This window comes from Periophthalmus magnuspinnatus, chromosome 20, assembly GCF_009829125.3.
Source record: "Periophthalmus magnuspinnatus isolate fPerMag1 chromosome 20, fPerMag1.2.pri, whole genome shotgun sequence".
Lineage (NCBI taxonomy): Eukaryota > Metazoa > Chordata > Actinopteri > Gobiiformes > Gobiidae > Periophthalmus > Periophthalmus magnuspinnatus.
The window spans coordinates 2,561,546-2,705,724 of NC_047145.1; the positions used below are offsets into that span (position 1 = coordinate 2,561,546).

Here is a 144,179-nt window from a genome sequence, read left to right on the forward strand (position 1 = left end):
TTTTCAACATAAATATATGGGCTCTTGGGGGCCCTTTGGTGGCCTCGGGGCTATAAGCACCTTCTTCGTCTGTTTATAGGCTGCCTATAAACCTAAGCCTATAGGCCTTGCAACAACCATGCAACAACAAGAACATGCTTTAACCAAATACATGCATTATACTTCGGTTTCAATAATTGTGCTAAAATGTACATTGAAATCATGCCCCCCCTCCTTCCTCCGCCCTCTGCCGCCACTCCTCCTGAATAGGTCCAGGTCCCCACTTTTGAGTCCTCTGTCCCAGCTCACCCTCTTCCTGAGTCTCCCTCTGCCCTGCCCCCTGCCTGCCCTGCTGCCCCTGGGAGTCCTCTGCTTATCCATGGCCACACTGTGGAGGAGTATCAGCGCATCTACCACTCTGTTGTGGCTTCCATGCTGACGTACGTTTTACCAGCCAGATTCAACTCTGGTCACATTTTCTAACTCCTACCAATTCATTGTCGTATTATTTGGTAATTGAGCAACATTTTCCTTCAGTTTTATGTTACTGCTACTGAATCAGTTTTGGTTGGTTTAGTCCTGGTTCAGATTTATTTGGTCCTTGTTTCCTTGTTAAGTCTGTTTTTAGTCTTGGCTCAGTCCTGCTGTACTCAGTTTAGTCTTTATTTTTAAGGCAAGGCAAGGCAAGTTTATTTGTATAGCACAATTCGTACACAAGGTAATTCAAAGTGCTTTACAGAATAAGAAAGACGTTAAAATCACAGAAATCAAAACATAAATAATCACAAATAATCATCATAAAATTGGGTCTTCCCCGGGGCCTCCTCCCGGTGAGACATGCCCAGAACACCTCCCTAGGGAGGCGTCCAGGAGGCATCCTGAGCAGATGCCCGAGCCACCTCAACTGGTTCCTCTCAACGTGTAGGAGCAGCGGCTCTACTCCGAGCTCCTCCCGTGTGACTGAGCTCCTCACTCTATCCCTAAGGGTGCACCCAGCCACTCTGTGGAGGAAACCCACTTCGGCCGCTTGTATCCGCAGCCTTGTCCTTTCGGTCATTACCCAGAGCTCATGACCATAGGTGAGGGTAGGAACGTAGATTGACCGGTAAATCGAGAGCTTTGCCTTTGGGCTCAGCTCCTTCTTCACCACAACGGACCGATACAGCGACCGCATCACTGCAGACGCTGCACCGATCTGCCTGTCAATCTCACGCTCCATCCTTCCCTCACTCGTGAACAAGACCCCGAGATACTTGAACTCCTCCACTTGAGGCAGAGACTCACCACCCACCCGGAGAGGGCAAGCCACCTTTTCCGGTCGAGAACCATGGCCTCGGATTTGGAGGAGCTAATTCTCATCCCAGCCGCTTCACACTCGGCTGCAAACCGCCCCAGTGCTGCAGGTCCTGGCTCGAAGAAGCCATCAGGACAACATCATCTGCAAACAGCAGAGATGAAATCCTGTGGTTCCCAAACCAGACCCCCTCCGGCCCCTGGCTGCACCTAGAAATTCTGTCCATAAATATAATGAACAGAACCGGTGACAAAGGGCAGCCCTGTCCAACATGCACCGGGAACAGGTCTGACTTACTGCCGGCAATGCGAACACAGCTCCTGCTCCGGTCATACAGGGACCGGACAGCCCTTAGCAAAGAGCCCCGGACCCCATACTCCCAGAGCACCCCCCAAAGGACACCACGAGGGACATGGTCGAATGCCTTCTCCAGATCCACAAAACACATGTGGACTGGTTGGGCATACTCCCATGAACCCTCGAGGACCCGATGGAGAGTATAGAGCTGGTCCAGTGTTCCACGACTGGGACGAAAACCACACTGCTCCTCCTGAATCCAAGGTTCGACTATCGGTCGGATTCTCCTCTCTAGTACCCTGGAATAGACCTTTCCGGGAAGGCTGAGGAGTGTGATTCCCCTGTAATTGGAACACACCCTCCGGTCCCCCTTCTTATACAGAGGGACCACCACCCTGGTCTGCCATTCCACAGGTACTGTCCCCGACCGCCACGCGATGTTGCAGAGACGTGTCAGCCAAGACTGCCCCACAACATCCAGAGACTTGAGGTACTCAGGACGGATCTCATCCACCCCCGGAGCCTTGCCACCGAGGAGCTTGCCAACCACCTCACTGACTTCAGCCAGGGTGATGGACGAGTCCGCCTCCGGGTCCCCAGTTTCTGCTTCCTCCTCGGAAGACGTGACAGTGGGATTGAGGAGATCCTCAAAGTATTCCTTCCACCGCCCGACAACATCCCCAGTTGAGGTCAGCAGCTCTCCACCCACACTGTAAACAGTGTTGGTGAAGCACTGCTTCCCCCTCCTGAGGCTTCGGACGGTTTGCCAGAATTTCTTTGAGGCCGTCCGATAGTCCTCCTCCATGGTCTCCCCGAACTCCTCCCAACCCCGAGTTTTTGCCTCTGTGACTGCACGAGCCGCGGCACGCTTGGCCCACCGGTACTCATCGGCTGCCTCAGGAGTCCCACGAGCCAACAAGGCTCGATAGGACTCCTTCTTCAGCTTGACAGCATCCCTTACTTACGATGTCCACCACCAGGTTCGGGGATTGCCGCCGCGACAAGCACCGCAGACCTTACGACCACAGCTACGAGCAGCCGCATCGACAATAGAGGTGGAGAACATGGCCCACTCAGAGTCCATGTCCCCAGCCTCCCCGGGATCAAGGAGAAGCTCTCCCGGAGGTGGGAGTTGAAGACCCCTCTGACAGAGGGCTCCGCCAGACGTTCCCAGCAGACCCTCACAATGTGCTTGGGCCTGCCAGGTCTGTCCGGCTTCCTCCTCCGCCAGCAGATCCAACTCACCACCAGGTGGTGATCAGTTGACAGCTCAGCCCCTCTCTTCACCCGAGTGTCCAAGACACGCAGTCGGAGGTCCGATGACACGACAACAAAGTCGATCATCGACCTCCGACCTAGAGTGTCCTGGTGCCACGTGCACCGATGGACACCCTTGTGCTCGAACATGGTGTTTGTTATGGACAAACTGTGACTAGCACAGAAGTCCAATAACAAAACACCACTCGGGTTCAGATCGGGGAGGCCGTTCTTCCCAATCACGCCCCTCCAAGTGTCACTGTCATTACCCACATGGGCATTGAAGTCCCCCAGGAAAACAACGGAGTCCCCAGTTGGTGCACTGTCTATTACCCCTCCCAGGGACTCCAAGAAGACCGGGTACTCCGCACTGCTGTTTGGCCCGTAGGCCGACACAACAGTGAGAGACCTGTCCCCGACCCGGAGGCGCAGGGACGCGACCCTCTCGTTCACTGGGGTGAACTCCAACACGTGGCGGCTGAGCTGTGGGGCAATGAGCAAGCCCACACTAGCTCGCCGCCACTCCCCGCGGGCAACGCCAGAGAAATGGAGAGTCCAACCCCTCTCAAGAAGTTGGGTTCCAGAGCCCAAGCTGTGCGTGGAGGTGAGGCCGACTATATCTAGCTGGTAACGCTCACCCTCCCGCACAAGCTCAGGCTCCTTCCCCCCCAGCGAGGTGACATTCCATGTCCCCAGAGCTAGTCTCCATGTCCGGAGATCTGGTCGTCGAGGTCCCCTCCTTCGACTGCCGCCCAGATCTCTCTGCACCCACCCCTCATGGCTCCTCTCGCAGGTGGTGGGTCCACGGGAGGACGTCCCCATGTCGTTTCTTCGGGCTGGGCCTGGCCAGGCCCCGTGGGGAAAGGCCCGGCCACCAGGCGCTCACTACCGAGCACCCACCCCAGGCCTGGCTCCAGGGTGGGGCCCCGGTAACGCCAGTCCGGGCGACGTAAACGGCCTTGTTGTTCTTTTCAAACCCCTCCACCACGTTAAGGTGGCGGTTCGGGGAGGGGTAAAAGAGAAGAGTGCAGAATAAAAACCTTTCAGTCGTATGCACAGCTAAACAGAACCGTTTTGAGCCTGGATTTAAACATTGTCAAAGTAAAGGCCTGTCTCACATCTTCAGGAAGATTGTTCCAGGTTTTAGCTGCATAAAACTTAAATGCTGATTCCCCATGTTTAGTCCTGACTCTGGGACCAGCAGGATGCCGGTCCCTGAAGTTCTCAGAGTGTGAGATGGTTCATATGGCACTAACATGTCGGAGATATACTTTGAACCTAGGCCATGGAGAGACTTATACACAAGCAGAGCTGCTTTAAAGTCTATTCTTTGAGCTACAGGAGCCAGTGCAGAGACCTGAGCACAGGACTTATGTGCTCATACTTCCTGGTTCTAGTCAGGACCCGAGCAGCAGCGTTCTGGATGTACTGCAGCTCTGTTAAGGCTCGTTTGGAAAGGCCAGTGAGCAGGCCGTTACAGTAGTCTAACCTACTGGAGACAAATGCATGGATAAGTCTCTCTAAGTCTGGCTTTGACAGTATACCTTATAAGTAGTCTCTCCTCTAAAACATGAGTCAAATTGTTGGTGATCTTGTGCTCTGGGTGTTTGCAGGTATACCAGTGGTCGTCCCCGTCCCTACAGCCTGAAGCTGGGCCGTAGAATTAAGCGACACCTGTGGGAGGAACTGGAGCAGCCCCTCATCTGCGAGATAGAGACCATTGGAGATCACCTGCACTACAGGGAGTCCCATAGCACAAGGCCCTATCCACCTCTTATTGACGTGGATGTGTCTAAGAGGCCGGCCCCTAAAACATCTCTGCCTTTTCTTTTTCAGGCCCAGCCCGCTGTCTCTGCTGGAGCTCCTCCCACTCAGCCACAGCACCACCTTCTGACCGGGCCAATGCAGAACTTTTATCAATCCAAAGAAAGTGGTTTTCTCAAATCCCCATGTTCCTTCTTTGGTGCAGGCCCCTAAAAGACAAGCTGCTGACTCCTCTGCTCCCACCCCTCCCCACTCATCCAAGAGACGCAAGTCCCACTAAACATGGGCTCTCAGTCTCAACATGAGACTGATTTTGAACATTTTTACATTTGAAGTGGTTTTCAACTTTTATTCATAGATTTTAGAGTTACTTTGTGCCATTTTGCATTTGCACCATTAATACCTTTGTGTTGACCATTTTATATTTTATTGTTTTTTTGTGTGTGTCATTTTCAATTTGTACCATTTGTGTATCAATTAATAATCTTTATTGTCTGTGTTTTGTAGGTTTCAGCACTAGGCTGCCCCTCAAGAAAATAACCAAAAAAACAAAACAAACAACTATCCACCACACCATCTCTTCTGCCTTGCACCTCGTGGCTACTGCCCCGCTCTACATCAACATCTTCAGGGGCAAGCCATCTCACCATATTTATCTTCTTCAAAGATAAATATGACAACAACATCAGCCAAGATCTCCTCCATCAAAACAACACTCCAGCCTCAGCCTACCAGCAACATCTACAGGGCAAGCAGCCATTTTGATCAGCTCTCCACCGAAAGTAACATCACTCTGCCCAGTCAGTGCCCCAGCCTACCATCACCAACCTCAGGGGCAAACATCTATTCTCCACCATCCAGCCTCCATCAAAACCTCTTCTCCATGGTTATAACTGTCAGTGTGCAGGCACGTGTTTGGCCTCTGGTTTAGTTCTTATTCATAACTAGACTCTCCTTAAAAATATATGTCTAATTATTGGTGTTAACTGTGCTCTTGTGTAATTTTAGCATTTTAGATTTGATTGTGATCTTGAATGTGTACCATTTAATAATCTTTGTCTGTGTTTTGTAGCTTTCAACACCAGACTGCCCCTCAAAAAACTATTGTCTTGCATTTCGTGGCTACTGCTTCAAATCAACATCTTCAGGGGCGAGCCATCTCCATCTTCTCCACCGTCTCCTACGACACATGTAACATCTTATGTGTCCAATATCAACTTCTACTACCCCAGCCTGCCATCACCATCTACAGGGGCAATAGAATCTGCCACTCTCCAAACTCTTCTCAATGGTTACAACTGTCAGTGTGCAGGTAAGTGTTTGTGTTACTGGTCTTCCAGATTTCATAATTGATTGTGTGTCATTTTGAATTTGTACCTCTTGAGTTTGTCAACTAATACTTTTTGTTGTCTGTGTTTTGCAGCTTTCAACAACAGGCTGCCCGTCCAAATAAACCTGCATGTGTCCACATTCAACCGATTCTACTGCCCCAGCCTGCCATCACCATCTACAGGGGCAAAACAAAACTACCACATCAAAATACCATCTTGTCATATTGCACCTGCCTAATACCATCCTGCAACTGACCAGTGTACCATCAAAATCTACAGAGCAGTAACACCATCTTCCAGTTCAAATATGCCTCAAAATTTACAGGGGCAAGCATCAGATCAGGGCAAGCAGATTCTCAGCCAAGTAACTGCAAAACTTTGCTCTGGTCTCTGAAAGTTGTGAAAAGCACTTATAAACTCATTGTGGATGCTCTGAATTCATAAGGTAAGAGAGTAAACTAGTGAACTAGTTCTGTTTTTCACGCTTTTAAAAATCATACAGAGACTATAAAGGGTAGGATGGTTGGTCTTTTCTCTCTAATGGTATACTTACCTATCCAATTTACTCTCGTAGAATGAACATGAAGCAATACCAGGCCTGTGTTTCCTTCATAAATTGAGTTACGAATGGCAAAGTAATAACAGGGAGCCTCTGTGTGTCCTTCATGGTCGCCTCTATGCTATTATCCATGATTTAATTAAACCCAGATTAAGGCCCATTACCAGTGAAGCGAATGGGGCAGCTAAGGAGGTCTGTCCCAGAGGAGGCAGGAAGAGGAACAGAGCTGAAAATGACTTAGGGACAGATAGGAAGGGGCTCAGGGCATAGTCTGATACAAAAGAACTAATTACAGTTGTTAAATGATTTATGTGAAATCCAAAAAAAGGGTTATAGAGGAGAGGAGGAAAAGGTGCGAGAGAGAATGAAAGATGGTGAGACAGAGGCTATTTTTGTTGAGGAAGAAGCGCTGGAGGTGAGAGAGAATGGGAGGGAGAGAGGGTGGAAAATGCAAAGAGGGCAAGGAGTCAATATTGTCTGAATTGGATTGGCATTGTCACATTAAAGAAGTTAGTTTACAACATTGACTGGCTAAATGTTTAAAAAAGACTGGAATATGAAGAAATTTTGTTTGTGAGGAAATGAAATCTTGGTTATTAAAACAGAGTATGCAAGAGGAAATGCATGCCCTTATTTAAAAACTTACAGGAACTAACTCACATTTTTATAAAAGAACATTGAATACAAGGGCTGTGCTCGCTTTTGCGTTGAAATGTTGTCCAAAGCCAACTAAAACATGTCCGTACTAAACAGAAAATACTTTATTTTGGACCATAACATCTAAAGCTGTAAAATATATTTTTAAAAATCTATACCAGATATGAATTGTTAAAACTAATATTGAAACTACATACTGAAAAAATAGGTACAGCCTAAATAATAGTTGAATGGTTTTGATCTACCGTATATCAGAAGTAGAACATATAATACAATTTATGAAACTACTAATATTTAGTTGTGCAAATGACATTAAACCTATCGTTATGGTATCAGCATTCAGTATCACACCTTCTCCTAGTATCAAAATTGAGTTTGAAATGTTTGCATTGTAACAACATTAATAAGATTCAGCTATTCTAAAAAAGAGATCTAGAAATGTTGAGTTTTGCAGTGCATATACTAGGGCAGAATATATGCTTAGAGTTGGATGATTTTTCAGTCAGCCTGTCAGCCCACATCCCTCCTATACTTAAACATTAGCTTGGGAATCCCCTTACAATATTAAACACAGCCATGACCTTTACAGCTTTCCAATCAAATCTCATCATTTCACCACTCCAGTCCCTCTCCCTCCCTCTCTCCATCCATCCCTCCATCCCTCGCATGTGTTTTGGTGAGGTCCATGCATAAATAAACGCTTGTCCTTTCAATTCTATTTCCCTGCATCATGTCAATTATTTATTTAGCCCCATGCATCTGCAGCTGAAATGGGACAGCAGTGACGTGCAGCAGAATCTCCTTCTGATCAGCAACACGGAGGTCAACGCCGTCTTCAACTTAGCTTCTGATATTTTGACCGCTTACAAGTAGGAGTGACAATGTTTGTCCTCTGATCCTAAGGTCGGCGGCTCGAATCTACTGACCCACAGGTTGGTGGTGCGATTCCAGCTCCCACACAGGAATGCTATTGCTATGCACTTAACACTTAACCCGCCTCCTTGATGTAAAGTGCTTTGAAGGTGGAATGGCGATGTATATATGTATAAAAATGTCCACCAATCCACCTGTCAATCATGCCCATTTGAAAACGGGGACCAGACTCACATATTCGTAAAGTGTTGAAGAACTGTGTATTCTGGATCCCAGGCAAAATGAGAGCTGTTATTACTGCTATGGCAACTTTCAATTGTACTGCATTAGGTCAAGACTATAAGAAATTTCCATCTCATAAAGCTCTTCTTTTCTCCACTCTTCCCTGTCCTTTGTTTTGCATTTACTTTTGTTTTCTTCTGTATAAACCCAGACAGGTAGTACTTTGTTACCTCAGATCTGCTCTATACTCACTGATTCATGAAAAGTACAATAATATCTGAAATACCGGTTTGCATACTTTCAAACACACTTGTATCTTAAACATATGGCAAAAAATGGATCTTATTTGAAATTTGAATCACAAAATTTAAATGAACTTCACAATTTTGCATCATTACAGCAAAAATGATTTAATTAAATGCGAAAAATGTGTAAAAATCTGTTTCGTTTGAGTCTGACAGCATCATGCCATTAGCAAAGTGGTGATTTTAAATAGAGAGAATATTGTATAGCAACATAAAGTCACAAAATGTAACCTCTAATATAACACACATTGCATTTTTAAACTCCTTACATCTTCACTATAATCATTTGGATAAATTTCAGCCTTGGAATTTACAGTTTCTCCTGACAAAAGGCAAAAAGTAGCTGTTAACTTGATAATTCCTACTTCATGACATCATAAAGTGGAACAGAGCATTTTGAGCGTTGGATATATAGACAGAGTAATAATACAAGATTGCTGAAGCATGTGTGAATGAAACAAAAGACAACTCCAGGTATGTTTTTGATGAGGTAACAACATTATAACATGGCGTAGAGCTTGCAAGAGTCAATTTCAGGTCTTTAATAGAATGACACATGATGATCACTTACAAATTTTGAACATATGGTGTGAATGAAGGTGATTGTTACGTTGCCAGGTATGCAGCTCATTACATTGGATTGCCTGTGTCTTTAGCCTGTGCTTCTTAATTAAACAGTAATTAGCAGAGACGGCAGGTGTACAGAGGTCAAAGCTGTCGGAGTCAGTCATTCACTCATTACTACAAAGTGCTGCTGTTTGGTGCTAATGAAATGTTAACAAGAGAAATGAGATAAACAGACTGCAGATTACAACAACAGTGAGGGCTTTATTTACCAAAGATAGAGCATAGAAAATAGAATAATTACTTCTTATATACGGCTATATAAGTAATATGTGTGAAGTGCCTTGTTCAGGGACACAAGAAGACACACACAACAGTACTTTTTAACTATTAACCCTGTGGTGTACTGGTTGTTATAGTCTAGGTATTTTGACTTTGTGCAGTTGTAATTGTAATTTTCTTTCCCAATACATATATGGTAGGACAGTGGCTGAATGGCTAGCTCTCTCATCTCACAGCAGAGAGGTTCCAGGTTCAACTCCCGAGCCTTTCTGTGTGGGGTTTTGTCCCTGTGTCTGGGTGTGTTTCTTGGAGATATGGAAATGGGTCCCCAGGTGCTGTACGGTGGTAGCTCACTGCCCCTGACCCTGTGGCACTGGTTGAAGAAAGGGTCAAATGTAGAGAATGAATTTCCCTCATGAGGGATTGATAAAGTATACCTTTCTCTCTCTCTCTCTCTCTCTGTTTCCGACTTTCTCTTTTTACTGGTAATAATGGAGTATTTATTATGCACTTTACAATTGCACACAACTCTCTGTGTATTTCTTTCTCTCTCCCCTCTCTCTTTCTCCCTTACTCTCTTTGTCATTTTAACACTCCTTTCTCTCATCTGGTCTTTCTTTCTTTCTTTCTCTCTCTCTCCCTTCCTCAATTTTTCTTTTTCTCCCTTAATATCTTTCTTTCTCTCTCTCCTCTCTCTTTCTCCCTTCCTCTTTTCCTCTCTCTCTTTCTCACTTTATCTCTTTTTCCCTTTCTGTCTTTATTTCTTTATCCTTCTCTCTCTCTTTCTGCCTTACTCTCTTCATTTCTTTATCATTCTCTCTCCCATTCCCTTACTCTTTCTCTCTCATTTTCACCCATTTTTTCTCTCTCTGTCTTTCTCCCTTCCTTTCTTTTTCCCTTCCTCTGTTGATTTCTTTTCCTTCGCACTCTAATTTTGACATTCCTTTCTTTCTCTTCCTCCCTTCCTCTCTTTCTCTTGTCTTTCTTCCTCTCTTTCTCTTCCTCTGTTCCTTTCTTTATCCTCTCTCATTTTCACTCCCCTTTCTTTCTCTCTCTCTTCCTCCCTCTCTCTTTCATTCCCAGTCCTTCTCTCCGTCTGTCTCTTTCTTTCCCTGTCCTTCTCTCCATCTATCTCTCTATTTCTCCCTCCCCCTCTTTCTTTCCCTGTCCCTCTCTCGTCACTCTCTCTCTTCCTCCCTCTCTCTCTTTCGTTCCCTGTCCTTCTCTCCTTCTGCCTCTCTCTTCCTCCCTCTCTTCCTTTCCCTGTCCTCCTCTCCGTCTCTCTCTCTCTTTCTCCCTCTCTTTCTTTCCCGGTCCTTCCCTCTGTCTACCTCTTCCTCCTTCTTTCTTTCCCTGTCCTCCTCTCCGTCTCTCTCTCTCTTCCTCCCTCTCTCTTTCTTTCCCTGTCCTTCTCTTGTCTGTCTCTCTTTTTTCCCCGTCCTTCTCACTGTCTCGCTCTCTCTTTCTTTCCCTGTCCTTCTCTCCATTTCTCTGTCTTACTCCCTCTCTCTTTCCCTGTCCTTCTCCCCATCTGTCGTTCTCTTTTCCTTCCTTCTTCTCTGTCTTTCTTTCCCTGTCCTCTTCTCTGTCTCTCTCTTTCTTTCACTGTCCTCCTCTCTGTCTGTCTCTCTCTCTCCTCCCTCTCTCTCTTCCTCTCTCTGTCTGTCTCTCTCTTTCTTTCCCTGTCCTCTCCATCCGTCTCTCCCTCTCTTTCTTTCCCTGTCCTCCTCTCTGCCTGTCTCTCTCTTCTTCTCTCTCTTTCTTCCCCTGTCTTCCTCGCCATCTGCCTCTCTTCCTCCCTCTCTCTCTTTCCCTGTCCTCCTCCCCGTCCCTCCCTCTCTTTCTTCCCCTGTCCTCCTCTCTGTCTGTCTGTCTCTCTTCCACCCTCTCTCTTTCCCTGTCCTCCTCTCCGTCCCTCCCTGTCTTTCTTCCCCTGTCCTCTTCTCTGTCTGTCTCTCTCTTCCTCCCTCCCTCTCTCTCTCTTTCCCTGTCCTCCTCTCCATCCATCTCTCTCTTTTCATCTTTGCAGAGGGGGTCATGTCTTCTAAATGTCATTTGTACATTATCTCTGAGGCAGGATGCTCTCAGTTGGAGAGATGGAGGATAACTCCACTTTGTCGACTGAAAAAACAGACGCGCTCCTGTTAATTTCATCACAGAAATCATCAAGAACATTGCAGGATACAGCCAGACACAACAAAATATTCTTACAAGTGAGGTTTCAATTTCAGCTCCAAAAGATCATCGGACAATAGCAACGGAGCTTTGATAATGTGCAGGCGATTTCCTAAAAGGTCAGCCGGACATTTGAGGAAACACTTTCACATTTTCTCAGAGTAAAATCAAATCTGTGATCGGTGGAGATGTCCAGAGCTCTTCTGCAGGACCGAGGCTTGTTTACTCTGCCCTCTACAGGACAGGAAGGGAAGCGCAGTGTGGGATATGAAACTGCAAGGCTCTCGAGTGGTGCGTCGGGGTTAAAAGTTAAACTGTTTTTTGCTGTAGAGTAGTGCCAATTAACACTATTTTATTGTCTTGTTTAATGATAGTGATGTCCACAATCCTTCATGACATTTTTAAATGGATACAATTTACCATAAAGACTGAAAATGCTTCAATTTTACTGTCAAATATGAAAGTGCCCCGTACTTCCATTTGAGAAAAACTAGACTAGACAGCGACTTGTGACTTTTGCCTGATAGATCACCATGTTTGCACTATGAAAAAAGAAACTTTTTTTTTTTTTTTTTTTTTTTTTTAGCATTTTTGTATATAAATAAATAGAATAACACCTTTGACTAGCTCCACTCATCCAAGAAATACATTTTACCTGACTGACCTTATTTGAACAGAAGAGGGATCGTCCATTATGAGATTCTCAGAAAAGCTCTATTTGAAAAACATGAACACAATGAAGCTGTAAATGTGACACTGGAAGAACATCTTGTAACGCACAAAATTACAAATATATATATATATATATATATATATATATATATATATATATATATATATATATATATATATATATATATATATATATATATATATATATATATATATATATATCATAATTAAAACTGCAAGCAGTGATAAAGGCCCTCGCCACCCCTTGCGACCACGGGGTACATGCCACCATGGAGTTGTTGCCTCTGGTTTCCGCTTACATCGCCCCTCCCCCAAAATCAGCGACTGAGTAATACTACTCCATTCATTCCAATGAGACCATTTCTGACATTTTCATGTGTAGCAAATTTCAGTGGTCTATGACAAAGTCATTTTTTTCATCCCAATTAACAAAAAACCCATGTATTTCAATGAGAAATGTCAGATGTTGCCATGGCAATGCACATTTAAATGGAGCTATGTTCTCATTGGATTTTTTGTTCAGTATGGGAATGTCCATGCCAAATTTTAAATGTTTTTGACAACGTAAACATTTTTGGATCCCATTCACAATTTCAAGGGGGCGCTGTGGAGCAATGGATTGTCTCAGCTATGTAAATTGTATATCATTAAGTTCAGATCAACAGTGTTACCAAAATGTATATTTATGCCAGTTTACAGGACACAGCATGTTTGAGTTAGGTGCAAGTAAATACTATATGCCATTTTTGTTTGCATGGTGGCCACACCAACATTTTATGATTTAGCACAGTGGTTCTCAAATAGTGGGGCATGAGATGCCAGAAGGGGCGCGTATGACTCCGCATATGACATTGTCGATACTGTAGACAGCGCGTACGCAGCGCACACAACAAAGAACAGGAGAGAGTGAACAGATCCTGACACAGGACAGTGAACAAGAAACACTTTTGATAAAGAGATACTATGGAAAACATTTTAACAGGGATGAAAAGAAAGGTGGATATAGACGGAGGTAATGAGAGGTACGAAAGTCACCCGAAAAATAAGACGAGGAAGTCTGATGAAGCATATTTAGCAGTTGGCTTCACCGTGACTCCGGTGGAACACGAGGACAGACCGGTGTCTGCTGTGGCAGCGGACAGTATGAAGCCAAATAAGTTAAGGTGCCACCTCATTACACCTCAGTCACGCTGATAAGACGCTGGAGTTTTTTCAGCGTAAACGTGCCAAATATTGCCAACAATCAGCCTGCTTGGTGAATGTCACTTAAACCAGCAAGCACTGTTAGCATCATAAAGTGGCGTTCCAAATGGCTAAATTACTTGTTTTAATTTGATATTTATTTAATTTTAATGTATTATTTTGATATTTATTTAATTTAATTGTATTCATTTGATGTTTTTTTTTTAATTTGATATTTAATCAAATTTCATGATATTTTATTTTTTGAGTATCAAATGGTTCAATCAGTTGTTCCAAAAATATGTATAGTTCAAATAAGGATAAAGTAAAAAAAAAAAAAATAAATAAATAAATAATCCAAGAGAGTAGCCTATATTCCCACATGGATCTAGTTCATTTTGACCAATTTGCAAATTTCTTGAAGGAACATCCATGGCGTAAAAAATTCAAACGTGAGAGTTAAAATTTTGAAAAAAATGGGTTCTGCCCACAGTGGCCGACTTCCTGCAAGGTTTAGGGTGAAGTCATAATATAATTTTTTACTTGCCTTGACATGTTCTATGTTTGCATCAAATTTAATTTGTCTACAATGAAAGAAGTCTCTCATTGCCCTAATGTATTTTTATTTTTGAGGTGGCGCTATTGAGTCATTTTGTAAGAATAATTTTTGTGAACATTAAAATAATAAATTTTTCGCCAAATTTGAAATTTGGGCTCAATAAAATTGACTTTTTGTTAACATTCAGGTGGTCATAAATGGCTTCAAAGCGGTAAGTATAATAATAATAATTAAAACTGCAAGCAGTGATAAAGGCCCTCGCCACCCCTTGCGACCGCGGGGTACACGCCACCCTGTAGATCCTGCCTTTCGTTCCCACTTCCATTGCCACGCCTGAACGGTTGAAAATACAGGTATGTCTTCATTGGCTTTTTCGTTCAGTATGATGAGAAGAATATGTGTACCAAATTTCAATGGTCTATGATACAGTAATTATTTTTCATCCTAGTTAACCAAAACCCATGTATTTCAATGAGAAATGTCAGATGTTGCCATGGCAACACCTTTGAAAATAGAGGTATGGTGTCTTTGACTTTTTTGTTCAGTATAGGAATAGGGATGTCCATGCCAAATTTCAAATGTTTGTGACAAAGTAATTTTTTTCCCTATTATTAAAAATTTCAAGGGGGCGCTGTGGAGCAATGTAATGTTTGACATGTGTAAATAGCATATCTATGCTCTCAGATCAAGATTTTGAACAAAACGTATATTAATGCCGGAAAATAGGAAACTGCATGTTTACGGGCCATTTAAAATTTCAAAAAACGTCTTTTTTCTTTGCAGGCTGGCCACACCCACATTTTATAATTTACAAAAAATGTGGGTGTAAATATAGAGTAGCCTTATAATCCCACATGGGTCTAGTTAATTGTGACCATTTTGCAAGTTTTTTGAATGAAAATCCACAGCGTAAAAAATCCAAACGTGAGAGTTAAAAGTTTGAAAAAATGGGGTTCAGCCCACAATGGCCAACTTCCTGTAGGGTTTAGGGTGGGGTCATAATATTTTTTTTTTTACTTGTCTTGACATGTTCTATGTTTGTACCAAATTTCATTTGTGTACGATGAAAAAGGTCTCTCATTGCCGTAATGTATTTTGATTTTTGAGGTGGCGCTATTGAGTCATTTTGATATATTAATGTTTTTGACCATCAAAATCATAAATTTTTCACCAACCTTGAATTTTGGGTCCAACAAAATGGACTTTTCATTAACGTTCAGGGGGTCAAAAGTGGCTTCAATCCAGCCACTAAAATAATAATAATACGCATAATAAAACGCATTTTCCACCCATTATTTTTCTCCTAAACCATAACAGCTACAGTCATGTGACTTTCTCACATTGTGCCCCATCACAAATAAGGCCCCTGTGATTTTTTTCACGGGTCCACGTCAAAGCGTTTGTCTTCTATGAATTTTTGAAAATGAAATTTGAAGAGGGCGCTAGAGAGCCATTTTGTGAGAGAGTGCCTTGTTTTGCATATCATTGCGTTCAGCTCACAAATGTGCATACACGCTGTATTAGCGTTTTCCCAGCAAAAAATGTATGAAAGAGAAATATTTTATTGAAATTTTCCAAAAATTGCAATTTTGTTGAAAATTCACCCTGACCACACCCAAAATCATATTCAAAATGTAATTGATAATCTTTAATCACACATGGGTTTAGTGGGATTTGGCCAAATTTGAAGTGTTTCTGATAAAAACTGTGCGAGGAGATGTTCTGAATGTGAGGGTGTGCACTTTCGTCATTCTCAGGTTTGATCCAATATGGCTGACTTCCTGTACATTTTCGGGCGAAGCCATAATATCTTTTTTGTCATGTCCTGACATGTTCTATTTTTTTATGTGAGTTTCAGATTTTTACGTTGACTTTTTTCCGAGTTGGGCTCCCATTGGCCCCATGAAAATCAAAGTTTGAGGTGGCGCTACCGAGTCGTCTTTCGTTATTTTTTTTCAGGGTCTTTTGTGACAATTAGAGCTCGTCGAGTTCTAATTTTTGACACCACTCACTGCCCTGTCAGGGCGTGTTTACTACTTGATTTTTGCCATTTTCCATGCTCTGGACGCGGTTTTAATGAGTCCCTCACCGGGACGTTGTCCCAGGCTCGGGCCTAATAATGGACATTTTTTTTCCACCCATTATTTTTTCTCCTAAACAATGAAAGCTACAGTCATATAACTTTCTCACGTTGTGCTCCATCACAAATAAGGCCCCTGTGAATGTTTTCACAGGTCCACGACAACTCGATTGTCTTCTATGAATTTTTGAAAATGAAAGTTGAAGAGGGCGCTAGAGAGCCATTTTGTGAGATAATGATATGATTTGCATATTATTACGTTCAGTTTGCCAATGTGCATAAACACTATGTGAAAGTAATATATTTTTTTGAAATTTTCCAGAAATTGCAAATTTGTTGAAAATTGCCACACCACCCAAAGTCATATTTAAAAGACAGTTGATAATATTTCATTGCACATTAGTTTAGTGGGTTTTTAGCCAAATTTGAAGTGTTTCTGATGAAAACTGTGCGAGGAGATGTCCTAAATGCGAGGGTGCATGCTTTTGTCAATTCTGGGTTTGATCCAATATGGCTGACTTCCTGTACATTTTAGGGTGGAGCCATAATATCATTTTTTCATGTCCAGACATGTTCTATTTTTTGATACAAGTTTCAGATTTTTACGTTGAGTTTTTTCTGAGTCGGCCATTTTCCAGGCTCCGGACACGGTTTTAATGAGTCCCTCGCCGAGACGTTCTCCCAGACTCGGGCCTAATATTGAAATTTTTTTTCCACCCATTATTTTTCTCCGAAACCATAGAAACATGTAACTGTGTTTTCCTTCATAAGTTCACGGCAATTAAATTGTCTTCTATGAAAGAGAAATATTTTATTGAAAAATTACAATCCATTGTGATCTTGTTGAAAATTTACCATGACCACACCCAAAGTGATATTCAAAATGTAATTGATAATCTTTAATCATACGTGGGTTTAGTGGGATTTGGCCATAATTGTAGTGGTTCTAATGAAAACTGTGCAAGGAGATGTCCTGAATGCGAGGGTGTGTACTTTTGTCATTCCCTGGTTGGATCCAATATGGCCGACTTCCTGTACATTTTAGGGCGAGGCCATAATCTAAGTTCATAAGTTCTATTTTTTTATGTGAGTTTCAGATTTTTACGTTGACTTTTTTCCGAGTTGGGCTCCCATTGGCCCATGAAAATCAAAGTTTGAGGTGGCGCTACCGAGTCGTCTTTCATTATTTTTTCTCAGGGTCTTTTGTGTCAATTAGAGCTCGTCGAGTTCTATTTTTTGACACCACTCACTGGCATGTCGGGCCGTGTTTACTACTTGATTTTTGCCATTTTCCGGGTTTTGGGCTAGGTTTTAATGAGTCCCTCGCCGGGACATTGTCCCAGGCTCGGGCCTAACAAGCAAACCACTGTCATAGTAACCAGATACATTCCATGGTTGCTAATAGTTGCATATATATAAGCCCTTACATTCCGATTTTCTGCCATTTTCTCTCTGCCCACGGAGAAAGAAGCTAAGCTAAACTACCTAGCTAATAGCACCAAGCTAATCGGCTAATTCTTCGTTTGTTTTTCAGCAAAACTTGAACTTGACAGGGCTCAAATTCAACCACTTCAGCTCTCAGCATGTCCCAGGTCAGATGACTTTACGTTTTACTATACTTTACCTACACTTAGGCATTTATTTATAAACTAAATATTAAATATATTCTGTCTAATGCAAGTAGTAATTAGCTAACTGTGAGTCAAATGTTGCTGTCACTTGATGTCCGTGCAAATTGTGTAGAGTTGGCCACAAATTGTAATAAGAAGATTAAGAATAACAAAGATTGTACTAATAAAATTAAGAATAACACAAGAAATCTGTCAAGTAGCAAAGAGTATTTATACTAATAAGTATTTGGGGAAACTACTACTGAATAGTGGTGCTGTTACTTCAAATTAATATTACTTAAGTAGTTAAGTTACCTACATTTAGACTTTTAATTTATATACAAAATATTAAATATGTTCTGTTTAATGCTAGTAGTTATTAGCTAACTGTGAGAGTCAAATGTTGCTCCCTTGATGTCCATGCAAATTGGGTAGAGTTGGCCACAAATTGTATTAACAAATTTCTTGGGTTAATCTTAATCTTATTAAGTAGTAAAGAGTATTTATACTAAGAAGTATTTGGGGAAACTACTACTGAAGGAGCGGTGCAAAAAACACAAATGTTCAGATCACTTCATATTGTCAACATAAAGCTTTTGTCACTTGTTGACTGTTACTTCAAACTAAATATTAAGTTGGAGTAAAGTAAAATGTACCTGAGTACTACACATCTCTGCTTATTGACTTCCTCACAGTGAGAAAAGTCATAGGTGCAGGGCTGGTGAGGTGTCTATTTATTCAACATAAGTGACATCATAATAATTGTGATAGGCCTGTTCAAGACTCAGTGTGGGTTATAGGTCAGGTGTCTCTATTTTTAACAAATTTGATACCTGTTAATGGTAAAGAAGGGAATATATTGTCATTTGTTTAGCTAAAAATACAGAAAAACATGCATACAATGAGCATAAGGCAAAAAGACACCAGCAGAAGTCGCTGAGATTATATAGTGACCCACACGTGAGTAGAGAATTGACAATGTTTAGCGCTATTTTCACAATGTAAAACCATAACAGCAAACCTAAAAAATTGGAAGTGTTTGTGATGAAAATGTGCGAGGACATGTCCTGAATGCGAGGGTGTGTGCTTTTGTCATTCACGGGTTTGATCTAATATGGCCGACTTCCTGTACATTTTAGGGTGGGGCCATAATATAATTTTTGTAATGTCCCGACATGTTCTGTTTTTTTATGTGAGTTTTAGATTTTTACGTTGACTTTTTTCTGGGACGGGCTCCCATTGGCCTCATGACAGTCAAAGTTTGAGATGGCGCTACCGAGTCCTCTTTCGTTATTTTTTACTATTATTACTATTTGATTTTGGCCATTTTCCAGGTTTCGAACGTGATTTTACTGAGCCTGGGCCTAACAAGATAACATCAATGACAGGGCTGGTCCTAGATTTCAGGAGGCCCTAAGCTGAATTTGTCTTTGGGGCCCCCAAAAACGGCTGCCTCCTGGCTTAGCTATTGGTGATTCACATTTGACCACATTGACTTAGCTCTCATAACCTTGACTATTTGAATTTGTGTTTATATGACCAACATCCAAAACTACCATAGTTACAAAAAAAGTAGACAACGGGGGTCAAGATTTTAAAAATTCTAGACATTTTTTCTTCGTTTCTGGTAGATTTGAATTTGTTCGAGTTGGTGACAGGGAGCTTAAGTCTACATAATAAAGGGTCCTTGCACTGGTGTAACCACATAGCTACCCTCACCTCTGCCCAACTCAAAAACAAATGTAGCAGCAGTAGATCTTTTGCTTCTATATGTATAAAACTTAATTGTTTTAGAGGGACATTTAGGCTGCTGCAAACACACAAGCCCTGTGTCCAATAAAACCTGATATATTATACTATTTTCAATATAAATATAAGTGCTCTTGGGGGCCCTCTGGTGGCCTTGGGGCCCTAGGCAGCTGCTTAGTCTGCTTATAGGCTGGACCGGCCTCGGTCACTGAATCAGCCCTGATAATAAAGTAAAATAAGACTTTCATAATGTTTGGTTAAAGGCTCTGTATCTGATTTTCTGTCTTAAAAATGTGGAAAAACAGAACTAATTCATTTTAAATAGTTTGCTGTGGTCCATAGTTATTCCTCACTTACCTTATGTGAACTGCAATGTTTTCAAGTGAATCACAGAATAATCACTAATTATACATCCATTTTCTTTCTTTATCCGGGGCCAGCAGTCTAAACAGGGACTGCGAGACCTCCCCCACCCCAGACACTTCCTCCAGCTCCTCCGGTGGAACACCAAGTCGTCGTATAGCATGTGCAGATCAATATACTAACTTGATTATTTATAAGAAGAATTTTATGAGGGTAATAAAGATGAGGCATGATTTTACTACCAATCGAACTAACAATATAATCGCTTTTAAATCTGAAAGTAATTGCTCCCAGTTGAATGGTGAAAGATATTGATTACGTGGAGCTCCATATTAAGATGTACAGCGGTCAATAGTGAGGTATGATCTGACAATAAACCAACATTGATTTGATTGATTGTGGTGCAGTGTAAAGCTCATGAGTGCCATCTATCGCCATAACAACACACTGAGTTACTTTCACACATATTGTAGGTCGTACCACCGTAAGAATGCTTGATCTCGTCTGACCAAGCAGAGTTGGGCCTCGTTAGTGCGCCGATGGAATACCGCTGTGAATATCAGGTGTCACAGTAAAGAAGTACATTGTGTACCCACCTCTCCTTATGTGCATGTAGTGTGGGCATACTTGTAATTCTCATGTTGTCTCTTTCAGACAACAATTTTGTATCCTATTTTGTTAATATATTTGTTTAAGAGTGTAACAGTACTCTCACTTTAGTAAAAGTCTTCAAGTGATACAAGTTTTATGTTGACAGTATAATTTGTATGACACTGGTGAACTGGACTCAAATGCAACACAAAGTCCAGTGAAACGTCTTAGTAAATACAACACAAAGTATCCTTCAAACAGGTAATTCTGAATATGATAAATCAGGCAATAAACAACTGAGGAAGGAATGTCTTATTTAATATCAACGGAAATCTCTTCCAGTTTGGGGATAAGGAAAACTTACAGAAAAACTTAAGGAAAATAAACTCAGGAACAGGTAACTCAAACTGGGATTAATGCAGATTCAGAATAGCAGAAATGTAAACAGAGTATTTCAGATACAGAGCTTGAGTGTTGCTCTTGACTGATCAACAATGAGGCAAGCACTGAATGAGCAGAGGGAGGATATAGAGACTACTCTGGGCTGATGAGCAGCTGCAGAGAAAACAGGGAGGTACCAAAAAAAGGACCGGAATGTACTGGGAAACAGAGCTGGACTGAGAAACAAACATGAAAACAGGCAAAACTGTGACAATTTGTGTATTTGTGTGTCTTGCACTACTCTTTAAAGAAGACACATTGTGCTTGTGTCTGCTCTATAATTATAATCTATGGCGCTTGTGAATCATTATGTTATAATTTGCACACTTTAAATCACAATATTAATCTAAAACAACTTAATAAAAGAAACAACTCCATTGAGTTCTGCGTTAGAACACTGTGGTGGCCAATGGGAGCTGACGTCACTGTAAACGTCATCATAACAAAGAGCAGTGCATTTTAAAAAATTTGTACCAAAATGACAACGTGACACTGCAGAATCATACGCAAATCAATGATTAAGAATATAAAATTGGAGAAGGAATAAGCGATTAAAGTTTACTCCAACATGCACAAATCACTTCAAAAACTTCAGAGGGTCAATGAGAAGGAAACAACTATAATATGGTTAAAAACTCTGAAAAGTCCATTTTGCAGAGTAGGTCAGATTTAAGCTAATTAAATTCTTGTGGTTTAACTTTTGTGCATTATTACTTTGTACTTCTGCTCAATATTATTTTATTATTTTGAAGTAACAGTTCACTTAATACAATTTTTGCCAACTCAGCACTTATGGAAGAAATGTTTATGGATGCAGTGACATGAAGTTAGTTGAGAGAGGGAGTGCAGAAGAGGTTCAGAGTGGGACGTTTTCATTAAGGAGAAAATCCATTTATAATTCAGGCACTGGACTTGTGTTAAATAAATGATTCTGGCAGATTTGCATAACTATAGAAGTGTACATAAGCCCCAGTGCACAGCAGGACACTAATTTATATTCACGGTGGCATTTACAGCTGCTTGGATCAGCAAGCCATATTGCACCACACTAATAAAAATGAATACATTGAAAATTAAAAATGTGATTGATTTGAACAGTCATCAGTCTCTAGAAATATATTAATATGAACAGCTCTATGAATAATTAAAGTATCAAGAAATCAGCGGGGAGTCTTGTCTTAAAGGTCCTATATTACTCAAAATTGACTCTTGTGAGCTTTAATTCCTGTTTTAATGCTGTTACCTGCTCAAAAACATACCTGGAGTTGTGTTTTGTTTCATTCACAGGTTTGAGTAATCCTTTATTATTACTCTGTGTGCATCCCAAAAGCTCAAAATTATCTCTGTTTGCCCTTGTGATGTCATTAAGTGGTAGTTTTTAAGAAGTTAACAGCTACATTTTACTGTTAGTTCAGTAGAGTTTGGCAATTCCAGATTTGAAATTATCCAAATGACTCTAGTGAAGGTGTGTGGAGTTTAAAAACACCATGGAGCACTTCCTGTATCACCACATGACATCACAACGTGGAATGAAGTGTTTTCAGTTTGAGAGATGAACTCATAAATATACAGCATTTGTGTGTTAAACATGTGTGAGTGAAAATACAACTCCAAGTATGTTTTTGATGAAGGATAATATAGATCAGAAAATAGCATAATACAGGGCATTTAAAGGAGCACTATGTAGCATTTCCAGAGGGGAATGCCACCAGCTTGTCACCTTGGAGATATCTCTTTGCCAATGTTACACAGTATGGCATTAAAGCATGGGACAATATTAAAATTTAGTGTCACGATTACCATGGCTAAAACTAATTGCGATTAACGATGATATCACTATAACTATTAAAGTTATAAAAGGTAATGTTCCATATTTAAACAGCTGTTATATTTAATTAAGTTTATTTCTTATCTATTCATCTAAAATGTCCCACGAATGATGATTGTCTACCATTTCACCACGATAAACAACATTAACACTGATTTCACCTTAAAAAACTGCTTTCTTACTGAGAACAGTGCCGTCTTCACACAGATTTGACTTGTAAGTTGTTACTACCTGCTTGTCCCCATAGAAACGGGTAATGTTTTATTTTTCTTCATACCTTTATTTTGTAACATTTTCAAAAAGTCTCAGCATATAATAATACTTGTATAAAGACACAGAGATGAATAAATAGAAAAGAAGATAACGCCATAGAGTGGAACATACCCAGCAAAACATCTCCATGGCAATAAACGGGTGGCAGACCTTCCACTTGACAAGTTACATAGTGCTTTAAAAAAAAAAAAAAAGACTTGTCTAATGGTGCAAAGCTGTCACTGAGAAAACATTGTGATTCAGATGTTTTGACCTTACACTTCACAGGGAGTACAGATGTAAAACCAGCTCCTGCCTCATTACCCATAATCCCCCTCTCCGCACTTGTCAGAGTCTACACCCCCTTTAGCTGTTCACATGTGGCTCGTGGATAATTGGTACAACACAGGACCACCTCTGGTGCTGCCACTGATACTGGGGCTATTAAGGCTGCCCCCTGCTGGGTACATGGTGAATGAACAGAAAGAACACATGCACTGTAAAAAGGTGGAGTGATTAAGTTATTTGACTTTGTTTTTACTAGTGTGGGATAATTTGTAAATGGAGTGCTTTTAATTATTTGTGTTAACTTATCTTGAGCAAGGTTATCCTCTAGTGGGGTAAGAAAGTCCATGCCAATTTGGATAGAAAAAACTTAACAGATCAAGTTATTTACATTTAAGCAGAAATGTTTTTAAAGAAGCCATATTGTACATTTTCTGATCTGTTCTAATGTTGCTTCTTCATCACAAACAGACCTGGAGGTTTGTTTTGTTTCATTCACACATGTTTAACACACAATTTCTGCATACTTTGGCTGAGGTCTTCTCTTAAATGGGAAACACTCTGCAACTCCACACACCTTCACTAGAATAATTTGGATAATTTCAGCCCTGGATTTGCAAATCACTACTGAGCCAAAGGTACAAAATAGCTGTTAACATCAAAACTTCTTCATGACATCACAAGGTGGAACAGAGCATTTTGAGCTTTGGAATTGTAGACAGACTAATAATAAAGGATTACGCCATCATGTGTGAATGACACAAAAGACAACTCCAGGTCTGTTTTTGAGGAGGTAACAACACTATAATATGGCTAAAAGCTCACAAGAGTCAATTTTGTGTAATATAGGAGCTTTAAGCAAGTTCAAGAAAATCCAAACATATCCAGACTCAAACATTAAAGCTGAGGTACCCAACATTTTTTTTGTAAAAGCCACCCTTTGTGACAAAATGAGATCCCTGTGTAATGTCTGTAGCTAATATTTGTATATAAGTATTTGTATTTCTCATCAAGCGCTGAAAGCAGCACTCTGATTAACTGCGTTTGGACAGTCCAACCCAGCTTCTTTTTGCCCTGTTAAAAAAATCTGTGTTGAAGTTGTGCATGCGCCCAAAAATAAATGCATGTGGATATTAGCATTTTAAGGTTTGACAGTGCTATGGACAAGTTAGACAGGTGCCTGCTTCTGTGGTGTGCAAGTCCAATACCAATAAGTGTATCATCTTTATTTAGTACCTCATTTACTTTTTTGCCTTATTTTACCACCTGCAGTTTAAGTGGGACTAAACACCTAAACTCCGCCCACAACCACATTTCCAATAGAGCTGCTAAGCTGTGCCTGGAGGAGTAAAGGGAAGAGTGAGGAGATGTAAGGAACAGTGTGATTGGACTAAACGCACTTCAAACTCCACCCCTGCAGCCAGGTGTTTATAATCAGAAACACCTGGCTGTAATCAGGGCAGTTCTACGTGATGTCACCAACTACTTGAAATGGCAGAGGCTACTGGGGGCAGCACATACTTTAAGCGATTTAGGCATTTTTGAGCAGAAACCTAGACCTAGTTTTCACAAAAGTTGCCAAAAATGACTAGGAACAGTAGCTAATGCTATTAAACCACCACATACACAGTTCCCCATAGTGCATTTCTCTGTCTGTTCTCCTCTTATCCACCCATCTTATTCCTTTTTTTTCCTTCCATCTTTCAGGTAATGGTGGCAATTATATTTACACATCTGGCCCCCATCAAGTCATTTGCATAATTCATTCAAGTTCACATTACAAATCCACTTTATATTTTCTTTGAATCTTGGATGTTGTCCTTGTTAGTGAAAGTCACCTCAGTAATGTAGACATCTTTTTTTGCAGCAGACATAAAAGTATAAGGAAGTAACTGCTTCTTGTAAGACAGAGTTTCCATGGGAACAGCGGACATGTCTAAATGAGAGATGTGAGCTGATGGTGAGTGGAGGCTCATATCGATCATGTGTGTGCTTAGCTACTGAGTCTTTATTTATGACCCCAGACCCCCTCATACGTCAACGCCCACTGCATTTGGACGGACCGGTGTCACCTGAGAGGCCGGGCCAAAGAGCAGCGGGATACAGAGAGTCAACATGAAGCTTTGACTGTTGAGCTAAAAGGAGATGAAATGTTATGAATCTGGAAATAAAAGAAATCTTGTTTTTCAGCAGGTTTAATACAGAATAAACTGAAATTAAAACATAAAAAGATAAAGATGACAAATGTAGACTAAAATAAATGTGCATGTGTTTTTTAAAATATATCTTGGTTGTGTTTATTGTGCTTAAAAACTTGCATCCTACTCTGAGCGGGCTTGCCACTCCACAAACCCGTCTCTCACTTGACCTCCGCTTGCTTGTTTCCATGGAAATGTTCCTTTGACTAAAATCTTCCACTCTACTTTTTCATGAAATGTATCTATTGCCATACTCTGAAGTATTTTAATGTTCTATTTCCATGGAATCATACAGATGTGCCGCCTCCAGAAAGTTACACTCTGTACCTTTAATATTCAGTATTGGCCAGGTTGTATGTATTTTATGCACACCGCTATGACTGCCCTGTTTTGTGCTGGTTACACTGCATATGTGAAAGTGAAACCTAGTTCTATAGTTATATAGATACAATTTGGTTTATCAGTTTATAATTTTACTTCCTTGCTAGACATGGACAGCATTTTATTTAAAAGTCCTATATTACACAAAATACATTCTTGTGAGCGTTAGGCCATGTTTTAATGTTGTTACCTCCTCAAAAACAGACATGGAGTTGTGTATTGTTTCATTCACACATGTTTGAGTAATCCTTTAGCTCAACTGACCTCCTTATACCTTTAGTTCAGTACATATTGGCAATTCCAGGGCTAAAATCATCCAAATGATTCTAGTGAAGGTGTGTGGAGTTAAAAAAAAACAGCGGAGCCCTTCATGTATTACCACATGACATCACAAGGTGGAACATGATGTTTTCTGTTTTGGAGAAGAACTCAGCCTAAATATACAGGTTTGTGTGTGTTAAACATGTGTATGTCAGGTATGTTTCTGATGAGAAAACAGCTTTATAACAGATCAGAAAATAGCGTAACACGGGCCCTTTAACTGTAACTTAAATGATCAACTGTAATAAATAATCGAAAAAAAAACCCAAAACAAAACAATCTATTACCACTGTTATTTGTTACTATCTTATAAAATATATAAGCCAAAAAATAATTAGTTTGTTTCCATAGTTAAAAAACCCATGATCTTCGACCGAAATATATAAACATAAACGACTCTTATAACCAACTAAATTATAATGTGTAATGTATGCGCTTTTATATAGCTGCACAGTGCCAAATTCTACTTTCAGTTCAATTGCATAGATATTTTTCAAATGAATGAACTAATGACTGTGCTATGTGACACAAAACACTGTGCTTTTACATGGAACATTCAAAGTGCTCCTGCTCTCCGCTGCTTAAACGGCTGAATCAATGTTAAGAAAATCTCAGACTTTCTCCCTAATGGATTTTATTTTAGCTCATTATATCCGTGCACTATAGAGCTCCATTTGTCCTGGACTGAGCATGAACCCTGCACACTATGACCACATGCACCTCCTCCATCTCTAACACAGATGAATGCAGAGACAGGATGACGGTTGAAGTCTGAAATGCTCTAACTACATTTGGTCTGAACAGAGGCAAAATGGAAATAAATGACAAGACAAAGATAGACAAGACAGAAGCAGTGAATATGGCACTGTGAACATTTGTGGAAGGAGGATTTGGATTGATTGATGCCATTCGAATTAGTATCACATTGGTTAAGATCCTTTTGGCTGAAAAAAGCATAATGGGATTAAACATAAAACAAAAAACAAGACAAACTGTCCTTTTTGACATACATCGTGTGGCTGATATTTGCACTTTTGTAGCATATCAGTTATTGACCTTCCCCCAGCATAGACCGATATTTTGTAAAAAATGACACCTGCTTAAAGGAAAGACATAAAGCTGAAAGGTCCTATACTGTATTACACAAAATATAGGTCCTATGCTACACAAAATTGACTCTTGTGAACTTTAAGCCAGGTTAGATCAATGTTACCTCCTCAAAAACACACCCGGAGTTGTGTTTGTTTCATTCACACATGTTTGAGTATCGTGCATCATTAGGCTGTCTGCGTCTCCAAAGCTCAAAATGCTCTGTTCCACCTCATGATGTCATGAAGCTGCAGTTTTTAAGTTAACATCTACCTCTTAGCTTTAATTTAGTAGAGATTGGCAATTCCAGAGCTGAAATTATCCTAATGGTGAAGATGTTAAGAGTAAAAAAAAAACACAGTGGAGCACTTCCTGTATTACCACATGACATCACAAGGTGTTTTTTTCTGTTTGAGAGAAAAACTTACCGTTACATATTTCCAAATTCAGATGTGCTTAGTCCAGAACATCCTCTTTTGGTATATGTTGTCTATGAGCTGACAGTGACACAGCAGCAGTCTATGGCCATAAACAGGACAGGGGACTTTTATGACTAACCACAGTGTGAACAAGCCCAGACCTGTGTTTATACTTCCTCTTTCCTATTCATGAGCTTTGTTCCATAACTTGGCGCACACAGTACTTTTCATAATAACGTTATGAAAACTAAAATGTTAGAATAATATTTCTTTTGAGGAAATGTAATTTGATAAATGATGTCTAAGGCCCCCATTCCTGTTATCTCCTATTTATTTATTTATCTTTATTTATACAAGGGGGCCAAATGAGTGCACTTGGGCTCTCTTTTTCAAGGGTGCTCTGTTTCAAATACAATACAAACAGAAAAAACAAACAAAACAAGTATACAAGTCCATATAAAACATTAAAACAGATGGAGGTGTGCGTATAAAAGTTTATTAAACTGCGATTGTGTCACCAACGTATCCAGTTTTGCTTATCCTTGCAGTGTATTCCACTTTTGTCAGTTTTGGTACAGCTCGTCCTTAGCCTTATACAGTCTGGTGTTAAATGTTCCGGTATCAATGATTAACAAGCAGGTGAGGTATTCTGGCAGTTTTTGAAGTAGTCCCTTATAGATAAACTTCATACAGTGCTGTTCTCTTCTAACAGACAGTGATGGACAACCCACTTTTTCATAGAGAAACAGTGAGTTTCACCTGTAATAAAACGAAGGGCAGAGTGAAAGAGAGGATCCAACGGTTTCAAAGCAGAGGCTGAAGTCTGCATGTACCACATCCCCATAGTCCAGTACAGAGAGGAAGGCTGCTTTATTGGGATACAATATTTGTTTTTGTAATAAAATGATAATTTACATTTTAAGCTGTTACATAATTCTGAGATGATTTTTTTTAAAGGATAAGTTTTCATGAAGCCAAAATCCAAGTGTTGACTCTTTCAATTGATGTACCGTTTAGCATATAAAGATTGGTAGCTTGCATGTTACTTAAATGTTGTTGGTTTTTTAGAAAAATTCATATACTTAGTTTTATTTGCAATAAAGGACAGTTTAAGGTTTATGAAGGAATTTTGGATTTTATTAAAATCTTGTTGCAGTTTTAAAAGCGCCTGATCAGCATTCAAAACAGTATTGTCTGCATATAAATGTATGAGGCTTTCTTTTACATTGTAACCAAAAGAATAAATAAAAATTGCAAAAAGTAGGGGGCCCAAAATTGAGCCTTGGGGCACTCCTTTACTTAAAGTTAAACAATCTGATTTAAAACCATGGGCTACTACTGCCTGGGTTCTGGTTGAAAGATAATTTTGGAACCAATCACATGTAGCATTATCAAATCTAATCTGCTTCAGACGCTTCAAGAGGACTCCATCATCCACTGAAACAACAGCTTTAGTTAAATCAATAAACAGAGCTGCACAGTCTTGGTTATTATCAAGGGCTGAGAAAATGTCATTTAAAACTTTTGTGTTTGCAGTGACAGTACTATGCCCTTTTCTGAAACCTGATTAATAGACTTCATAATGGAGCATTTATTTAAATAAACTGTAACTTGATTTGCAACTAACTTTTCTAAAACTTTTGCAAGACAAGATCATTTAGATGTTGGCTGGAAATTATTTACATTTTTGTTGTCCCACTGCCGTTTTCCCATAATTCTGTTATCACTGTCATTTGAATTTATAAATTAAAAATATGTAAAGAGGTTGAATTAAATATGGGGCAGCTGGTAATAGAGGTTTTGGATCAGGGTCATCAGCTCCTGTGGACTTTGTTGGGTCTATGGAGCGGAGAGCATTTAAGACCTCCGTGTAAGTGAAATCGATATCAGAAGGACCACCATTATTTTCCAAAACGTCACGTGCACAGATAAAATGCCTGTTGAAAGCATCACATATTTCCTCTGTAGAATTTACAATAGCTGAATCTTATAAATAAATGTATAACTCCATCCTCAGACCTAAATCAAAACAAGCAAATCAATAGTGATAGCCAGTATGCTAATAGGTGTGAGAGCAACTATTAGGGACCTGAATGATTATGCTAAATATGACTCACAGTGCACACTTAGCGTAGCTCAGTAGACCTATAGCCAACAAACAGGCTGTTTACAAACAGATGTGTTTCAGTGTAGTTAGCTCCTCCCTTCAAACAGATATAAGGCAGTGTCCAGCAGTAATCTGACCAGAACTGAAGACATTTCTTGAATGAGCAGCGAAACTTCTTCACTCTAAACTTTTTCTCCAGTTGACAAGTTAGATTTTTTTATTTTATTTTATTTTTTTTACTAAGGATCATAAATAGGGATTACACAGACATCTTGTGAGGATGTAGTCGATTAAAAATGAGTGTGGTAAAAACGCTCTTTAAAATATTTAATAGATGAAGTACGATTATTACTGCGATCATCTGGCCATGTAGCTGCCCCAAACTGCACTCACAAGACTACAGCTGCACAGGAGTTCATGGAAAATCAACTATTTATACAGAAAAGTGCTGAAACTTATAAAACTCACGATTCACTTCAAAATCTTCAACCATATACAGTAAATTTCTGTTGCTGCTGTTGTCTCATATAAATCCTTCAGCTCTAAATAAAATAAGACACCATAGTTCATGACTGAACCACTAACGAGACAACAGTCCTATATAGTCATTTGTAAATTCAAACATTTCAAATTATTTCCCTTGCAACAGACAGCAAAGATTGCCTTGCTGCAAACTATAACCAATTACCTCCACCCTGTAATCGCCCTGAGATAAATGATGAAACATAAACAAAGTTAGTGGATAATGAGTGTAGTTTTTAAAATAAAAGCAGATGAATCCTTGTTATACTATGATGGAGTAATACTTACAGTAATTACATGTAATACAGACGTAATGGCTGTTTTAGTGTTCATTGGACAGAGGTCTTTCAAAAGAGATATATTTAGTTTCAACTTGATGAGCTAGAAACTTCACTCTCAAACAATACTGAAACTGATATTGTTGATATTGTTTGACCCTTCTGTGACCCCAGCTCTTGGGGCAACGGGTGGAAATTATCTTTTGGCTATAATCCGGTGGGTTTACGTTCATGCCTGTCATGTCATGTCTGTTTATTAACATGCTTTGTCCCAACCAAATAAATAAATAAATAAATAAATGATGTGGTGGTCGGTATTTATTACACTGTGAGGACTAAACTCTGCACATGCTCAGAACATGGAGGCGTTCCTTGTCTTGCTCCAGTACAGATACATTATGTAAACAGCTCTTGAGGTCCAAATAAGGATCTATCTAATAAGAAAGCATCAGGAAATGGATGTTATCTTGCTAGTTGCTTTGCCGTTACATCAAAACTTCGCACTGGTCTCTGGGAGTTGTGAAAAGCACGTATAAACTCATCATTGCGAATAATTAGGATGCTCGGAATGGATAAGGTAATTGAGGAATAACTTTGGACCGGTTCAAACCATTCAGTGAATTAATCTAAGTCAATCTTAATGTTCCCAAGCATGAAAGCCCAAAATAAATGTGAACCCAGCCTTACACACATTTTTCACTCTTCTCTCGTAGTTGTTTAATCATTTACTCCTGTCCAAGATGAAATGTTGTTTGGAGTTCTTGTGATTACGTTTCCTCTGAGCGTGAGAGCAGTGGAGATGGTATAATTTAAGAGGGCGTTTCATGTAGACACTTAAAGATCCAAAAACATTGTTGGTTTACCCCGTGTTTACTGAGGTGCCTGACAGACACCTCCGTCAGCAGCTTCAAAATCACTGCCTCTTTCAGACTTTACTGTAATTATGGAGTGTTGCAAACAAGATGGCGTGAGCCTGTCAACATCCATACAGGGTAGTACAGGTTTGATATGGGGATTTGAAAATGCTGATATCTCTGCTCTGGTGTTTGGGTAGTTATGGCTAATTTAGTCATAGCTTGAGTTTGACACTTGCAGTATTTTGGGGAGGTTCATTTGTGCCACTTATTATCTTATTTCATTAGATTACATTGTCTGCACATAGTCTATGTATAGTAAACGCTAAAGAAATCTGTCAACTATGTGATGAGTGAGTGAAGACATTTTGCAGCTCATCCAAGAAGCTTCTTCAGTTCTGGTCAGATTACTGGTGGACATTTATACCTGGCCTTATATCTATCTGAAGGGAGGAGCTATCTGCACTGAAACTGTAAACAGCTACTGATTACAGTTTCTGTTTATAGGCCAGGCCTATTGAGCTACACTAAGTGTGCACTGTGCCTGCGTCATAATTTGCATATTCATCCAGCTCTTAATGGGTGCTTCCACACCTATTGACATCCTGGCTAGCTCTATTGTTCTGTTTGTTTCCTTTGTTTGCTCTGGGTCTGAGGATGGAGTTATAGATGGGAGAAAGATGTTGTCTAAGGCCCCCATTCCCATGGTCTATGTAGTATCCTCTGATTTATTACTCTGCTGAAACAAAACACTTTATAATAACGATACTATTTACAGCCTTGATAAAGCAGAAAGACTTAATACATAATGGGCAAATAGTTCATTAAGAATGAGTCAGGCTTAGTAACTACTTCATTAAGGGTTAGGGTCAGAGTATTAATTGAGAAATTATTAAGCCTAAATAATTTTGAATTTTACTAATTCAGCTGATTAGAATCCATATATGTTTCAAAGGTCCACAGTACAATTGTTATCACACAATGTCAAAAATGGGATGTTGTCATTTTAAATTGGTCCTGAAGTGATAGATAAAGGTTGTATATGTTCTATCCAAACTTTGCCCAGGCTATATGTTCTGTGTATGTCCTGGCCCATTAGACTTCAGCCTCCTTTGACCCTAAATGAAAACAAATCACATAAAGATGACATTTTTAGATTGTGAACATAAAATATATCAGCAAACCCAGAAGTCTCAATAAATCACTCATGGATTTTTTCCTATAGAATTTTAATGAATACCATGGCGTCAGATTTTGATAGCTTTGCATTCCTGGCAGATAGTGGAGTATCAGTGTGTTGTGTGAGAGGACAGTGAAGATTGATGCTACAGGCTGGTGTGAGTGCTGTGTTGTCATGGTTATCTGCAGTTAATGATAGAGGAGAGAGTAAACAGAAGGGAGGATCTGGGGGAGACGTGTATCACTGAACACAACTCCATGACTAATATGAAACACTGCACTGTAAAAAATATGTTTGTTTACATACTGGGTTGACAGGGTACTCATTTTCTTAATCCACAGTGCGCAGTTGCATGAGAATCCCTTTGAGGTTCATGATGTTAGTATACTGGACTATAAAACTAAATGAATTGAATAATACAGTTAATTAGTTAAAACCAGTAAGATGACCAAAATACACATAGGAATACTTCTGAGTCATGACTTAGAATTACTTTAAAGGGGTACTGTGTAACTTTGTGGAAGAGAGAGACCCGCTACCTGCTTGTCTCCATAGAGATCTTACTGCTCTACGTTTGTCATATCTGTTGCCCGTGTCCAAGTACAATTATAAACATGACCAAAATTACAAAACTAGAAAAGAAATGTTATATATTTATTATTATTTTTATTATTATTATTATTATTATTATTATTTTTATAAGAGGCAAGATATTTTAATATGACAATGATAACTATGTTCAGTGATGGATGAAGTAGTCAATTTTGTTACATAAGTAAAAGTACAGATACCAGAGCAGAATAAGTACTCAGGTAAAATTATCACTTTAAAAAATCTACTTAAGTTTAAGTACCAGTTTAAAATGGACTAAAAGTATTTTGCACATATTTTGTCTCATAAAGCTTATAAAGACGTAGTGATTTTGATAGAGTTTGTGCAGAATATTGTTCAACAGAAACAATTGAAACCATTTTTTTCTAGGTGTTTTTATTCATGCTTTTTTGTTTGCTCAAACAATGAATGTGTTAAAAATAAACCCTCAGCCTTTTCAGCAGATCTCAGACAATAATAAGAAATACTTTTACTTTTTGTTCCAGTTCAAAAATATAGTGGATTAGAAAGTACAAATCTGCTCTAAAAGGTATTGAAGTGAAAGTAAAAAGTATTCACTTTATTCCCTTAGTAAAGTAAAAATTTATTTAAAAAAATCAAATTTATAATCAAGCATTTTACTACTTTTACTTTTACTTTGTTACATTCCACCTCTGACAATGTATTCATGAAATGAGCGGTCTAAGCTGTCATATGCACTTTAAGTTAGCTGCATAAATGTTCACACATGTTAAATATGGTAAAAGTCACCAAATTACCGAAGACTTTTGCACCAGAGCTGTGTATATCCCATACCATTATTAGGTGTGTCCAGAGCAGCCGTCATAAGTAAAAACATATATACATTATAATTACAACTGATTAGAGGCTGGAAGGCCAGTGGCAATCAAAACAGTGTAAAAATAAAATGGACAATGGCTTGTGGTCTGTCTGTTTGATGAATGGATGTTTTAAGCCGGAACAGGAAGTCATGTTCATTTATGGAAGAGAGGAGGCGACGCCCCAAACCCTAATGAGTACATGCTGCATAGCTCTGGACCACAACAGCCCCTAGTGTGAACTGACCAATCACAGACCAGGACCGGGGGAGAAGGGAACTTTCAAAATAAGGTGGTTTTAGGTATGACTGTAGGCTACTGTTTCTGCAATTACACAAGTGCTACAACTTACCAAGAACTTTACCACATGGGTTAAAAATAGAAAAGCATCCTACTAAATTTGAACTTAAAACCACCATATGACCTTGAAAAACACATTACACATAATAGAGTAGTATGTGTTTTTCTTTCTGCCTTCTATTAATGCCTGAAGTGAAACTAAGTTCAATGCAAACTGTCAGTGCTGATCATTTCATTACTCAAATGGCTTTCACTAGAAAGCACAAATACATTAAAGGTGGATTATGTAACCTTTCTGATGGACAATCTGCCACCTGTTTGTCTCTATTTAGATGTTTTTATTTTGCCTTGAATGTTCACAGTATGCCATTAAACCTATTTACTTATACTGTAGCTAAATATCCCCAGGGAAGAACCAGAAGGGTCTATGTTTCTCAGCTGGCCTGGGAACGCCTTGGGGCTGGAGGAAGTGTCTGGGGTGAGGGAAGTCTGGGAGTCTCTGCTTAGACTGCTGCCCCCCTTGCCCCTCCCCAGATAAGTGAAAGAAAATGAATGCATGAACTTGGAATAGAGATGTTTTTACTGTGAGCAGGTAACTTGGTCTAGTGCTGTCATCTGCTTAACTAGATGAATTTAAAGACATACTGCGGAATATTCAATGCAAAGCAGTACTATCGCCATGAAGACAAGCAGGTGGCAGACACTCCAGCAGAAAACCCCTAATCCGAAGATTCTTATGAAAAATTACGCAGATAATAACAGATTTTCTACAATATCTTTGGTTATACATGTGAAATACTGAGCAAACGTCTTACTGTAAAGCATAGTATGTGAACCATCTTGTGATTAAAGAGTCATTTCATTCCTCCTGACAAAAGTGCACGTGCAGCCACAACTGTCAGCCCCGTCGTTAGATTAATCAATTATAATCAGCCCCTCCCCCTTGTATTGTGTGTGTGCATCTCATTTAGTACTGCTCTAGTGCCTGTCTGATCCTGTAACACTCCATCAGAATTATACATGTACTCACACAGCCCACCCCAGGGCCATATACTGCACAGCTGAGACTGAGCTTTGGAGTAATGTGTGGAGAAGACATGGGAGGAGAGAGAGGGAGGAGGGACCAAGAGGAACCAGAAGTCAAAGTTTCAAACAGACAAGCGCAGAAACACATTGGACATAGAGGGAAATACACAGTTGGAGGTCATACTTGGAAAGAATTTTGAATGTAATTGGTTTAATCCTGAAGACTATCTTAGATCATTTTTGCATGGACAAATTTGTGAACTAATTTTAGGACTAGAAGATCACAAGCTTTTATTTTGAAATATTTTGTGTTTATATTTTCATTTTTGCATTAATTTTTTTTGCATTTTTCTTTCAAGTTAAAACGACAATTAGAACATGTGGATATTGTTTTAATTTTCTTTTTTTTTCTTTTTTTTTTCTTTTTTTGAGAATTACTTAATTTTTCAGAAGTTAGAGGATTTCAAGATTTCACTTTTGAATTTTTTTTTTTGCCAAATCTCTTGACACCTGTGTTTTGAGCATCTGTGAATACATTTGAGACTACATTCATGACATTTTTCATTTTCAAATCCTGTGTCACTCATCTGTAACTGTACCTCTGGACCTATAGCATATTAGCTTGTGTATTTTTGCATGTTCGTAATACTTGAGCTGCTGCCTTGAGTCATGGAACTAGACCGTTTAGGAGGTGGAGGGGTCAAACCAGAGCGGGGTGTACCGAGGCTGTACCGGGTTGCTTTGGCCATGTGCGTGTGCGTCTGCGCGGCTCTGCTCCTCGCACTCATCATTGGTAGGTAAACAAATGCATGGTGTTATAAGTGTATTCTTATAGTATACAAATATAACAAGACCAGAATAGTATGGGACCAGGTATGAAACAGGACTAGATCTGAACTAAAGTAAGTCAGGATCAAACAAGTCCAAACACACATTAAAAGGCTAAAGAAGGACTAAACCAGGACTATATCAGAATTTATGCAAGCCAGGATTAAATCAAGTCTAAACCCATTAACCAGTTCTAAAGATGGATTAAGTCTAAAACTAAACCAGGTTAACCAAGACATGGACTAAACGCGTTCAATGCATTCAAAACAAGCACTAATAAGGTTTTAACCAGGACTAAAACAGGTTTAAACCCCGACTAAATCAGTACTAAATCAGGACTAAATCAAGACTAAATGTTAGACAGGTTTTATGTGGGTTCATGTGGTCTAAACCCACATAAACCAGGTCTAAACAAAGTCTAAACTAGGATTCAATAAGGTCTAAAACACAGGAATGACAGGTCTAAACCAGGCTCAATCAGGTCTAAACCATAAAACTATAATGGTTCTAGAGCAGGACTAAACTGGACCTAAACCACGCTGGTGTGAAACAGATAGGACGAGTGGGACTAAGCTTATTTTAAACCAGGACTAAATCAGGTCCAAAACATGAGACTGAAATAGGTCTAAACCATGAGGAGGTCTAAACCAGGACTAAAAGTTTAAACAAGGACTCAGGTCCAAAACAGGTCCAGAGTGAGACTAAACCAACTCTAAACCAGGACTAATCTGGTCAAAATAAGGACTGAACCATGTCCAGTAAGGTCTTAAGTATGATTAAAACTGTTCTGTAACAGAGCCATTGTAAAACAGGACTGAAACAGGTCCAAGCCGATTCTAAACTATATGATCAACCTCAGAAAAGGCCATTTCCTCAAAAGTCTACGCAGAGCGCTGCCCACGTGCTCTGATTTTCCCACTTTTCCGTTAAAATCCTATAATTTGGATTGGAACTGTGTCATATACACTGCTCTAGATTATAGTATAGGCTGTGACTGTAAATAACCCCAGAGTGGAGCAGAGGTCTTGTACGGGGCACGGCTCGCCCCTCGTGTCTCCCTCTATTTTTGGGTCATATAAGGTTTCACGTGCGCTACAAGAACATCTGAACCCCTTTAACCCGAGTAAAGCAGCGTGGGAGTTAGACTTAAAGACACAGAAAAAGATTTGTATATTAAGACAGGAACTTATAAATAGTAACTAGTTGTTTTTTTGTGTGTTTTTTTTTAAACATATACTGTATATAAAGGCCAGTGTACTTTTTACCTTGTGCTATATGTCAACGGATTGCAGTAATGGATAGAGTATTGATAGTAGCTGCAATAGAATAGTAATAATAGTCTAAAAGTATCAGTACTTTAATGAATCAAATGTAGGTTTGTTTGGATAGGAGTTCTGTGGGTGGAAATAGCAACAGAAAAAGTCGTAGTTGTCACATTAACATTAGTTCTAGTTAGTAAGATATAAACAGTAATGGAAGTATTAAACATCCTGAGAGTTGAAGAGAAGAGGCTTTATTTACATCAGTACAGGAGCCAGCACCCTCCCCAGCAAACCCTCAAGACTTTATGATAGTGATGTCCATTCTAGTCTAGAGCAGTCCAGTCTGGCTATGCGTCTGTTGTAGGGAGTATTATACCTTTGTTGATGCAGGCTAAGATAACAGGCTCTGATCTGTGAGAGCCCTCAGTACAACACAGAAATGGAATTACTCTAACAACAGGTAGCAAAAATGTAGTGTGAGGGTTAAAATATTGTTTGTCCTCTGCATTTGACCCGTCCATCAATGTAACCGGGACAAGGTGTCAGGTGAACATGGTAAAAAACTACAGCATTTTGCCATACATGAGTTTTCTTAAGCATTGCCGCATCCCAGTTGAGTTTCATTTAATATTAATAAATGAATTAGTGTCATGTTGTGTAAAACAGTGGTGCAGTTGTTTATGTATCCACAGTGGGTGAGGTAATTATAAGTGAGTGCATATTTTATCAGCGAGCAACAGATGTCACAAACAGAGACAGAGAGAAGGATTATCACACTGTGGCGATGCTTAAATACAGTAAATAGTCTAATCTAATCTGTGGATGTTTTAATCTGACCAACATAATTCATTTATCAACACACTCTGCTCTCATTGTTGGCACTCGAATGTTGCTCGGTAGTACAGAAGTTTAGGGATTGATGACTAGATTTTGAAGGTCTATTATGGAGGTGATGAATGTTCCACAATATGACATTAAATTGATCTGCATACCAAATTTTGTGGACTATAAATCGCACTGTTTTTCATAGTTTGGCCGGGGGTATGGCTTATACTCAGATGCAATTTGTAAGTGAAATATATGGGGTTTTTTGGCTGGTGCGACTTATACTAAAATACAATAATACAGTATATAATTTAGAACTTAAAACTAAACACAATATTGTCTTCTTTTGATACTTAAATGATCTTTTACCAACAGCAGTGAAACTTTCCCTGACTGCTGATTCATTTAAAACTATTTTAACTTGAAAAACTTTAAAGGTCCTATATTATTCTTGTGAACTACAAGTTGTGTTTTGTTTCATTCTCACATGTTTGAGTAATCATTTATTATTAGTCTGTCTACATTTCCAAAGCTCAAAATGCTCTGTTCCACCTTGTGATGTCATGAAGCAGTAGTTTTCAAGTTAACAGCTACTTTTTACCTTTACTTCAGTAGAGATTTGCAAGAGCTCAGACCAGATTTGGTGCGTTAAACGTTTGAATGAAACAAAACACAACTCCAGGTCTGTTTGTGATGAGGAAACAACATTGCAACATCAGAAAACAGACTAATATGGGCCCTTTAACGACATAACTTGGACATACATTCCTATGCATAGTTTAAAACCAAAAATAAAATCTGTTAATTGGACAAAATGGAGTGAAGATGTTTCGCTGCTGAAGAACTGAAGAAGCGGCTTGGATGAGCAGCAAAACGCCTTCACTCCCATAACTTTTTGTCCAGTTGACAGATTTAACTTTTGATTTTTACTATGGATCAGACGAGGACGACTGAGGGATTACACAGACATTCCTATGAATAGTCTAAAATGCTTTTTCAACACCCTCTTTCCTCAAAGAAAATGCACATATAATTTAGCTTCTATAGAGTGACACCACAAACTGTAAGTAAAACACCAATCATAACTCAGTTCACTAAATGCTTGTGTGGAGTCAGTTTTTCCATTGTACAAAGTATTATGCAAGTCCCCTAATGTTAATTAAACTATTGCATTCAACCCTCCTAAACAGTGGTTGAGGGGGTGGTCCCATAGAGCAAGGAGGGCTCCCAAGTCTCTATGGATGTCTATGGGTTTGGGCAAGGCCTATTTTTTTAAGTTTGCGAATGGAAGCTAACATTTTTGTGGCTGCATTGAAGTGTAATTATGTCGTATAGCCATGTATGCAGTTAGCGCACGCCCACTCGAGTTCTCCCACTACTCTCCAGTGTCAAGTCATGCAGGAAGAGCAGAGGAAGTATACTCGAAATGCTCAAAAGATAAATGGACCAGGGAATCTTGAGAAATGAGGATTTGCACCAATGGACAAAAACAATTTTAAGTTTTGTTATTTTAAGTCAAGAATGTGCTCAGATGTTTCAAGTGTTTATGGCCTTCCAGCTGTGTAATCCCTCACTCCCTCCTTGTACACTCAATTGGAAGTGGTATGCATCCTGTACTAAACATTTTAATGCTTAAACTGCTTTGATCTGTTGATGTTGAAAATAGCCTCGCTGTTAATTGTTCTTTTCAAAATGCTGCTATTTCCACTGTTGCCAGTAGATGGATAAAGACCTTTCCCTGGCTTTTACATCTATTAGTTCAGGAATAGACTTAATTTGAGCTGTTTGTGACACAGAATGACACTTTTAGTTTGTTGAGAACAATATGGAAGCAGCTGCTTGATGAGAACCATGTGGAAACAACAGTATGAGTATCTCAGCCAGCTGTGTTTCTTTCATGGTTGAAACTAAGTGGAAAAAAAGAACTAAGGCAGCATTACCACTTCAAGCTTTTTTCACTTCTGTACTGATACATTTATGTCCTACTCATAGCTAGGGATGCACCGATTCAGTTTTTCAGTTCCGTTACCGATACTATGGCTTGCCGATACCTGATATTAACTGATACCAGTGCAGAGACTGAAAACCGTTTTTATTTCCTTAAAACAAAAATAAAATAAGACCAAACTGTTCCAAATATGTTATGTAGGTGTTATTTATCTTTGAAATAACTACAGAACAGCTTTGTATAAATAAAAGTTCAAACATTATGAAACTCAACCAACTACAACAATGAAATCATCATATTACATCAGATTATACAGTATGTCCAACCAGGATATCGACTGAACTGATATTTTGAAGCCGATATCCGATCCACCAAATGTTTCAGTATGGGATGTGATGTATCTCTACTTATTAGTTATAAAACATGAAATATTACTACAAAAAACACTGAGTTACTTAATCTGGTCGTGCACAGTTGAAGTCATGGCCAAACTAAACACACACACAGTGGCGGTTTGCTGTCTGTGTAATTAAACAGAGGAGTCAAGCTGAAGCAGGATGTTTTGTCGTCTTTCGAGGAATGTGCAGTGAGTTTGTGGTTGTCCCGGAGACAATAAACATTTCTCTCATCTGCTGTGGTTCTTGTTCCACTATGAGTCAAATCTAACACAAGGTGGAGATTGTCCTAATGTTGATGTAATGAGACAGGAAACTGGAAAACTTAGCTAAGTGCTAAGTTAGACAAGTTAGAAATGATCCTAGTCACTGCCAGTCCAACATTATGCTCTTGTAATATTTTTGCAATTAGCTTTAGCCATGTACCTGGAGTGGTACTTTGTTTTATTTGCTCAAGTTTTCAGTAAGGAGGATTGATTTGTGCTCGTTGTGTCCTGTTTTCAAGTTTACAGCTACCTTTTACCTTTTGATCAGTAGAAATTAGTGGAGTGTGGAGTTTAACAACACCGTGGAGCACTTCCTGTATTACCTTATGACATCACAAGGTGGAACAGAGTGTTTTCTGTTTGAGATAAAGAGCTCTGTCTAAATATGCAGGGTTTGTGTGTTAAAATGAAAGAAAACACAACTCCAGGTCTGTTTGTGATGAGGAAACAACATTATAACAGAGATGAGAAAATAGCCTAATACGGGCCCTTTAAGCATTTTTGACAATAGCAGCGATTGTTTTAAGCTTCATAAACTTACAGTTAAACACATTCATACAATGTTCATGCAATTCATACTGTGTTACAATGACAGTTATTATAAAAACTAGTGCAGTGGCATTTTTGTAACTCTAATTTGGTTACACTCGGTGGCTTTTCCTTCTGCATAACGTTAATATACATTAGTTACATTTGATCTCATTATTACAGCAATCCAGATATAAGTCTTGTTTATTAGATTGAAGGGACAGTAATGAAATCAAACTGGACACTTCCCCGTTCCTAGATGATTTAATGCCTCAAGAAGCAGAGAGATGCAGAGAGATGGGATGTGGTATTATTAATGCAGCAATTCACTCATTTTATTTCTCAAAAGTTCAGTTTCTATGTCTATACTTATTGTTTATGGTGTTATAATGTCACCAGATCCCTTTAACATGTTTATTTTAAAGATGTACTATGTAACTTTTCTGGCAGAGGACACGCCAAATTGTCTCCATGGAGCTGTTATTGCTTTGTCTTGAATGTTTCACAGTATGGCTTTATACTTTTTTATCCCTATGGAGACAAGCAATTGACATCACCAGGTCAAATTACCAGTTAGATCCACAAAGAGGATTTTTTTCTTTGTGTGTGTTTTTCAAGGATTTATGTCTATTAGAAATATCTGTACTATAAATAATGCAAAAAATAATAAATAATACTATAATAAATGCAACAGAAATGTACTGCTACTGTTGGACATGCCAGGCAAAGCAATAACTCCACAGAGACAAGCAGAGAAAAGTTCCTTAGTGTATTTATTTGTGTGTAAGTTTATATTTGTGTATATTAAAGTATTTCTTTTCTGTAGTCTCCAGTCAAAAGTCCACTCAGGAGGAGTTCTGTCTGACCCCAGAATGCATCGAAGCAGGTAAGATCTGACTGACCAATAACCTTAATATCACTTTTATACTGTAGTAATATGTAGTAGTGAAGTTTGAGATGGAAGGTAGTAACACCACAGTAAACTTTAATAATGCTGATGTTTTAGCCTAGTTTATGGTTAATATTTGTGTAATTACTCTGCCCTGAGGTTCAGTGTCTTCAGTGTCATATCGTATCAATTTTTTTTTTTTTTTTACTATATTATGTTTATAGATATATATGCAATTTTTCAGCTTGCAAAAATAAATAAATATTACATACATAGTGACTTTGACCCATATCACATTCTATTAACCAATAATCAATAAGTCGATCGATGTCTATAGCTGGATCCATCCTGAGTAAACTGGACCGCTCGGTGGACCCCTGTGAGGACTTCTACTCGTACTCGTGTGGGGGCTGGTTAAAGGAGAACCCCATCCCAGAAGACTCCTCCTCCTACGGGATCTACCCCTGGCTCCGGCAGCATGTCGACATCAGACTCAAAGGTATCCATGGCTTTCGGAGTGATGACAAATGGCTACTGTTGTCATAGCAATAAACAATTTAAAGCAAAATATTGAATAATTTGGATGGTTGAAAGTCCTCAAAATGTCGCCTATAAACTATGGATGAATTGAGGATTGTTTAATGTAATAAAAAGGGTAGACAATAATCACTTGTGGGACATTTTATATAAACGTGATAAATGCCAACAATGTGCAGAAAAAAACACTTTCATCGTAGATGTTTTTACTGATAACAATGTATATAAAAATTGTGTAAAGACAGAACTTTTTTATCACATTCAAATTATTTTATTATTAATATCCATAATTATTAATATAACTTTAGTCACTTTAGTCATTATCATTATATAGTCGTTTATTGCAATTATTTTAGCCATGATAATCCTGACAGAAATGTTCAGTATCGTTCCACGTCTGTTATAACCAGGACGCTGAAACCCACGAATAAAGTAAATATCCATGGCCCTATAATAATTCATTTTTGCAACTCCTGGTGAAAGTTAATGTGGGTTTTAGAACACATTTGACCTCAAGATTGAAGTCATTTTGGCAGTTCAAGGTTTTCTTTTAAAAAATAATAATACAATTCATCAAGCGTGCCCAAAGAACAGGTGTAAAATGATGACGACACATGTTTCTGTTCCAGAGCTGCTGCAGACTCCACCAAACGCAGACGAGCTGGAGGCAGTGAAAAAGGCCAAAATGCTCTATCGCTCCTGTCTGAACGAAAGTGAGTCCGACCAATAAGAATATAACATGAATATTGTGATTTTCCCAATATTTAAAAGGACACTATGTAACTTTATTGGTGAAAGGTCCTCATGCTTGTTCCATGGAGATTAGGGATGCACAGATCTGATGCTGGTGTCTGATATAGGCGCCGATACTGAGAAATTTGCAATATTCCCTCCCAAATATTGGTTCAAATCAAAAAATCAAATCAATCAAATCAAAAAGACTTTATTTATCGTCAAGGGGAAATTCAGATAGGAGGTCTCTTCAAATTTTCACCGTCTTTTGGCAGTCAAGATGAAGGTTCAGTCGATATCCTAGTTTGGCATATAAATTTATAAGTAATAAGACTATTTACTGGTCATATTTGGCCCAGAAAGTCTCGTAAAGTTTGAACGTTTATCTATACAAAACTGTTATGTGGTTACTTGAGGCATAAATAACAGCTACTTAACACATTTGAATCAGGTTTGTCTTATTTTATTTTTGTATAAAGAAAATAAATGTTGTTTTGAGTCTCTGCTCTGGTATCGGTTGATATTGGGTGTTGGCAGATACTTGAAGATGTAGTATCGCAACTGAAAAAGCTGGATCGATGCATCCCTAATGGAGATGTTATGAATGTAAGATGTGAGATGTAATGTTCCATAGTGTGGCATTAAACTTTAAACCATTTAGACAAGCAGGCGAAGCACCAGGGAGTTTACATGTCAGATTTATAGAGTGGAATCCAAATTTTAATTCCATTTTCAGTGTTTTTTTCCTTCTTTCGTAATAAAACACCTTGGATAAATGCAAGAGGGATGCTAATAATGCTATACTGTAGAACATTCCAACAAAGAAATAACATCTCCATAGAAACAAGCAGAAAAGTCACGTAGTGCACCTTTCTATGTTTATTCATTTGTGATTATAAATTAGTGTTAAAGATTATAAATTAATACTATACTGTAGAACATTCCAACAAAGAAATCACATCTCCATAGATACAAGCTGGTGACAGACCTCCACCAGAAATGTTACCTATATTACACCTCCACCTTTAAGCGGGCGTAGCTAACTTGGTGGTCTCCCGTAGGTGTCTTGGAGGACCTGGACTCAAAGCCCATGCTGAAGACCCTGAGGCAGCCTGAGTTCCGGTGGCCGGTGGTGGGGGAGGGGCTGGGGCCGCCGTACGAGTGGTCCCAGAGCGAGTGGAGCCTCCTCAACACTTTGGCCCAGATGAGAAACCAACACAGCAAGAGCGTCCTCATACGCCTCTATGTTTCCCCCGACGACAAGAACTCACTGCATTACATCATCAAGGTCAGAGTGCGTTTAGAGAGATGTAAAATGAGCACTGTTGTCTAAGCAAATTGTATATCTTTTGAATGGTGAAAAGTACTCAAAATGGCGCCTATGCACAAGTGGCTGAAATCAATCAGTAGGTTTTGTTGATGTGATGTCACAACACTCGAAAGGGCCTCTTTATGGGTTTCAGCTTCCTGTTATAACATCTTGAGGACTTTTTCCCTTTCAAAAGATATAGTATTTACTTTATTTATGTTAAAATTTTTGTATCATGTACACATATAGTATACGGATATGTGAACATGTGTGTGCTCTTATGGGGTTATTAGTATAGAAATGCAGTATGTATGTATATGTGTGTATGCATGGGTGTATGTGTGTGGTTATATATGTGTCTATATATATGTGCATGTATGTGTATGTATGTATGTGTATGTATATATGTAGTGTATATGTATGAGTGATATGTGTTTATGTATATATAGCGTGTCTTTGTAAACACATATGAGCATAAGTTACAACTTATGGACATTGAACATCTTTAATGAAGCTGTACAATAAATATATGTTAACAAAAACATTTAATATTTCGTTTTAAATTGTTAAGCGCTATGGCAACGGTCCTGATAAGTAATCATTTTCAAACCCATGGATATAAAAAAAAATTGTGTGGGGCAGCTATTTTTTAAGTAATAATTGAAAGTGTACAGATGTTTGACATCACCAGTTACTGTTTCTGGCAACAAAAACGTCTCTGCTATCAGCACAGATTAGCTACAGGTGAAATTATCTGTAATTATTGGACTATGGAAGCAACAGGGATCACTATACTGCAACACTAATGAAGAACTGTTGATAACTTGTAGATCTTATGTTTGATTTTCATACAAAAAAATAGAAACACTTTTTCAGCCCATTGTAACATGCCATTATCAGTTATAATCAGTTATCAGTTATCAAATATATATTGCCATGAAACAGTGATTAAACACAATCAAACCCAGCGAGACTGAACCCAAAATAACAATATCGATTTTCTTCAGTCTCTTGGCCTTAACACTCACACTGCTAAATCGAGTTGTCCTTGAAAGCAGCACAATACCCATAAATCTATAGTCCATTTACACTTTGTCCAAAACCACACAGGAGTAATACAGTGCAGACATAATCATTATAAATGCTTTTTTTTTTTTTTTTTTTTTTTTTTGTGCAGCTGGACCAGGCATCTCTGTCTCTGCCCTCCAGGGAAGACTACACCACCAACAGCTCAGCGGCCAAAGCTGTGAGTCTGCTCCTCATCTGTCCAACACAAAATGTACCACAAGCAGAAGTTATGTAAGAGAGATCAGAGAGATGTGTCTGACAGATGGACAGGGCAGAAATATAAATCAAATCATCAAAAAATGTGCAGCTGTAGAGACCAAAATTCAAACTGTACTATACAAGAAATAACTATAGAAATAACTATAGAATATTTGGTTTTGAATTGTAAATTGTAATGGCATTGGTCCTAAAGGAAACCCAAAAACAGACTAGACTAGAATATCCACATTTGATGCCTGAAATCAGAGCGTGTAATCAACTAAAAAGGCTATTTTACTTTGTGAATAGCGTCTGATTGGATATTCAAAGTGCAGCGTGTTCACCTCATTTTCAACTAAAACTAAATATGTCTCTGTAAAAATGAATACTTTAAATGTCATTTTGTAAATTCGAGATGTGTGAGCTGAATGCAATATTTAATTTTTACTAGTCACTTCTATTAGGTTCCACAGTGTAAGAGCGGATAGGCACAGGTACTGTAAAAAAATATCTTGCAGAGAAAATATACACCATTTAATTAAGTAGGATTAAGTTTTATTTAATGACCCTTTTGCTTGTAAACCTACATGAACAGTATTTTTGAATGGCAGAACAAGCACATGAACTGCATTTTCAATTACAACATTTCTGAAATTGTATAGAGCAATAATTAAAGTCACACTTTTGAAATCAATTTATTGCATAACCCTATGTAAGACTATGACACGTGACATAAAGAAATTTCTGTTCAGGCTCATTTAAACAGTATTCTGAGGCAATTTACAACATTGCCAACAATGTTACACCTGTGAAATATACCTGTCTCTCTATATAACAATATTTCCTGTAAATACTGTATGTTGCGCGGTGATTTGAATAAAAATACCAAATCTGTCTCATGTCCTCAGTACCGAGCGGCTCTGTTGAGTCTGATGGTGGACACGGCTGTGATGCTTGGAGCTCCTCAGAAATCAGCTCAGACGCAGATGGAGAAAGCACTAGCCTTCGAAACCAAAGTGGCCCATGTAAGGACGCACTGAAATACTTAAATACAGGCTGTAACTGTTCATCAGCAATTTTGTTTGTTTTGTGCGTTTTGTCTAGATTCTAATTCCTTATGAAAACCGGACCAGTGAATCCATGTACAACAAATACACAATCTCTCAGCTACAGAAGACTATTCCACAGGTAAATATAAAAACACATTATGAGCATGAATGTATCAGTATATAGCCATCTCAATATCAACTATTGTCCCATGCAGTTTGACTGGTTGGGTTTTGTGCGAGCTGTGCTGGAGGCTTCGGGACACTACACAGTCTCCTCCTCAGAGCAGGTCATTGTCCGAGCGCCACAATATTTCAAAGAGCTCTTCAAACTCATCGAAGCCACGGATCCCAGGTACAGCAACATTACACATTAAAGGTCCTACATTACGCAAAATGTACTCTTGTGACCTTTAAGCCATGCTACAATGTTGTTACTGCATCAAAACCATACCTGGAGTTGTGTTTTTTCATTCATACCTGTTTGAGGAATCTTAGTCTGCCTACGTCTCCCGAGCTCAAAATGCTCTGTTCCACCTTGTGATGTCATCAAGTGGTAGTTTTCAAGTTAACAGCTCCTTTTACCTTTGATTCAGGAGAGATTGGCAATTCCAGGTCTGAAATTATCCAAATGATTGTAATGAAAGTGTATGGAGTTTCAAAACACAGTGGAGCACTTCCTGGATTACGATATGACATCACTATGTGGAACAGAGTGTGTGAATGAAACAAAACACAATTCCAGGTCTTTTTTTACAGTAAAAAAAATAGTGTAATATGGGCGCTTTAAAACACACATTTTGAAGATGATGCAGCCTAAGACATATTTGCTGATATAGTGTCTTCTCTGTAGGACTGTGGCCAATTACGTTCAGTGGAGGACAGTGTTCTCCAGAGTCACCACTCTGAGCCGACGGTTTCTCTACAGATACTTGGACTATGCGAGGGTTTGTACATAAAACTGTGAAATGTTGAGCTCTAACCACTAGCCACGCTAATACTCCAAATATGAGCCACTTTAAAAAGACTACATGCACACACAACATCAAAACTAGGACTAAACTCAGGCTAGAACAGCACGAAAACAAAACTTCAACAAGATCAAACCAACAGTTGGACTAAACCAGCAAGAAGTGTGAACGCAGCCTCAAACAGACAAAGGCCCCACATCTCCAAAGATAAACAGTTTAAGCAATGCATCACCTTTAATCTAATCAACTGTTTTGATAGGACACTGCCTCCTTGCCTCTCCTTGTCCCTCCAGGTTACCACGGGAACGACCTCCCTGACCCCTCGCTGGGATAAGTGTGTTAACTATGTGGAGAACTCACTTGTTTATGCCACTGGGCGCCTTTTCGTCAGCGCACACTTCCAGGAGGATAAGAAACACATGGTAGGCCTACTTTTGGATTCTCTTTTATAAATATTAGTCCGTGTAACTTCAAGTGTGTTTAGAGTGTGCACATTATTACTTATAAACAGTTTAAATTGGCTTAATCATACCTGCTCTCAAACTGTCTGTGCAAGATTTACAGTTTAACTGAATGCTAAATTGTTAGAAAAAATATACCTGGAGTTGTATTCTGTTTCATTTGTGGGTCTTTCCATAATCCTGCATTTAGTCCGGCTCCCTCTTCAGAGTTCAAATTGCTTGCTCCCAATCGGTATACATCTGCAAGTGGTACTTCATGATGCTCCTAAGACCCACATAATAACAGAATAAGCCCCCATCAGTAACAACTGTGACCAACATGTTTTCTATCCTACACTCAGACCAAAATAAACTGCAGCAATTGTGAATGCATTTATCATCACTAGAAACCTTAAAGATGATGTGTACCAAAAACCATTGACCTGGGTTAAATTTAAATTTAAAAAAACTTTAATACCCTTTCATTTGAGAGAATTCTGTGCCTCGTTTTCTTCTCAAGGTGTACATTTTACATAACCATCTCTGGTCATGTGACATTTTACAGTAAACATGTGACCACACATATTTTAATCCTAACCCTTTATTCATTTTGAAAAATATACAATTGAAATTGAAAAAATATACAGTAGCAAATTTAGAGCTTCAAGAGTACACATTACTGTATTTTGGTTTTCACAATTGTGCTCGTTGAGATGGATTAAGTGCAAGTGAAAGTCAGTTTGGAGCAAAATACTTCTCAAACTGTGGGAGAGAGTCCAAATCCACTTAAAGTGAAATATGGACAGTTATAGGACATCAATTCCATGATGACAGTGTAGATTGAAATGTCTAAGGACAAAAAGTCATTCAAGTGAAACAGTAAATCCGATGGTAATATTCGTAGTATAAATACATTTTTAGGATTGTAACTAATAATATCTACTGTAATGGATGGAGTTCAAAAAGAGTATAAGCCTAAATGTCATTTCCAAATACCTGAAGTAGTGTGCACTGATTTTGTAGCATGGATCACACTGAACTGTTGTATTTGTTGGAAATGTGGTTATTCCGTTTGTGGGTCTAACAGTGCTCCTCTGTGTTCTTAAAGTCCATTCACATTTTATGATTAGTATACATTTAATTTACACGCATTTAGTCACTACCTATAACTTGAGCCATAGAAAAAATGTTTATTTAGATGTGGCAGTTATTCTCCAGACAGAGTCATGAGGAGAGGACTGATTTTGTTCAAGATTAAGATGTAGCACTGACTTAGACCTGGTGTAATCCTGGTTAAATCCTACTAGTTTCAGTATCTTGTATATCCTGTTTTGGTCCAGTTTAGACATGGTTCTGTCTTGGTCTCACTTTAGCCCATGTATATTTTATTTCTCTTCAAATCCACTTGTGATTCTGCTCTTTCCAGATGGAGGAGTTGATTGACGGAATCCGCTGGGCTTTTATCGACATGCTGGAAAAAGAAAATGACTGGATGGACAATCCGACAAAGCAGAGAGCCATAGAAAAGGCAAAGACTACTGCTAATACTGATACTGCTAATGATACTACTAATGCTACTGCTACTGATACTACCACTACTACTACTAATATTACTACTGCTACTGCTATTACTACTAATGCTACTGCTACTACTTATGATACTACTGCTACTAATACTACTGCTACTTCTACTAATACTACTGATACTACTATTAATGCTAGTGCTGCTACTACTAATGCTACTACTTCTGCTACTACTAATACTACTACTGCTTCTACGACTTATTCCATTATGATGGAGCTATCACTGCTATGCGAGTACTACAGATCCTACTACACTGCATTATTGCTACTACTTCTACTTTTTTCATTATCCTACAACAACAGTTACTACTATTATTAGAACTACTACCTTTTCCATTACGGCACTACTACTATTACCACTACCACTAGTACTACTACTTCTTGCATTTCTATTACTATTAGTACCCCAACTACTACTACTACCAGCCAAATTGTTTAATCGATCATCACCTTGTTATTAGGGATGCACTGATCCAGGTTTTTCTATTCCGATACTGATGACGATATTAAGCTTGAAGTATCTGCTGATCCCTGATGTAACGATACCAGCGCAGAGACTGAAAATATAATGTATTTCCTTTAAACACCAACAGCAGTTTGTAAGTGTAAGAGCTGTTTTGTAACTACAGAGCAGCTTTGTAAAAATACAAGTTTAATACAATGAATCATCTTATTACACAAAGGTATAGACCAAAATGTGATATTGGCTGAACTGATATCTTGAAAGCCGATATCTGATCCACCAAAATGTTCAATACCAGCATCATATCAGTGCATCTCTACTTGTTATAATTGAAAGCATATACGTCCAACCTCTATATGTCATAATCTAGTGCCCTGTGGGGTGATTTATCCATTCTCCACTGCCTCCACATGATTTCACTAATTAGGCCATGACTGTCAAAGACCATTAACATCAACGTCCTTATCCATTACTTTATTCTTAGTGTATTAATTGCTCTATTCTTAGTATATTAGTGCTCTTACATCTGTTACATCAGCCAGTTCTGTAGATTCAAGATGACCAAAATATCCGTACAACTCTCACATGGTCATTTGAGGACATTTCAAATCGTAAAAGTCAATTCTACCCAGACAACTTGTTATTTTCCTGTGGCAGATACAGCACAGTTGTTGTTTGTCTAAAAATACTCTTTGAATGCAACATGAGCCACATCAGTGTTGCTGCCAGCTATATCCACTTCTATTAAAGTCGCTATAGTCCTACTACTACAGCTACTACTACTACTACTACTATTACTACAACCACTGCTGCAGCTACAACTATACAACTACCAGAAGTACCACTACTATCACCACTGTTACAACTACAATTAGGACGACTTAGTACTGCTACTACTACCGCTACTACTGCTACTACTACAACAACTACTTCTACTACTACTATTTGTTCAACCACTATTTTATACTTCTGTTATTTAGTACCTCTTTTTCTATGGCGATTACTCTTGTCTTCTCCCGTTGCTAGCCGATATAAAGTACATGACTATCTCTTCAGGCCAGACTACATGCCGTAGTATACACCTATAGATAACCTATAGTTATAATCATGTTTCTAAACGTAACACTGCTGCATTATTGACTTTAAATCACGTTCACATTGATTAAAGCAGCTCCATGACCTGGAGCTGCCTCTGCAGTCGTGTCATGTGGCTTATGTAACCACTGGAAACTTCCCTCTCTTTAGTTTGGTGCAGGACTGAATATTCAGGTAGTAAATCTCTCTCTTGTTTGTTCTCTCAGGCTCATGCGGTGCTGCCTAAAGTCGGATATCCAGAGTTTATCCTCAATGACACCTACCTCAATGAAGATCTGAAAGAGGTGAGTACAAATCATTTTGTCATTCATCAAAATGTAGCTAAACAACTTGTTTCATTACTTAATTCTGTATATGGTGTTTTAATAGTGTTATCTGTAAAGTAAAACTAAGCAGCTTTGCATTCAAGAACAATCAAAAACTGTATCACTGTGTGTGCTGCTTTTGCACTCTTTAAAATGATCACAGAGAAAAGATCCCTTTTCATCATTTATTGGGGGTGCAGTAAAGTCATAACAGAAGAGCCCTGGTGAAAACAACAACAAATATAAAACCATTGTAGTGTAGATACAGTATAGATTATTTGTGGATTTAAGTTTACGGAGTATAAAAACAATAATGGCAACACTTACAGCAATAACACCGATCAACGTCCCGACAGCAGCACAGACACAAGTCTGGTGGCTGCTTCTCCACATACCTACTATGATTCAGTAGGCCGGCTTAAATTTGCCGCGCCCTACCTTGGAACTGGTCACGTGATTTCCGGGCAACCAAATAAATATTTACAATAAAACAATGAATAGTAATGTTAGTTGTCAATGACCAGATACTGTTATTTACAGTGAACACAAATAATTAAAGTGCAAGCGCTATACAAAAGAAACAGTGTTAAAAATGACATGCCCGCAACACCCTCCCCCACTAAAAAAAATGTTACGTTAAACATTTTCCTTTAACCTCACCAGTGCCATGAGATTTCACTATTACCAGGTCACAATAGCAGGTGTTATTAACTAATACAGTACAAACTTAAGCAACCTCAATGCAGTGTCCATTCCTCAATAGTCCTTGGCATGGTGACAATACAAGACTAGAGAAAGTCCCTTGTGTCTTCTGGGCAGGTCAGTCCATTGAAGCATTGGTAGGCCTCCCAATCTTCAGGATTGACTCAAGGAAAATTACTCAAATACCCAAGATTATGCAAGACATAATAACCATGTCTAACCAGACTAAATATAAAACATGTACTATTTACCAAACATAATGAAGCACATGAAATAGTATCACACATGATTACTTAAAAAGGTGCAAGTTATAAGGTGCTTAAACTGTTACTTTATAAAGTGCTTATTAGTTACTGCATTACGACTGGTTATAAAAGGATATGGAGTGGCAGGTGAGCTGGAATAACTGTCTCGAACCCTTGCTGATCTCGTCACACCAACTGGACAGCTCTGTAGCTCTCGGACCGTCGGCTCACCAAGTTGGTCATAGGTGTAGAGGCGCCTAGGCTGTCTCGATCTAACCGGTCTCGAATGACAAGGCTCAGCATCAGAGGTGTCAGAGGCGGATGCTCCAGATTCAGGCACTGCTATTTCCTGCATTTGCTCCTCATCAGAATCTGCCCCTGAGACGACAACGTCAGCTCCAGGTACAGCTCTTGGCTCTGATTGTCTCTGTGTATGGCCCCTGGGCTGGAATTCACTGGCAGTAGGGTTTAGTGACAGAGCAGCAGGTGGAATGAAGAGGTGGTAGTCTTCATCACTAGAGCTCTCAGTGGCTGTAGGCTGGATGTTGTACCTGGCTTTTTGTTTTCTTTCTGGTGGTGATACCCTGGTTCTTCTCCTTTTCGGACTGGCGACCACAGGAACCGATTCAACCAGGTAAGGACAGGGCAAGAGCAGGCTTCGGTGCAGCACACGTCTTCTTCCTCCAGTGTTCAGAGGCTCCACCACATAGACTGGGCTCTCTGGACCTCGGCTCTCAATGACCACATGTACCGTGTCCTCCCAGTGACTGCGGAGCTTCCCTGGACCACCTCGAGGTGTCAGATTCCTCACCAGCACATGGTCACCTGGCATCAGAGTAGAGCTCCAGGCACGCTGGTTGTAATAATCCTGCCCCCTCTTTGCAGATTTTCTCATGCTTTTCAGCGCAATGGAGTATGCTTCCTGCATTGCCTCCCTCCACTTCTCTGCGTAACCAGCAGGGGTCTGTTTCTCTGAGTTGTCGTCGAGCTTCCTTGGAAACAGAAGGTCAACTGGGAGAGTTGGTTCACGTCCAAAGAGCAAGAAGAAGGGAGAGTACCCCGTTGCCTCATGGATGGTGGAATTGTAGGCATGAACAACCTTGTTTAGGTGCTCCTTCCATCTTGTCTTCTCAGTCTCCCCTAGTGTTCGCAGCATACTTAATAAGGTCCTATTAAAGCGCTCTGCAGGGTTGCCTTGGGGGTGGTATGGTGAGGTGCGGGAGTGATGAATGCCACTGTACTTCTGGAGTTTTTCAAATAGCTGATTCTCAAACTCTCGCCCTTGGTCATGGTGGATCTTTGATGGAAACCCAAAGCGTGGGATGAAATCATCAAACAGCTTCTTTGCAGCGGTCTTCCCAGCCTTATTTCTGGTGGCATAGGCTTGTGCGTATTTGGTGAAATGGTCCACTAAAACCAAGATGTACTCCTCACCCCCCTTGCATTTTTCCAGATGTAGAAAGTCAATGCAGATCATTTCAAATGGTGCAGAGGTTTCAATGCTTTGCAATGGTGTTCTTGTAACTCTGTTGGGTTTTTTCCTTTTGATACAGTTGCAAACTTGTGTAACATAGTGCTCCATCTCCTGCCTCATCTTTGGCCAAAAGAAACGTTCTCGGGCCAGAGCAACCATCCGATCAGCTCCCAAATGTCCCATCTCCTCATGGAGGTACCTGTACACCAGGGGCTTCATGGACTCTGGCACTACCAGTTGAGTTCTGCCACTTGTTTTTCTCCACAAAAGTCCATCTTCATCCAGCACTAACCTTTGCCATTCCCTCAGCAATATTCTCACTTGTTCATTTTCAGCTATTTTGTCCTTATATTTCAGGTAAGTATACTTTTTTTTCAGAGTCGAGACTCTCTGGATGACTGAATCAGTCTCTTGTTTGGCTTTGATATCTTCAATGGAGAGTGGGTGAGTAGGTGGTACAGTGCTGCCATTTTGGAGTAAGACCTCAACATTGCAGGTGACAGCAGAAATCCAGTTTATTTCACCTGCTTGGCTAGTCCTAAGGGCCTTGCCGATGCTCCCCATGACCTCTGGCTCACATTCCTCCGTGCATTCCTGAATGATATGTTCAATGGGCGTTGGTCTACGGGACAGGAAGTCAGCGTCCCTGTTGGCTGTTCCAGGTCTGTACTTCAGAGTGAACCGGTAGTCTGCCAACTCTGCAACCCAGCGGTGTCCAGTGGCGTTGAGTTTTGCAGACTTGGTGACATAAGTGAGTGGATTGTTGTCACTGTAGACAGTGAAGTGTGGCGCATGGAACAAATAGTCACGGAAACGCTCTGTAATGGCCCATTTTAGTGCAAGGAACTCCAGTTTACCTGAGTGCAGCTTGTAGTTTTTTTCAGCCGGGGATAGTGTTCTGGAGCCGTAGCCTATCACACGCAGGATTCCCTCTTGACGCTGATACAAAACTGCACCGAGTCCATCTTCAGAGGCATCAACATGCAGAATGAATGGCAACTCAAAATCAGGATAGGCCATGACAGGTGGGTTTGTCAGCTGTTTTACAATGGTTTCCAACGTGACTCTGTGCCTCTCTGTCCATTGGACAGGATAGGAGGGTGGAAGCTGGGCACTGACGCACTTTGTTGCCTTCTTCTTTAAGCTGCTTTTCGGTTGACCCTTGGGCATAGCAAGCAACTCATACAGAGGTTTAGCAGTTATAGAAAAATCTTGGATATAGGCCCTATAATAGCTTAAGAAACCAAGAAGCTTTCTCACCTCTCTGACGGTGGCTGGGGTCTGGTGTACAAGCGCCTTCACTGCCTCCACCTCCTTCGGATTCATCCTGTAGCCCTCTGCAGAGATGACACGCCCCACATAGGTGACTTGTGGTTTAAAAAAGTCACATTTTCCTGCTCTTAGTTTGATTCCACTCTCTCGCTGTCTCCTCAGGACTTGTTGAACATTGTGCACATGTTGTTCAAAGGTGCGGCTGTAAACAAGGACATCATCCAGGTAGGGCACACAGACTTCATCCCGGAGGTTGCCCAGACATCCCTCCATGTGGCGTTGGAAAGCAGCCGGAGCATTAGAGAGTCCAAATGGGATTCTGATCCATTCATAGAGCCCCCATGGTGTTATAAATGCTGTATAGGGTCTGCTCTTCTCACTCATGAAGCCTTGGTGGTATGCTTTGCCCTGGTCAAGAACCGTAAACCAAGAGTTTCCTCCGAGGTTCTCCAGGATTTCTTGGATTCTGGGGATGGGGTGACGGTCTGGCAGTGTCTTCTCATTTAGCAGCCTGTAGTCAATGCACAAACGGAGACTACCATCCTTCTTCCTCACGCACACGACAGGTGATGAGTAGGAAGAATATGACTTTTGAATCCAGCCTCTATTTAACAAGTCCTGAATGTGAGCTTTAACTTCTTGATACAAGTGCCGTGGGATTGCATTGTATGTTCTTTGCACGGGAATATTGTCCTTTAGGTTAATGTCCATTTGTAAGCCAGTAACACAGCCAGCATCCCACTCATCTCTGGCAAAAACATCACACTCCTCCCTTAGCATTTGCCGCACTCCTTGCTGCTGCTCTGCAGAGAGGTGACTCAGGTCCACGGGCGGGTCCCAGGGCTCCCCCTGTGGTACTTGACTGGATTGCTCCAACGGTGATGAGGTGCTGCGGTCTGGTGCCTTAGCTTCTAATGGACAGATTGCATCAACACTATGTAACCAGCCAAGCGTCGTACGGCCACATAGCGTAAGGTCAGTGTCTGTGGTATTCTCAACAAACACTTTAATTCTTGTGTTGGTCTGGGGGAGTAGAATAAGCTGTTCCCTCACTTTACAACCGGTGGGCCATGGCGTCTCTGGGCTAGGTTCCAAAATGGCGTGAGCTCCACTGAACACACCCTGCACGTAATTACATTGGACTTCAATGGTTTTGTTCCTTGGGACATGGATAGGCATCCTCCCAAGACGTGCAATATGGGGCTGGTCCATACGTGACTGTCTCTTTAAAACAGAGAGGACAGCTCTTGCAGTTTTCTGTCCCACTTCCAGTGCTGAACAAAGTCTTTTTATCATATGACCGCTGGAAATACAGCTCTCTGTCCCTTCATTTGTTAAAGCCAGCTCTTCAACTACATTGAATCCGATTATGGGACGTTCAAGTTCAGTAGTGGTGACCAGAATTGGGACAACAACAGGTTTTTCACTCATTCCAGCGACAGCATTTTTAGACAGCCTAAACTCCACTTCAACCCAGCCTTTATATGGAATGTGTGTACCATTTGCCGCAGATAGGTCGAGTCCTCCTTCGTCCAGTAACTCCTCCACACGCCTCAGTGCAACATCCGGTAAGTGTCTCTGTTTCCACTCAGCTCCGACGATGGAAACTTGTGAGCCGGTGTCCCATAGCACTGTGGTGTCCACATTGTTCAGCGAGGCTCGAACAAGACACCTTCTCCCCACTAGCTTGGCTGTTTGTTGTTGTTTGCCAGTGAGGGGCGCTGTGGTGCAGAACCGGTTTTGTTGTGTCTTACCAAGATGTACCAACCTTTCAACTTTGTTGATGGAGGCTGTGGCATTTCTGGGAACTTTGCGGCAGCCGATGGCCCAGTGGTCTGTACTACCACATTTATAACAGTGATCACATCTTCCTCCTGGATTTGTCTGCTGACACTGTTGACACTGTCTGTAGGTGTGTGTTCTTGGTTGTGGCCTGCTATAGTTTTGTCTGGCCTGTCCCCTTGCATGTGGTGGTGGTAATGGTTGTTGCCTTGGAAGCTGGTGTAGGCTGGACAGCTGAGTGGCGAGGTTCTGAATTGCCTCACAGATGGCTTTATTTCCCTGGTCCACCTTCTCCAGCAGTGTGTCACGTTTCTGGGCTTGATCTGGCATTTTGTTGCTTGTAGGATTACTTTGGTGACCATGGTTCTCTGCAACTGTAGAGTGCGAATCATTACTCACTGCTGACACTTTAACTCTGGCCTTTGTCATTGACAGCTTGCTCCTCCTCTCCATTTCTAGATTGTAGGCAGCAGTCATTTTCTCCAGCAGGACTTCATCCGTTACTCCTGGGTTTTGGAGGTATGGTTTTAAATCCGTGCGGATGGTGTCATCCTGGAGTCCAGTGAGTATTGTTTGTAAAAACTGATTCTGAATCAGCTCTGGGCTGTACTGTAATCCATTTTCTGCTCTCTCGGTAGCAAAGTGTATTTGTTGCCGTAAGTCCATGGCTCGAACAAGGAACTGAACAGGAGTCTCTCTGGGTTCTTGGGCAGCACGAGTGAGGGAATGATACAGCTCAGTAGCATCTTTTTCAACAAAATGAGTCCTTAAAATTTGTCTCAGAGCTTGCAGTGAAAGGTCAGCTCTACTCTCCAGGTAACTTCTGAGTTTTGTGCCAGGAACAATAGCTTGAACAACAGCATCCACAATATCACATTCATCGTATCCCTTCTTGATTGCTTTTGCAATTTGGCGGTCTAAACTTGCAAATCCCAACTTGTCTTTTTGATTATGTTCCCCAATTTGTCCAATTATTTTAAAGTCTTTTCTATATAACTGTTGTACAAACGTTCTTCCAGGTACATTAAATGTAGCATTGGGAAGAGTAGTGCATTGGTTTGCAGCAGGTTCAGTGTTTGGTGCAGTGCCAACCTTGTCCACCAGAGGGTGCCGGGGTGATGTAGGACCAGACTTAGACAGCGTTTTCAGTTCATCAATGCGATCATTTACTTTTAACAATAAAGACATCCCTCCATCTTCTAGCACAATAATATCCTCACAGTCAAAATGCTGAAGTATGAGCCTTCTCAGTTTTCGGGGGGAGTCCTTATCCTCATCATTAATGTTTATTTCCAGCATGGCACAAATGTCAATAAGCTCCAACACAGGTAAGGTGATTAACTTTACTTCTATTTCCTCAAACATATTCTCCCACTCAGAAGACATTTGCTGTTGTGAGGCAGACATGATTGAAAAGTTGTCAGTTTTACCTTGGATTTGATTATGATTTGCGTTGTTGTCCTTGGAGTAGTAGCCTTGTAGCCTTAGCCGTAGCTCCGCGTTAGCTCCGCGCTAGCTGCTCCCTCGTGGTTTATTCACCAAATCCTCTGACAGGTGCCAAGTGGTGCAGTAATCCACAGCAATAGTCCAAATAGTTACTCCGTCCAACTTAATCCAACCGGGCAGAAACACCACGATTTTGCACTCTTTAAAATGATCACAGAGAAAAGATCCCTTTTCATCATTTATTGGGGGTGCAGTAAAGTCATAACAGAAGAGCCAGCAATAACAAATATAAAACCATTGTAGTGTAGATACAGTATAGATTATTTGTGGATTTAAGTTTACGGAGTATAAAAACAATAATGGCAACACTTACAGCAATAACACCGATCAACGTCCCGACAGCAGCACAGACACAAGTCTGGTGGCTGCTTCTCCACATACCTACTATGATTCAGTAGGCCGGCTTAAATTTGCCGCGCCCTACCTTGGAACTGGTCACGTGATTTCCGGGCAACCAAATAAATATTTACAATAAAACAATGAATAGTAATGTTAGTTGTCAATGACCAGATACTGTTATTTACAGTGAACACAAATAATTAAAGTGCAAGCGCTATACAAAAGAAACAGTGTTAAAAATGACATGCCCGCAACACTGCCTCCAGTAAGTACTATGTGACATTACATAGGACTGCCTTGATTAAACCCAGGTGTACAGTTGTACATTGAAATTGTACATCTGTCTAAACAAATAAAAACTAGACTTAAAGCAGACCTATTCTGCAAAATTGATTTTCAGAGCTTGGAATCATGTTATAGTTGTTTCCTCTCACCATTTCCTCATCCAGAGATAGAATCTGGAGACATTCGTAGATATTTGAACAGTCTCTGGGTGTTTCACAGTTGCCAGAATCCTCTGCCTCTGAATCACTTCAGAGAGATCCACATCAACAGAGCAACGCTAAGTAGTGTTCCAATCCCCCCCAAAGTCCTTATGTCCTGCGTGCTCCACTCCTCCGTTTGGCTCTGTTACCCAGAATGCACCTGTGGTGACTTGGCCACCTCGAAGTTCTGCAAATTACCCACAATGCACCAGAACTTTCAGGCTGTTGAATTGTTAGCCTTTATCTTTGTAGTGTAGCATGAAATGGGGGTGAAGAGTAAAGAGGACATTCAGCAGATTGTTGGAGCTGGGAGTTGATGTCACTGACTAAACATTGTTCTGTGTGGGAGGATAAATGGGTCGGAACTGGGCACAGAGCCAGTGGTGTATGTTTTAGGCTGACAGTATATTTCAGAGCATGTGGGAATACTTTTGTATTTTGTGTAACTCATTGTGTCTGTGTATGTTATAGTTACAGTTTACTGAAAACGACTACTATGGGAATGTCATGCAGACGCTCAAGTTTATCGCTCGCTCCGACCTCGCCTGGCTCGGAAAGACGGTCCCACGGACAGAGTGAGTTTAAACAGCCATAAATACACTGCCAGTCAAAGGTCTGGACACACCGTTCATTCAGTGTTTGTTTTTTTGTTTTTTTTGGGGGGGTTTTCTACGTTTTATCTACATGCAAAAGACACCAAATATATGAAGCAAGATATATGGAATTATGTAGTAAAGAAAAAAAGTTTTAAAAAAAAATAACTACTGAATATTTTTGACAAAGCAAGAGGTCACTATTTTGAGGATTTAAATACAAAATATAAAATAAAAAAATACAATTAATAATTCAAAAAATTATAACAATATTAATAATAATAATAATAATTGATAAATGTTATAATTTACGAGGACTTTTCAACATAGATATTCTAACAGGTTTGTGACGTGCAAAAAGTTTAAACAGCGTAGACACAAATAAATAACCTTTTGTATTGCTCCAAAACCTACAGCAATTTAGAAGACTGTATGAGGGAGGGCATCTGACATAAAATACCAAAGAACCACATAATGTTAGTAGTTTGTCATGGGTTTTTTTTGTGTTTTTTGCTCAAAAATATTTAAGAGGACTTTTTGAGGTACAAACAAATACTGTGGTTTAAAGCTCAAAAAGTGCATTGACACAATACAATTCCATTAGATTAAACTATTTTCATCTTTTTTCCTCCTCCTGTGCCTTGAATTAAAATGCTGTACTTGTTTTCATTACAGATGGTTCACCAACCCCACAACCGTGAACGCCTTCTACAGCTCTTCCACAAATCAAATCAGTGAGACGATGTGATCACACACAGCACTCTCTTATAAAGGATTAGAAGTGTGACTAGAATCACATTTTATACAGAGCTTCATAATCTCACATTCATTTTACAAGATGTAGTTTGTAGTACTGCTGGTCCCTATTGAGAAACTAGTGTTTGCCTGGTATGTACCACATTGCAACTTTAAAATTATTATCTATTGCATATTTTTTCAGGCCTGGTGTTTTATTTTATGCTATTTTCTGATGTATGTTATAATGTTGTTTCCTCATCACACACAGACCTGGAGTTGTGTTTTGTTTCATTCACACATATTTAACACACAAACCCTACATTTTTAGGCTGAGAAAACACTCTGTTCCACCTTGTGATGTCATCATGTGGTAATACAGGAAGTGCTCCACTGTGTTTTTAAACTCCACACACCTTCACAAGAATCATTTGGATAATTTCAGCTCTGGAATTGACAATCTTTACTGAACAAAAGGTAAAACAAGCTGTTAACTTGAAAACTACCACTTCATGACATCACAAGGTGGAACCAAGATTTACTCAAACATGTGGGAATGAAACAAAACACAACTCCAGGTCTGTTTTTGATGAGGTAACAACATTATATCATTACTTAAAGAGTCCATTTTGCGTAATATAGGACCTTTAATGTCACACTGTAGAACATTCAAGGGAAACCAATGCAAAATGTGTATAAATAATTTAAATCTGTAGCTATAACATAAAGCTGAACATATTACACTATTACATCATGTGCCAGTGTCTAATGTAAGACTTACGTTGAGAAAGATTCAAAATTAAATAGGAAAAAGGCGAGAAGAGGCTTGATATTTTTAAATGTAAAAATAGTAATAATAGTTTTTCTTATTTAGGATTCCCTGCCGGAGAGTTACAAAAGCCATTTTTCTGGGGAAAGGAGTATCCGAGGTGAGAGCCGGAAAAACAGTCTAATGGTTTAGTCAGAGTAAAAAATAGACCATCAGCATAACACAACGGACAAAAGTTTTCAGTCTTTCGCTTCCTATTTTAATCATGCCATTTTGAGGACGGCTAACTATTTAAAAGTTACAATGTTTAGTTGTAAATTGTTAATTGCCATGGCACCAGTCCTAACTTGTACCAATGTGTAGCTAACCTATGTTGTACAAACCTCCATAACCATCTTCTCCTTTCTATCTTGACTTAATCTATTTCAAAATTCCCTGTTTCAGATCGTTAAGTTATGGAGCAATTGGAGTTATAGTCGGCCATGAGCTAACACACGGCTTTGACAATAACGGTAAGTATCACCTTTTAAAGTAAAGAATTCATTTATTTTGAGCTGTCAAGACTTATTTTGTTCTGTTTTTTTGTCCTTGAAAGGCCGAAAGTATGACAAAAATGGGAACCTTGATCTCTGGTGGAGCAACTCTTCTATAAATGCCTTCAATGAGAAAACTCAGTGTATGATCGACCAATACAATGACTACCACTGGGAGGAGGCGGGACTTCACGTGTGTGTCACTATAATAACAAATCAAGATGTTCTCGTTAATTATGAATGACTTCTTTATGAAACAGGTGTTTTATGTATTTCCAGGTCCGTGGTAAAAGAACTCTGGCAGAAAATATTGCAGATAATGGAGGAATAAGGGAAGCTTTCAGGGTAAGATTTGTTTGTTTGTCATTGTGCCTTTGTATATTGGTAACAACATCTGAAAATATTTGAGTGGACTATACAAATAGAGATGGATTCCAGTATTGGTATGGGCTATGATTAGAAAATGATGTCTGAAAACGCTGATTTAGTGTCTTTGATTTGTATACCTGGCACCTCTGTGATACTGAAGATGCAGATGTAGTATATCTGTGTTTTCGGAGCAGGCATACCGGCGCTGGGTGGAGCAGAGCAGAGGAGGGGTGGAGGAGCCTCTTCTTCCTGGAGTGGGACTTACCAATGACCAGCTGTTCTTCCTCAGCTACGCCCATGTGAGTCTGCAACACTTTACCACTTAGAACCACTCAGATCTGCTCTGAGGCCGTAAATACGACAGCCAGAGTGGAGGAAATGGAGCGGAGCCACTTAGTATAGGTCTGGGGGTACTTGTTTTCCCAGGGCCCAGTGAAAAACTCCTCAAAAAGTCACACTGCAATTTTCTTATAGAAAACACAGAGTTTGAGCTATGAACATTGCACTTTACATGGTTCCATTTTACATTGAAATGTCCAGACCAAACACACTGGTTCCATGGTTTAACCTGCCTCTGCCTCTGACGTTGCCATACAGCCCTGTTGACCCGGGTCACTCAAGTCCATTGCAAATTTGTCCTCAAAAAGTCAAGTTTGTGATCCTTTTCAAACTGCTTTGAATTTTTGCAGGTGAGGTGTAACGCCTACAGAACAGAAGCAGCTAGAGACCAGATCCAGAGTGGAGCCCACAGTCCTCCTAAATACAGGTGAGCCGGGCGAGTATCACTCTGACCCTGTGCAGTCTGCACATGATACTGTGGACCACAGACTTAACTTCATTAGAGATACAGACAAACTTCTTACACTAGCTAACAGCCAAAACAACAGCTGTTTTTAAAGGTGCATTATATACTTTTCTGGTGTTTTAGTCAAAAATGTCATGAGCTAGCCAACATCTCCACAGAGCAGACCTGTAACTTGGTCTGGTAGCGCGTCTCCATGCAGACACAAAGGGCATCGCTATACTGTGGAACATTCCAGGCTAATCAAAAACATCTTGAAACTGTATAATCTGTCTTATTGCAGGGTGATTGGAGCTATGAGCAACTACGAGGAGTTCAGTAAGGCCTTCAGCTGTCCGCAGTCCTCTGTGATGAACCGGGGGGCGCAGTCCTGTCGCGTGTGGTGACCTTTGACCCTTGACCCTTCACCTCAGCTGCAGTGGTCACAGTTAGATGTTTACAGAAGACGGAGCCCCACTGTCCTCCCAGAACATTCAGATCCGAACGCACAAACCATTCTTGGAGAGAGGAGACTAAGGACTAGAGACATATTTTATTATTTTGTTTACTGTATAGCAACAAATGACTTTCTATGAGTTTTTATAATTTATGTTTTAAAATAATATTGTAAAGATATAGTATTATAAATATACATGTTAATGTATTATAAGTATAAGTATGGTTCAAATATGCAAAGAGAACTCTATGCAACTGTTTAAGTACATAACGTACCATTGTTTAAGTGTTAGACTTTCTGTGACATAAACAGACAGATTAAAAAAAACAAAACTAACTTTTATATATAGGTAGTGGCAGAATGTAACGAAGTACAAGTAATAAAGTACTGTACTTAAGTAAAACTTTTGGATATCTGTACTGTACTCAAGTACATTTTGAAGTGGATACTTTTCACTTTTATTTCATTACATTTGAGAGCAGTATCTGTACTTTATACTCCACTACATTTTTGAACTGGACTGAAAAGAAAAAAGTATTTTTCTTTATGAGAAATGAGACTGAGACCTGCTCAAATGGCAGACACTTATTTTTTATCACATTTAATTTGAGTTAACATCCCAACTTTGACCAAACCAAATACACAAAAGTAGATAGAAAAAATAAGAAATTGATTAAATCACTTAAAATCAGCTACATTATTTATCAAGATCACTACACTTGATGCTTTAATAGTAAAAGAAAACTTTTACTTTTTACTCTTATAGTACATTTTTAAACAGGTACTTAAATACTTTTATTAGATTTGACATAGAAAATAATCTTGTGCCTCTGTATCTGTACTTTTACTTAAGTAACAAAATACTACTTCATTTACCACTGCAGATAGGTTTACCATTTTGGGGTATAAATTGAATTAAAATGACACATTTTTACTTATCTGGAATTCTATCATTTTAGTTCTTATTACCTGAACAACCACAAATATTGACTATCCAAATAATCTTGAGCTTCCTTTTCCTTGTGAATATCTGATCTGTAGCCAACGCCACAGCACCAACAGTAGAAAACATTTAGAGCAATCATGAGGGTTTCTGCCACCTTTTTGCTTTTTAAAATCTACACACATAAAACATTGTATTTAATTCTATATAAAATTCCTAGTTGTGTAGTGATAATAGTACTCCCTTATTGTATGCAGTAATGTCCATATTGAATGTTCATATTGCTGTCAGTCCTTTAAAGTTACTAAATTAAACCTATACATGATTTTTCTTTTCAGTTCACATATTAAATTGCATGGATGTATTTGGGATCAGTCACCTCAGATGGAGTCACTGTCGCTGAGAACTGAGAGAACTGACCGTCCCACTTCTGTTCACTCTCTTGATTTCTGGAGACAGACAAACAAATAAACTCAGCAGGATTGTGATGGGAACAGCACACTGGGGTCAGAAATTGGACCAGATTTACAGACAGCACAAGTTATTGCTTTACCTGAAATGCCCCACTGTATGGCATTAAACAGGTAAGATGATGGGATATTTTGAGTAATAAAAGTGCCTGGAATTGAATAAATGCAAGATGTTTAATGCCATGCTGTGGAATATTCCAGCCAATGCAATAACATCCCCACAAAGACAAGCAAGTGGAAGACTAGTAAAGTTACATAATGCATCTTTAAGAAGGCAGATTCTCTCAGCCTATACTATACCACCATCTGGTGTTCATTGCTGTGTATTGTCCCACAGTTTATAATCGTTGGAGGTGAACGTGTTTGTTCTACAGGGCAAAACAGATCCATTTGAATAGAAAATTACTGATACTTTTTCATAGACCTGTCACAATGATCACTGTATGGACTTATCTTTCAGTATATGAAAGTTGGAACTATATTTTGGGGTGAATATTCATCGTGTGTACTTTTTCATTGCACTACTGGGACATTTTTAGCTATTTTTTTTTGGCTATATGATTTAAACTGTTAAAGGTTGAATAGATATCTTCTATGACTCATTACAGATATAAACTAATGACTAAACTGTTTCATTCTGCTGTTTATTTATTGCAGCTCTTGATATTTTAACCATATTGTACAGTTAGAATAGTTTTTATGGTTTAAATCTGCTCTGTGGTTTTGTGTCAGTGGCATAAATCAGTTTCAATATTGCCGTTAATCGTCCATATTTACTTTAGCAATATATCGAACTCCAAAATAAGTTATCGTGATAGGCCTACTATTTCACACAAGGCACCTACTAAAAAACAGAAACTACTGTACAACTCTGATAAAAGTCCTTGTTTTTATTACCCATGTTTGGTAGCACTTAAATTAAACATGTCACAAGCTTATTCAGTGAACATTTACATCTGGAGCGACCAAAGTGAACGTTGGATGGTTGTGAAATACAAGACAAACTGACTCAAGCCGGTCACCAATACAAAATGTGATTATGTAAATGAGCATTTCATTCACAGTTTATGGTTTCTTATGTTACAAATATGTCTCTGAAGCAGATCCATGCAACACATTAAAGCACTTATTTTGTATTTTCTCCTTTTTAAAGTCTTGAAGTTTCACAGCAGCAGCTTTTATACAAATATGATAAACGGCTCCCACAAGTTCAACAGGAAATATGGCATTGGGATAGTTACAGAACAAGGCCCTGTACTAAAGATAACTTACATCTGCTATAAAGGTTAACTTAAAGAGCTTAGATCTTAACAGTTTTATGTTTGGATTTAAATTAAAGCGGGACTAAACACCTAAACTCCTCCCACAGCCGCATTTCAAATAGAGCTGCTCACTTGGGTAGTACCTGGAGGACTAAAGGGGAGAGAGAGGGGCGGAGGGGCGGGGTCTGGGGGGGTAAGAACAGTGTGAATGGTCTAACAGTTCATACTCTGCCCCTAAAGCCAGGAGTTTGTAATCAGAAACAGCTGGCTGTGTTCAGGGCAGTCATGTGGGATGTCACATAGTACTTGACATTGCAGCAGTCAATGAAGGCAGCACACATTCAGTTTTTGACCAAAAATGTGCAAATGTACCTAGCTTGTACTAAAACACTCAAACTGGACTAAGAACAGAAGAGAATACTATTAACACCATGTACACAGTTTAGTAGCAAAAAAGTAGATTAAGTGTTTAGTTCCACTTTAACTATCCGTCAGTCTGTTCCGTGGGAACATGGTCAGTTTGGTGAGGATGAGATGAGATATTAACACTACATTTGATATTATGCATCTACAGATACCAAAGATACTACAATGGTGTATCACATAGGGTTTTGTTATCATCTTATCAAACCAAACCAAATGCCGTACCAATACAAACAGAATATATTTTTTATGCATTTTGTAGCTGTAGTAGTAATAACCATTTTACTATTTTACACAGTAATACAAACTTTGGTAGAATTAGAATCTTGCAAAGAGTTTTATGCTTGTGAGTGTTACTTTGTAGGTACATTTATGGCTATCAAAAGCTGCTAATGCCAATGCACAGGAGAGATACAACTTTATAGTACAGGGCCTTGTTGTCTGTTTAAAAACATGATCCACTGAGAGTCCATTAGTAAAAAGTTCCACTGACAGTGCTTCATTGTAAGTGCATTATCTCAATGTGCTGGAAGTAACTTGTTGTTTATTTCTTCCCTGTTGGTCCCAATGTTCAAAGTTCAAAGGCAGAGCTCCTCTTCTCAACAATGTCCAGACAATATGGCAGCACTTCTGGTTTCATATTGTCTTTTATGATCCAGTACAATCACAGTTGAGTGGTCTGCTAGCCTTCAAACGCAGCCTAAAAACCTCCATTACAGTTTGTTCCTTTGTGTGCTTCAGGCTGGGAAAGTTTACCTCGCTGTGACCATCCAAAGACCCAGAGCTACGTTGGCCGCTAGCAGCGCGCTCCCCGCTAGCAGCAGGAAGAAACCAATCAGCTCGCGTTTCTGCCTCTCGGTCACCACGGTAACCAGTGTAGCCTCCAACAGGGCGTTTAGCATCCACTGTCCGTCCAGAGCGAAGCACGGCACAGAGTTGACCACAGCCAGAGCCCCGGACAGCGACACAACATATCTGAGAGAGCAGCGGGTTAAGGACGACAAGAGGACAATAGATATTATACGGAGAGAGAAAAAGAGAAAGAGGAGAAGAGAGAGGGAGGGAAAGGGGGAGCACACCAGAGTTTATCCTGGTCAGATGGCACTTTTTACATGATATTAGAATAGTTAGTACACAGATTCACATTCAATAATGGCTGTAATAATCATTTAGTGTGAATGTAAACAGTTAATCAAGCTTTAAAACAAGACTTTGGTTTAACGTTTAGCAGCCAAACTCTTTCTCACATAATAATACATCATGTAAAGTGTATTAGAAGTGTATTACTTCTGTATGTGCACTGGAACAATCCACAGTAGTGTATTCAAAATGGCTATTCATTCTTATTGTTTCTTTTCCGATTTTAAAGGATACTTGCAGAAAGTCTCCAAGAACACGGGCACGTCCAGATGGAGAAAACCAAACCGAGGAACAAAGTTGGTCAGGCTCACTGCAAGAAAACCACCAAATACATGACAAACCTTTATAAACATTTTATTATATTTCAGGACACTTAACCAAACAAGTTTTAAAATGCTTGTAGAAAACGTATCTTTTTAAAAATCCATTTGAATGTCCCTGAGATAAATTAAAACATGAATTGAAACTGTCCCAGTCCTACGTACCAGCGTGGTGGAGGTGCGGCGGGTATCCCACAAACAGCATGTGTGAGTGTGGAGGGTGGGTGACTCTGATGAAGCGCGTCTGGTTTTCTAAAGACGGCGTCACACAGACACTGGAGAGCTGAGAGGAGGCGGAGCAGTCCTCATCTGTGTGACACACTCTGGTCCCAGTCACCATCTTACGCACCGGCATACACGCGTACTGAGGGGGGAGGACATACATGTACACAAGGGTAAAATATAAAAGCATAGTAAACAAATATATCTTTACTATACATATGTTATTGAGTAGAAACACTATAGAATTGAAAGTTTTTACATAGTACAACATTTACTATCTACTATAACTGAACTACAAATTTCAAAATCGTGTATTACTAGGATTAAATATACATTTTCAAACAATTTGTCCTTCATTCCTTGTGGGGTTAAAAGTACAGTTGAGGGAATTGAGAATACTCTTACACGAAATGGCCAAATATTTATGTAATCCTACCCCTCAATGGCAAATAATTATTAAACTAAATATTAAACTACAGAGTTATTGCTGTTTTGGTCATTGTCAAACGAAATACCAATTTCACACACATATTTTTGTAGAGGCAAACGCACAGATCAGAAAAAACAAGAACTGCTTTCTTTGGACGACACTGTAACATTAGGACACATGAGTGAGCTATGCAGTTGTTTTTTCCCCCCATTTTTGTTACTATAAAATTTCATGTGGAGGCTGTGGATCAGGTCCCACCTCTTTGTCTCGGATGCCCTTCCCCTGAGGTTTGGTGTAGGAGAAGCAGAGGTCTGTCAGGCTGTTGTTACTGCAGCAGTCCACCGTCCCGTCCAGGCGCTTGTACGCTGCACACAGAGAGAGTAGGGTTATGTGAAGCTTTAGACACTTGGTCCAGGGTAAAATCCAGGGTAAAAAAAAAAAAAAAAAAAACAAAAAAAACTACACTTAAATTTGTGAGTTTAATAAAATGTGTTAGTTTCTGCATTTGACCCGTCCTTTAATACCACTGGGACAACCTGTCAGGAGCAATAACGACTGCAGTGCGACGCTCAGAGACTTAGCTCAATATCTCAGGCCAGGTTTGGTTAGGATTAGCATATTCTATCTTCTGTCTTAAAATTTTCTGTCAAGCCTGGTACATAGTTCACATTTCACTGAAGCCCACAACTGAATGCATTATGAAAACCTTTTATATTATTTCAAGACATCACCATGTTGCCAATGCAGTAACAGCCGTACAAAAGAGAGGATCTTGGCTTGTTGTATTTTGCTTAATGGGAACAGATCTCCAATTATTCAAAACAAAGTGTGATCCCCCCACAGGCAGATGAGACACAGTTATCACAGTCGGACAGTGGCGGTGAGCCCAGATCTGAGGAGATTTGGCAGGTATTCTAGACATGGGGTCGGTTTGGTTTCCCAGTGATAGATTTGGATCATTTAATTAACCAGCAACAATAACAGCCTGCAGGGAAACCGTTGGAGCTCTGGGCCAGATGTAAAGCCAAAAGTCAAACCTAGTCCTGGCTTGTATGGTTGAGCGGTCAGACAATCAGAGCTCACAGGGTTCAGTTATCGCAAGGTTGGTTTCTCATATCTCTAAAATGCTCAGAGACAGAAAAAGCTCAGACTTCCACCAATCACTCACACACCACACTGCGGCCAAACCGACTAGTCAGTGCCCAATCTCATTTTTTCTTGGAAGTTAAGCAGGATTGGAAGTGGTTAATAGCACTTGGATGGGAGACCACTGGGAAATAACTGATCTGAGCTTTTAAGAACACTGTCTCACTCTTAGTTCAGGTAGTACTTCTCTTAGTTAGTACAATGTTTCGGTCCCTCTGACCTTCCTCATGTATACCCAAGTCCTCCAATGCACCAGTCAGACGTGCAGAGTCACAGAAACGACCACTGTGAAGACCAGTTGCCACAGTGGGGAGGTGATCTAATATTGTTGTGTTCTTGGGCTAGACACCTCATCCACCTTGTCTAGTATGAATGTGGTGTGTGTGAGTGTTGGTAGTTGGAGGTGTCAGTGGTGCAGGTTGGCAGCCTCACTTCTGTCAGTCTACCCCAGGGCAGAGTGTGTAGAGCCCATCTCTTGCAAGACAATATAAAAATCTAATGCGTTAATAGGCAAGGTGAGTAAAGGTTCTGGTTCTGGCCAGTGTACGGATCAGAGGACCAGGGATTGAACCATGAAGCTTCCAGTTTTAAGACTCCTGTCAGACTTCTGTCAGAGTCACCCAAAAATCTGCCAAAAAATATTATCTCTTGGCACATTTTGCTACAGCACCACTAGGGGGAGTTTCATTTCTAAAGTGTATGAGACTCACGTCTGCCGTGGGCCCAGCTGGGTTGGAGACTGGCAGTGGGGACACAGTATCCGGTCTGAGGCGTGTGGGACAGATGAGACAAACAGTGAGTCCAGTCCTCTACCCCTCTGACGGGACAGTCCTCCAGACCTGTCACTATGTCCCCCACAGATAGGCCTCTGGGACCGTCTGCAGCAGAGCCCTAGAGAGAGAGAGAGGGAGGGAGAGGGAGAGAGATGGGGGGAGAGAGGAAGAGCAAGAGAGAGAGAAAGAAGGGGGAGAGGAAGAAAGAGGAGGAGCGAGTGAGAGAGAGGAGGGGGGGAGAGAGAGAGCGAGAGGGAGAGAGGGGGGAGCGGGGAGAGAGAGACAGAGTGAGAGAGTGAGTGAGAAAGAAAGACATCAATTTAACTTTTTTTAAAAACATTTTTTCCATTGTTTCTCTTGCTCACAATTCATTCCTGCAACTTGCTTTATAACTGAGTGGAGTAGCCTCTCCACAGATCCGACCTGTAACTTGGCCTAGTCCCCAGTGATACCATCTGCTTGTCTCCATGGAGATAGACTCACTACTGTGGAACATTCAAAGCAAAGCAATAACATCTCCACGGAGACCAACAGATGGCCAACTGTCCAACAGAAAAGTTACTCAATGCAGCTTTAGATTAAATACTGAATATACTGCAGTATGTGTAAAACAGTCATACCTGCATCACATCAGTGACCAGTGCCCCAGCTCCAGTGGTGTACATGGGAAACAGAAACACAGGCAAAAGGAAGAGGAAGGTCAACGCAGCCACACACAACATGAAGTTATGCCACACACCTGCAAGAGAGAAAGAGAACAAATGAATGAATGAATAAATAAATACTATTCTATTTTAAGTAGTAACAAGTAACAAATAACTCAACTAGTGAGAGGAACAAATATTCAGATTTAGACTCTCACAAGATACAATTTTTTTTTGGTTAAACTAGTCATTTGAAGTTGTTATGGTCTTTACTGCCACCTACTGGACATACACGTTTTGCTGAATAATGCCGTTCGGAAAAATGTGTCTCTAAATTATTAAAGTAATCTGCCATGTGAAACTTAGTGCACATTGTCATAAGGAGAGTTATTACCAAAGCCATCTGTGTTTTAATAATACTGGTAAACTGCAGTATTTTATGTAACTGATGTGATGTTATTGTCAACAACAAAATGGTTTTTCACATTTATGGTTTTGCATCTATAAAAATATGGCTCATAAAACATCATAATATTATCTGTATTTTCCAACAGCTCAATTTTCATTTAACAGCATTATCTCTCCTATGGCAGCCTGAGAGGGACACCCGTCACGTTCATGAGTGAATAACTGTCAGCTTAACCAATCACTCCATTAAAACCCCATTTTCCTGATTGCCGCATAAAATGATTTAATGTGAGCTAAACTGTCTCCCGCCAACACTAGACCTCAGTGTGACCTCCCACTGCAAAATGGAGCGTTATCTATTCAGCTAAATGTATTGTGTAATTGAGATGGATGGTCATGAGGCCTGTCAGAATAACATATTTTGAAGTATGATATATTGCTGATGAAAATATTGACGATTATCCCAAAGCTATTCTAAATGAGTAAAAACATTAACGTAATTTAATAGCAAAATTTAACACTTTTTATTCAACCCTCTATATATCACCATCATCTTATCGTAGTAGAGAAACATGACACAAAGTTCCCATCTAGTACAATAAAAAAGTACTCATGAAAATACTGACCCCAAAAACTTTCATACAGTATATTGAATGATAAGTCTTTATAGTAATTATCATGACAGGTCTAATGGTCATAACGGACTTAAAAAAAATAAATACATTAAAAAAAAATGGCTGTCAAGTACTGCTATTGCTGAGTTTCAGATGATGTCCCAGCATTCTTCAGGCCAATTTTATTTAATACAGAGGGGCACCTAAAGTTAATATTGTTAAAATGCAGATTTCTGTTGTTATATAGCAAGTTTACAGGTGTAGTCACTAAAAGAAGAGATCGTGTTTAACAATTTACCTGATATTATTGGATATTTCATTGGAAAGTACAGTCTAATCAATATGGAAATCTGGCTGTTGCCCCTTAACTGGAAGTATGACATTTTCAAATTATAAAACCTGAAAACCACCAATACAGGGTTTCAGAATGATGAAAACTAGGACCGTCGGCATAGCAACTGACAATTCAAAACTAAATAATTTATCTTTTGAATGGGAAAAAGTCCTCAAAACTTTGCAGTAACAGGAAGCTGAAACCCATGAATACTACTATAGACACATTTGTGATAAATACTGTGCAACCCTAGTATACAGGCAATTTTGAAGAAGATATTTGTAAGAAAGGTTCTGACCAGCACAGAAGATTCGTAACTGTTGTGTCGGCGATATAAGGTTAAGGTGAGTCGTGAAGAGGTCGACAAAAGCGCCCGGGTACACCACAAAAATAAACATGCCAAAGCCATTTACTCGCACCTGCTCCCTGAAAAAAAAAAAAAGACATTATATCAGTTGGACATAAAAATATTGCCTGTTTTTTTTTTACATAACATTTGTTGCTCGACTGAACCAACAATCAAGTATAAACAGACTAAGAATGAGAAATGATGAAAATTGACTTCTACAAGGTATATACTTTTATTTCAAATATAATAACCTCATTTCATAATTGTGATGTAGAAAGTCAAATTTGATTATATGTTTTAGCCAATGAGTACAATTTGTGAAACTTTGAAATGATTTGGATTTTGACTGCATCAAAAATAATGTACACGACCAAAAGTCAAAAGTTAAATTTCCATCATTATTTGCATTGTAGATTCTCACAGAAGGCATCAAACTATGAATTACACACCTGGAATATAGTAAACAAACAAACAAAAAAAATGTAAAGATTCTTTTAGATTTTAGATGTTTTTCCTGTGATCACTGCTTTACACTCTTGGCATTTCTTGGCCAAAGGTTTGCACTGCTGTTGACAAACAAATGATGTAATTCTATACATGTTGTGTGTGTGTGTATATATACATTTTACCCCTTTTGCTGGTTGTCATAGCAACATACATTTTTCCAAAGGTGTGCGCAAGAGTGTACCTCAGTGCTGCCACCGCATGGCCGAGCTCATGTATGACACCACTGAGCAGCAGAGCGATGAAGAAGTAGGCCAGCTGATTGGTGGGCAAGTTCACTCCAGGGACCTACGCACAAAATACATAAAGAGGCCATAAATAACTCTTTTCCCAACACTCAACAAGCTGCAAAAAGCTGCTTCACAGTTTAAGTCTAGTCACTCATTATAAATATGAGCTCACCACCACTTGTAGGGTCTGCTGGCCCCCAATGCGAGGGTTGTCTGTGGTCATCTGGGCCACAGTCTGCTGCAGTGTCTTTACCAGAAGAATCACTGACCCCACCATCGAAACAACGCCGAAAACTAGACCACTGTTGAACCTAAGAACATGACAAATAGATTAGTTATTACCAACCAAGTATTTTATCTTCTTGTCAATAAACAGCTTTGGACCGTATAATGTTTATGTTGCCATTTCTGAGTTCACAGCAGTCACTTTCTTGGTTAATATTCTCAACAGTGATAATCAAATGACTAAATAAATGCAATGGCCAATTCTAATATTGCATTTATTTTACACTCTGGGTAGCAACAGCAAGACAGTGTCAGGGTGAGTTATTACGCTGGATGCCCTCCCTCTAATAAGCTACAATACTGCTGTAGCCATGTAGATTAAGTGTATTGAGTGAGATCTGAACCAGCATCCATTCAACACATGTTGAATTCAAAATATGAACCCACTAGAAAATTGTATCTAAAATGTACAGTAATGAAACAGCTCTGCCCTGACCAGAGATAGAGGGCCCGTGGTCGTATGCGTGCGCAGTAGGCGAACAGTCTGTTGAACATTGTTGTTTGCCATCGGACATGAAACGGAGACAGCATCAAACCGCGACTCGCCAACCACGACTCGTAACTGATGCGATGGGTCAGAGAAGACTGTGGGGATATGAGCATATACATGTAAAAACAGCAAAAACAGCATCTTTGATCAACTTGAATTAGAGCTGGAAGATGAGACTAAAAAACGACCATCAACATTTGACCTCACACTGATCAGTCTCTGGATAAATATTGAAAGACATTTTTATTTTGTAAAAGAAAACCATGTACATAAACAAGACATACTTAATCGGCACAGTTTCTTACTCCAAAGTCCATACTCTAAAGTCCAAACCACGTTCTTTTATTGACAGAGAATTGACTGCAGACATTTTCATAAAAAATAAAACCATTTGATATGACTGAATCTCATCTCAAAAATATTAAAATCTCATTAGTTGCCCAGCCCTAGTTCCAACATAGCACTTAATGTTATTATGAATAAGGGATGATAAAAAGAAAAGCATGGGATCTCTGATGTTGAATTGGTAAAACAAATTCAACTTTCCATCATGAAAATACTTAAGACCCTAACTACACAACAAGATGGACTGCTTCAAGTTTAAATAAAAGTAGCAATATGTGACAGTTTACTCCAAAACCAAATATTGAATAAAATGATAAAAATTATGTAAAAGTCTGTGGGAAGTGCTGGGTGTGCTGGGTGCTGGGTGGGATAGTTTTATGTCTTTCTTTTGTGATGCTATTCAAAGGAAAATGGTTAGCACATCTCAGTGTCATGTGCGAACTGCCCCCTGGAGACCGAAGTGTTTATTTTGCACGTCTTTGTCCCTTTGTCCCTTTGAACATCAGCCTAGAAGCATTCAAATCTGAAAATCTGGGTTGCTGCGTCTTGCCACAGATCAAATTATGCGGGAGATGCAGTTATGATCTTGAAAATATAGGCCTACTGATGCACTTATGAAATAGTAGTTATGAATTTATTAATAGACCATTAAATTTCCACTCAAATTCTCACATCCAAAAAGAAAGTGAATTGAGGCATTACAACACAAACACGTTTACAGTGTTAAGCTTCAAACAAGTACACTGACAATTTTGTGTTGGATGATTTAGTTACAAGTGGATTAATAACAACCAAGATTTGCGGCAAAGCTTAGGGATATGAGCTGCTCTCCTGCTACTGTGCTAAGAAGATCTAAGAGCTACATCCTTGAGTTCAGCAGAATGCAGAACCCTACAGCTCAAGTGGAGACTCACACTGAACATCATCAAAGCCTACAGTGTATTTTTGGCTTTGCAAGGTGACATTTAACAGATAGACTATTAATAGCAACATCTAGGCTTTAAATCAGGATAAAAATAAATACATTGCTTACTCAAAATCATAACAGAAATGCCACTAGAAAGAACATCACAATACTGCATTTTGTTCAGGTTAGACATCAAAAGTGGGCCTAAACTTGAACTAAACTGGGACTATACCTAGATGTAAACCAGAACTAAAATAAGGACTAAAAGAGGGTCAAATCTGAAACAAACCAAGACGAATCTGAAGGCATCCACCACCTCAAAACTCATCATTTACATTCCTGCATCATTATAACAAAACTTTTAACAAATACATATAAAGGATTTGTATAATTATTCAATATATTTACCCTTAACATGGTGTCGGCGAGGTAGACAGCGCACCAGGCTGCCATAACGCCGATGACCAAAGACACGGGGATCATGGTGCATCCACAGCGGGGTTTCAGTGAGCTCTCAGCAGACACGAATCAGGCAGCCCCCCGGTCTCCATCTCCAGCGCTCCTGCGCCCGCTACCGCACAATACTACACCCGAGGAGCCGTATTTAGCATCGGGTGTAAACAGTAGAGATGTGTTATGAAGTAGAGAGGTCAAAATGTATGTGTGCGTGATGTTATTACGGATGCGTTGAATGGACAAATCATCAGCATCCGCACACTTCCGGGTTGTGCTTCATTTGTTGCGTTGAGAGAAGTGTCGCGGAGCTGTGTCGCCCCCTACCGGAGCGGAATAACAACACTGCAGTAAGTCTGAAGAATACAAGCGCTACATATTATCAGCAGTGGAAGAAGTTCATTTTGTTACTTAAGATACTGGAGCAAAAAAATAAAAAAAATAAAATAAAAAAATAATATTACTCAAGTAAAAGTCAAAGTATCACAAGAAATAATATACTTAAGTAAAATGATTAAATTTCCAGTTAAAAAATGTACTTAAATAGTGAAAAGTATAGCATTTCTCTCATCCGTAATAAAGCTTCAAATGTAGTGATTTTGATAAGTTGTTTCTGTTGAACCAAATTCAACACGAATCTTTAATAGATTTTCTGGCTGGTTTTATTTATAAATATTTGTTTGCTCAAATTATGTAGCTGATAAAAAATAAACCCTCAGCCTTTCAGCAGGTGTCAAATAGTAATAAAAAACACTTTAACTTTTCAGTCCAGTTTAAACATGCAGTGGAGTAGAAAGTACAGATATGTGCTCTGAAACGAAGTGAAAGTAAAAAGTATCCACTTTAAAATGTACTTAAATAAAGTCCTAAGAATTGTACAGTAGTGTACTTTACTACATTTACTTTATTACATTCCACCACATCAACAATACACATGAAATAGCTTTAAAGGTGAGCTAAGGTGTAACATTTTGGGGGGAAAGTCCAACACCTGTCTCATGTTTCACAGTATGGCATTAAAGATATCTTCATGGACACAGCACACATGATGCCACCAGGCCAAGTTACAGATCAGATCTGTGGAGAGGTGACCCCTGATCGCAGTAAAAATATGTTATTACTTTATTTTAGCAGTAAGCACTTGATAAATGCAACAGAGATAATTTAAATTGATTATTTTGAAACATTCAAGACAAAACTATGTCTTCTTCAAAAACACAACCAAAAAATACAAAGCAAAAATTAAATAGGCCATTAGTAAGACGTCAGATAATATCTGTGTAACAGTCATGCAGGTCTGATCCATAGTAAAAGCTAAAAGTTAAATCTGTCAGTCAGGCAGATTTAAATGTCTCAACCGGTTGACAGATTTAAATTTTAGCTTTTACTATGTTGGCTAAAATGCAAATGTAATATATCCTATCCTGTTTGGCAGGTACTTCAACAACAACAAACCTCCTGTAGTTTTATTTTCAGTTACTGTATGTTGAAGCCAAACCTTCTTTGACACTGGCTGTGACATATATCAGAGGCCACGCCAGTTTCACACGTGCGCAGGCACACGCACACACACAAGCCCACACCCACACCCACACATACGCATGTGCACACACACACACACACACCCCACACTTCCCCCACACACACACCCCAACACACACAAAGCCTAAAAACATCATTCCATCCATCCATTTTCTTCCGCTTATCCGGGGCCGGGTCGCGGGGGCAGCAGTCTAAGCAGGGACTCCCAGACTTCCCTCACCCCGGACAAGTCCTCCAGCTCCTCCTGTGGGACCCCAAGACGTTCCCAGGCCAGCCGAGAGACATAGTCCCTCCAGCGTGTCCTGGGTCTTCCCCGGGGCCTCCTCCCGGTGGGACATGCCCAGAACACCTCCCTAGGGAGGCGTCCAGGAGGCATCCTGAGCAGATGCCCGAGCCACCTCAGCTGGTTCCTCTCAACGTGTAGGAGCAGCGGCTCTACTCCGAGCTCCTCCTGTGTGACCGAGCTCCTCACCCTATCCCTAAGGGTGCGCCCGGCCACTCTGCGGAGGAAGCCCATTTCAGCCGCTTGTATCCGCGATCTTGTCCTTTCGGTCATTACCCAGAGCTCATGACCATAGGTGAGTGTAGGAACGTAGATTGACCGGTAAATCGAGAGCTTCGCCTTCCGGCTCAGCTCCTTCTTTACCACAACGGACCGATACAGCGACCGCATCACTGCAGACGCTGCACCGATCCGCCTGTCAATCTCACGCTCCATCCTTCCCTCACTCGTGAACAAGACCCCGAGATACTTGAACTCCTCCACTTGGGGCAGAGACTCACCACCCACCCGGAGAGGGCAAACCACCTTTTTCCGGTCGAGAACCATGGCCTCGGATTTGGAGGAGCTGATTCTCATCCCAGTCACTTCACACTCGGCTGCAAACCGCCCCAGTGCTGCAGGTCCTGGCTCGAAGAAGCCATCAGGACAACATCGTCTGCAAACAGCAGAGATGAAATCCTGTGGTTCCCAAACCAGGCCCCCTCCGGCCCCTGGCTGCGCCTAGAAATTCTGTCCATAAATATAATGAACAGAACCGGTGACAAAGGGCAGCCCTGGCGGAGTCCAACATGCACTGGGAACAGGTCTGACTTACTGCCGGCAATGCGAACACAGCTCCTGCTCCGGTCATACAGGGACCGGACAGCCCTTAGCAAAGAGCCCCGGACCCCATACTCCCAGAGCACCCCCCAAAGGACACCACGAGGGACACGGTCGAATGCCTTCTCCAGATCCACAAAACACATGTGGACTGGTTGGGCATACTCCCATGAGCCCTCGAGGACCCGATGGAGATTATAGAGCTGGTCCAGTGTTCCACGACCAGGACGAAAACCACACTGCTCCTCCTGAATCCGAGGTTCGACTATCGGTCGGATTCTCCTCTCCAGTACCCTGGAATAGACCTTACCGGGAAGGCTGAGGAGTGTGATTCCCCTATAATTGGAACACACCCTCCGGTCCCCCTTCTTATACAGAGGGACCACCACCCCGGTCTGCCATTCCACAGGTACTGTCCCCGACCGCCACGCGATGTTGCAGAGACGTGTCAGCCAAGACAGCCCCACAACATCCAGAGACTTGAGGTACTCAGGACGGATCTCGTCCACCCCCGGAGCCTTGCCACCGAGGAGCTTGCCAACCACCTCAGTGACTTCAGCCAGGGTGATGGACGAGTCCGCCTCTGGGTCCCCAGTTTCTGCTTCCTCCTCAGAAGACGTGACAGTGGGATTGAGGAGATCCTCAAAATATTCCTTCCACCGCCCGACAACATCCCCAGTCGAGGTCAGCAGCTCTCCACCCGCACTGTAAACAGTGTTGGTGAAGCACTGCTTCCCCCTCCTGAGGCGTCGGACGGTTTGCCAGAATCTCTTTGAGGCCGTCCGATAGTCCTCCTCCATGGCCTCCCCGAACTCCTCCCAACCCCGAGTTTTTGCCTCTGTGACCACCCGAGCCGCGGCACGCTTGGCCCGCCGGTACTCATCAGCTGCCTCAGGAGTCCCACGAGCCAACAGGGCTCGATAGGACTCCTTCTTCAGCTTGACGGCATCCCTTACTTCCGGTGTCCACCACCGGGTTCGGGGATTGCCGCCGCGACAAGCACCACAGACCTTACGACCACAGCTACGAGCAGCCGCATCGACAATAGAGGTGGAGAACATGGCCCACTCGGAGTCCATGTCTCCAACCTCCCCCGGGATCAGGGAGAAGCTCTCCCGGAGGTGGGAGTTGAATACCCCCCTGACAGAGGGCTCCGCCAGACGTTCCCAGCAGACCCTCACAATGCGCTTGGGCCTGCCAGGTCTGTCCGGCTTCCTCCTCCGCCAGCGGATCCAACTCACCACCAGGTGGTGATCAGTTGACAGCTCAGCCCCTCTCTTCACCCGAGTGTCCAAGACACGCGGTCGGAGGTCAGATGACATGACAACAAAGTCGATCATCGACCTCCGACCTAGAGTGTCCTGGTGCCACGTGCACCGATGGACACCCTTGTGCTCGAACATGGTGTTTGTTATGGACAAGCTGTGACTAGCACAGAAGTCCAATAACAAAACACCGCTCGGGTTCAGATCGGGGAGGCCGTTCCTCCCAATCACGCCCCTCCAAGTGTCACTGTCGTTACCCACATGGGCGTTGAAGTCCCCCAGGAGAACAACGGAGTCCCCGGTTGGTGCACTGTCTAGTACCCCTCCCAGGGACTCCAAGAAGGCCGGGTACTCCGCACTGCTGTTTGGCCCATAGGCCGACACAACAGTGAGAGACCTGTCCCCGACCCGAAGGCGCAGGGACGCGACCCTCTCGTTCACCGGAGTGAACCCCAACACGCAGCGGCTGAGCTGTGGGGCAATGAGCAAGCCCACACCAGCTCGCCGCCGCTCCCCGCGGGCAACGCCAGAGAAATGGAGAGTCCAACCCCTCTCAAGAAGTTGGGTTCCAGAGCCCAAGCTGTGCGTGGAGGTGAGGCCGACTATATCTAGCCGGTAACGCTCAACCTCCCGCACAAGCTCAGGCTCCTTCCCCCCCAGCGAGATGACATTCCACGTCCCCAGAGCTAGTTTCCATGTCCGGAGATCCGGTCGTCGAGGTCCCCGCCTTCGACCGCCGCCCGGATCTTTCCACACCCGCCCCTCATGGCTCCTCCCGCAGGTGGTGGGTCCACGGGAGAGCCTAAAAACAAAGACCAAATATACTTAAAACCCATAAACCCTTTAAAATGCTCGACATGACTCCCCTACACATTCCCTGCCTTGGTCCTGCCCCAGAACCATTTTAAGGGAACTCCTTTCACCAGGGACCCCTTTGACACCTGGACACAGGAGGTAAGTTAAACATCCTTAAAACACTATTCACTAAAACATTGCAACTTACACCACACACACAAACACTTAAAAATATTCCTAAACAAGTATTGCATTATAATATTGCACATAGAATGTGTCTTCTTTTCCCTCCAGGACACACAGCTTCAATTAAAGTGCCATTGTGACTCCAGATCTAAAATTGGGTAAAAGGACGGAAGTTAAATAAGCATTTTAAAATCCTTTGCGTGCAATTGTCTTATTTGTTAAAGTGCAAATAATGTTCAAAGTGCTGTGTGCTATTAAAGTGTAAGTGCAATTTAAAGTGCATATAGTGAAGGGTGTAAAGTGCTGTTACTTTTGTAACAAATGGCCTGTTTGTTACACTTGATTTTATAAAGCTTTTTACATTATAAGTATGACTCTCAAATGCTAACTGAGACTAACAAGCAGTCAGCATCTGCAGTAAAAAATAAAATAACAGGTCTTGCCTATGCTAGGTGCTTCTTTAACTTTGAATGCCATTTTTTGATGTCTTTTATGAAATGCTCATTTTTTTCTTCCAGAAAATTCACCGTCCCTTGATTAGAGCTGCAATACATGAACCAACACCAGACAAGATGGAGTTGACCTTTCACCTGCATCAGGACCTACAAAAGATATACTTATTACTCAATCTCACAATTTTAGGCGTAAAAACATCTACTCAGTTTTCATTTACATTTGAAATGACCAATAATTATCAAGAAAACCAACTATTGTTGTACAAACAGCATTTTGAAATACTGTAGGCCTCCTATCAAAAGCGGGCATATTTTTGTGAAACGAAAAAAACAAAACAAAAAATGATGTCTGCGGTGTCTAGTTTGAGATTTATACATTTGGAGTTTCAAATAAAGTATCAACATGGTTAGTTTGCTACAGTTTTATGGTAAACTTTGTTAACTTTAACATTGCATGCTGTTTTTTTTTTGTTTTTTTATAAGTATTGAGCAAAAATGAACAATCATAGGCACATTACACCTTTAATAGAGTTTTATTGATTTTGGGTCATGTGTTTTGACCCAGATCCCACTGGGGCAATAAGAACCCTGACCACCTGCTATCCAGTGCCCAAAGAGTGGGACCCATCCGGGAATTGAACCCACAACCTTGTGGCTCACAGCAAAAAGCCAACCATCCCTGAATGCCGAGGCATATCACGTCAGGTGAATGGAGGCGGGTTTGGTGGGAGACCGGTACTCTAAACCAGTCTCTCCATACACACTTCATTCGTGCGGAGCCCGTCCTCATCTATGCCGAGGTACGGCTAGAAATCACACACACACACACACACCCCCCCACACCCCAACACACACACACACACGCACACATAAACCCTGCATATTTAGGCTGAGTTGTTCTCTCAAACTGGAAACACTCTGTTCCACCTTGTGATGCCATGTGGAGATACAGGAAGTGCTCCACAATGTTTTTAAGCTCCATACATCTTCTCTAGAATCATTTGGATAATTTCAGACCTGAAATTACCAATCTCTACTGAACTAAAGGTAAAAGGAGCTGTTAAATTGAAAACTACATGACATCACAAGGTGGAACAGAATGTTTTGAACTTTGGAGATGTAGACAGACTAATAATAAAGTGTTTCTCAAACATGTGTGAATGAAACAAAACACAACTCCAGGCGTGTGTTTGATGAGGAAATTACATTCTAACATGGCTTAAAGCTCAAGAGTCAGTTTTGTATAATATAGGACCTTTAAAATAATTATGTATAATTTTACTCTAAAATGATCTGCAGCCTCTGTTTTGACCACCAGATGCCGCTATAGCCAAATATAATGAACTCAAAGACACATGACTGCATTGTAACATTTAGGTTCTAAACTGCCACTTAAAATAACACCATAGCATGTGAGTTAAACTTCTTTGCTCACATTACTGCAGTAAAACCTCTCCATAGAAGTTTATAGATATTGTATTTCTTGTTGCTAAAAGGTCAGAGCATTAAAGTGTGTTTGATAAATGTGGAGAGCTTCGTCAGAGCATCCCGGCATGACTCATCATCTCATAAAAGTGACCAGCCAATATAAAAGTGCATATTAAACACTGCCTCTGCTCCAGCTCAGGCCTGCTTCAATAATACATCAGTCAATATGTGTCGCGGTGTCAGGGGAGTTTGTTCAGATTAAAAATTCACTGTGTCTCTATCACACAGACATGGACATGAGTGTTGTAGTTGATGAAATTTTTTTTAAAGGAACAGCTGTTGTTTCTTCCATCTGTTTTCAAGCAAGCAAACATCTTAAATTATTCTAGTTAAAATAGAGTTTACTTTTTAATATTTCACATAGGTCTATCTTTTTGGTTGTTGAATGAAGATAACCTGATGTGTAGCTTTTTAGTAGCATCTTGTGAGAAGAGCTGTACCTCGTCTAAAGAAACAACAGCTGGAGGGACTATCTCACAGCTGGCCTGGGAACGTCTGGGGGTCCCAACGGAGGAGCTGGATGAAGTGTCCGGGGTGGGGGAAAGTCTGGGAGTCCCTGCTTAGACTGTTGTCCCGTGACCAGGCCCCGGATAAGCAGAAGAAAATGGATGGAAGAAACAACAGCTGCCAACCTGTACACTGAATGCATGCAAAATGTGCAAATGAGGCCAAATAAGTCAGGTTTGTGGAGATGCGAGCCCGCTCAGAGTAAGGACACATGTTTTCCAAGTGCAATAAACAGAAAATGAAAAAAAAAAGCTTTTATTTTAGTCTTTATTCATCTAAAAAGTTACATACGGTGGTTTTAACGGTCTCTTATTACACAAAACTGACTCTTATGAATTTTAAGCCATGTTATAATGTTGTTACCTCCTAAAAACAGACCTGGAGTTGTGATTTGTTTCATTCACACATTACATATTATTAGTCTGTACATCTCCAAAGCTCAAAATGCTCTGGTCCACTTTGTGATGTCATGAAGTGGTTGTTTTCAAGTTAACAGCTCCTTTTACCTTTAGTTCAATAGAGATAGGCAAAGTCAGAGCTGAAATCATCCAAATGATTCTAGTGAAGGTGTATGGAGTTTAAAAGCACAGTGGAGCACTTCTTGTATCACCACATGACATCACAAGGTGGAACAGAGTGTTTTCAGATTAAGCAAAAAAACTCAGCCTAAATATGCAGGGTGTGTGTGTTAAACATGTGTGAATGAAACAAAACACAACTCCAGGTCTGTTTGTGATGAGGAAACAACATTAGAACAGAGATCAGAAAATAGAATAATATGGGACCTTTTAGTATTTCTCATTTTAAAATGTTTGTTAATGTGGAAATACTATGTACCAACACAGTCTACATAATAATGCAAACCCTATCAAAAAGAATAAAGTAAAACAAGAAAACACACCATAGAAGACATATTAGTACAGTATATTTAGTCTCAGTCCCATCTTGCCATAGTTCTAATAATACAGTTGAGTTTATTGTTCTAGGAGAGAGAGAGAGAGAGGTGAGTGGAGCAGCTGACCCTCTGACACCGAGCGTCCATCATCACATTACCTCCTGTTCCTTTGACCACCACACAACCCCCAACAACCCCCCCACGACCCCCTCCACACGACCCCCACAGCCCTACACACTCAGGCAGTTTTAATGCAGACACACTCTTCATATACACACTAATATTACATTTACAAGTCCACCAGATCTGTCACTGCTAAACTTATACCATATTGTCAGCTCAAGTAATTTAGGTCTCCGTGACGCTTGGTTTGCGTTTTACAACTTCAGTCAAAGAAGTAAATGCAAGTAGTTGTAGAAGTAGTAGTAGAAATAATGGAAGTATAGTAGGGTATGTAAGTTACAGGACTTGTGCAAATATGTTCAATTAACTGCTGTATTTGTAGTATTAGTAGTTGTAGAAGTGGTGGTAGTAGTAGCATTAGTAGTAGTAGTTGTAGTAGTAGAAACAGTAGTAATAGTAGTAATAGTAGTAGTAGTAGTAGTAGTAGTTAGTATTATTTATGTTTTGATTTGTTGTATTGTGATTTTAATGTCTTTCTTATTCTATAAAGCACTTTGAATTACCTTGTGTATGAATTGTGCTATACAAATAAATTTTGCCTTGTCGTAGTAGTAGTAGTTGTAGTAGTAGTGGTAGTAGTAGCAGTAGTTTGCAGTAAGCAGCTTTTAGTTTATTTGCAGTAGTTGGGCTGAGCTAAATTTACCACAAACTACCACATGAATTTTTATACTCGCCTATGTGTGGAAACACTATTTGGAGAATGCAGTAGGAGTAGTTGTCCAGTAGTGGTGTTTGTAGTAGTATTTGTAATAGTAGCAGCATTCGTAGTAATAGTAGTTTGCAGTAAGTTGAGAGAATGCAGTGGTAGCAGCAGCTCATAATTCTCCAAAGTAGTAGTATTTGTAGTAGCATTCATAGCAGCAGTAGTAGTAGTAGTAGTGGAGTAGTTGTAGTAGTAGTTGTAGTATAGTAGTATAAGGAGTTTTTGTGGTCATTCACAGTCCTGCGCTGTCCTTCCTATTACTCCATGTTTGGATACTATTTGCCTATTTGAAAACACGTCTGCTTCATTTCCCTACCTCCACTGATAACACAGAGAGTTGAAGGGGATTTCACAAGTCCTGCAAAGTACATCACATGATTGACAGCTGGATTTTGGTGTAGTTATGCTTGGGGGCGGGACTAAGGGACTCTCTGGGCCAATCGGGATGAACGGAAGCAGGTCAGGTACTGGAAGAGGACCTGGGAGGCAAAAGGCAGGGCAGAGCAGCACGGCAAAGGTAAGAGAAAGTTGCCATGTTGTTGTTTAACTCTCAGTGGGATGTGTGTGTGTGTGTGTGTTTAATGCCAGGCTAAAGCTTTGACAAACTTTAGAAGGAGTGTGTCTTTAAAGCTGTGGATATAGGGCAGTGCCATTTCTGTCTGCATGAGTCATTTGAGGACTTAGTTATGGGACGATGAAGAGCCAAAGATAAAACAATCCCAACTATGAAACAGGTTGCCAAATAACTGGAACCGGAGCCATTTTTATAATCGCAAACTTGTCTTACAAAGTTATTACAAGTACAAGTTACTGCACAGTGTTATACTTTAAGTGAATGATGTGGTAGCCCTATAAGTAAAAGTACTACAAACTTTCTATTATTTTGACAATTTTGACAACAACTTCCAGTAGTACTATGCCTACTTCTGTTCACATTACTACTACAACTACTATATCGTCAGTACAAATAGTAAAACAATTGATGCTTTATTGAAAGTACAGCACTTAAACTGTGTCTATACTACTACCACCGCTACTACTAATACTACTATTACTACTGCATCTAAATGTATACTATGACATACAGTACCATGGTCCGTCCAAATAATAAAATAACTTATTTAAAGATACACTTTGTAACTTTTCTGGTCCATCATCTGCCTATTGCTTTATCTGGAATGTTTCATAGTACGGCATTAAACTAGTTTGCCTTTTAAGCTATTTAGTGTTTATTTAATTAAAGTTTTATTGTCCAAAAGCACCTTAGAAAGCACGCCTAACGGTGAGCCACTCGCCTCTCCACAGATCAAATGTGCATGTGCTTGTCTCCATGGAGAGAGATGCACGTTTAATGCAATACCGTGGAACATTCCAGGCAAACGCTGTATGTCAGAAGAGAACAATGCTGTATCAATGTATTCATAACGGACTATGACAAAAGACTGTACATCTCACCTGTTTGTTGAACTTTGACACGGGAACTTTTAATACAAGATCACATGACTGTATGAGTCTAAAAACTGGACGCACTAGAGCAGAAATAGGAAAAAAAACTAAAACTTTTGGTTACTCTGCTTCCCAAAAATGGAACACATTTCAAGGACAAGCAGAACTGGATACACCTTTGCCTCTGACGCACTTTAATAATGTGGTGATACGTTTATCCTCACACCTGCTCCTGTTTTAAAGTTTTAAATGGACTTATGCAGTTATTTGTTTTGTTAGTTTTTGTTTGTATTGCCTGGTGTGGTCATTGGGCCTCTCTCTGTTTAAATAAAGATAAATGAAAGTAATCACATCTCTATCTCTCCATCTGAAAAGTTACGTAGTGAAACTTTAAGAGCTAAAGATACCATATACTACGTTGTTCTTGCCTCGAGCCAGGGTAAATGTCTTGTTGACGACAGTGTGACATAAAGACCCAAAACAGAATGGTTCTCGTCTTCAGTGAAATCTCATCTTTAAAACCATATTTGGAGCTGTGTTTCCTTCAGGCTGAGCTCAGATACACTGTTTACAACTGAGTCTGATTATATTATTCACCTCTACTCACAGGGAACGAGACGGAGAGAGGGAGGGAGGGAGGGGGGAGAGAGACGGACAGAAGGAAAGAGGGAGGGAGAGAGATGAGAGAGGGAGGGAGAGAGAGGGGGAGGGAGAGAGGTGTGAGAGAAAGAGAGGGGGGGGTGAGAGGGAGGGAGCGAGGGAGGGGGAGAGAGATGGAAAGAAGGAGAGACGGAGAGAGGGAGGGAGGGAGAGCAAGAGAGAGAGGGTGGCAGAGAGAGAGGTCAGAGAGGGAGAGGGAGAGAGGGAGGGAGGGGAGAGAAGTAGAACGGGAGGGAGGGGGAGAGGAAGAGAGAGAAGTGAGAGAGACGAAGGAAGAGATAGGGAGAGAAGGATGGAAGAAGCAGGAGAGGAAGAGAGGGAAAGAGAGATAAAGAGATAGATAGAGAAAGGAAGGGGGAGAGGGAGAAAAGAGAGAGAGTGAAAGGTGGAGGGGGGGTGTGGAGCAGGTCCTTTCTGTGTATTACTGACTATTTATAGAGAGAACAAATGCCAGAATGACAGGCGAGAGAGAGGGAGAGAGAGAGGGAGGGAGGGAGAAGGGGGAGAGAGGGAGGAGGCAGAAGAGAGAGATAGAGGGTGAGAGAGAAAGAGGGGAAGAAATGAGAGGAAGAAGTTGCAATGAAAGTGAAGAACTATAGGACTACTACTACTACTACTACTATTATTACTAGTAGAACCTCATTCTAGTGCAACAGGTAAGACATTTAATTATTTAATTGAGTTTCTTTGGTAAAAATCGTAGCATCTTTGGTATTTGCTAATTGAACGAAATATCCCTTTAGAATAGTCTTAGCAGTAGTAACTGGTGCCAGAGTAGTAGTACTAGAAGTAACAGTACCATTAATTGTACACATGTTTTTCAGTATAAGGATTTATAACAGAAGGTATTTAATAATCTACATCGATGAATGATGTTTCTGTGATCACTACTGCTCACTACTATTTACTACTTTACTTTACTATGAATTATTATGTATCATTATGTAACAACAGTACTTAAACAGAAGTACTTCCCTGCACAGCCCAATGGGACCTGGCTATTTGCCTGTTTACATCCTACAATGCAAAATGTTCGAAAATACACAGGTGCTGCTGATTCTTACATAATGCACAATTTTTCACAATACCAGTTTCATTTAGGTAGGACTGTCATGATACTTACTTTGTGGCTACTGTATATGAAAAGATCTGAGCCCTAAAAGGTTGAATTTATAACTTCTATGACTCATTACAGATGCAAACTGACGACTAAAGTGTTTCATTCTGATGTTTATTTCTTGCAGCTCTTTGTTTTTTACCCATTTTGTAGAATTAGAATAGTTTTTGTGCTTTAAATCTGCTCGTGAACTCAAAACTCATGTATAAAATTGAATAATCAGAAATGTTTTTAATGGAGAAAATCAAGATAATCAATACAAAAACATGCTAATGAGTTGTTAGCTTTGTTAGCACAGTACGTCATAAAATAGTGAACCCGTTGTAAACATATAGTTGGTTAATACACCTCCATATGAGTATCCCTGGAGCCTTTTTGAGCAGAGATTCTGTGGTTCTGAGTTGAACAATATGTAAATTCCCCTGCTCTAGTGCTACTCAAGGTTTAGTCAAATACAGAGGAGACATTTCAATAAGATTTACCTTACCCTATAGGTCTACTTCATGCATGGATGTACAGGCACATTTATGTTAGGCTGATTTGTTCAATTTGGACTCTTGTGAGCTTTAAGCCATGGTATAATATTGTTACCTCCTCAAAAACATATCTGGAGTTGTGTTTTGTTTCATTCACATGTTTGAATAACCCTTTATTATTAGTGTGTCTACATGTCCAAAGCTCAAAATGCTCTGTTCCACCTTGTGATGTTATGTGTAAAAACACAGTGGAGCACTTCCTGTATTACCACATGACATCACAAGGTGGAACGAAGTGTTTCCTGTTTGAGAGAAGAACTCAGCCTAAATATGCAGAGTTTGTGTGAATGAAACAAAACACAACTCCAGGTCTGTTTGTGATGAGGAAACACCATTATAACAGATCAGAAAATAGCATAATATGGGCCATTTAAAAAGAACTATGTTTTGCTATGTTTAGACAGTGTGAGGATCCTAAAGCCCATAAAGTTACTCAAAATGAGCTCAAACGTTGCTTATATTTCACACACAGCTCATGTTAATAAGTGAAACAGCAGCGACACTCGTCCAGGCGTTTTGTTATTCTCTGCTCAAGGCTCTTGGTTTGACTTCCTCTAAAAACATCACCACAACGCAAACAGTTTTATAAAGATACACTATGTAACTTTTCTGGTGCAGGGTCCACCACGTGCTTATCTCCATAGAGATGCTATTGCTTTGCCTGGAATGTCCCATAGCATGCCATTAAACTTGTCTATCTTGCATTTATTCACTTAAAGGTGTTTTGTTGCTTGCAAAACAGGCATTCTCCACCACAGATCTGACCTGTAACTTTATCTCCATGGAATTATACAAGTTTAATACCACACTGAGTGTCGTAACGGTGCGGATAGGACCAAAGGATGCAGACCAGAGCAGTTTTAACAGTGTTTATTTACAGCGGTGAAAATGCAGTCTTTAAACAGGTCACAAGAGCAGGTACAGGAATCGGGGAGCGGGAGACGGGTCAGGCGGGTGCGGTGCAGGTAGAGGCGGGCAGGACAGGACCAGGACGGGGATAGAAGCAGGTGCGGTACCAGGGCGGGCGGAGCAGACGAAGACCAGAGCGGGGAGCGGGTGACAAACCAGAGACCAGGACCGGACAGGAGACGAGACGAGCAGGAGACGAGACGAGCAGGAGACGAGACGAGCAGGAGACGAGACGAGCTGGAGACGAGACGAGCAGGAGACGAGACGAGCAGGAGACAAGACGAGCTGGAAGCGATACCGGGACTGGAACGTGGCGGCAGGAGCTGGGCGAGTAGAGGCAGGAATCTGGAGGGTGCATAAATCCAAATGAGCATTTGCAGGAAGGTACCATATAACAAAGCTTAGCAAGAAACATTCACGTTTTACACGCGGACGGTCTGGCACCGAGTGTAGACTGCCAAGCCTTCTTGTACTCAGCAGCAGGTGGTGGTGATTAGGCTGATGCACCCCAGGTGTGCACGGGAGGAGTCAGGCACTCCACCCAGCTCCAGACACACAGGTAGGGGAGGGGGAGAGAGCACGGGAGGACAGGGAAAACTGACATCATGACAGTACCCCCCCCCTAAGGTCCACCTCCTGGTGGACCCCCAGGCTTGTCAGGATGAGCGCGGTGGAAGTCTCTCACCATGTCGGGGTCCAGAATGCGTGCCCTGGGCACCCAGGATCGCTCCTCCGGACCGTAACCCTCCCAATCGACGAGGTACTGGAGGCCCCTACCACGGCGACGAACGTCAATCAGGCGGCGGACGGTGAACGCCGGGTGGCCGTCAATGACTCGGGCGGGCGGTGGGGGATCGGCCGGAGGGCACAGGTCGCTGGTCCGGACTGGTTTAACCTGGGAGACGTGAAAGGTCGGATGAATCCGGAGAGACGGGGGTAACTGGAGGCGCACCGCCGATGGATTTATGATCCTCATGATCTTAAACGGTCCCAGGAATCGGGGGGACAGCTTACGGGAGTCCGTCTTCAGCGGGACCGTCTTGGCGGAGAGCCAAACCATCTGGCCAGGTTGGTATACGGGCGCCGGGACACGGTGGCGATCGGCCGTCGCCTTAGTGCGCGCTCCAGCCCGAAGAAGGGCCGCCCTGGCCTTCTTCCAGATCCGGCGACAGCGCTGGAGATGGCGCTGAACAGACGGGACGGCGAGGTCCCTCTCCTCCGTGGGAAAGAGAGGGGGTTGATATCCCAGCGATGCCTCGAAGGGAGACATACCAGTGGCGGAACTCACGAGGGAGTTGTGAGCGTACTCTATCCAGGGCAGGTGAGTACTCCAGGTCGCGGGGTTGGCGGAGGCTGTGCACCGTAGGGCCGACTCCAGGTCTTGGTTGGCCCGCTCCGTCTGCCCATTAGATTGTGGATGGAACCCGGACGTGAGGCTAACCGTGGCCCCCAAACTGTTGCAGAAAGACCGCCATACCTGAGAGGTGAATTGGGTCCCTCTGTCGGACACGATGTCCACCGGGATGCCGTGGAGTCGGAAGACATGACTGGTCAGCTGGTCGGCAGTTTCTTTGGCTGTGGGGAGCTTAGGCAGGGCAACGAAATGGGCGGCCTTGGAGAAGCGGTCCACAATGGTGAGAACCACCGTGTTCCCCTGGGAAGGGGGAAGGCCCGTCACGAAGTCCAAGGCGATGTGGGACCAAGGGCGACGAGGAACTGGGAGAGGATGCAAGAGACCAGAAGGGGGTGAGTGGGAGGCCTTGGCCCGAGCACATACCTGGCAGGCGGCGACATAAGCCCGGGTGTCTGTGTCCATCGTGGGCCACCAGAAGCGTCTCCTGAGGAGGGAGAGAGAGCGACCGGCACCAGGATGGCAGGCGAAACGGGAGGCATGGACCCACTGGAGCACCTGAGACCGGACAGAATCGGGAACAAACAGTTTATCTGGAGGGCCGTTACCTGGGTCGGGGTCGTTGGTCTGGGCCTCTCGGACGGTGTCCTCGATATCCCAATGGACCGCGGCCACCACACACGAGGAGGGGATAATTGTTTCTGCGGTGACCGGGCTATCCTCCAGGGCGAACTGGCGGGAGAGGGCATCTGGTTTGACGTTCCGAGATCCGGGGCGGTAGGTGAGGAGAAAGTTGAAGCGGCTGAAGAAGAGGGACCAACGAGCTTGACGGGGATTGAGGCGCCTGGCGGACTGGATGTACTCCAAGTTTTTATGGTCGGTCCAGACGATGAATGGTTGCTCCGCCCCTTCGAGCCAGTGGCGCCACTCCTCCAAGGCCAGCTTTACGGCAAGGAGCTCCCGATCCCCCACGTCATAATTGACCTCGGCCGAGGACAATCGCCGGGAAAAGAAGGCGCAGGGACAGAGGCGGTTGTGGGGGTCGAACCTCTGCGAAAGCACGGCCCCCACTCCCGAGTCGGAGGCGTCGACCTCCACGATGAATTGCCGTGAAGGGTCGGGCTGGTGCAGGATGGGAGCGGAGGTAAATAGTCTCTTAAGCTTCTCGAAGGCTGTCTGCGCCTCAGGAGACCAGGCAAACTGCAAAGCAGGAGAGGTGAGTTTAGTTAAGGGCGAGATAACCCTACTAAAATCCCGGATGAAACGTCTATAAAAATTGGCAAAGCCGATAAATCTCTGGAGCTGTCTCCGGCTGGTAGGAACGGGCCACTCAGTGACAGCCTGGATCTTTTCAGGATCAGCTCTTACTTGGCCCCGCCCCACAATGAAGCCCAAAAAGCTGACCTCCTCTGCGTGAAACTCGCATTTCTCAGCTTTCACGAACAGTTTATTCTCGAGGAGGCGCTGGAGAACCTGGCGAACGTGCTGGTGATGCTCCTGGGGGGACCGCGAGAAAATCAAGATGTCATCCAAGTAAACAAAGACGAATCGGTTAAGGAAATCACGGAGCACATCGTTGATGAGGGCTTGGAATACGGCAGGGGCGTTGGTGAGACCGAAGGGCATAACCAAGTATTCGAAATGTCCCAGGGGTGTCTTGAAGGCCGTCTTCCATTCGTCTCCCTCCCTGATGCGCACCAGGTGGTACGCATTCCGCAAATCCAACTTGGAGAAGATGGTCGCACCGTGGAGGGGCGTAAATGCCGAGTCCAGTAAGGGAAGCGGGTATTTATTCTTTACGGTTATATTGTTCAGACCCCGGTAATCAATGCAAGGCCGCAGGGATTTGTCCTTCTTAGCCACAAAGAAGAACCCCGCTCCCACGGGTGAAGTGGACGGGCGGATGATTCCGGCAGCCAGGGACCCACGGATATAGTCCTCCATTGACTCGCGTTCAGGTTTAGACAGGTTATATAGCCTGCTAGATGGTAGTGGGGCACCCGGCAGGAGGTCAATGGCGCAGTCATATGGGCGGTGGGGCGGTAAAGAGAGGGCCTTGCTCTTGCTAAAAACCTCCCCCAGGTCGTGATATTCAGCAGGCACCGAGGACAGATTGGGGGTGTCTGGGGACGGATCAGCGACAGGAACGGACCTCCCGGCCGGAGGGAGGGCGGACCGAAGGCACTTGGCGTGGCAATCGGGACTCCAGCCCGAAACTCCGCCCCTGGCCCAATCGAAAACAGGGTTGTGGGCGCGTAGCCAGGGGTAACCAAGGACCAGAGGAGAAGCGGAGGAGGACAGGACATGAAACTGACGGTTCTCTTGGTGGTTGCCGGACAGAATCACGGTGACAGGTTCTGTGATGTGAGTGATGTGCCCCAGAAAACGTCCATTGAGCCCCTGGGCATTTAAGGGGCGTTCGAGGGGCTCCAGGTAGACCCCGAGCTGCTCCGCGACTTGGGCATCAATAAAGTCCCTCTCAGCCCCGGAGTCGATAAGGGCGGAAACGCATAAGGTCTCTGTGCGAACGCACAGGGTGGCGCTGAGCCGCAGTCTATTAGAAGAGTCCAGGATGTGTTGCTCGCCCACCAGTACTCCCAGCGCTACTGGTGGGCCCCCCCTTTTGGCCGAACTGGGCAAGTGACCACATAATGTCCGCGCTCACCGCAGTAGAGGCAAGCCCCGGCCAGACGACGCCTCCGTTGACGCTCCTCGGCCGACACAAGGGTCCTGTTGAGTTGCATGGGCTCATCCGGCGGGGGCGGGGCAGCGCGTGGCTCCGGCGGGGACGGTGACCGGCGTCTCTCTCGGCGACGAGCCCGTAGGCGGTTGTCTATACGGTGAGTGAGGGAGATGAGGGTCCGCAGGTCGGGGGGTTCGTCCCGGGAAACCAATTCATCTTTCAAAGTCTCGTTCAGGCCCCGCACAAACACAGCCCGCAGCGCGCTGTCCGTCCAGTCCAGCTCCGCCGCATGTGTCCAGAATTCAATGGAATAATCCGCTACCGTCCTGGAGCCCTGGCTGAGAGTCAATAACCGGGAGGCAGCATTGTCCTGGTAGTGCGGGTGGTCAAACACCAGCTTAAACGTGGACACAAATTCATTAAAATCCAGGCTATCCACAGACGTCTTCATTAGGCGCGCCTCTGCCCACTGGAGAGCTCTGCCCCGGAGTAATCCACATATATATCGGATCTTGGTGGCCCCCGAGCTGAAACGAGAAGGGCATTGCTGGAACATGAACTCGCACTGGAACAGGAATCCGCGACAGAGGTGAGGTTGTCCAGCATACGGCTCCGGATCCGTGCCTCTCGGCTCCGGGAGGCATGGTGGCGCTCCAGCTGCAGCAGGCGGGGTGACGAGGAGCGCGGCCACCTGGTGGTTAAGCTGTGCCACCTGCTGGGACAATGTCTGATTTAGCTCCAATAGAGTTCGAATGGATTGTTCGTGCTGACCCAGCACCGCCTCGGGGTGAGAGTGCGTGAGGCGGCGCGTCTGGTCCGGATCTGAGCCTGCTTGGTCCATAGTGGCCAGACCGTTCTGTCGTAACGGTGCGGATAGGACCAAAGGATGCAGACCAGAGCAGTTTTAACAGTGTTTATTTACAGCGGTGAAAATGCAGTCTTTAAACAGGTCACAAGAGCAGGTACAGGAATCGGGGAGCGGGAGACGGGTCAGGCGGGTGCGGTGCAGGTAGAGGCGGGCAGGACAGGACCAGGACGGGGATAGAAGCAGGTGCGGTACCAGGGCGGGCGGAGCAGACGAAGACCAGAGCGGGGAGCGGGTGACAAACCAGAGACCAGGACCGGACAGGAGACGAGACGAGCAGGAGACGAGACGAGCAGGAGACGAGACGAGCAGGAGACGAGACGAGCTGGAGACGAGACGAGCAGGAGACGAGACGAGCAGGAGACAAGACGAGCTGGAAGCGATACCGGGACTGGAACGTGGCGGCAGGAGCTGGGCGAGTAGAGGCAGGAATCTGGAGGGTGCATAAATCCAAATGAGCATTTGCAGGAAGGTACCATATAACAAAGCTTAGCAAGAAACATTCACGTTTTACACGCGGACGGTCTGGCACCGAGTGTAGACTGCCAAGCCTTCTTGTACTCAGCAGCAGGTGGTGGTGATTAGGCTGATGCACCCCAGGTGTGCACGGGAGGAGTCAGGCACTCCACCCAGCTCCAGACACACAGGTAGGGGAGGGGGAGAGAGCACGGGAGGACAGGGAAAACTGACATCATGACACTGAGGAACATTCCAGGAATAAACAACAACCATTGTGGAAGAAGTATTCAGTTTTGTTAAGTTTTACTCAAGTAAAAGTATCACATGAAAAAATCTACTCAAGTAAAAGTATGTAAGTAGCTGTTTAAAAATGTACTTAAAGAGTAAAAAGTAAAAGTATTTCCGTCAGACTTTTCTCAAATGTAGTGAAGTAAAAGTTAAAAATATCCACTTCAAAATCTACTTAAGTAAAGTACAGATATCTAACATGTATACTTAAGTACAGTACTTTTACTTACATTTCACCACTGACAACGATAACATCTCCATGGAGACAAGCTGGTGGCGAACCCTCCCACAGAAAAGTTACACAGTACTCCTTTACCACTGGTTCAAACACAGAGGTCAACTATTTATGTCACATATTTGGACAGTCCCTTTGTAATACATGCAGTAATGATCAGCTGTTACACAAATACCATCACATTTGTATTAGTGAGGCTATGCAGGGCTTGTTACAGCGGCTGTGAAGTTGCTGGTTGAATTCCAAGGTCACCAGAGCCCTCTCCTCTCTGTGTTGTGTTCAAACATCTCCACGGAGACCGGCCTGCAGTCTCTCTGTATAACACATGCTGTATTTTTGCTTTGGGAGATAAGAGGAGAGGAAGAAGAGGAGGAGGAGAGCACGGAAACTTCATCCAAACACTCAGGGTCACTGAGCTGTGGTCCCAAAGTGGAATGAGAGTTAGTGAGGGATATTTTTGGACCAGTTTATACATGTGTACTCAAGATGCCATGTTGCACTTCAGAATATCGCAATATTGTTTTACAGACAGAGCAGCTACTATCATGACAACTGTTGAAATACTATTATATTACTACTGCTACTACTTCTATCACTATATACTTCTACTACTAAAGTTGATACCAAGACAACTGCTGAACTAACTGTTATAACTTTTTCTACCACCACTACTACTTCTACTACTACCTGCTACTATTACTACTACTACTACTACTTCAGCACATCGTTTTGGGGCATAATTCAGATTCTTGCCTTTATTTCGTGGCCACCCATAATTAAACCATTATGATTGCAGTGTCTGAGAATATAAATGCTAGTCTTGTAAGTGTACCCTAAATGGTGAAACTTGTTTTGGCTCAAATGTTGTGCATGTGTCGCAGAAGTATAAATGCAGTTGAATTGACTCTGAAGTAGTATCTGTCGTAGAAGAAGTTGTAGTCGGAAGGAGAAGTTTAGCTACTATCGGTATACGGAACCCTCAATACACAGTAGTATTGTCTATACCAGCGTAGTCTAGTGTAGTCTAGTCCAGTCTGGGCAGAGTCTGAGCTCCGTCTGCTTCAGTTGTAGGGAGCATTATACTTCTGATGATGTAGGTTAAGAAAACAAGGGCCAAGCTAACAGTGAGTGCCCTCGGTACAGCACAGAATCTTCTGTGTAGTTTTGTTTATTTTCTTTATTCTTGTCTTATTCTTAGTCTTGTTCTATTCTTATTCTTATCTTGTTCTTGTCTTCTTTATTCTTGTTTGGTCTTAGTTGCAGGCCAGTTCAGTCCTGTTGTAAACTTAGTCCTGTTGTAGAGTTACTCCTGTTGTAGACTTAGTCCTGTTGTACACTTAGTCCTGTTGTAGACTTAGTCCTGTTGTATACTTAGTCCTGTTGTAGACTTAGTCCTGTTGTATACTTACTCCTGTTGTAGACTTAGTCCTGTTGTAGACTTAGTCCTGTTGTACACTTAGTCCTGTTGTAGAGTTAGTCCTGTTGTAGACTTAGTCCTGTTGTAGACTTAGTCCTGTTGTACACTTAGTCCTGTTGTACACTTAGTCCTGTTGTAGACTTAGTCCTGTTGTAGACTTAGTCCTGTTGTATACTTACTCCTGTTGTAGAGTTAGTCCTGTTGTACACTTAGTCCTGTTGTAGACTTAGTCCTGTTGTAGACTTAGTCCTGTTGTACACTTAGTCCTGTTGTACACTTAGTCCTGTTGTATACTTAGTCCTGTTGTACACTTAGTCCTGTTGTAGACTTAGTCCTGTTGTAGACTTAGTCCTGTTGTAGACTTAGTCCTGTTGTATACTTAGTCCTGTTGTAGACTTAGTCCTGTTGTACACTTAGTCCTGTTGTATACTTAGTCCTGTTGTAGACTTAGTCCTGTTGTATACTTACTCCTGTTGTAGACTTAGTCCTGTTGTACACTTAGTCCTGTTGTAGAGTTAGTCCTGTTGTAGACTTAGTCCTGTTGTACACTTAGTCCTGTTGTATACTTAGTCCTGTTGTAGACTTAGTCCTGTTGTATACTTACTCCTGTTGTAGAGTTAGTCCTGTTGTAGAGTTAGTCCTGTTGTAGACTTAGTCCTGTTGTATACTTAGTCCTGTTGTAGACTTAGTCCTGTTGTACACTTAGTCCTGTTGTAGACTTAGTCCTGTTGTATACTTAGTCCTGTTGTAGACTTAGTCCTGTTGTATACTTACTCCTGTTGTAGAGTTAGTCCTGTTGTAGAGTTAGTCCTGTTGTATACTTAGTCCTGTTGTAGACTTAGTCCTGTTGTACACTTAGTCCTGTTGTAGACTTAGTCCTGTTGTATACTTAGTCCTGTTGTAGACTTAGTCCTGTTGTACACTTAGTCCTGTTGTATACTTAGTCCTGTTGTACACTTAGTCCTGTTGTATACTTAGTCCTGTTGTATACTTAGTCCTGTTGTAGACTTAGTCCTGTTGTAAACTTATCTAGTCCTAGTTTCTACTTAACAGAAAGGTTTTCTCGGGTAATAAATAAATAACACACATTTACAAGACAATGGTTCCAAAGTACCGGACCATAGACCAAGACCAGACGGACGAGACCCAGACTAAATCTGGATATCACTAAAGAAACATAAACCGTCTCCAGCCCAGGCATTGCACAGTGTATCTTTCCTTTAAAACTTTGAAGAGGCTGCCTTTGTAGAGTTTGAGTATTTCCTCCGTCTCTGTCACTCACACATGTAAAGCAGCTCTTCATACACACAGTCATATCCTCCTCCAGCAGAATTACACATGACGCACTGCTCTCCCTCTGTCCCTCTCATCAATGATTCACACAACAGTTCCTCTACCTGCTTGTCTCTGCGTTAGTCTCTAGGCAACTGAAACGTAATGCCCGGCCTTTGAAAGCCCAGTACTGCAGTGATGTAGCCTGGTCTAACTGTGTGTGCTGCTGCTACAGGTCTGAGGACAGAGAGGGACATGTCCAAACCATCGTCCAACGTCAAAGCCCTACAGGTAAGCTCCAAACATGAGTGGAAATACTCACAACTACTCAGTGCACTATGAGGCACTCCATTTAAATTTAAATTTAAAAAGTACTACTACAAAACTACTACTACAACTACTATACTACTACTTACCACTTAAGCATCTGTTTCTACTGTAACTTTAATATCTTCTAATTACTATAATTTTCACCATTGCTCTAAAACATACAAATAATTTTAATACTTTTGCTAGTTCTAATAAATGTGTACTAATAATGCTACTGCTAACATGTTCATACAGTTATTGCTTTTTCTAATAAAACTACAGCTACTGCTGGGTACACTAACTGTCTTTCACAAGTACAACAAACAAAATAAATTAAAAGAATGTTTATTGTAACCAAATCCAAGTAGTTCTACTGCAAATACTACTCTGCCGCTGCTTCTACTGCTACTGTTACTACTACTACTATTAGTGTTGCTGCCATACTTTAGTATACTGTTACTACACATTTTCTATTATACCAGTATTTGCAACCTTTACTCTTGTAACTGTAAGAGTACCTCCATATGTGTCCTATTTTGGTCCATTTCTACACAATTATGGCCTTAATTTTATGGTACGAGATCTGCCACCTGCTTGTTCACGTGATGATGTTCTTGCTTTGCCTGGAATGGCATTAAACATTCATCTACCTATTTATTTATTGCTCAAAATACCTTTGTTTTCATTTACTTCTTCAGCAGTCCTAACACATTACACACCAAACCCATGAATGAGACAAAAATAAGGATACTTTCTGTGAGCAGCCTGCCTCTCTAAATCTGACCTGAAACTTGGCGTCGTCGTGTCACCTGATGTTCTCCATGGAGACAGGTGACAGTATCTCAGGTTGGCGCCACAGATGAATGCTGTTGTTGTGTCCTCAGGCAAGACACTCACCCCACCCCCAGTGTCTGTGTACTCTGGTGTATGAGTGCACGTGGGTGAGTGGTTCCTTGATGTAAAGTGCTTTGAGCGCCGTGAAGGATGTGACCATTTACCATAGATACGCTGAATGCCACTGTGGAACATTCTATTTATACTCCATGGAGAAAATCTGGTAATGGACCTCCACTAGAAAAGTTATACCGTGCATGTTGTAAGTGCTCATAAAAATATCAAAAGAGACAAAGGGATCCACATAGAAGAGTTTATTGGTAAAGGCAGGTTCAGATGTGCATATAGAGGTTCAAGGCATTAGCGCTGAAGCAGGAAGCAGCGTCTCATGTGGATATAATGCTGTATTTGTCATGGCTTTAAGTGTATCCAAGTCAGAACTCAGGCTTTTTCCATAGTCTCTTTGTGCTCTGGTCTGCTCCAACCATGAGAGACATCATATAAGGGCTGGAATTAGCAGTATTACAATTAAACACAAGCTTCAGTTCAACAAGGCAACATAAAAACAATATCAAGTGTTATGAATGAAAATATCTTACAACGAATATGTAAGGCCTCACACTCAGTCAAACCAATTACAGAGTATTTATAGATCTCATGTATTTAGACTTTTACAAATATATCAATTTGACCATTTTATATAAGTTTTATAACAGGTTTATCATATTTATCCATCATTACATTATTTAAATACAAAAAACACTACCTAAAGAACTCCACAGTCCAAAAATGGACCAATAGCAACGACAACATTCATAGACTAAAGCAACAGTAACTTAACCATAATAAAAGCAGTGGACACTTTTCATTCACAAAAGTTTTTCACAAATTGGGCAAATACAATTGTTGGCTTATGAACATGGACAGTTTTCAACAGTGCACAAAATATTATAATGTCTTTTTTCAAATGGGGTTGACTCAGTAATGATTTTTTTATGAACCAAGCTGACATCACATGAGCAATGACGAACTTTTATTATTTTAGAACTTAGGACGATGGAGCAGGTATATATGGCAAAACTAAATGCAAATGGCTGATGTATAGGGAGATGGAAAAAGAAGAAGCAGTTGAGAATGAGGAAACTATACTGCAGGAGACTGACCATGTAAACAAATGTATGCTAAAACTAAGGTATGGTCTATGGCAACAGCTGCTACTCCTTCCTTCCTCCTTCCAGATGATGTAAATAAATAAATACAACTTTATTGGTATATAGGCACATAAGTATCAGGATATTTGGTACTATGAATGTAAAAAGGGGGGAAAAAAATCAAGATTTCTACCTATGTTATAATAATAAAAGAAAATTTCAGTTCTGTCGGTTGGACAAAAAGTTTCAGAGGCTCATCCAAGTTCAGTTCTGGTCAGATTGCTGGCACTGCCTTATATCTATCTGAAGGGAGGAGCTAACACTGAAACTCACACACCTGTTTGTAAATAGTTTGTTTACAGTTTGAGTTTCTGATCAGAACTGAAGGACGAGCAGTGAGACGTCTTCACTCTAAAACTTTTTGTCCACTTGACAGAACTGATTTTTTCTTTTATTATGGATCATACCTGGATGACTGAGGGATTACACAGACCATATAATAAAAGTATTCCCTCATCAAAAACATGTCTGCCAAGGAGTCAGATGTGATGTACACTTTGTGCCAGTTAAACAGATTGGCCTATAACTTAATAATGAGTTAATTCTGTCATTATGTCCACATATTTAAACACATTTTATCAATAGAATTACTTAAAAATAAATCTTTGGTTGCAACAGTGGAATGTCAAAGGATGATTGCCGACAACTCGCAAAGTAAAGGACAAAGACTCATGCTAAAGCAACGGCAAAACCTTTAGCAAACATGCCATGTGTGAATGTCATACACTTATGTACTTTCATTTAATTTAGATCACTTAAATCTGTCTGGATAGGCTGCCCCTCTCTTTTTACAACTGTACAGAATAAGAGCTTATACAAACAGTACAATACAAAACATCAGTTTCAGAGACAGGCAGAAGGCGAGGAGCGAGCAGGCAGGTTTCTGTGGTCTGTCCAAAGGATTTAAATAAAGTTTCATTAATCAAACAGGAAGTAGTGGTCATAAACAAAACCAGAGGCAATGGGGGGAAACATAGGCCACTCATTTACAGCAGATAGAGGAGATTCATTCAGTAGTACAAGTAGTAGCAGTAGTAGTTGATGTAGTAGCAGTAGTAGTTGATGTAGTAGCAGTAGTAGTTGATGTAGTAGTAGTAGTAGTTGATGTAGTAGTAGTAGTAGTGATAGCAGTAAGATGATGGTGAAATCTCATTGGCTGTTGTGGTTGTCCATCAGGCTAATTTGAACATCCCGATGGGGGCGCTGCGTCCGGGGGCGGGACATCCTGTTCGGAAGAAAGAGGAGACAACAGACACAGCAGAAGAGGTGAGAATTTTACTACATCCAGTTTATTTGCATCAATATAAACTACTAAAGACAAGTCTGGTTATATTTAATAGTATCCCTCTTTCTACCTGTATGTATCGTGAATCACAGTATTATAACATTGTTTAAAGGTCCCCCGCAAAATGGACTCTAGTCTAGTGTGAATGAAACAAAGATGATGAGGACACAACATTATAACATAGATCAGAAAACAGCGTAATATGGCCCTTTAAAGCAAGATGGTGATTTCAGCTCACAGTCAAATTCTGTTATAGTTCTGTTATACCTGTTTCTAGTTTAACACTTAAGGCTGCGTTCACACTCACATATTCACCACATCAACATTTAGACTGGGACAAAACTTGGAACTAAACCTGGACTAGAGCAGGTGTTGTGGAAATAAGACTCCTTTTGCAGGATTTGATGAATGTTGAAGCAAAGACAAAGAGTTTATTTCTTGCTAGAAATAGGTCTAACAGCATCTCCCCCTAATGTCAGACACCAAATAATGGAAATCACCAGGTTTATACAGTTTAAGATGACCAGAGGACACACATTTCAAAGTAAGGATGTAACACTCCTACTGAGGTGTGGTCAGACGAGCTCTTGGAGGCATCATGAGCTGGATCACCTCAGGATGTAACATGTGGAGTTAAAACAATACAAGGTGTGATACATTTCAAAGGCCAACTGTTTGGTCTGAGTGCATCTATCAGCACAGACATTATCAATAGTAATATATGTGCTGATATCGTGACAATCAAATCAAATCAAAAGGGAACAAAAGGGTTTACATAAAAGTTTTCTAACACTGTCTTTGACTACCAAACCAAATGAGTTTTAGTTATAAGACCAAGTGATTTTTAAAAGGTAAAATAATCTCACACTCCAATATATTTTTTTCTGGATTAGTGCTCACTCAAGCATATCAAGGCTGCATTCACACTAGAACACTAACACAATTCAAAACCAGTGCTAGAGCAGGACTAAACCAGGACTAGAACAGGACTAAAACAAATAAAACAGGATCAAACCAAATAAAACAGGACCAAACCAAATAAACACACTCTTAGTCACTGTAATGGGAGGTGGAAAGCCAAATATAAAAACACTGATTTAAATAAATACAATTTTTAAACATGTATTTTAAATTGTCAGGACAATCATTCATGTTTATTTGTTAAGTATTCTTCAGGGACAGTCTCGTGTGAGCCCTCCTCGCTCTGTACACTATAAACCGAAAACTTTCTCTCTGTACATATACGACAGCAGCCTCCTCCACCCCCAGAAGAGCCCCAAGCCGAAGCCGAAGCTGAAACGACTGAGGAGAAGAAGGCGTTACCGGGGGCAGTGAAGCTCCCGGGTCCCGCTGTCGACCTGTCAGAGCTCCAGAACGTCAAGAACGAGCTCAGATACGTCACCAAGGAGTAACCCACGTATGTCACACTGCAGCACGCAGGGTTTGTTTGAACTGTGCAGACAAATACAATAGATTTTTTGGCTATAATGAGAATGAAATATCCTGTCTCCAATCTGTCTCATATGCAGCTGATGTCATTAACATTATCTGGGGGTGTGATGCTAACAGGAGGCACTGTTTTGTCTGAATGCTCAAATTAGACTTTAATCTGAGTTTTGTATATAACTCAGATTAACGTTTTTGAACATAATCTGGCCATAATGAACTGATTTAGCTGGAAATAGGTGAGATGATTTTGTACTGTTAAATATGTCTCTTAAACATAAAATTACAATCACAAGCTACCATTAGCCAACAGTTTTTCAGTTAGTTGCTCTCATTTTTTTGTTGGAAATCAAACTCCATGACCATGAACTCTTGCTCTTTACTCTTTGCTCCGTCAAATTAAATCAAAATTAGTTGTTAAAATCCATTTTGTATTTTTTCAGACCATCTTAAAACGTTTTGGACAGTGTTTGCTAATGTGTGCGTTGTGTCACCATGGTAACAGCTTAACATTCCACCATAGAGATACAAGTAGAACACCCCCCAGTGTGATGTCACTGCAAAGTATCAATAGCTATAAAAGCTGGCAGCTCTATAGTTAAAACCTAAACATTTTCTGTGGTTGTAGAGTTCATTGAAACTTGGAGATTGCAGTTTCATTTTTAACATTTAGCAAATTGCAAAGTCTGCAGTTTTATTATCCACATAACTACTGTATATTTACACTTTAGATATTCATGTTCCTATGTTAGCATGCTCTTTACACTTTGACCCTTAAACTAATCCACTGAAGTGACTTTTAAAAGGACCAAGGACTTTATTGTATTAGATATGTTTAATGCCATACTGTGGAACATTTGAGGTATTGTATTGCATTTCCATGTGAAAAACACTTGAAAACTTACACAGTCCATCTTTTACGTTGCTAATAACCAACTTTGCCAATAACAATAACAATATTCCATGTATACAGTATAAGGACAACCATAAAGGCGACTGTATGATGTCATGTTGTGGATTAGTATCTAGACGTCATTTTTCATCTATAAATCAAACTATATGCACTCCTTTATAGTATTTGTGCACTGTTGTATATCTTTGCCAATAAAGTTTCCACACTGGTTGAGATTTTCCTGGAAACCTGCGTGACCTACAGGTGCTCACAGGTCAGAGAACAAGATGCAAATATCAGGCAAACTAGAACAAAACAGACGATGTTCACAAACAGCCACATGTTTATATTACGACGCATGCAAATACAGCAGAGCTTATCGGCCTGATAAAACTTCTCCAAAAGTTCACTATAGTTCTTTTCGAACAATGTGATCAGAATGTTACAAATCCAAGAATGAACGAGGCAAAAGACCATCATACATACATTATACTTATACTTATGTTTTTCAGTCAAGATCAACACAGATGATTTAAAATCCAAAGAAACCGATGGCTGATAAACTGCTGATATTCTTGGGGTTCCCAGTCACATTTTTGCAGTCCCCTCTTTGTGCGTTAAAATAAAGCTTTATGAAGATATTTTTATGCATATTCTTATTTAGGGAGATTTAAGGCCGCTACGCTAAAAACAGTACAAATATGGTTTCTCTTATTGTCTTTATTGCAAAAAATCAGCAACAATTTACAATTTGCAGGGGACCTATCAGTTTGCTTTTCTATAGCAAAAATACCACTGTACCACTAAAAAGAAATATATGAGTAGTAAAACAATTGTAGGGTCATATTTCTATAGATATTTGTCCAGTAAAACCTAAAAATCTGGATTATACTTCACCAAAACACCTTTCATCTCCTGTTAAAGACACCAAAAATGTAAAATACTTTTTTGATTGGCTTTAGAGTAAGTGTTCGTCATATTTTGTGATATTCTGAGGTTAATCCCAGACAGTTTCTTCATTGAACTTGCATTATGTTCCAGTCTACAGTATAACTTGTATAAAACCTAACAATCTATAATCTGTGTTTGGGCAGGAAAACGGGGAAACTGCACTTTGTAAATGTGATGGTGCTGTAGGGAGAAGAGGAGAAGGTTATTTTAAACGCTTCTCACAGGGAGCTAAATGTGAGCACAAATTGATCTATGAGTGGGATAATGGGCCTCCGAGGAGCACCTTAAAATGCTACAGTGATAAATCAGAGATGAGGTAAACAGAATATAACATTACAGGTTATTTATGGGCTGACTGCATAAAATAAGTGATATTTGGGAATTATTCGGGTAAATGCTATTCAGACAAAGACATATGGTTTAGGGAGATGTTTAGCTTGGAGAGGCAGCAGTGAAAATGAAAGTGAGTCTGGACATAAAAGCTAGAGATGCACCGGTCCAGCTTTTTCAGTTCTGATAAAGATTCTGATACTGTGGCTTTAATACCTGATATCGACCGATACCAGAGCAGGAACAGAAACTAGCCTTTACTTTCCTAAAAATGTATGTCTCAAGTAACTACAGAACAACTTTGTATTAAAAGTTCAATCATCATGAGACTTTCTGGACCAACTATGACCAGTAAATCGTCTTATTACATCAATTTCTTGGCCCAACCAGGGTATTGGCAGAACCGATATTTTGGAGCCGATATCTGATCCATCGCACAGAATGACTTAGATAATGTCCACACAAAGCACATGACTTTAAAGCCTCACTATGTACCTTTTCTGGGGGAGGGTCTGCCATGCTCGTTTCCACCTTATCATGCATTTATTCAATCGTAGGTGTTTTAATGCTCAGAAAATATATTGAAAAACATACATTTTTTTTTAACATACATTGGGTTGACAACAACTCTCCACAGATCTGACCTGTAACTTAGCCTGTTGACATCACTGTCTCCATGGAAATAGATCAGATTTTTGACGTTTAAAATATTGTTTGCAAAAAGATCTTAAGCTAAACAAACAAACACACAAGGGTAGATTTCTGAGGATTTTTCACTGTTGGTAGTTCAATTCCAGCTCTAACCTGTGCACAGTGACTTTGTGTCATGGGGCAAGACTCTTCAGCCACACCATTCCGTATCGGTGTGCACTGTTGCAAGAATGTGTTGTCTTGATATAAAGCTGCTCTTGTGAGGTAAAATAAAATGCCTTTAAACGTTATAGCTGTCTCTTCATATGTGCATTACCCCTTATGTCCACATGGGGTCAGTGTGCGCTGCTGCTGTGCTCTCATTCAGGCTGTGCTGTGTGTGTCTGTGGGTGTGTGTGTGTTGTGTGTGGGCTCGGGCCTTGAGTCAGCCGTGTTCAAACCCACAGGAGCAGAGCTGCGCTGATGAATGTGTGTGATACTGGTCCCACTTCACAGCAGGGCGCAGACACAGCCTGCAAAACTCTGCTTCAGTCTGCATTCTGTCCCAAATTGTAATCTGTTCTTTAGATTTGAAGCCACTAGTATAGACTCAAAGTTTTTGTTGGATATAGAGGCCTGAGGTGGGCTATAAGGTGCCAGTCTGAGATAAGGACAGACAGGGAATGAAAATGTCAGATGTGATACAGGAGATAGAAAGTCCTCACACTGGAGCTGTCACCTCGCTCCAGTGTCACAGACTGATCAAACTTTAGTCGCAAAGGAAGAGAGATTATGAAAAGTAAAAGTTGAAAGTTCACAAAAGAATAAGAAAAACAGTGTAGGCTCTGAGATTTTGGATAACATCACTGTATACTTACCATTTAAATCTACTTAGAAAGGTTTTTTATTTAACAATATTTTTCCAGTTTCAGAAATGTGTTTGTGTAATGTTGTTTTTTTGTTTACTTTTTGTGTGATTTTTTTCCATGTCGACAGTATGGCATCACATTTCTTAAATTAGAGATGTGTTTACTTCTAAACACCAGGAAAACAACTGTAAATTTGCCTGTTTGCATCACCTGCTCATCTTTATGGAGGCAGGGCTGCAAAATTTGGGGAAAAACTCTAATGCAAAACATTTTTTCAAATCAATATTAAGTCCACAGTGAACAGTTTAAAATAATACATGAACTGTAAAACTAATGCAAGAATCACATGGACTTCAGATCATGTTTGCCAAGTTTACAACTACAGGGTTAATTTTTTATTTTATTTTTTCAGAAAAGATAGTATTTTGGGTTGGGAAAAAAAAACAGTATTACCTATACAACTGTGACCTTAGTGATTTGGTGATTAATTGGGATCATAGACTATATATATATAAATGCACATAGCTAACCTGCTAGCTGCCATGTTCCAGATAGAAAGTGATCATGGGTGCGCCTCTAGCTCCAGTTCACTTTCTATTGAAAAACTTTTACCCCTCTGTGTGTAACCGCTGCTATCAGGCTCGTCATTTTGGTCTTAACATTTCCGTATTAACCTGCTCCACATGAGCCTGGTATTTTATTTTTTATTTGCCTGTAAATCGAGATAGGAACATTAACAACCCGTAAAATAGGGCACCTTCTTTCCCAGAGGTCGCTCCCGCTAGCATTAGGAACAGGTTTGATTGACAGTGTTGCTAAGTGCCTCCTTCCCTGCGGCGGGAAGAGGCATTACCTTCGACAGCCTCACTCCGAATTGGCTCACGGTCAGAATTCCAAATGTGGACCTCGGCTCCAAATTTGTCTCTATAACTGCTAACCTCCATGAGCTTCATTTGACTGAAGCCGAACGCTGTGGGTGAAGTCACACTCACTTAGTCCACTTCTTTATACAGTCTATGATTGGGATATATTGTGCAGCCCTTTAAGAAACAAACAAACTAATTAAACAACTTCACCATGTTCTTTTTCGTCTCTTTCTACAGCTCTCCAGAGTCTCAGAGGAACCTAAACTTCACAGAAACGCACTGGAAACCCACTGAAGCAAAGCCCACTCCAGTCTGTGAACTGACCTCGGCTCAAACAACAAACACCTCTAGTATCTACAGAAGAACTATCAGCTAAAGACATTCAAATATATCACACAAGTACAGCGAAACCTTCTTCCACTTCTTTTTGTACAATTTATTGACAAAATCACATGTACGTATTGGTTGGTTTCAGACAGCAAATCCAGATATTGTCGATACACTCATTTTGTAGATAATTTGAGTGTTTCTCCTTCTAAAAATATAAAATAGTAACTTTTCCAGGCAATCTGAAAACAACCAATAAACTATATAAGTACTGACACATCTATGATACAGTTCTTTGTGTAATATGCTGCTCAAAGTCAAAAGGAAGGTCAACTTTTTAAGCGAAGGGATTATTTTTTGTGATTATTTTTGAGTTGAAATAAATGCAATAAATTATTATGGTTTTAAGAAAGTATGGGGCATTTATTTATCTGTTCTGCAGTGTACAGTACACGTCTTCCATATAGTGTCGCAGTAGTAAAATTTCAGACTGGATTTACTAAGGAATAGACTCAATACTCAATACTGATTCTGATACCACAATGATAATAAAAACAGTGGTCACATTTCAAGGCACTCAAAGCGCTTTACATCAAGGTGCTCACTCATTAACACACACATTTATACTCCAGTGTGCACAGCGTAGGATTTGAACCGCCAAACTTCGGATCAGAGTACTTTATTTTATATTCCCATGTGTCCTTATATTTGTGTACTCTCTCAGTCGTCCAGTAGGTTCATAGTGGTCCATGGGTTTATACTAATCTATGTATCTTATACTAGTTCTGATACAGCCCAAGATTAATTTACTAGTTTTAGCATGGATAAGTATCTCATTTTCGTTACTTTTAACAACCCACTTCCATACAATTGACAATGTTATGATGACTACACACTGTACATCTCCACCACTTTTCGTCCTATGGTCATTTTCGGTTAAAGTCTATTCACGAGTTTCCGGCATAAGGATTCCTACTTAATTTGCAGGATTCGGCACGGCAACAGTCCTCCGTTGTTATAGCAATAGCTCAAATCAAAGCTAAATCTTTTGAATGGGAAAAGGTCCTCACAAAATCTTTCAAATCAGGAAGGAATCATTTGCCTGAAACCCGCGAATACGACAAGACAGCAGATAAATGTGTTGTTTTAGGAAGTCTGCCCAAGCAAAACAAAATGCTAAAACGATATGCAAATGAATGGTCTGCTGATGGTGTGCAGCGGTGACCTCGAGAGGGGTAAGCCAAAAGGAGAGAAGAAGAGTCCTGATGGCTGATAGGTCATTTACATCATTCATTTTGCATCCATTTGCAAAGAGAGCTCGGATCTACAGGTTCACTCAAGACAATGCAGTGTTCCAAGTTATTTATGAGGTTTTGGCAGGCAAATTGCTGAGTCTGTGTCTGGGTTGCTTGCTTCTGGGTACTCCGGTTTCCCCCATCATCTTAAAGTGTGATTCACTGGAGGTCAAGAGATAATAATAAATGAGGGCCTTATATTTGATCTATTTTTAAACTGAAAATGGTGTAATTTGGTCAAACTAGGTCCAATAACACAATAAACTTTTTCAGTAAACAATATTAAACCTGTCTGTGTAATCCCTCAGTCGTCCAGGTCTGGTCCATAGAAAAAGCCAAAAATAAAATCGGTAAACTGGACAAAAAGTTGTAGGAGTGACGTTTCGCTGGGGGGGGGAAGAAGCAAACCCCCGGAAATGAAGAAGCAGCTTGGGTGAGCAGCGAAACGTCTTCACTCCTTCAACTTTTTGTCCAGTTTACAGATTTTACTTTTGGATTTTACAATATTAAACCTGATTTTACGCATTGTTCCTTCTGAAATTATTCCATACGATAATGAGTAGGCTGCGTGGTTATTTTGGGGGTCGTAGCTTCAAAATTTGTGAACCCCTAACAAAATATGCACAGTATATTGGTACAGATTACCCTTAATAACCCTACGCTCTCCAAGAACACATTTTGCTACTAATACTTCAATCATAATATGCTACTACAATAAGACCATACCATTAGCGTGATCATTTTTGTGAAGGTTATATTTTTACTTCCTGGTTGGACATGGGCAGCAGATATGACATAGAGGTAAGTACACTACTGTTACCTGTAAACTGTGGTCAAAACTAATGCTGTGAAGCTAAGTAAGGCCCTGGTTAGTGCTTGGACAGGAGACCTCTGGGAATATCAGGTGCCACAGTGAGGCGCCAGTGGCAAAAACATTGTGTGTCCTTAGGCAAGACACTTCACCCACAATGCAGAGTATGAATGTGGTGTGTGTGTGTGAGTAATTGGTGGAGGTGGATGGTGTAGATTGGCAGCCTTGCTTCTGTCAGTCTGTCCCAAGGCAGCTATGACTATAACAGTGTTTTACCACCAACAATGAATCATGGAGTGAATGAATCGTGCACTGTAAAGCACTTTGGGTGTCTTGAAACGTACTTTATAAATCAATGCATTCATTAATTAAAAAAAAAAACAACACAATTTATGCTGATAAATTAATGTTTAAATGGTCAGAAATACATTGGGCATAAATTATCCTTAAATATTGGATGGGTTTTTGTGAAATGATGACATATGGATTCTGATTTAAAACCCTTCACTATCTTCCTGTCATTTTCAACAGTTTTTTACAACAAAATTTTCACAAACTTGACACTTGACTGGTGTAAAACTATTATAAATATTTCCCATACAACCAAGCCAAGTAATCATAAAAACATAAAAACCTGTCACTTTAAATAAAGCGTGCTAAACTAACAATAGCAAATGCAAGTCATGGAAAAGTCTCAGTGGTATTGTGCATATGTACGTCTATTGTTCGGAGTTAAGCAGGCAATAGGGTTGTAATCTACCAACAGCAATCTGAATCTACGCATGGAGTCAACTTAATCCGACCTAAACCTTCAAATCCTGCTTTGCCTTTTATGTAGGAATCCACCACACAATGACTTATGCTACATCTGTGAACATATCTATCCACGCATCACAAGACCTAATAGAATAACACGCAGCAGCTGTAGCTAAGTTTAGCCTCAGTGCAGCCGATAGCCAGAGAAATACTTTAGCACTTTAGCATAGCATTGGAGTTGTGTGGGAGGCTTAAAAAACATTAGCATCTACAAAAGGTGCTAGACATTTGTGCTTTTATATCGTGAATATAGCCTCCATGGATTCTGAACCAAGGTATTATCAGTATTTCACATGTGCACGCAAAAGGCAAAGAGGTGGGAGTGTGTCAGGTTTGAGATAAACATAGTCAAGGAAAAGCATGTTTTTAGAGATATTAGAAGGAGGTCAGAATGTATAAGCATTAAGCAATAAAAAGCATGTTATAAAGGTTTTGTCTTACTCTAATAATCCAATGTAAAAATCGGTTATGTTGATAGTTCAGTAGTATGTAAATATAATTAAAACATAGCTGGAGAGGCAACTATTTTGATCCCTGTTTTCTAGTAAAATTGGGGGAAAATAATCAATATTTGCAAAATGTGCAGATCTGACGTGTAATTTAAAATATGTGATGCCATTAGGCCAAGTTACACATCTGATCTGTGGACATATGAGCCCACTCACAGTAAGAATGCATGTTTATCAAGGTATTTATAGCAATATAAACACATGTGAAATTGATATGTTTAATAGCATACTGTTGAACATCCCTGGAGAGCAGCAGGTGGCAGATGTCCGACCAAAAAAGTAACATAATATAGTGCATCTTTAAATGAAGAAGTGTAAGACTCATAAAAAGGGATTGGTTGGGCTTTAAGAAATGGTTTATGAAGATCATGGTGGAAATAAATTAGCTTAGCCATTTATAAACACGATTTTTGTTACCATGACCCATTTGTTTGAGACGCCAAAGTTGAGATATAAACTGTGAACATTTATTTTTGTTTTGTGACTCCCTCAGCCCACAGTAGCTCAGTATTACTCAGACACAGCAGTAAACATTTGGACAGCACCCTCATACTGATACTGTGAATAATCTTCTCTATTCATTATCCTCCTCCCACAGGCCCCGCCCACTTCTGCCCAAAAATAAAACCATGACTGCACAGTGCACACATAAGGCAGGTTAACCCGTCTCAAAGGGCACAGCTGATGCCAATGCCCCCACACTTGTAAAATGTTTGACGGCTTGACAAATATTCACAGCAGTTTAATACTAGTGTGAAAGAAGTACCAAAGTAAAACCAACGTTACTTTGATATTGTAGGCGTATTTATTATACCTCACTAAAGTGAAAAGTTTATTACTGCTACTATCTATTGGATCCTAATACCACATTAGTGATAGACAAAGCTACTTCTTGGTTATCACTTTTTATCATAATCACTTTTCTGTAAACTCTATATACACAGTGCAATTACTTAAAGATTATGTAACTTTTCTGTTTTAAATCCTGAATGTATTAAGTTAAATTACTTAAAACACAGCTGTAAAATGTTACTGTCAGCAAGCTCAGCTGTCCACAGATCTGACTTCTAAGTCTCTCTGGTGGCCCAACCTGCTTGTTTTAATGGAGATATGCAAATTTAATGGTATACTCTGGAACATTCCAGGCAGAAAAAGTTAGTCCCAGTATTTGTGAGACTGAGTGTCCATTTTACTCTTGTGATATGACTGCTCTCCACTAGATGTGACCTGATCACTTCCATCATGTTGTGTTCTATTTCTGTCACCATGGCGACAGGGGCACAGATAAGCACCGCGGCTACCGTGAGCTCTGGAACCCTGCACAACATCCTGGAATTTAATAATCCCTGTGATATTCCATAATCCAAATCGATGATCACATTCCTGAATTCTGGTGCCACATTCCGAGCTGCTGCTGTAAACGTGTTTATTTTACCTGTCTATTTCCTGATAGGCACAGCCCGCATGGTCAATATAGATTATTTTCAAATCTGTATTAGAGCCATGCGATTGGGTGATACTCCCTCCTGGACACGGAGTAAAGGTCAAAACACCAGTCCACACCACATCATAGTGAAAAGTTTTAGCCTGCGCCGCTTTGGGATGAGGTATGGTTAAGCCAGTGGGTGGGTGCAGCTTACGGGGCGGGTACAAAGATAGGAGAAGAGAGGCTGTCCTGCGTATCATGGAGTCACATGCCTGGCTGACTGCAAAGCAGGACAATAACACAGATGGAAGGAGCTTTAACTAGGACATAGACATTGCGCTTTTAAAATTACATTTGTGTTGGCTTTCTAATCCTTACCCTGCTTCAACATAAACATAATAACAATTTTCACAACTTATATAACCTCACATTTTGCTTCCATTGTCTTGCAGCCTTATCAACTTTATAATACCATTTTCACTGACATACTGCTCCTTAGCCCTTTAGCTAACTGCATTTTTGCAGCATTTTGTGCAGCTATAATTCCCATCAACAGCCCTGTTAGCATCCTGTCGAAACATTGCTATTCCCCACCATCTATTCCCAATGCCTACTAATACTTAGACTTCATAATCATAAGTAGCATCTCTCATTTTGTTTTTGGATGGATAGCTACGCCGTTTTGTACAGCTCAGCCCTTCGGACTGGGCTACTCGCCGGCTTCCAGCGATTGCGAACAGAGCATAAGATGTGTGACGTTGTCCTACAAGTGGGGGGCATAGACTTTCCTTGTCATCGCGCTCTTTTAGCTAGCTCCAGTGAGTATTTTTGGGCACTATTTGGAGAAACCACAACAGAAAGATTAGCAACTTCTGTTAGCCTCCCAGCGTTAACACCTGAAGGACTGGACGCCATTTTGGATTTTTTATACTCTGGCTGGCTTAGCATTTCAAAACAGACTCTTCCTGTTGTTTTGGAGGCGGCTAGATACTTGCAAGTGGACACGGCTGTTACTATTTGTGAACGTTTTATCATTGATAGCTTGTCTGCTAATAACTGCTGCGGCTTTGCTAACCTTGCCGAACGCCATGCCCTTCAGGATGCACTGGAAGTTGCCAATCATACTATCGCCATGGAGATGAAAGTTTTGCTGAATGAAAACAGGGACGATCTTCTTGGTTTAAACATCCAATCATTGATGGATGTTTTGGACGCAGATGAGATACCTGGCGTGAAGGAGGTGGAGCTTATAAAACTGGCTTTGGATTGGCTGGATGAAAATGAGCCCCTTCCACTTTTAAAATCAAACCTTTTGCTAAGTCGGTTACGATTTGGATTGGTCACTTCATCCGATCTTGCCAATTTGAGCCACAAAGCAATGAACACTCCGCTGATAAGAAGCCAGCTAACTCGTGCGTTGGAATATCACGGGTTGGCTATTGAAAAGCCAATCAGACAAAGCAAACAAACCACATTGAGATCATCAACCAATCGTGTGCTTCTTGTTGGAGGTGGGTCAAATCCTGATTGGCCGGAGCAGCAAATGATGATATTTGACCCTAGAACCAGGAGATTTTCATGCTTACAAGCCGAACTACCAATACGCCTAAAACATCATTGCGTTTGCTCAATTGGCGGCTTCCTGTTCGTGATTGGTGGGGAAGAAGTCAAAGATTGGCTACAAGATGGAAAAAACTCAGTGACAATTTTGACAAGTAACAAAATGTATCGTTATGATCCACGTTTCGACCAATGGGAAGTGATGGACTCCATGTTAGAAAGGCGATCGCAATTTACATGCTGTATTGTGGAAGATATCATTTATGCCATTGGTGGACAACAACATCAACAACAAGCTAGCATGTGTTTAGCATCTGTTGAGTATTTTGACATGACTATACGATCTTGGAGAAAGGGACCACCATTGCCTAACCCTACATTCGGTCATGCTACAACTGTGCTAAACAATAACATCTATATATCAGGTGGAGTCCAAGGCAACCACGCTGGCATTTTGGGCAGCAACAACTATAGCCCCGATCACCACAGAGAAACAAGCAAAGACGTGTTATGCTGGGATGTTACTAGCAAAAATTGGGAAAAGAAAGCGTCTATGACAATTGCAAGATTTGGCCACAGGATGGCGACATCAAACGGCTACATATACGCTTTACTTGGGATGTATGAGCCATTTTGTGACATTGAAAAATACGATCCAAATTTGGACATGTGGGCCAGACTTCGACCCCTTCTTCACGGATCATTTAACTACGGAATGGTGGTGATGCCGTCTGGGAATCTGTTTGTTTTCGGAGGGAGGAGGTGGAGTGATGGACAAGAGGTTATAGTTAAAACTGTTTTGGAATACGATACAAAGAAAGATCATTGGAGAGAGGTGAGCCAGCTCCCAAAAGGCATTACTGGGGTTGAATGCACGCTGCTGCTCATACCAGACTGAAGCAGAGACAAGCCACGAGGAGGCATCTGACAAGTACACGGATTAAATGGCCCAAGGAAAAGGAGCCAGAGTTGAAGTAGGTGCAACGCAGTCCTGCGGGTTTAGCAGGACAAGTATAGAAACAATATCACAACATGAAACGTGAATGTACTTGGAGAGAAAACACTTCCTAGACAACAGTGTGAGACCTTGTGATATGACCTGAAGTGTTAGAGTAGTCCAAATATGAACTCTGTTACAAGTATTGTTCGGTCTCAAAATTAAGTCCAAGCAAGAGACCCAATTTGATGTAATTTTGTTTGCGTTTGCACAGTAACATCAGTGTAACATCACTGTAGCATTATAGGCAAACATAAATCTTTAATTATACTACCAGGAACACTAAAAATGCACTTTGTAACTTTTCCGAGTTCGTCACCATGGAGATTGCCTTACAAGTGCACTATGTAACTGCACTATGCAAGTACACTACCTGCTTGTCTCCATGGAGAGGCTATTGCTTTACCTGGAATGTTACATAGTATAGTATTACACCATATAATTAGCATTTATTTAATTATGGACATTAATATGTTTTTTTTTTTGTTTTTTTGTGCTTCAAAATACCTTTAAAAAAAACAGCATTTTTTTCTGTGGCTGGGCTCGCCTTTCCACAAATATGACCTGTAAACTGGCTTGATTACGTCACCTGCACATATTTTTGAGATTGTTTTGACCATATTTTAGTTTATATGATTTTTGCTCCTGTTCTCTTTACTTTTTATCCCAAGAAATCTCGACTACGAGTGACTGTAATATTCAAGCCAAAGAAACCCATATGTGTTAAAAAATCCATATCTCCCTTTATGTATAAATGTGATTTTGCTATGGACGGATATGGTTGAAAATGACAGGATATTTCACCGTCTTCACCGTAATATATCTTATATCAGAGCACTAAAGGAGAAATGAAAACGCAGAGTACGGAGGATACAAGTGATCCCTGAGAGCGAGCTGGGCCGTCATGATTTGATTTAGTGCAAAAAAGGTAATTCCTGAGCGGATGAGATTGAACAGGGGAGACAGTGGGACTATGGGAAGGAACGGACAAGTACAGAGCAATGGGATAATGGGATAAAATGACAGCAACAGAAGTTCAATATTTTATGGAGAAAAATGTTTACCACATTCCTGTTTATGACCAGTGTTGAATAATTGATCCATCTCCTATTGAGGACACAGAGTAGAGGTAAACTAGTCCTTTCTCTATCTCTGTCTAAATGCAATGGTAAAATGACTGCACGCCCATATTACGCTATTTTCTGATCTATTTTATAATGTTTCCTCATCGCAAACAGACCGGGAGTTGTGTTTTGTTTCATTCACACATGTTTAACACACAGAACCCTGCAGATTTAGGCTGAATTCTTCTCTCAAACAGGAAAACACTTTGTTCCACCTTGTGATGTCATGTGGTAATACAGGAAGTGCTCCCCCTTCACTAAAATCATTTGGAAGATTTCAGTCCTGGAAACACAACTCCAGGTATGTTTTTGATGAGGTAACAACATAATAGCCTGGCCTAAAGCTCACAAGTCAGTTTTGTGCAGTATAGGACCTTTAAACAAGGCACAACAGTATTTGAAATAAGCGTATTTAGTTTAGTTTAGTTTTACGATTTTGTATCAATATGGAGTATGGCAATTTAAATCAAATAATTGTGAAAACACTGTATTGATCTCAAATATTGACTAGTATTTGTCAAGTAATGTCTTTCTCTCCTCATATGAGCACAGAATGAACGCTTGTTTAAATACGCCACAACAGATTGAGCGCCACTATGGAGTATGACAGGTGCAGTCTGATATTTACCTTTAACACATACAGACACTATATTGACTTCAAATATTGACTTGTATTTACCCACAGTAATGTTAAACCCACATTCCATAATAATGCTCAAATTGATGGTTCCATTTGAATGCATTACGTCGACCTTTCAATTTGTAATAACGGCAATGATTTTCAACATGTATTTTAATGTCCGCCACTGTAATAAGTGTTACGTAACATGTTAATTGATTTTTCAAAATTAATTCTCTACTCTAAACTCTCTGAAGCTGTATTGTTTGATAGACTAAAGTATTCTGTTTCACCGTGTTGCACAATTTTACATTTGTCAATCAAAGTGTAAAGATGGACAAGGATTAGAATTTAAGAAAGACTCATTATGTACTTTTTTTATTGTGGCTTTCAACTGTAGATCTATGTGTTTTTTGTCCCACTAGATGCTCTTCATGTCAGATAGTAGCTGAGACTGTGACCAATAATAAAAGTGAAACATATACAAAGCACGTTTGAGTTTGTTTATTGCTGTAAAAGAAATGCTACTTTTTTATAGATGCATGATGTCCTGAAATGTTCTACTATATGACAAAAAGTCTATCCACTTGTCAATTACCTATGCTTTCAAATGCTGAAAAATACCTAACGGGGTTGCCTCTCCACAGTTCTGACTTGTAACCAGAAAACACCACGTTTAAACCATAGACTTAAATACTGTATGCTACAAGCTAGTTTTAGAAATGTCTTACAGAGTCTTTAAGATGATTCTAGCTCTTAATATGTCATGTTGTATGTAAATTCAAACACCTCTCATGTGTTATATAAATCACTAGGGCTCAGAGGGAGGTGGCTGTTGATAGGTTAGATCTAGTCCCACTTTGGTGCAGGCATGTGGTACCAAACACCAAACACAGTGTGAAAGTACACACACCGGCCCTGTGAGGAGGCTGCTGCATTAGACGTGTTTGGACTGGGCTTCATTATCTCCCGCAGCCTTGTTATTGTGCTGACAGAAACACTACAGCAGCTGTTACCACGGTGATCATTAGCCCCTCCGCACTGACCACCAAGCCCGGGAGGAGGGTACAATGCGGTGTTGCTTCAAAATAGTGGTAGTTTTATAGACAGTAAAGTAAAATAACAAAAAAAAAAACCACGCACACACACAATGTTGTTTAGAGTAGTCATTGGGAGACATCTATTGAAATACTGACACTATTGCTACTGCAGTTACTACTAGGACCATAAAGATAACACATGCTAGTGCTATATAACGTAAATAACTATATTGAAAGGCACCAACACAAAAAAATCCCAGAAAACAACATGGGTGGCGTTAAATAAACAGCACAACTGGCTTTAGCAGTTAGGTATTAGGTATTATGAGTTTTATACTGTATATGTTCAACCCTCTACAGCTAAAATGTGAAGATACTACAAAGAAATGATACCATAATGATTACCATATATTGCAGAATTACTACAACTCTGAAGTTAGTACTGTTACTACTACTACTAATAACAATGCCTTACACTTCATATTGCACAAAAGAACTTGATCGGTCCCCCCCAACCTGACCTACAGGTTGGGGGGGACCACTGCTCTAACCACTAAGCCACTTTCACTCACAAATACCATGAAATGTACAAATAACTTTTTTTTTTAATTTAGGAGATTTTAGGCAGCAGTTAGATAGTATCAGCATTAAGATAAAAGTTAAACAAATAAATAAAAATCACAATTTACAGGAGTCAAACAAACCACAACAAAACATCTTCATTCAACTGATAAAACTTTATTGATCCACCCTCCTGACATCTGAAACACATACATTACTTAAATAAATACTTCAGAGATAAAACGATAAAACAATCAACGATGTCTGTCCAAAATACCTGATAATAGTATTAAGATTTCAACATATCCAAGACAGTCTATAAAGATCCAATATAGAGAGCCTGAAAACACAAAACAAAATTATCTACAACATGGACATGCTACTACGACCACAGCAGTAGCATAAGATGAAGCTATGGGACTATTAGCTTGACGATATGTGCTCGTTTCACTGTTGATTGCTTTCATATATAGTTGTGTGCAGTCTCGGTATCAAGTCATTTGGCAGCAGCGTACAAATGTTAAAATCTATCTATATCTATATAATTATTTGATCTCAATTTCTATGCAAATAAATATTATATAGTTCTATAGAGCATGCATCGCAGAGGAGAAATTCACCCCGTATGGCTTTCGGACTGTCTAAGTAACTGTTATAGTCAACCAAAGGGACTGTGCATTAAAGTCTATCACATTTCCAATAGGTAACCAGCGATGTAAACAAAGAATATGGCTTTGTATCTAGTATGGCTCTTACAGCTGCAAGTGCAAATGCCTAAACTAACTAAACTAGCACAAATGAAACAACAAGTGTGGATTGTAAATACGTCTGTGCAACTCCTCAGTAAAGAGTGGATCATGTGTTTGTCGGGCTCCAGAATACACACTTCTTCAATACTTTATGAAAATGTGAGTCTGGTACTGGTGAATCTCTCTGTTTTTAGAATGTCGTGATTGACAGGTGGATTAGCCAACTGGGGACGTGTGTGTGTGTGTTTCTATCAGGAAAAATAAAGGAAAAAAATATTACTGGAGGCTGAAAAACATCGCGGATTTCTGCAGAACCAATGAGCAAAGCACTAAACTGTTAATCTGAGGTGAGAGAAATGTGGTTTTATTTGTAAATCAATGGATCTGATTGATCTTGAGATGCAACAGAGGGACCAGACTGATATCAATCTGTATAAAAAAATGCAAATATTATTTTGGATTTATCAGGCAAGGTCATGTGATAAATATGTATTAAATTCACTAGTTACTTCACATAACATCTTTACGCAAATTACATTGGCATTTGAAGAAATAGAAAGTTGTAGGCAGCTGAGATCCTGCTTTCTTCTACAAAATTAGGATATGTGAGCAAAAATAATAAAACATTCATCATCCATCATTATAGCCACGGTATTTGGTAACTGTAGAAGGTCTGGCACCGAAGATAATACTAGTTTATTTATTAAGTAATTTACCATTTAACCTAAACGTAATGCCATAAGAAGGTTGTTTAAAGGAGAACTGTGTAACTTTTCTGGTGGAGAGTATGTCACATTCTTGTCCCCATGGAGATGTTGTTGCTTTGACCAAAATATGCCACTACCAAACCAAGTTACACATCAAATATCTAAGGAATAAGTGCATTTGAGCAATAAAACACATGTGACTGAATAATCGCTACAAGTCATACTGTGGAACATTCTAGGCACAGCAAGAACATCTCCATGGATACAAGCAGGTGATGCACTGTCAACCAGAAAAATTACACAATGCACCTTTAGTTTTAGGGTGAGTTCCTCCTTCCTGTTCGCATGCCTTAGGTCCAGCCCAGTAGTGTATAATCCTCTAAACAGGCACAACGAAATGTCTCTAAAACTATCTATGAACTCACACTACTTAATGTAAAAATCACCTGTATTTCCTCTGTAATAGTACTTTATCACCACCACTGTACAGTAAATATGATGTGGAGAGACACTGAGGATAAGGCTGCAGAGCACTGTCCATGGCACTCAGAGCGATCAGACGCCAGTGAGTCACTGCAGTATAAATACAGATGAGTGACAGCTCAGGAATAGACCAGTGTGAAAGAACACACAGCCTACAAAACAAAAAGACATGTCTACAAATTACACTGTCATGTGGTATAAAGCTGTCCAAAATAATCAATACCCAGATTCTAGTATATACGGAAACTAATATCAAAACTAGATACTTATTAAACAAGCATTAACACTGAAAATAATCACTTAAAAAGGACAAAATAAGACCTTCTTGTGAATAGTTTTAGTGTGGCACTGATCTATAGCAGAACATATACATCCACATGGTTAAACTAAAGGAACTACTGTTGTTTTGTGTTGACAAATCTATTCTAATGTCTAAAAATCATTATGGGGTTGAACTGCTGTTAAAAATGAATTTGTACTGTGACACTAATAAGGAATCAGATTGTAATGAGTTGTACAGTTATTACAATTATATCATATAAGATAAGTACATTTTTACACACTTTGACACACGGGCCACAGTGGGTTCTAATATTTAACAGAGGGGCTGGGCCATATATATATATATATATATATATATATATATATATATATATATATATATATATATATATATATATATATATATATAACATTAGAGATTTGGCCTGTAACATGTTGCAATACATGAATATGCAAGTCTCATTGTACAAATTGTTTTCCAAATGCATTAATTAAATTCATAATTAATTTATTAAATTTCAGTTAAATAAACACAGCAGAAAAGCTTTGAACAATGTTTACCCTTACCTATTTTAATCTAATTTGGTCATGTTTGGTGGGCTGGATTAATAAATCCAAAGGGCCGTGTGTGGCCCCCGGGCTGTAGTTTGCCCATGTCTGGTCTAGTGTGATATCCCTTTGTATGCAATGGCAATGGCAGCCATTATTTTTAATCTTTGTAATTGTTAAAAGTATTGTCTAACAACTGTTGTCATTATTTAATATTGTTGTAAACATGGTCTTGCATACTATGTTATGAGCAGTTTGGAATAAGAATTTATAAATATTACAACTTCTAGGGCAATTTTGATAACTAAAACAATACTGTATACTGATCTATGCTTTCTATTAAAAAACAAAATCCACATACTTGTACATTTGGAGACATGTTTTCAGTGAACAAACTCATGTTACGCTGAGCTGATTAAATGATGTATTAACTTGATGCCTGATGATCTAACGCCCAAGTATATTGCACATTTCTCACAAAGAGTCTGGCACAAACTGTAGTAGCTTTAGCAGTATTTGAAGCACACAAGCAACATGTAATAAATATACTCCTGTCTATGGTCGCCCCTGGAGACCGTAGCACAACCAATCAGATCGCAGACTGGTTTGGCTGTAGGGGCTTAGGTCACCCCAATAGAAGTTTCATCTCCTCAATACGTCGTCATTTTGTTGAAAGCAAAATGTCCTCTTTCAATGCATCCAACTTGACAAACTCCATTACTGTCTTTACCATTGTAAAACTTCAATTTGACCATTTTCAACCCTGATGATTTCAACAGAAATGTTTTGTTTCACACATGGGTCTCGATGTAGGAGTGTGTGTGAGCGAGGGAGGGGGTGAGGGGCGGGGGTCCTGGGTCAGAATCGTCGCCCTCTTGTGGACAGTTCTGATTAAACAGCTCCTCATAGGCGCGTTTCCACTCCTTAAACTCAGACGACGACAGCTGCGGATTGGAGAGCAGCCGGTCGATCAACGCTAGCTCCCCCTCCCTGTCCTGAAGGGAAAGACGGGCAGGGTCAGACAGGTCATGGGTGGATTCTGTCACAGTATGCTTATAACATTGACAAGCAAAAGCAAGACAAACAGATAAAGAGATACACTGAGTTTAGTAGATGTATAATAGCTGAAGAGGTGCAATTAAAGCTAAAAGATTAAAGCTAAAAGTTAAATTCCCATGAACTCATGCAAAAATAATAAGAAAATCCAACCAGGTTCAAAATTACATATGTTAAATTGTATAAAAGTTATTATTTGAGCAACATACTTATCACTAAAAAGTATCTACTTACTTCCATACTCTGCTTGTAGTCTGTTACTTCTATTGAGTCAAGTCAAAATGGTCGCTTTCGGAAAAATAATTTTAAACAAATACATTTAATAAATTCCATTACACCTGGAGCTTTCCGGTGCAATGCATTTCCTTGTCACTCGCCTCTATTTCGGGATAATATATTCATATCCAGCTTTTCCTTCAGCCAATGCTGCAGCTCTGCAGCTACTGGGAAGAGACAAAGAGAGAGAGTGTGTGTGTGCGTGCGTGCGTGTGTGCGTGGGGGTGTTTGTGTGTGTGTGTAGGGGTGAAAACTGCAAAATCAGGAAAGTTCAGCGGGTTTAATTTGATGAGATTTGGGTTTGACATTTTAGACATTATTAATATATTATGTAACATTTTCACAGTTTAAAAAGGCTAAACTGCCTATCACCTGGCACCGTCTCAGTAAGGGTTATTTCGAAAGTATTCAGTTGTTAAAAAAAATCTGTGCAATGATCAAAATGTAATATGATGTTGCTTTATTTGTACTTAGAATGTTGAAGATGGCCACAACGGTGGATTCAACCTAAAACTGAGTGTATTCCTTTAAGAGACAGGGACCACATATATAAGTTTACTGCCACAAAAACCTTTAACAAAAACTTCTACAGGCAAAAAACAACCCTCCATAGAACAAACTGTCAAATGGACAAGCACGAAGCAACAGGGATACACGGGGACAACAGGACACAGCACCGCACTGGCACCTGGCCCAAAAACAACCAGAGTCAAACAGCATGAAGGAAACAAGGAGGCAGAGACAAATGAGGGGACTAAAAAGAACGAGAGAGGATGTGGATTTAGTGGATAGGATGCAGTGTACGAGTGACGAGATGAGACGTGAACATGACATGTCTGTAGACATCTAGGTAATGCTTTTTATTTTAGTAATTAATATGTAGTTTATGGTGCAAAAAGAGTTAAGTTATGAGTTAATTTAATACTGAATCTTTTTCCAGTTTTTATTTTAGCATGTATAGTATATTTTAAAATGTTTTAATTGTAATCAAAGTTATCCATGGGTTTTAGAATGATGAAAAGTAAGGACTATTAGCTTAGCAAATGACACAAAATACGACATCTTTTGAATGGGCAAAAATCATCAAAGTGTTGCGTTTACCAGAGGCTGAAACCCATGAATAAACTGCCACATTTTATTTACTTATTTATTTCTTTTACAATTTGAAGCCCAGAGTTGTGTTGTAATTTGTCACATAAAAATTCACTTGACAGTTTAATTATGCCACAATAATGGTATTTTTGGTATAGATAAAAAAAACAGAGGAACACAGAAAATACAAGAGCCTATAGTTGTGTCACAGACCTCACATCAACACAAATAACACAACATTAATATTACACTGGAAAAAGTTTTGGATTTATGTATCTTGTTAAAAAGTAAATAGATAACACGTTCCCTATAGTTAAAGCCGCACTATGTAACTTTTCAGATGGAGGGTCCACTCTCAGCTTGTCTCCATGGTAGTGATATTTCTTTGCCTAGTATGACCCACAGTATGGCATTAAACGCATCTATTTCCATGGAGATGCCACCAGTCGAAGGTCCCAGGCAAATATGTATAGAGGATGCATGTTTTTCAAGGTATTTCTGGGCAATACAAACACCTAAAATTGAATCTTGTCATACTGTGGAACATTCCAGGCAGAGCAATAACACCTCCATGGAGACAAACAAAAGTTACATATTGCAGCTTTAAATGGCTACAGAGTACATTGGACATACCTTGAGTGTGGAGGTGAGTATTCGTAGACGGTGTAGGCGGTCGTTCAGCTGAGGGTCGTCCGCTCGTCTCAGAAACGACTGTCTGAACTCTGATTGACCTCTGCCCTCTGACCTCCCACCCAGAGGACAGACCCCGCCCTGTTCACACGCCCGGAACAGGTCGCCTAAGGACGCACCCTCACTGCCACCTGGAAGATGACACGTATTGGTAAAATATTGTTTCCAAGCAGCTCATAGTTCCCACGTGCTTTAGAGCCAGCCAATCAGGGGCCAGAGGGAGATCACATGGGGTTTTATGTCCCAAATTCTTCGTGTTTAGCTCTAAAAGAGGTCAGAAACTTTTCTAAATGTCTAACTGTAGTTACTATACCCCACACTAACCAATGAAGCACAGCAGCACGCTATTCTACCTTTATCTCTCAATGAAAAATTATAAATAGTAAAGGTCCACTGTGTAACCTTTATCGAAGGGGTCTGCCAGCTGCTTGTAACCATGGAGATGTTACTACTTTGCCTAGAATGTTGTAAACCATCTTGCTTTTCTTCAGTTACAGGTGTTTTTATTGCTCAAACACATGCGTTCTTACTGTGAGTGGGTCAACAGAAATGGTCAGAGGGTCACATAGTTTTGACATCCCTGTTATACTGTGAGGAACATCCAGGGAAAGCAATAATATCTCAATGGAGACCAGCAGGTGGCATACCCTTCACCAGAAAAGTTACACAGCGCACAATTAATTCTAAAGTAATGTACTGGCCCTTTTGTGTTTTAGCCTTTTCGACTTTCTAAATGCATTCACTTCATAATGCAGTGCGTATTGAGTCTGCTATTGTATCAAATCTAATCAAAAGTTCACTCCACCTACTTCCAATAGCTGCTAATGCTCCTTCATTAGCGTAGCTTGTTTTGTTTCTACATAAAAATATACTTCCTGTTTGGCATTTTCGTAGCAGCACCTCGCTCTGATTAGCTCATTAGCACACATATGAATGCTGTGGTAGTCATCTAGCTGCGCACTAACGATGATTTGAATTGAAATGAACGCGGGACAAAATATATTTTTTTCAGTCCTGCTTCTTGACGTCAGCGTCTTCACCTCAGGAGCCTTGTATTTCCCGTGTGGCCCGTGTCACTCATATGCAACATAATTTTCTGCCCACTCGACTGCTGCTGCAATAAAAATGGTAAATGCTTTTCTAGGGCACCTACTTATGCCAATGCAAAATGTGCTATTTAAGCCAGAGCACAGAAATATAAGTATAACATTGTGTATTATGCATTTCTCTAATCAGTTTCACCACTATAGTAAGTACAAAACATTGCCTAGAATGTTTCGCAGTATGGCATTAAACATCTATCTTGCATTTAGTCAAATACTATGTAAAAAAAACAAACACAGATCTGACCTGTAACTTCATCTGGTGTTCATGGTGATGGATAAGTTTGTGGAGACAAGCAAGTATATCCACCATCTCATCTATATTTTTAATATTTTTACTTGGAGTTGTAAGTAGATATACTAGAAGTAGTACAAAAAAGTGGTTTGAACAGTGAATACCAAATGTCTAGAGCATGCCCCCATTTTTTAAATATTAGTACTTTTTGTCATATTTGATGAATTAAACATATTTTCAACACAAATCTCTGCAATGCCTCTCTCACCATTGTGGGCGTGTGGGTCTTCTCTGGGGGGCGGGGCGAGCAGTGAGTGCAGGTTACTGTCCCGGGGTAGGGTGAAGCTGCGTGGTTTCCCTCCCTGCGTCGCCATGGGGACAAGTCGGTGCATCGCCACGGGCAACGGTACATTCCTCTGAGCGGGCAGAGTGTAGACCCCTCCGGACAGCATCATCATGGACCCTCCCCCATGACCGGGCTCTGCAAAGACCGCATCCTCTGTACAAGAGACATGATGGGACAATTTAGGAAACATAACTGTGGTACTTTGGTCTAATGTTAAATTAATGAAGTCTCAAGTGTGTTATTGTAAGATCAACAAGAGGCTAGCTCATAAAATAGGGTAATAAATCATACAAGACAGAAAGTTAATTGCAACACAGATTGGGAAATAAAATAGCATTCAACAACAAAAAAACATTACTGAGAAAAGTAGCTGTCACAACACATTGCTAATTAGCCCATTGTAGAGCCAAAGATTGATCAGACAAAATACTTTTTATCACTTAAATGTCCTACTTGTTATAAAAGCAATGACTTGGACAGGAAACGGCATATCACAAACAATGGCTTATGTTATTTTGTTCATCATTCCACATTTATCCTAGAAAATTCTAAAAAGTTCTAATCTACAAACAAATATTTTACTAGTTGAAGTTAAAGGTACACTATGTGACTTTTCTGGTATTGGGTCCACCACTTGCTCGTCCCCATGGAAATGTTATTACTTTTCCTGTAATGGTCCACAGTTTTAAGCATACAGTATCTACATCCATGGAAACAAGTAGGTAACGCCACCAGGCCAAGTTACAAGTCAAATCTGTGGAGAGGCAACTCACTGTAAGAATACATGTCTTTAATGTATTTTGGAGCACCATGAGTACTTGTAATTGCATAAATGAAAGACAGATATGTTTAGTACCATTCCAAGCAAAGAATTAAAAGTGGACCGCTCACCAGAAAAGTTACATAGTGCACTTTTAATGTAGTGGGTGTAATGTTTTGTGTCTATATTGTCATAAAATACACTTCATTTATTGCATGTTACATTGCATATTACCCAGAGGTCCAGTTTGCAGATAGTGCAGTCCAGCTTCAGTCAGAGGCGTCTCAATGAGGTCCTGCCACGAGCGTCTCTGTGAAGAAGAAGAACGGCCTGGGGAGCCTGTGTCACTACTGCCTCCTGCGGGACTCGAACGGTACTGCAAACAAGAGCAAATTAAACAAAACATTTTATTTTTGTGAAGAATAGTCATAGATATTACACAGGTAAAGCTATAAATGTTATTTCTGTGGTCATAATCATTTGACACTACATAAAAGGTGTCATTTTTTCTGGTGAAGGGTCCAACACCTGCTTGACTGCATGGAGATGTTATTGTTTTGGCTTGAATGTCCCTGTCTCCAAGAAGAAATATAGGCACTATCATTAGGCCAAGTTACTGGTTAGATCTGTGGAGAGACAAGCCCACCATATCTGTAAGTGTTTAAATGCAAGACTGATAACTTTAATACCATACTGTGGAACATTGGTAAAGCAACATCATCTCTATGGGGAGAGAGTCAATAGGGGGCGTACCCTCCTACAGAAAAGTTACATAGTGCACCTTTAACTATCTACTTACAATGTTGGAAAGGAATCAAAGTTAACCCTGGAGGCCAAAGTGAAAAATATAGCATAAAGCTTTTCTAACATTTCTGATTGGTTAATATAGTTATTTATAGTTCAAGTTTACACAGTGGGAATTCTCTAGAGATATCTGAGTAGCTGACTGCGATGAGTTTTATAACATAACAACAGTTGCATTTTTTTTCCTCTACAAATCTTTTTGCAAGAGCATGTATTTTTGAAACATGACACTTGAGAGCAATTTTGGGTCTAAAAACACACATTTTCTCCTGTCTAAAATCAATGTTTTCGAGGAAACACTGGCAGAAAAGAGGCCAATTACTCTTCAGTGTTTTTTAGAACAACAGTTATTGTGGTCCAACTACTGCACCAGAAAAATGCTTGGTTCAGGAAACCGGACACAATACAATGATCACTCAAAGGACAGTATCTGACATATCTGTGTTTTAGAAATCTGACAGCAACTGATTAGTATATCAATTAGTCAGAGTACAGAGCTGAATGATTGTGATTTTTCTTTGCTTTGTGATTATATTTGTGATTTATGTTTTAATAATGGAATACTGTTCAAAGTTAGCATTTTAAACAAGAATTTACAAAAAAGACTGAAATATGAACTGACAAAATAATACAAGAATCACCTTTCAGTCTGTACATGTTTGTACACATCTAAACTACAGGGTTAGGAGTTGTATGCAGAGTGAACGAGCATATTTGGTTGTTTATGGACGAATTATTGATACAGTACTTCAAAAATTGCAGCTTTTGTGATTTGCTATTTGTGTCCATTCAAATAGTGACTTCGATTTGATTTTGATTACTCATGCAGTCCTACGTCAGTCATCATTTGGCGGTAATGTAACTAATGACATTTGGTGGTGAGCTCCGTTTGTTGCCAGAACTGTCCTGAGGCAAACTGACAAAAATATGGCTGCTATTCTATGCCAAAGGCTGCTTCAACCAAGCTTAATTAAGATATTATTACAACATTCACAGAGGAAACATGATAGAAGTCTCTTGCCTATAAAAAACATGTGTAATGTAAGGACTTCCCCGCCATGCTGGTCTCCATGGATATATTATTCTGTTACCTGGAATGTTCCATAATATGGTATTAATCTATCCCCATAAATACCAGATCTGTGGAGAGTCGACCAAACTCAAAAACAACTTAGAATCAGTGCTACTTGATGCTATTTAGGACAGTTATTGCAGTGGGGATGAACATTCAATGCAGAGCAATAACATCTCTATGGCAGTCACTCCCACCAGAAAAGTTACATGATATACCTTTAACTATTACAAATCAACTCCTCACTGACCTCTACAGTGTCACATCGGTACTGTGCGTCGCTGCTGTTGCTACCCCCTGGTTTCCTGCCGCTGTGTGTGGTGCCTCCCCCTAAAGGTCCTGGGTGGTACTGCGGCTCGGCAGAAGGGGGCTCTCCACAGAGGAAGTCCTCCTGAGACGAACGGGAACGGGATGTTTCAGTGGAAGACAGGCGCGTACGGCCCTCCAAGTACGCACTCATCTGTGGAGACATTTAAGGAAGAGTCAGGTTAAAGCAGGACTAAGTAACTTTCAGTGATAGAGCTCCCCCTGTATCTTCCTTATGAGAACACAGTGTCCAAAGCTTGGCCAAGACTCCCTTAGCTGGAAGATTTTACCTATGGTCCATGTTTTGGGTTGATGGGGGAAACTGGAGTGCCCAAAGAAACCCACCAGATACAGGAAGAACATGCAAACTCTACACAGAAAAGCAGGAGTGGAACCTGGAGGCCTCTTGAAATGCTCAAAGTATCACCATAACTGCAACATACCTAGGCTACTGTAGGCAATGTGCTGTTTATCCACTTTACCTAAAGACCAGACAGGCTGCAGAAATACATTTTGTTCTGTAAAATGAAGACTATTTGGAATACAGTACAAGCATTTTTCCATCTCTCACAATCATATCCAGTCCTACTTGGGTAAGCCATAAATACAAAATCAGTCCGACAATTTATTTCCATTGACCCTAATTATGTAATTCACCTAAAAACAAAATTAGCCTGTAATTATCTCTGCAACTTTAGGCGACAGATTGAAAAATGTGCTATTTGTCTGGACTTATTGTATTAAAAAAACAAGATGAATGTAGAGCAAACTAGAGCAAACTAGTCAGGGCCATAATTATAGCTTCAATTATCACACTTTTCTCCCCATGGGTCCCTCATGGTTTGATTGGCAATAACAGGAGTGGTGTAGGAGTGTCTTAATCATGCCAGCAGTACGTTACGTGCACATATGTACTGTACTGTGTAGTATATATATAAGTGTGTATTACTCACGGAGGGGGGGCGGGGGTAGGTGTCGTACGGAGGAGGTGGGCTGTCCTGTTTCGGGCTGGAGGTGGTCTCGTCTTCATGGTCGCTCTCGCTCCAGTAATCTGCAGCAAAAACACATAAGTGAGATTAAAATAGCTAGATAAGATGCAAGTAATACCAGAGATAGAAAGTAGATTAGCAGATTACTGGGTTTTATGGCAAACGGTAAAGGGTCACATTTTTATATAGCACTTTTCCACCTTCTAGACACTCAAATCACTTTACATTAAGGAACCGCTCACCCATTCACACACACATTTATACACAAATGTACACAAACACTGGAGGTGAGGTGGGTTAAATGTCTTGCCCAAGGACACAATGACAGCATTCATGTGTGGGAGCTGGAATAGCACCGCCAACCTGTGAGTCAGTGGACAAACACCAACTGAGATATTGCCACTCTATAATACTTTATGGACATGGGGCAAGGTGAAATACTATTAATGGATTCTAGTTTCCTGTTTATTGGTGCAATTTCGAGAAGATTATTTTGTTTCAAATTGTTAATTGCTATGGCAACTGTGCAATTTTCTGAAAGCCAAGGATTGTCTACATCCTGGAATGTGATGTATTATAGCAATTCAAGGCCTTAGTCAATATACAAATTATCAAGTGGAACATTTATTTTCATTGGCTTTTTCCTCCGAGAATAACACGTAATTCATGGGGAAACTGGTTCTTGCCTCATCAAGCTACAAATTGTTTTATTGATTCAATACTGGACAGATAGTAATGTCATTTGAATAGTCAATCGAAGCTACTCTGCTACTACCTTTACCTGAGGTTGTTGTCTTAGTTGGTAGAGCACTTGTCTACTGGTCTGAGGGTTGGAGGTTTAAATCCCGCTCTTGACATAGACATAGTTGAGTGGTCAGGTGTGCGTCTAGCTCCCACAGATGAATGCTGCCTTTGTGCCCTTGGTCAAGACACTTAACCCACCTCGCCCCCAGTGTCTATATAAACTGGTGTATGAACGTCTGTGTGAATGGGTGAGTGGTTCCTTGATGTAAAGCGCTTTAAGGCCTAGAAGGTGGAAAAGCGCGATATAAAACTGTGACCAAAATGTGACCAAGCAAGATCTAATTAATGACACTTTTTGTTGTTTAAAACTAATTTCAAAAGACATATTGGGAGACTTACCTTGCTCCTGGCGCATCCTCTCTCGCTCGGCGTAGCCCACAGCCGCCTGGTTTAATCGACTCAGCCATCTGACAAAATACAAAAACAGTGAAATGATTTATTTTTTTCTACAATATTTTAGCTCTCAATTAACCTTGAAAGTACTTAACATTGTCTTCTAAATGTACTTGTTCTCCGAGCCCAGTCTATAACAGCATTTTGGCCGTTTGTGTCTGTTGGCAGTGTAGCAGTCATCATCGTATTCTCTGCTAAAGAGTAATTTATGACTATATTTTAAATTAACATCCTCATTTGTTGAATTTTCTCCATGATTAAACTTGCCAAAAAATCCCAGCCAGCAGCTCTTCCAATACATCCATATGCTCTTGTACAAATATTTGCTAAATGTTTTAAGCAAAAGTTTAATTTCTTTCATGCAAATGAGAAAAACACGCATAATAAAACTATATGAACATCTGGTGAGGAACTCTTGCAAGCTTCCAGATTCCCCCCAAATATCCAGCTTCGTTATGGACTAAATGAGCAGTTTCATGTATGCTCCTGTACAGATCCATGTTTTTACCTGTTCATGTCGTCCACTCCATCTGCTGCAAAGTAAAAGCTTTTGACCTTGGGGTGGCATGCTTTAAATGCACTAGAAACACAGGGAAACAGAAATGTCATTACTGGGATACACTTAAGTGCACATATTATACACATAAAACCTCATATGTTTGTTTGGGCTGAACAAATTTCGAAAAATATGTAACACAACAAACACTGAGCTTGTGAATGTTTTTTTTGCAATTAAGGCTCAGTTCAAAGAGCATGTTTTAAATTCATCCAGGAGCGTTGACATTTGAAAGAAGACTGAACAATGGACTGTAAAATAATATAAGAATAGGGGAGTCAAGATGATATAATCTAGATTTTTCAGGTCACCAAAAAAAATCACCGTGACAGTTTTCAGAAGCAAGTAATTTCTTCTCCAAAAAGTAAATCTCCTTGTAAAGTGACTTTTATAACTTTATGATTCGGAAAGTTTGACTTCACAAATCAGGTTGTATTAGACACTGGGGGTTAAAGCAAATGAAGGATTTAAGTGTGATTATTATTAAGTGAATAATCTGAAAAGTGTGAAGTTTCTTTTGTTTTAAGTCTATGCTTAAGTGTAGCAGGTGTGTCTATATAATAAGATGGATATTGAGTTGTCTGCAGAGAACATTATGTTACTTAATCAGAATAATAATCACAGCCTTTGTGATTTGCTAATTGCAAACTTCCAAACAGTAATTTCTATTTGATGCCAATTAATCTTGCTGCTCCACTACTTGTGTTAAATATATTATGACATAACATAGAAATACATACAATTTCTTGCGACATTCACTGGCCCGGTCGATCTTGAACTCTGGAAGACTGACAAAACCCTCTGCTTTCTCGTCCTGAGAGGGAACACAAGGACACAGATTTAAGATATTACTATTGTGCTTTGGATAAGGGTTAAAAACATACAAAAACATACAACTCAAAGACTTTTAAACACTAAAAAACACACTCTTTCACTCTGGATGTTAGAGTCTGGTAGTTTTCAGTTCAAAAATACATTTGTTTGACGTATTATTATTACAAAATGTCTTATGCAACATCTGGACGATCACAGTCTGTTCTTTCACAAGTTTTACAACGAGCCGTTGACAAAAATAAAATGAGCCATAACAGCTTTTGTACAATAGATGTGTGACACCAAATACCAGAATTTAAGCATTGTCTTTTTCATTCAAATATCACAGCAAAAACACTTCAGATGTTGAGATTTGATTAAACAGGTGGTATTACACTTCTATGGAGTATAAATTGCTACACATAACATATTTAGATCACTATGTTACCTTTATTTGTTTTTAATGCTAAGTCACTCCCCCTTCAGAGTGCTATCACAACACAATCAGGCTGCATCTAGCTAATGAAACTACTGCACATCACATCAGGTTTGTGAAGATGTAGTGTATTGTTTTCTATCATGCTTGTCTTGTGGGCGGAGCAATAGACAGAATCTTGCAGCTAACCATACACCGGGTTCGAAAAGGGTCCGACAGAGATCACAAGATTACTCAATCACGCATAGATGGCATATAAGGAGCTGTGTGTTAAGGCACGGCTCCTCGTTGTTTAATGCTCTTATACATGGCTGCAAACTGAAATGTCTCACCTGTGAATCTGAAAACCCTGTTCACTGTCTAAAATATTAATTATTTCAGTGTTTTAAATGAATCTAGACCCTGCATTATACTCACAGCAGCATTTATTTACCTGTTGCTAAGGTGATGTCAAGATGATGGCCACAGAGCAGTGATATATAATGTGATTGAGCTGTCACCGGACTACTTGTGCCTGATGTAGTATTAGCGCACAGCAGTGGAATTCTCACAGACTGTGATATAAAACCTCTTCAGGCATGGTAGAAAGCTCCAAATGTCGATTTTGCATAATCCCGCCTTTTAAAGTTACTCTTTCAGATGGGGTCACAGCTATTAAACCCGTATCAATTACAGGTGGGAAGAGCAGCCTCAAAGTGTTAGAGCACCATTACTTCCAAATGATATTAGTCAAGCTGAAGTAGTGGTGCAAGAAATGAAGTAAGAGGAGCTGTCTGGACGTAACATCTGGTTTATAATTTGAAGGTAATGACACTGGAGGAACTGTTACACTGTAAAACGTATTACATACTATTTATGTCACATTAACTTTACTTCATCATCCAGAAAGTCTGATTCCTAAAGCTGGTCACATACTAGAGGAATGTTGATAAGGCACTGGGAAATGAGCAAGAAGATTTTAAAAGTGTGAAAAATCATAACATTCAGGTCACAACATTCTGTAGACCAGTAATATTTAATACAGATGGGATGCAGCTAAAATTAATATTATTAAAATGCCACGTTTTGTTGTAACACAATGAGTTCTAAGAACTAGTCACTATAGAAATGATCAGATTGAATATATATATATATTTACCTTTACCCATCTGGGATTATGGCATTATCACATTCTAAAACCATCATATTTGTAAAAGCGTATTTTTGTTAATAGGTACCATGGCAACAATGCAGACCAACACATGCATAATCTTAAACCCACCTCCTCATTGATGTACCAGTAGAGGCAGTTGTCCTTGAGCACAAACCAGTATTTCTTCCATTTCTGAGAGAAGTATCCTTTTGCGTCTCTCTTCCTCCAGAGCCAGCCCTCACAGTCTCCCCGGCCCAAAGCCTTACAGGACACACGCCTACGACTCAGCGAGGCCAAACCACGACCTGCAGACAACAACATAAAATCGAGGAAATACAAGGTTATATGGAAATTCCAAGATACAACTATTCTACCAATGTTAACCGCAACAGATACGATTTTTGACATATAATTTTAAACAGATTTCATGCATTATGTGTTTGTTTGTTTTTTTCAAATCACTTAATAAAAAATAATGCATAGAGTCACAACTGCAAATTGTAGTACAATTATCAAAAGTACAACAAAAACTACATTTAGTTCTGTCATTCACTACAACTACTACATTTCTCTAATACAGCTAATACTACTGCTAACTACTAACAGTATTACTACTACTGTCATGCATTTCTACCACTGTGCAGGAGTGTGAGTGTATATATCTTCTTGTATACATTCATCAAACTTGGTGCACTGAGATAAGCTACTTCTGTACCTCTGCCCAGGGGCTGAATGATGGTACTGGGACAATCATCGAGGCTACAGCAGTTATGGGGCAAATTTAGAGCCGAGTTCCATATTTGGAATTCTGACCACGAGTATCATAGCAACCAAAGAGCCAATCTGGAGCGAGGCTGTTGAAGGTAACACCTCTTCCCACACACACCACTGGTTTAGCAGGGAGCAGGCACTTAGCAACACTGTCAATCAAACCTGCTAATGCTAATGCTAGTGGGAGTGACCTCGGGGAAAGAAGACACTTGATTTGTCTGTTATTTATGTTCATATTTTGAGTTATAGACACAATCGCAAAATAAAAACACCAGGATCATGTAGAAAAAAAAACTTCCACAAAGTATTTCCTTGCACTTTCTAGCTGCTGCATTGTAAGCAGAAAGCAGACTACAGGACAAACATATCAATAAAAGTTGGCAGAGGTTCAGTTCGTGGCTTGGACATAGTTGTTCCTGTGGTAAAGTGAGCCGTGTTAAATACAAATAGCTTCTCCTGTCTGCACCAAAAGCCCTGGAACATTTTTCACTGTCGACTCATTACAGATTACACAGAAGGCTTGGCTCAGACAAACTTTAATCAAGAATTTTAATCAAAAGTGTTACAAGTTTAGAGAGAAAGGAAATCCAATAATTCGTTTAGTTTAAAACAGGATTTATTCAATTTTGCCAAAAGATAAAATCAGTTGCAATTAGTTTTTCTCACTTAAAATTCTAAAATCTTCTCGAGCCTTGGGTGTTATTGAAGAGAATGGTTTCTTTTATTGTGCAGCTGTTGATAAAGCTAAAATATTAAAGAGGTATTGATGAAAAAACAGACCAACCATTGCCAACAGCATACGCTATTTCATTCGAAGACGACATTGATGCAGGACTGGTTCTGTGTACGACTACTGAACAACAAATACAATAGATAATTGCTAAAAGTAAAAAACAACATAGAACATAGCCCCTCATTCACACAATACACAATACAAGATGCCTCATTGTTTGTTTCTATTCAGGTCAAAGAAATGACATCTCCATGGCGATGTGCACTCCACCAGAAAAGTTACATAGTGATCTATAGAAGTCTGGTCCTATGACGAATTAAACTAATTTTACATACTGTCCGTGCAAGGTCATATATACTGTTAGCTGTTTACAGGAAGGTAGAATACGTCACTAAAAAGATGCTTGTAGTTACTGAAAAGATGTATCACAAGGCCTCTTGTCAAACTGAAGATGAAGAGCTGTGTCATGTGACCAAAGTAGCCGGTTCCAGTGTAGGCACCTTAAAATAAGTATGTGTCATATTCTTACTGAGAAACAAGTTTGTCGCAATGTTTGTAACACACAGTATTCAACACAAGGTTTAAGAGTAAAGTAATAAAACCAAAAAAATCACGCTTTAATGTAGCACCACCTATTTGTCTCCACAGAAATGCTGTTGTTTTGACATGAATATTGGTCTCATTTTTATAGGCACTGAGGGTCAGGGGGGTTAAGTGTCTTGCCCAAGTACACAACAACAGCATTCATCTATGGGAGCTGGAATTGCAGTGCCAACCTGTGGGTCAGTGGATCAGACCGCTCAACTGATTATGTTTATGTCAAGAGCGGGATTTGAACCGCTAACCTTTGAATCAACGTACAAACACTCAACCAACTGCACTACTGTCGCCCACACAGTGTGGTATTAAACTCATCTATCTTGTAACTGAGGCTGATACCACTTTTTAGCATATCTGTCAAAGCAGTAACGTCTCCATGGAGATGCACGCTCCACCAGAAATGTTGCACAGTGCCCCTTCTATACCTGCTCCTTTAATTGAACAAGTTGGATATAATTAAAAGCCTCTTATCTCAGTATCAGAGTGATTCTCAGACTTTGGTGGTAATTAGCTGTAAACAAACAATGGTGTGATCCAATGGTGCAGATGGGGCCAGGGCTTTGAGAGTTTCACACAGAGGCAGATGGCAAACGCAGAGTCCAACATGTTTATCCACGTCAGTGAGGAGAGAAAAAATAAAGTTTGGTCAAAAAGCCACACAAAGTTAGAATGAGACGAGAAAAGAGGAACAGAGTGGAGATAGAAAACTCAATACTTTTGTAATTTGGGAGAGACACAATACATTTTCTGTACTAAAGCTGTTGTGTATAGATAGTATCAGTGGTAGTTTAAAGGAAGTAGTTCTATAGGAGAGATAGGATTGGTTGTATTAGTAGCAGTAATGATAGCATAACATCCGACTGTTTACACTAAATGCACTTTATACACTAAATGGTACACTGATCGAAAAAGTCAGCACCTACAAATATCTGGTGTTTTGGCATGACAAAACATATCCTTTAAAAATATCAATTATGTTACAACAACAATTATGTAACAGTTTAAAATCAAAATGATAATTTTATTACAGAAACAAATCTTGTATCCCATTAAATTACAGAAATGAAATAGTTCAAGCACCTTTCTTTGTATATAGTACTGGATTATATAATGCACATGCAGACTTCAGCCTCTACTTTAAACCTTTAGGCTCACTCTTTTACTCTTTGTTTGATAACAGCTGATGAATTTAAACCCATCACTGTTCACTCTATGAAAAAATATGTTGGCCATTGGTGTGTCAGAAGAGAACAACACTGTATAACGTATTTATAAGGGACTACTTGATAGACTGTCTGAATATCTCAGTTGTTTGTTGAACTTTGATGTGGAAACTTTTAATACAAGATCTCATGATCTCATATGTGTAAAATCTGACCGCACTAGAACTGAGATGGGAAAAAAGCTTTCAGTTATTTTCTGTACCACAAATTGAATACATTTCAAGGACATGAAAAACTACACACACTGTTGCCACTAATGCACTTTAATAATGTGGAGATAAACATTTATACTCATACCTGCTCCTGTTTTTAGTGTTTTAAATGGGCCTATGTATTTATTTGTTTGTTTGTTTTTGTTTGCATTGTTCTGTCTTTTAACACTCTCACTGGACTCGTCCTGTATAGATAACGATAAATGAAATGAAAATGATGATTTAATATTTATTCTTTTACTTCAGTAGTTGGATTAGTAGAAAAAGTAGGCTAATAGAAGTGATTATGCACACATTTATTTTCCTGTTACACCTTATGACTTTTCACCATCTAAAGTAACAGTACTTGTTTTGAATTGCTTGTTGCTATGGTAAGATTATTATCAAGTATTTGTCATTTGAAGCTCATTGATAGTTCCAACAGGAGTATATTCATGGACTTCAGACAAATCTTTTCTTCCTAATTTGAAAGATTTTGTGAGGACCTTTCCCCATTCATAAGATATATACTATTTTGATTTGAATTGTTTTACTGAGTCCTTCAAAACGGGGAGGAATACTTATGCCTGAAACCCATGTATAGCAGCGTAAGGAAAGTTGTATCATTTTGCGTAATAGTATTTTGAAATAACTACATTTTTGCTTTAAAGGGCCCATATGTCTTATAGCTCACAAGGGTCAATTTTGCTTAATATAGAACCTATAAGTATTCTGCCTACTTCTACTCTAACAATAGCTTTTGACTGTTCATAAACCATAAAACTACAGTGAACTCATCTGAACCTCACAGTGATCATTTATTTCATATACTATCATGGTAAATATAGTAAATATTGTAGTAAATATAGGTTGTCTGGTCTAAAATCATGTAAATCTAAAGTTGGGACAAAGCTAAATGCTAATCTGCTCTCATTCTACATACAAGAAATACCTTATTCTGAACACGAAATTGTAAAATTGGTGTGTAACAACTGGATTAGCACCTTCTGTACTTTGGCAGATCTGAAAAATATGTGCCACAGTGAAGTGACAGAATGAGTCAGTCCTCTCTCTGACAGACAGAGATGGACAAAAGTCACTAATAACCAACGTTATAGTGAATTCTGATGAGATTAAACATCAAGCAAAACAAAGGAACTCAGGCTGTGGAGGCGCCAGATTTTGGTGGTAACTATACTTTAATTAGCATGATTTAAGTCCTAACCATGTCTCCTTAATGAAGACGCTACTAAGAAAAATCATTATTAATAAGCTATTTGTTCATTATGAATTAAGTCTTTGTTCATGCTTTATTTAGTGCTAATTAAGATGTAGTTATTGTAAAGTGGTAAACCTAAAGGTCCGATATTACGCAAAATTTACTCTTGTGATTTTTAAGCCATGTTATAATGTTGCTACCTCATAAAAAACACACCTGAAGTTGTGTTTTGTTTCATTCACACATGTTTGAGTAATGTTGCATTATCAGTCTACATTTCCCAAACTCAAAATACTCTGTTCCACCTTGTGATGTCATGAAGTGGTAGTTTTCAAGGTAACGGCTCCTTTTAGCTTTAGTTCAGTAGAGATCGGTGATTCCGAGGCTGAAATTATCCAAATGTTTCCAGTGAAGGTGTTTTCTGCTTGAGAGAAGAATTAAGTATGCAGGATTTGTGTGTTAAACATGTGCGAATGAAACAAAACACAACTCCAGGTCTGTTTGTGATGAGGAAACAACTTTATAACATAGATTAGAAAACAGCTTAATATGGGCCCTTTAATTATTGCTGATTTGGATACTGGTAACTGTAATCAACTCTCACAACCAAAAGACCCACTGAACAGTCAGAGGAAAATGTGAGTTGGCAAAACAATTACAACTTAAAATTAACTAATGACAATAAGACACAGAGACTCAAAACGACCGTGAACCTCTACTCTTCATTTCACTTCACTCAGCCAGTCTGAATAATTTGTCAGAAAAATGCTGCAGCCGTACAAGGATCCAAGTGCTACAACAGCGCGGAGAAGAATGATCGTGTTTGAGTCAACAAATGAACAGAGAAATAATGTCCCTTTGCCCTGAATGCGGTTACCATAGAAACAGGCAGTGTCAAGTCAACAGCTGTCGTCAACATTAAAAAGAGGAATGCTGTTTTCGTGGTTTGAAATTGGCAAAAAAAAAGGCAGGCTATAAAAATGTGTTTAGCACTGTTATATGCAGGAATTAATCCAAAATGTCAGCTTTTACCATTTTAATTTAAGTTGAACTCGAAGTTTGAACTTTGTTGCCACGGGAACAAGCAATGTGTCCATCAAAGTAGAAGCAGGCAGTGAGAGTCAGGTGCGCTGTAGTCCTCTGTAATGCCTTATAGTGGACCAAAATAGAAACAAATGACACAAAGGAGAGCGATCCAAAGGGCATTCCCATACTGTCCACATTTCACGACCTTAACTGTCAAATAAATCTTAAAATAACCACAATTGAATCACTTTAAAGATACTATCACAGAGAGGTAGGTCTATGTTTGTGTATTTGCAAGATGCTTATATCTATTATTAACTTTTGCAAGATCCAATATAAAGTCATTGCATATAAAAACAGAATGCATTGTTTCGCTGCAGAAATACTATAAGAAAACAGCTCAAACTGCATAGACCATGATAATTTGCTACATTTCACTGCCTCATTAGCCTACATATTAAAGGTGCAGTATGCAATTCTTTTCTGGTGAAGGGTCTGGTACAAACTCCTCTCCATGGGGATGTTGTTGCTTTGCACACACAATATAGTAATAAACTTATCTACCATCAAGGACATTAGAGCGCAAAAGAATGCATGTTTTTCAAGATATTTTGAAGCATAAATGCACCTGTAATCCAATCAAAGCCATTTAGATATGTTTAATGCCAAACTGTGGAATATTCCAGGAGAAGCCATAGCATTTTCATAAAAATTTAACAGAAAAGTAACATAATGCAGCTTTAAACATCACAGCACAGATGACAAAAAGGGAAAATCTATTATGAGCCTCATATTCTCAGTTTTAATTTAATATTTGCTTTTCCAGGATAAGTTATGCAGTTTCAGATTTGGAATTTTTTATCAAGGGTAGTTTATTTGCAATGGTCTTATACATTATTACTTTCCCATTTTCCTCAAATTATTGGGAAAATTGAGGCAGTAAATGAGCCTAACAAGAAAAACGGTTGGAGCGAACATGGCAGCTGTTGTTACAAACATTTTTCACACTCCATTCATTAGCCCAATGTGCTTCTGCAGAGACCAACAAGATGAGTGAGTGACCACAAGAGATGCACACTGCAAAAAAGTAAAACAGCTAAAAATACTTGATTTGAGCAGTTTGCACTAGTTTGGGGATTTCTTGGTGTTTGGTGTTTTGCGTGCTGTTTTTGTGCGCTTGGGTAAACACTTTTTAAACCTATTGCCTAATGTAATGTGTGAGTGTTGGTGGTGGTAGGAGCGGCCGAAAGTAATTATTCTTTAAAGGTGCATTATGTGCCATTTCTGTTTGCCACCTCCTTGACATCATGAATTGTGCATGTATGGATTCAGTTACTGGAGTTTTAATTGCTAGTTAAAAATACTTTGACATTATGTATTCTCACTATGAGTGTGGCCACCTCTTCACAGATCTCACCCGTAACATGGCCCTGGCCTGTCTCCATGGATACAGATTTAATGCCATACTGAATAACAGACAGTTGGAGCTACAAGGTCCTCCAACCATCTGCAATTCAGTCTTTGAGTGTTTTGAGCCAGTGTCTCTCTCAGACTTTGTTCAACAGCTGAAGCCTTTCTTGTGTGCACTAGATATTATTCCATATTATTCCTCTGTTCAAGGACGTTTTTGATTATACTGGACTTTATAAGGCCAGTGTTATGAACTTGTCTCTGATGTCTCGTTGTTTTCTAATGCAGGAGTTTTTCAGTGAACCTCGGACAGTACTCCTCCTCTATGTGTCCGTCAGAGTACGGTGCACCGGCCCAGCACATGCTTCCCCTGGGGGATGTTTTTTTAGAAAGCACAATGTTGCATGTCATTGTTTTGCTGATGACATTCAAGTATATTTGCCAGTGACCACCAATGACAGCCAGATCACAAAGCTCTGCAGGACTGAGACGAGAGCACATCACACCTGTGCTGTACAACCTCCTGGCTCCTGTTTCATATCAGGTGTAATTCCAAGTGTTGTTGATTGTGTTTAAATGTGTGCGCTCTATGGGTCCTCTTTATTTGAGAGAGTTACTGCAGCTCTATACTCCACCCAGAGCTCTGAGGACCAACTCCTGCTGCTGTGCCCAAAGCCAGGTTCAAGACCAGAGGTGAGAGCCTTTTCTATCAGTGCCCAGACCATGGAACAGCGCCCTCTGCCTGTCAGATCCTCACAGGCTTTAACGCAGTTTAAGACTAGACTGAAAACCCACCTCTTCTCCCTGGCATTTAATACTAACTAGACAGGATATCTTGGTGTTTTATTGTTCTTTTCCTGTGTATTATGTTATCTACACATTTTATAGATTTTTATATTGAAGCACATTGGTCAGCTGAAGTTAGAAATAAACTTGAATAGAACACTGTGGAACATTTCAGCCATAACAACAACAATAATTGCAGTGAAGCGACCAATACTTAACAATTACTGACTTTAGCTTACCTTTATTTTTCTTCCTGCTTTTTGACAGCGAGGAGGAGGAGGAAGAGGACTGTTGATATGTCTAAAAACACAGAGTGGAAGAAGAACAAGAAAGAAAGCATGCTGTCAGTGTGAATCAGTGGCCTTTGTGCTGCAAAGGATCATGGGATATAAAAGTTGACAGATCTCGGGGAGCGGAGCAGCAAGGAGACGAGGACGAGACACATGGGCACAAAGGAAGCACAGCAGTTCTCATTATCTCGGTCCCACACGCAGTTATACGGAGATGCATTTAACGGAGAGGGAGGGGGGAGAAGGGGAGAGGGTAGGGAGGAGGAGAGAGAGAGATGAAAAAGAGAAGGAGGAGGTAGGAGGTAAGATCAAGTGAAGGAGGAGGAGAGAGAAAGAGAGAAGGAGAAAGGGAAATCAGTGTGGGAGGAAAGAGGGAAAGAACGAGAGGGGACAGGACAGGGAAGGAGAAAAAAAGATGAAGGGAGGGTGGGAAAAAGAGCGAGGGAGGAAAGTGCGAGGGAAGGGAGAAGAGGGGAGGCAAGGTCAGGAGGAACAGGAGAGTGAAGAGAA

At 40.3% G+C, this 144,179-nt stretch overlaps 5 protein-coding genes across 7 annotated transcripts in view; 3 read left to right on the forward strand and 2 right to left on the reverse strand.

Annotated features, from left to right (window-relative positions):
• The first annotated feature begins 35,435 nt into the window (after positions 1-35,435).
• On the forward strand, positions 35,436-65,968 carry phex (phosphate regulating endopeptidase homolog, X-linked). Its single transcript, XM_033985976.2, has 22 exons — positions 35,436-36,090; positions 42,176-42,235; positions 42,576-42,737; positions 43,405-43,488; positions 44,569-44,795; positions 45,994-46,062; positions 46,991-47,107; positions 47,187-47,270; positions 47,347-47,483; positions 47,982-48,075; positions 48,393-48,521; positions 49,966-50,067; positions 51,888-51,965; positions 60,263-60,366; positions 61,060-61,118; positions 61,994-62,048; positions 62,333-62,400; positions 62,484-62,614; positions 62,701-62,766; positions 62,985-63,089; positions 63,480-63,556; positions 63,876-65,968. Exons 1-22 carry the CDS (start codon positions 35,967-35,969, stop codon positions 63,976-63,978), a joined length of 2,235 nt encoding a protein of 744 aa, XP_033841867.1. The 5' UTR covers positions 35,436-35,966; the 3' UTR covers positions 63,979-65,968.
• A 346-nt stretch (positions 65,969-66,314) lies between these two features.
• Positions 66,315-76,998, reverse strand: mbtps2 (membrane-bound transcription factor peptidase, site 2). Its single transcript, XM_033986069.2, has 11 exons — positions 76,676-76,998; positions 74,962-75,110; positions 74,413-74,551; positions 74,195-74,298; positions 73,456-73,583; positions 71,778-71,896; positions 71,095-71,275; positions 69,497-69,603; positions 68,752-68,950; positions 68,501-68,576; positions 66,315-68,101 (listed from the first exon to the last, which is right to left on the reverse strand). The coding sequence occupies exons 1-11, from the start codon at positions 76,748-76,750 to the stop codon at positions 67,879-67,881; spliced, it is 1,500 nt and encodes a 499-aa protein (XP_033841960.1). The 5' UTR covers positions 76,751-76,998; the 3' UTR covers positions 66,315-67,878.
• Positions 76,999-86,275: 9,277 nt separating this feature from the next.
• On the forward strand, positions 86,276-109,441 carry smpx (small muscle protein X-linked). Of its 3 annotated transcripts, none has more exons than XM_033985904.2 (5): positions 86,276-86,358; positions 99,315-99,370; positions 102,610-102,699; positions 103,972-104,135; positions 108,940-109,441. In XM_033985904.2, the coding sequence occupies exons 2-4, from the start codon at positions 99,335-99,337 to the stop codon at positions 104,128-104,130; spliced, it is 285 nt and encodes a 94-aa protein (XP_033841795.1). In that variant the 5' UTR covers positions 86,276-86,358; positions 99,315-99,334; the 3' UTR covers positions 104,131-104,135; positions 108,940-109,441. The 3 variants fall into 3 exon arrangements, with proteins under 3 accessions (XP_033841795.1, XP_033841793.1, XP_033841794.1); XM_033985902.2 differs by having other exon boundaries at positions 86,282-86,358; positions 103,969-104,135; XM_033985903.2 differs by lacking the exon at positions 86,276-86,358 and adding an exon at positions 88,540-88,603 and having other exon boundaries at positions 103,969-104,135.
• A 4,732-nt stretch (positions 109,442-114,173) lies between these two features.
• LOC117388372 (kelch-like protein 34) lies at positions 114,174-116,899 on the forward strand. The gene has a single exon (XM_033985901.2). It carries the CDS (start codon positions 114,551-114,553, stop codon positions 116,342-116,344), a length of 1,794 nt encoding a protein of 597 aa, XP_033841792.1. The 5' UTR covers positions 114,174-114,550; the 3' UTR covers positions 116,345-116,899.
• A 6,298-nt stretch (positions 116,900-123,197) lies between these two features.
• cnksr2a (connector enhancer of kinase suppressor of Ras 2a) overlaps positions 123,198-144,179 on the reverse strand; it is a 97,100-nt gene continuing 76,118 nt past the window's right edge. Inside the window, exons 14-24 of the mRNA XM_033985794.2 lie at positions 143,619-143,679; positions 135,550-135,725; positions 133,780-133,853; positions 132,992-133,063; positions 132,430-132,497; positions 131,251-131,348; positions 130,242-130,451; positions 128,350-128,491; positions 127,278-127,508; positions 125,615-125,802; positions 123,198-123,552 (exon numbers count right to left, since the gene is read on the reverse strand). Coding sequence (XP_033841685.1) covers positions 123,349-123,552; positions 125,615-125,802; positions 127,278-127,508; positions 128,350-128,491; positions 130,242-130,451; positions 131,251-131,348; positions 132,430-132,497; positions 132,992-133,063; positions 133,780-133,853; positions 135,550-135,725; positions 143,619-143,679 — 1,524 coding nt within the window. The 3' untranslated portion in view covers positions 123,198-123,348. The remainder of the gene's footprint in view (positions 123,553-125,614; positions 125,803-127,277; positions 127,509-128,349; positions 128,492-130,241; positions 130,452-131,250; positions 131,349-132,429; positions 132,498-132,991; positions 133,064-133,779; positions 133,854-135,549; positions 135,726-143,618; positions 143,680-144,179) is intronic.

Excerpts from the sequence above, each read along its gene's own strand:
- phex (XM_033985976.2), top strand. The coding sequence starts at position 35,967 with ATGGAACTAGACCGTTTAGGAGGTGGAGGGGTCAAACCAGAGCGGGGT. Across the intron at positions 47,108-47,186 it reads TCGAAACCAAAGTGGCCCAT|ATTCTAATTCCTTATGAAAA; the intron begins GTAAGGACGCAC and ends CGTTTTGTCTAG. Across the intron at positions 63,090-63,479 it reads TCTTCCTCAGCTACGCCCAT|GTGAGGTGTAACGCCTACAG; the intron begins GTGAGTCTGCAA and ends GAATTTTTGCAG.
- mbtps2 (XM_033986069.2), bottom strand. The coding sequence starts at position 76,750 with ATGATCCCCGTGTCTTTGGTCATCGGCGTTATGGCAGCCTGGTGCGCT. Across the intron at positions 75,111-76,675 it reads TCGCCGACACCATGTTAAGG|TCTTCTCTGACCCATCGCAT; the intron begins GTAAATATATTG and ends ATATCCCCACAG. Across the intron at positions 69,604-71,094 it reads CAGCTGGGCCCACGGCAGAC|CGTACAAGCGCCTGGACGGG; the intron begins GTGAGTCTCATA and ends CTCTGTGTGCAG.
- smpx (XM_033985902.2), top strand. The coding sequence starts at position 99,335 with ATGTCCAAACCATCGTCCAACGTCAAAGCCCTACAG. Across the intron at positions 99,371-102,609 it reads CCAACGTCAAAGCCCTACAG|GCTAATTTGAACATCCCGAT; the intron begins GTAAGCTCCAAA and ends GTTGTCCATCAG. Across the intron at positions 102,700-103,968 it reads CAACAGACACAGCAGAAGAG|CAGCCTCCTCCACCCCCAGA; the intron begins GTGAGAATTTTA and ends CATATACGACAG.
- LOC117388372 (XM_033985901.2), top strand. The coding sequence starts at position 114,551 with ATGGATAGCTACGCCGTTTTGTACAGCTCAGCCCTTCGGACTGGGCTA.